Raw genomic sequence first — 136,474 nt, 5'->3', positions numbered from 1 at the left:
ACAAAGGCTTCAACCAGCTCAAATGGTGAGACAATGGCATAACCAGCTAGAAGAACATTATCTGTGGGATGACATAAATGTAGTACACCAGATCTGCATTTTCCAAAGGCTGATCCGACAGGTCGGGACGAAGGGTGGTAACAGCTGTAATGAGAGTGGTGCAGTAATGCTCAGTATCCCCAATCCCCTCACTGGTTAGTTCTGACAGGAATGTGGCACGGTCCTTTAACAATCCCAATCCGATGGCAAAGGGATGCCATTGATAGATCTGTGGTATAGGTGATTAGAATTAAATTGTCCAGCAATATGTAAGTCCATTGTTTAGGTTCAAATTGGAGACAAAATGATATCAGCTTTAGTGGATACCAGCCACACTCTGTCTTCTGTACCCCTCCCCCCACTGTGAAGCTTACACCTGTCAACTTAATGTTAGTACAGCTGGTGTTGCCAGTATCCCTATGGTAGAGCCTTATCTACTCCTGTTTCTGTTCATTTAATTGGAAATGTGTCTCAGGAATCCTTCATTATATCCTATACAACACCCATCCCCTTGTTAGGTAAGCAGACTTTGTGTAATTTGGGAGCCACAAGACAAGGGATGTTTCTGGAACTACCACAGCATGCAGCATATCAACTTGCAAGTTTATTAACTCTTGATAAGCCAGTTCTGCACCCATGCTGTATTGTTGGCAACTCCAAGGCAACCCTTAACACTCTGCTATAGATGAACTTTACCAACTAGTTTCTACCTACCCTGACTTAGTTAATCTTTTCCATTTGATAAGGGTCTCTAAGGAAGTTAGTGTCATGCATTGCATGATGTGGCATTAGCCCTCTTCAGTGTATGAGGAAATCACAACGTCCCACATTGACTGCTTTAAATACTGTTTATTTAGGGGCCAGAGGATTACAGGTACAAGTATAATTGAAAAATCTATACAACCATTAAAACATGACAGCACTGTACAGGCCCTTCAGCTCTCCATGTTGTGCCGAACCAAATAAAAGTGCTAAACCCTCCCTACTCTATAACCCTCTCCTTTTGTCCACGTGCCTATTTAATAGTCTTTTAAAGGCCCCTAATGTTTCAGCCTCTATCACCACACCTGGCAAGGCATTTAGGCCTCAACAACTCTCTGTGTAAAAAAAAACCTAATCCTGATGCCTCCCCTATATTTCCCTCCCTTAATCTTATACATGTGTCCTCTAATGGTTGTTATTCCCACCCTAGGAAACAGGTATTGGCTGTCCAACCTATCAATGCCTCTCATAACTTTGTAGGCTTCAATCAAGTCCCCTTTCATCCTTCTACATTCCAAAGAGAAAGGTCCCAGCTTTGCCAATTTTGCCTCATAAGACATGCCCTCCAGTCCAGGCAACATCCTGGTAAGTCTCCTCTGCACCCTTTCCATAGCCTTCAAATCCTTCTTAGGATGAGGTGACCAGAACTCGACACAATACTCCAAATATGGTCTCAAAAGAGACTTACAAAGCTAAGATTACACTCCCAATATCGCCCTAACGATCCAGTCACCTTTTTCGGCTGTGTATGTGGGATTAATGATTGAATGACTTTGTCACCTCACGGCACAGCAGGGACATCTGTTAAACCTTTCCAACTCTGTCTTTCCTGTCCCTGACCAAGAAGGATATGTGTGGCTGAAGGAAAGGCAGCTGACTACCCTGTTCCAACACAATGTCCACCTTGCTACTCAACCTTGTAAACTTGTTGACTTCTCTCCTCAGCACATTCATGTACATTCATACAGAGAGACAGTCAGGCTGTTACAGAAAATAGGATTACATCATGGAATAAACCATTGAAAACTATGTCTTTCTTTTTAAAATATCTTTATTGAGTTTACTTTTTACAAAATACACACATATACACACCTATAGATCTAATACATTTGCTGGAGTATAAGAAAAGACAAAAATTTGAACACTTCAAATAAAACCTTGATCATACCTATGTATGATCACTTGTGTGCACCCTTCCCACTATATCAAAAATATTAAAAAAGAAAACAAGTAAAAATAATCAAACCTCTCCCTCTAAAAAAGACAAACCTGCATATCTAATATACATAGGAAATGAAAGATGACACTCAAAGGCCAGATAGTGGAGTTCTGGAGCATCCAAACACCCTAATTCATTAAATTATGGTCACACTCCATGAACGGGCCCCAAGTTTTATAAAAATCACCTTCACATTTTTAACATTAAGTCTGATTTTTTTTTCTAAACTTAGGAAGGACATGACCTCCTGTAACCAGTGAGTATGAGTAGGTGGAGTATTATCTTTCCATTTCATCAAAATTCCCTGTCGAGATATCAATGAGGTTAAAGCTAAAATTCACTTTAGAGATAGAGTCAATAGTATTTCTTCATCTTGAGAAAATCCAAATAGAGCAATTAAGGGGTGTGGCTCTAATTTTACCTTAAAAATGACTGATAAAGTTTGAAAGTAATATTTCCAAATTTTTTCTAAATGAGGGCAAGTCCAAAACATATGGATCAACAAAGCCTTGAAAATGTTACATTTATCATACAATGGATCAATATCAGAAAAAAAGCTTTTGAAATATGTGCTTTGTGTACAATCTTAAATTGCAACAAACAATATCATGCACATTAATCAGATTTAGAACAATATCCCAGTCCACATCTGGAAGTGACAAATCCAAGTCATGTTCCCAATCACTCTTGATCTTAACTAGAGAAACTGTTCTTAAATCCAACAAATTACTATAAATAATTGATATTGAGCCTCTATGAGAAAATTGGAAGTCAAAAAGTAAATCAAGAAAATTTGTTTCAGAAATCCATGGAAAATCAGAGAGCTTGGACTGAATAGAATGTCTGCCTTGTAGATATCTGAAAAAATGACTATTGGGTCATTTAAATTTTCCCCTCAATTGTTCAAAAGAAGCAAATAAAAAGATCTTCAAAATTATTAATCCCCAGTCTACACCACTCTCTGAAACCTGCATCTGATAAAGAAGGTTAAAAAAGATGATCAGTTATAATAGGACTGGGCAGAGAAAAACTATGGATTCCAAAAAAATTTCAAAATTGTGCCCATATTCTCAGCCTAAGTCTCATTATCAGATTACTTGTTAATTTAGAAAAAGAGAAAGGTACGAAAGACCCTAAGACTGCCAACATAGATGTATTTTTAGAAAAATTCAGTCTACTCCCACCCAAGAAGGGCAGTCAACTAATTTATCAAATTTTAATAAAAGAAGAATATTGACTGCCCAATAAAAGGATCTGAAATTTGGAAGTGACAGACCTCTGCTCTTTTCTGGAGATACATTTCATTTAAATGCCATATATATAAGGAAATAAATGAGTCCAGTGAGTCCAAAAAAAATTTAGGGATAAAAATTGGTATAGACTGGAATAGATATGAAAATTTCAGTAATATATTCATTCTAATCAAATCAATACCTCCTATCACAGTAATAAACAAGGATGACCATCCTGATAATAGAAATTTAGTCTGATTAAATATTGCCAAAAAATTTCCTTCAATAAATATTGAAAACTATGTCAAAAGCTTTATTTCAATTTTTGACTTTTAAAATTTAGTTTTTACCAATTTGAAGAAGAATGCATTGATAATCACTGTTAGCTCCCTTGACTATGGTTAAGGCTACAAATTAGCTTCTAAATAATATGTCTTGCTGAACAGATGCTGTATTAAAATAGGCTGTATGCTAAATATGTCATAAAATTTCTTCCACAGCCTATGACTCGTAACGTGTCACAAGGTTCAGTGCTGGGCCCATTGCTGTTTGCCATCTACAGCAATGAAAACATACATGACATGATTAGCAAGTTTGTGGACGACACTAAAGTGTCTGAGATTAACGAGATCTAAGGTGGTTGAAAAAAACTGCAGCTGGATATTGATCAGTTGGGCAGAGGAATGGAGATGGAATTCAATGCAGAGGTGAGGTGTTGCCTTTTGGGAAGTTTAACATGGGTAAAATCTACACAGTGAATAATGGGGATCTGCGGTATGTTGTGGAGCAGAGGGATCTCAAAGTATCAGGTACATAATACCTTGAAGGTAGAGTCACAAGTGGGTAGGGCAGTCAAAGAGGTTTTCGGTACATTGGCGTTCATCAATCAGATTATTCAATATAGATGTTGGGAGGTCATGTTGCAGTTGTATAAGATGTTGCTCAGGCCCCATTTTGGACTATTATGCTAGGTTTTGGTAAATGTGCCACAGGAAAGATGTAAAGATAGAAAAGGTACTGAGAATATTTATGAGGATATTGCCAGAACTTGGGGACCTGAGCTACAGGTGGAGGTTGAACAGGCTAGAGCTTTATTTCTTGAAAGTGCAGGAGGATGAAGGGTAGGTTTAAAAAAAAGGACACAAATAGATCAGATCAACGCAGTTTTTTGTCCAGAGAAGGCTTATCAGTAACCAAAGGGCATAGATTTAAGTTGAAGGGTGGAGGGATTTAACACGAATCTGAGAAGTAGGTTTTTTTTTACACAGAGGTTGGTGGGTATATGAGCTCATTAAATATTGTCTATATTTTGATATTTTTTAATCTCTTGACATTGTATTTCAGATGGCATGGGCCAATTTTCTAAAATAAATAGCTCCAATGATTTGCATATATCAGAACACAAATTACTTCCTGCCAAATAATTTTTTTTTATCCAACTTTCTCTCCTTCAAATGGTATTGTTAACTAATACTAATGAAGGTGCAGAAGATGTTTCCAGTGGTGGGAGAGTCTAGGACCAGGGGGCACAGCCTCAGAATAAAAGGATGTCCTTTTAGAATGGAAATGAGCAGAAATCTCTTCAGATAGATGATGGTAAATCTGTGCAATAGGCAGGTGTGGAGGCCAAGTTATTTGCATGTATTTAAAGCAAGGGTTGACAGGTTCTTGACTAGCAAGGTCGTCAAAGAGCATGGGGAGGTAAGGCAGGAGAGTGGTGTTAAAGAGAAAAATATAACAGCTATGATTTGAATGTGGAAGTAGTCTCGATGGGCTGAATAGCTTTTATAGAATGTTTTAAATTATTCAAAAGACCCTGAGCTTTTAAATGAAAAAAGAATCATGTAAATTATTAGGCATGGAACAAGATCTATACCTTAGTTCACCAGAGGAACTGTAGAGTATTTAACCCATAACCTAGTTCTTCCAATCAATAAAAATAAGATGAAATTGGATATAACTTACCCCATGTCCTTTTATAGGTTTGGTTAATTAATTTATAATTGTCAGATTTTAAAGTAATAATTTAGCTGGAATCAACAGTCATTTTCAGAAGACTTCAATCATTCTTTGAAAGTTGAAAGGTTCAATCATGTTTTAAGGCAATGAACTTGATCCCTCCCTCCCTCTCCCACCAACTCAGTTTCTGTTTTTTTGCAGTAGGTCACTCAAACCTTCAAAAATGGCAAGCAAGTAGTGGGTAGAGGAGAGGAGGGGAAGATGTTTCCATGGTAGGATCACGTTGTAGGTGGCAGAAATTGTGGAGAATGATATGTTGGCTGTGGAGGCTAGTTGTGTGGTGGATGAAAATGAGGGCAACCCTCCCCTTGTGACAAACAAAAGTCTGCAGATACTGTGATTGCAGTAAACACACAGAAATGTTTGAGGAATACTGCAGAACCCGCAGCCTTCATGGGAGGTAAAGATCTATAACCAATGTTTCAGCCCTGAGCCTTGAAGAAGCGATCTGTTGAGTTCCTTCAGCTTTTCAGTGGAACCCTATCCTTTTTATGTTGGGGAGTGGGGGTGGTGGGGAGGTGCCAGAGAAATTATGTGGAGAATACAGATGTTGTTGAGGGCAGAATTAATGCCAATGGAAGGAACTCTACATTTGTTGAAATGGAGACAGAGAGATTGAGGAAGAGGAGAGAGTTACCAGAAAAGGGCCATCAATTAAAGGGCAGCATGGTTAGCGTAGAGCGGCACAGGGCACAGGTAGCGTAGGGCAGCATGGTTGGCATTGGGTGGCACAGTTACCATAGTGGTTAGCGCAATGCTGTTACAGTGAGCAGGGTTCAAATCTGGCCTGGTCCATAAGGAATTTGTATGTTTTCCCCATGTCTGCATGTGCTTCCTCCAGGTGCTCTGGGTTCCTCCCACCATTCAAAAAAACATATCAAGGTTGTAGGTCAATTAGGTGTAATTTGGGCTGAAAGGTCCTGTTGCCATGCTGTATGTCTAAACTAAATGTAAGGAGTGGAAGTTGGCAGCCAAGTTGATAAGCTCGCCATGGGTGCAGAAGGCAACACCTTTGCAACTTGGATTACTCCACATAACCGACAAAAAGACAGGCAAAGAAGTCCCAAAATGTCGAGTGCCTGTTGCTTTCCATGGATGTTGCATGACCTGCTGAGCTCCTCCTGCACCTTTCTGTGTTAAAATAGAAAATAAGGAATTATAGCCCAGAACAGGCCCTTTGGCCCTCGATGTTGGGCTGACCTGCAAATTCCCACCAAAAAAATGAAACCCTTCCTACCTTGTAACCTCTATTTTTCTTTCATCCGTGTGCCTAAGAGTCTCCTAAATGCCCCTAATGTTTCAGCCTCAACCACCACTATCTCTGGCAAGGCATTCCAGACACCCACAGCTCTCTGCATAAAAAAAATACCCCTGATGCCTTCCCTAAACTTTCCTCCCTTCATTTTGTACAGATGTTTCCTATTCCTGCCCTGTCCATCTTATCTATGCCTCTCAGAATCTTGTAGACTTCTATTAAGTCTCCTTTCATTATTTTTCACTCCAAAAAGCCCTTGCTCTGCTAGCCTTGCCTCATAAAACTTATTTTTTAATCCAAGCAACATCCTGGTCAATCTCCTCTGCACCCTCTCTGTAGCTTCCACATCCTTATATTGAGGAGACCATCTCACCAGAGATTTGTAGAGTTACAACATGACCTCTTGACTCTTGAACTCAAACCCCAACTTATGAAGACCAGCATCCCATAGGCCTTCTTTACTATTCTATCAACCTGCGCAGAAACTTTGAGAGATTTATGGATTTGGACCCCAAGGTCTCTCTGTTCCTCCACGCTTAACAATCTCACCATTAACCCTGTACTCAGCCTTTTAGTTTGACTTTCCAAAATGCATTACTCCCACACTTATCCATATTGAATTTCCATCTGCCACTTCTCCACCCAACTCTGCATCCTGTCTATAACCTTTGTAACAGATTTGTATTAATATTAATCTTGAAAGTTAAGTTATAGAATTATATAGTTCTTAATAAAGTTAGTTTTTGTGTGGACAAGGCACATTTACAATTTACAGACACAATTACTCTCAGAAAGATTTTTGAAATGGAAGCTGGCAGATCTTGAAGACTGGTGGTCTGTGGATTTATTGTTCAATGGAAGCTGTGTAAACAGCCATAAAAATGAAGTACTCAAGAAGAACTGCTTGGTTGCTCATGGAGGCCATCTGTTTAAATACAAAATTCTTTGCTCTTATGTTGTTAGAATTAAAATTCAGAGGCACCTATTTAAACAAGCAGGACTTTTAATTCAGTGAGTCACAGATAGGCTGGGGTCCGTTGGCTGAGAAGGCATTATGAACTTCAAAGACAAAAATGATGTCAGGTGTCATGTAATGAGACATTTCAGAGAAACATCTTACTAAAAGTATTTTGAAACCAGAAGACACCTGGCTATCCCAGAGGTAACACAGGATTGAAGGGGCTTGACCATCTTGTAAGTAAGACAGGATTGAAATTCAGTAACAAAAGGCTGCTTATGTTTGCCTTATGAAAAGGAGGAACAGTGGAAAAGTTGTTTTGAAGAATTTAGCCACTTTGCTGTCTCTTTGGAAAAGAGGACAGAATTCTACTGTGTCCATTTTCTTATCGGCACCTCATGTAGCCCTTGTCTGGGTTTGTGAATTCATCATGGAAGAAAATAGCCACTTCACTGTCTCTTTGGAAAAGAGGACAGATTCATTGTGTGAAACAGATTCCAAAATCTCCATGCAAAAGAGAGAAAATTGTTCCTATGAAGAAATATTGCTCTGAAAACAACTCTACAAAGGAAATTTGTGATTTTTAAAGAGGTTGGATGACTTGATGTTTCAAAATATTTCATTATTGCTTTTGATCAACAATTTTTAAAAATTTGATGCCTCCCACTTACTCCATATTCACTTTTGAACAGCAGTAAAGACTTTGATTTTCTGAGACTGAACTTTAAAATCATCTCTTGAATCAAGCTTAAACTGTAATGGTTTGGGTTTTAACACACACATATACAGTTCAACTCTGATTATCTGAAATTGGATTCTCCGAAATCCTCATTTATCTAAATTTTTAAATCAGAAATCCTCACTGACCTGAAATTTTTTCAGAGCTGAACTGACCTCACAGGTTAAAAATTCACTCGACATGAAATTAGAACGGCAATTGTCCTCGTTTCAGTTAACTCCCTCCCCTCTCTCTTTTCCATTTCTTCTTTACCTTCCCCCATTGACTTTTCTCTCCAATGCTCCCTCTCAAACTGTGTACCACTGTTTCCTGCCACAAGCAGTCAGAAGAATCCCTTGTCCCGGCATCATCAAGAAGAGCACACTCCCCCACCCCACCCCCCCCCCAGGCAGGAACAGAGCCAACGGGCTCCCAGCAGCAGCGGGACCTCGGTGGGGTAGTGTCAGTGGTCGACGGTGGCCAGCATTTTTTTTTTGGTGAGAATTAAACATTATTTTAATGCTTAAAAAGCCTTCCCTTGTTCTTTGTTGTTGTTTAAAAACTATTACAAATGATTTGCTGATGCTTCTGGGCTGTTTTTAAAAAATGACCAGTTATCTGAAAAAACAGTTTATATGATGTAGGCCCTGTCCCTGGCCCTGTCCCGATCATTTTGTACTGTATATATATTTGTGCATAATGAAGTTAGATAAGATTTTATGCTATTAAATTTTTAAAAATTCTTTTTACCAAAACCATTGTCTTGGTTATTACCATTGCCGCTAATTTAGTTCATAACACCTTTTGTAACCTAGGACAACCTTCAGCATTATCCACAACTCGAACCTTTGTATCATCTACAAACTTACTGACCCATCTTTCCACTTCTTCACCTAGGTTATTTATAAAAACCATGAAGAGCAGGGGACCCAGAACAGATCCCCACAGAACTCCACTAGTCACCGACCTCCAGGCAGAAGACCGCATAACAGTGCTCTCCTGTTGCTCTTGCTTGGTGCTAATTGATTTTCCTTTTCATTGTAATCCAATGAAATGTAAACTGTGCTCCATGCAAGGCTGTGTGCAAGTAATAACTGTTGTTCTATTAACAGAATAACCCTTCTTATCACAAGATATTTTGTGATAAATAAGCGTAAACATCGGGGAGCATCACATGCTGCCATAGAGAATGCAGCACACCCTTATGATTCCCAGAGATTTTATTTTAAAAAGTAGTAATTAAGTAAAGTTTACACTATTAAAGTTATTTTAAAGTTCATCTAAAGTGTCGACAATTAAGAATAAAATGCCACCATGAAAAGAAAAAATGTGAACCGAGGAAAGAAAAAGAACCTGGGCCTACCTTCTCAGTGAAGCCAGCTGCTGGTGTTTCTCCTGGAGCTGGTGGAGACAGCCCTGGAGAGGGACCATCTCATGGAGCCATTCCCTGCAGCTCTCCGCAAGGATGGCGCTGTTGGGAAAGGTATGTCCACACCGTGCATGTGCGCTATGGATGAAAAAAAAAGGAAAAAATCTTCTCCCCTCTTAAAACTCCAGTTGTAGAAAAAGGTGACTTGCCTGGTATAGAAGATTATTCCAACAATTCTGCGAGTTAAGAGGAAGATGCAAGTTGAGACTAAAATTGATAAACGTGAACACAATGGAAAATAATTTTAAATTTTTAACTGGAGAAATATAACAAGCTAAAATTGACTTGACCAAATCAATGAATAATGTTTCACAAAGGGTTGACAAATTAGAAGAAAGAATTCAAGACAACTGTGAAGAAGTTCAATTTATTGTAGAAAGAACAAATATTAATGAGGACTCTGTTACTGCTTTGGTTTCCATGAATGAAAAATTATTGGAGAAGGTTGATATTCTGGAAAATTATAGTAGAAGGAATCATCTTAAAATTGTTGGAATGTCTGAAGGCAAAGAAGGCCAAGATGTAATTCATTTTTTTCCAAGAATAGATACCGGAAATATTTGGTCAAGAAAATTTTGAAGAGAGAATCTTTACTGAGAGAGCCAGGACTGACTCAAAGACCTCAGTCTGTACTGATCAGATTTCTAAATTATCAAGATAGAGAGAAGGTACTTGGTTTGGCAATGAGAAGAGTTAAAAAACGTGAACCTTTGAACTACGAGGGTGATAAGATCTTTTTTTTTACCCAGATTTGAGTCAAATTCTTTTGAAGAAAAGGAGAGAGTTTAATCCATTTAAAAAGGCTTTATATGATAAGGGTTACAGATTTGTGCTTCGATACCCAGCTCCATGTATGTAAGATCAGCAGAATGTCTTCTTCACCAATTATATTCAGGCTGAAGATTTTGTTAAAGAGTTGCCCAAGGCTTGATTACCACAAGAGGACTTGTTGAAACTATTTACTAATCAATGGGGGAGTGTGTTCTCCTCTTTGTATAATGATTTTTCTTTCACCCCTGGGAGTTGGGGGTTGTGTTTGCCAGTTTCTGTCGACTGCATGTGTTTTCATTGTTTGACCACAACCCGTATAATGGAGGGTGATAATGCTGGTTCTTCTGGCATTTTGGGGAGGGAGGGATTTGTTATTACTAATTCTTTTTTTATTAGTTTAATACTTTTTTTATAATATTTGTATTTTGAATTAATTCAGTGTTCTTGGATTGCAGATGATGACACCTCAGAAAAATTTAGTTTATGGGAATTCTTCCTGGACAGGAATATGATAATAACTTGTTAAAATCTATAGATGAAAATAATGGGTAAACAGTTAAGATATTGAGTTTTAATATTAATGGGATTAACAGACACATAAAAAGAAAGAAGGTTTTATCGTATATCAAGAAATTAGGAGTAGATATTGCTTTTTTCACAAGAGACTCACTTAACTGAAAGTGAACATTTAAAATTGAAAAGAGATTGGGTAGGCCAGGTAGCTTTCTCTACATTTAATTCTAAAGCTAGAGGAGTGGTAATTTTAATTAAACAAAATTTATCAGTTAAAATTCAAAATGTAATTATAGACCTGGCAAGAAGGGAGCATATAGTAAATTGTCAAATATTCTCTGAAGAATGGACTTTATTAAATAATTATGAACTGAATTTAGATGATCAGAAATTTATACAGGATACTTTTTTATATTTAGTAAATGTATATGAAAATGTTTTGGTGGGTAGTGATTTTAAATTTCTGTTTATAACCTGTATTGGATAAATCTTCAAGAAATATAATGAAGATTATATTTCAAAGGTGACTAAAACATGGTTATCTTGAATGAAAGATTTTAATGTAATTGATATATGGAGAAGAATGCATCCAAGGAAAAGGATTACTCTTTTATTCTAGCAGGTTTGATACATATTCTAGAATTTTTTATTTTTGCTTTCTGCTCAAAATCAATCAAAAGTGATTGCTGTGAATTGTCAGCCTCGATTAATTCTAGATTAAGCCTAGAATCATTCTGCTCTTCTGATTGAGTTGGAATTTGCAGAAAAACAACATTCATGTTACAGATGGAGATTGAATTCTTTATTATTCAAAAAACCAGATTTTTGTTTATTTATAAGACAACATATTCAGTTGTTTTGTGAAACTAATTTACATTCAGTAGAAAATATGTTTGTTATTTGGGATACACTGAAATCTTATCTACGAGGGCAAATTATAAGTTCCTCTTCAAAATTTTAAAAAGAATATATGAAGGATACAGATAAATTAGAAAAGGAAATAACTTTATTGGAAAAGGAAATTCAAAAATCATCCTCTGAGGATAAATTTAGAACTTTAGTTAATAAAAATTACGGTATAATACAATGTTAACATATAGAACAGTGAAAATAATATTGCGTTCTAAGCAGATATGTTATGAGTTAGGGGAACAATCACATAAAGTTCTAGCTTGGCAATTAAAAGTGGAACAATCTTCTAGAACAATTAATGCAATACAGCAAGATAATGATGAAATTATGTATAAACCACAAAGAATTAATGATGTATTTAAGGAATTTTACGAGGTTATGTACATCTGAATCATTACAAGATGAAGAGGCTAGAGGTGACTATTTGTGTTTAACTCAAGAAGGTTTAGATCAATTAGAGCAGGAGATTCATGATGCACTTACAAAACAATTTTGATTTTGTTTACAAAACAATAACTCTCTGGGTGAAGATGGGTTTCCAGTTGAATTTTATAAAGAGTTTAAAAATGTATTGATTCCATTATTTACGAAAGTAATAAAACAAGCTTCTAAACAACATTATCTTCCAGAAACCTTTTCCATGGTGATAATTACGGTTATTCCTAAAAAAGATAGAGATCCATTAAAGCCTACTTCTTATAGACCTACATCTTTGTTTAATGTAGATTATAAAATTGTAGCAAAAGTATAAGTGAATAGGATTAATGAATATCTTCCTGACCAGACAGGTTTTGTTAAAAATAGAGAAACCTCAGAGAATATAGTAAGGTTATTATGTATAATTCATTTAGCTCAGAAGAAAGAAGATTTGAGTCTTATTGTAGCTTTAGATGCGAAAAAAGTTTTTGATAGGTTAGAATGGGACTTCTTATTTAAGGTGTTAAGTAAATTTGGTTTTCGTATAAATTAAGACTTTATATAGAAGTCCAAAAGCTAAAGTGATAACAAATGGACAGATATCTCAACCTTTTAATTTAAATAGATCAAGTAGGCAGGGATGTCCTTTATCACCAGCTTTGTTTGCTTTAGCTTTAGAACCACTTGCACAAAATATCAGAGATAACCAACAATTAAAGGGATTTGAATTAAATCAGATATTACATAAAATTAGTTTATTTGCAGATGATGTACTAGTTTATTTAACTCAACCACAAATATAATTACCAAGACTTTATAGTTAATTGTTAGATTATGGGAAAATTTCAGGATATAAAATAAACTAGGATAAAAGTGAGGTAATGGAACTCATAAAAGGAGATTATTCACAATGTAGACAAGCGTTTCATTTTAAATGGACAGACAAGATTAAATATTTGGGTATACGTATTGATACTAATTTTTAAAAAATTATATAAATTAAATTATATTCCAATATTTAAATAGATAGAGGAAGACTTAAAGAAATGGGTACGTTTTCCAATTACGTTAATTGAGAGAGTTAATTGTATTAAGATTAATGTTTTTCCACGAATTTCAAACTTTACCTATACCTTTACCTCAAGTTAGGACGTTTCTGAACATGTTTGTTATAATTCTTTTAATTATCATTGTGTCTGTAATCACATATTCAAAATTGCTTCCTTCTGGTAATCTCAGCCTGCTTCCCAATTTGTCCTTCAAGTAGGTTTTCAGTTGGTGGTATGCAAACATTGTACCTTGAGTTATACCCTATTTGTCCTTCATTTGTTCAAAAGATAATAATTTATTTCCCGAAAAACAATTTTCTATTCTTTTGTGTATTCCATTGGAAAAAATAACATATAATTTAAGAAATAATATCACAGTATTCGAACAAATTTGGGAACCGTACATGGAACACAACAGAGAAGTCCTACCGCGGACCTCTACCGCCTAAAATGACAGAAGAAGAAGAAGACGAAATGAACTGACCCAGAATGTAAAAGTAGATGACACAAATTTCTTGTTTATTTTCATTGTGTGATGACATTGTTTAATGGATTTAATGTATCATATATGTTGAACATTGAGTGAGTGGGGAGGGGGGGTGAAGGAGGGAGGGAAGGGAGGGGGGAAAAGGGGAGAAAATGACACTGTGTATATTAAAGAGGGAAATGTTTGTGTGTATTTTGGTCAGTATGGTTCATAGTGTGAAAAATGTTTTTTAAAATTAATAAAGTTAGGAAGTTTCTTTGTTAATGATTTTTAAAGAATTTTAAAATTTGGAACAAATTATGGTGGATGGAATGATTTAAAAGTTTATTTCAATTGCATATATATTATTACAAGAACAGATGCCTAAAGTAGGTTTGTTTAATTCAAAAGAAAGATGGGAATGAGATTTGAACACAATAATAGATCAACAAGATTGGCAAAACTTGTGCAAAGAAGTTATGACAAATACCATTAATGTAAGATATAGATTATTTTGTTATAATTTTTTTACATCAATTGTATATTACTCCTCAGAAATTGAGTAGATGGAGATCAAATTTATTGGATTAATGTTTTAGATGTGGAACAGAAATTGGAGCTTTTCTTCACTCTATGTGGTCTTGTCGAAAGGTCAACCCTTTTTTGGTTTCTATTAGTAAATTTTTGCAATGGAAAACAGGGGTGAACTTTCTTTTAAACCCTGAACTACATTTCTTTGAAAGTGTCACTCCTAAATTATCACTGTCAGATTTTCAATTAAAATTTGTTAAGTAATAGCAAGGAAATGTATTGCTGTAATGTGGAAATCTGATGTGTCTTTAACATTAGATAGATGGCATGCTGGAGATTCAAAGTTGTATTCCATTAGAAAAAAATATTCTTTATTTTTGCAAATTTGGGGTCCATATGTTAAAATAATGAAATTAAAATTATGATTTTTTTTCCTGATCTGTGAAGTTTTCCCTGATGGTATAATAATTTTATGATGTTTTTTGAGATCTCTTAGAGAGTCAACTGATGCAATCCAAATTAATTACTTGTAAATTGTTTTACAATGAAATATCATATATTTTAGATTTTGGATTAGATTAGTTTAGGTGGGGGGGGGCGTAGTTAATAGGGAGTTCAGTTTTTATTTGTAGTAGGTAGTTTTTCTTTTAGTTTTTAGATCCTAGATTTTAGTTTTTTCTTATATATAGTTTCAGCATATATTTGTTAACATTATATTATATTACTATGGTATATTATTGTTAATTACTTGATCTTATACATGTTGAATAAATAAAATATTCCAAAATAAACTTAAACATCATGGTATGTGAAAAAGTTGCTGCTTGGGTCCCTTTTAAAACACCCCCCGCCCCCCCCTCCATCTTATGTATTATAGTTAGAAACTTCTGTACCCTGAGAAAAAGACCAACTATTCACCGTATCTATGCTCTTGATGATTTTGTATATTTCAATAAAATCCCCCTTCAGCTCACATGCTCCAGGGGAAAAAGTCCTCATCTCTCCAGCCTCTTCTCATAGCTCAAGTACCCCCCCCCCCACCCCCATCCAGTTCTGGGAATATTCTCATGATTTATTTTTCAAACTTTGCACATCTTTAGACAAAAGTGCAAAGTCTTAGTGTCATATTCCTCTCTAGGTTTTGTTACTGTACATTGTTGTGTTATTATTGTTACAAAGCATCACTGCCACTAACCTTGAGCTATTCTCCCTTTGCTTGTTAGAGGGGCTTCTCCACTCCTCTCCCCCTCAATGGCCGATCGCGGAAGGGCGCTCTGGAAAGGCGTCCAATTCAAGTAACTGAAGCTCCTTTTATCCACCTTTCGAGCACTGTGTGAAAGAATTGTGCTGTAGTCATTTGTGGGTTGTTACAAATATTAAGTTTAATTGTTTAACAATTTGGTTCATACATTAACTTTAATAATTCAACAGTTCAGTTCAAATGTTGTTATCCACAGTCAAAAACACGAGTCAACTTGCCGTCTCAGAGAGAGGAAAAGCAACTGCCCAGCCTTGGGCTACCAGTCTGCTTCTCCCAACCCATCACGCGCCGAGCTCCCACAAGAGCTCGAACCTCTGAATCCGCCACATGGACCCCCCCACCCCCCCAGCTTGCCAGAACTGGAGTATTGGAGGTAATTAGGTTGTCGAGTTGAGGGTGGATTTGGTCGTGATGGTGGACACCCATTGCAAGGGGGTTGTGCTACCTGCGCTGATTGGACAATGTCCAAGTGTGCCGGCTTAAGATGGTCCACAGAGACAGTCTCAGGACTGCCGTCCATGTCAATGATGCAAACTGTGGCATCGTTTTCTAGTACACTGAAGGGCCCTTTGTATGGCTTTTGCAGAGATGTATGGTGGGAATCTTGGTGAAGGAAAACATACCGGCAGTCCTGAAGGTCGGATGGGAGGTATGTGGAGGTGCATCAGCATGGTCATAGGTGGTTCTTGATGTCCACGCGCTGCCGGAATGAAGTCCCCTGGGACCATAAGCAGGCCGCCGTACACCAGCTCGGCCAAGGAAGTTGCCAAGTCCTTCTTTGGGGCAGTGCATATGTCTAGCATGACCCACAGCAATTCGTCCATCCAGTCTGGGCCCATGAGTCATGCCTTGAGGGAAGCATTCATGTGCCAGTGGAAATGTTCCATTATGCTGTGTGCTTGCGGGTGGTTGGCTGTTGTGTGGTGTGGCTTAGTGCCAAGCAGCCAGGCCATTGCTGACCACAGCCAAGAGGTGAACTGCACACCTCTGTCAGAGGAGATGTCTGTTGGCAAGCTAAAACAAGCTCTCCAGTGGGTAGTGAGGGCACGTGCACAGGTCACAGTGGAGGTGTCCGAGAGTGAGTCGGCCTCTGGCCATCACATGAATCTGTCCATGATGAAAAGGTGGATGACACCACTGGACGGGGACAGCAATCCCATAATGTCAATGTGAATGTAGTCAAAACGTTGGTGTGTCATAGCAAAGTTCTGTAGCAGCACCTTGATGTGTGGCTGAATCTTAGAGGTTTGACAGGGGATGCACACACTGGCTCAGTTGCTGACCTGTTTGCCACAAGAACTTGGCCACAACAAGTTTCTCTGTTGCCCGAAAGGAAGGGTGAGCTAGGCCATGAATCATGTCTAAGATCCAGCAACCTGGTTACTCTTGCCTGTGATGTGCTGGACGGAAGTCATGTAGGTCAGTTGGCGCTGCTGTCAGGCTCACCAAGGTTCAGGCCTTTTGGCGCAGGCAATGTGGTGGTACACCACTGGCCTACTCCAGGGGGTAACACCTGTACCTGCAGGAGTGTACTGCCGGTCTGCTGCAGGGGGCAACCTCTGTACCTGCCAGAACTCCGAGCGTAAGGGGACAGGACAACACCTGGCCAGCTGTCAATCAGTTAGCCTGAAGGGATCAACCCTCACCCGGTCGGGTGTCAATCACATTTCGGGATATAAGCCTGCACCGGCCTCCCGAAGCTCAGTCAGAGTTACTGCAGCCACAGCCAGCCTGGCTCTGAGGAAGTCTTTGTGGAGTAAAGCCTGTTGTACAGTTTTTACCTTGAGTGTGTCTGATTCTGGCTAACAGCACACCACAATTTAATCCACAAAATTTTCCCACAGCTGCCATGGAAAAACTCCTGAGTGCAGGGAGCCTCAAAGTCAACCCACGCCACCTCTGAGACACACTTCGAGATCTGGCAGCACGTGGTCAAGGCAATCATCGAGGCACACAAATCCTGGACTCAGATCGGAAGAGGTTGGTCCTATTCCGGTCAAAGCTGGTTCCCCACGCCTTCCAGGCAACCAAAAGCTGCTCCACATACAAGAGCGCAATGGACACTCTTGAGAACCTGTACAACCCCCCCATGAATGCGGTCTGTGCAAGGTACCTCCTCAACACCTGAGCCCAGCAACCCGGGGAGATGGCTGAGTCTTACCTGGGACACTTGTGAGAGTTGGCCCGAACGTGTCTGGCTGATCCCAGAGTCGGTGCAGAGGAGGTTGAGAGGTTGATCCGGGATGCCTTCGTCCGAGAACTACACTCGAGGGTCATCCAGCAGAAGCTGCTAGGACAATATCTATGCCCTAACCAAGACAGTGGAGGTGGTCCAAACCCTGGAAGCGGCAGCCCTGCACATCGAAGCCTTCGATTCCGGGTTCCCTCAGGCTCCCTCATGGCCCTCTCACACTCCAGCTGCAGCCCCAGACCGAGCTAGGGAGTAAAACGTCACTGTGGCAGGTGCCCAGCACCCCTGTAAGTACTGTTGGTCCTGGTGTGGGTCAGACTGACGATTGCGCCAAAACTGCCCGGTTAGGAACCAGTATTGTTCCTGATGTGGCAAGGAAGGCCACTTCATTAAAGTGTGCCTCTCAAAACCAGCCAGCAGCTCAGTGGCCCTCTATGACCTCCTCACCTCCCCCCGCGGATCCCTCCATATGCACGTGCCGGGCGGCGCCATTGTCCCTGCTACGACTTCCGCCTTCCCTGACTTCGATAGTGCAACATCCGGTCCCGCCAGCGATGGTCACAGCATGTGCCCTGAGCACCTGGACCAATCCCCGCCCTCGCCAGCGCCACTCGCTGAGAACTACAGTAATGCCACTTCCGGCTCATGGTGTGATGTAACTTCCGGCTGATGTAATGATGTCACTGCCACCGGCCGCGATGATGTCACTTCCCCGGCACAACGAACACAGCTGGGGAAGGAGGCCAGCCATGCAGTGGGCCCCCATGTGCTGCCGCCATCATGGGATGACACGGAGGGCCCCCAACGATGTTGAGAATGACATGGTCAACTTGGGCGATGACCAGGCCACCCTACCGATGCTCCCCACACCTCCGGGTGCCAATGGTTGCCACATGCCGCACCCCACAACTGACATCGACGTGGTCAACACGGGTGATAACCAGGCTGCCCTACCGACACTCCCCATGCCTCTGGATGCCAAAAATCGCTGCGCACAATCGGAGAGCAACGACTCCAACTCTGAGACGGTCCTGGCCGCTGCCACACTGACCAGACACATCCCTTACAACCTCGGGCGCTCTATGATGGACGTGCAAGTCAACGGGCAGATAACGAAGTGCCTGTTTGACAGTGGCAGCACTGAGTGCTTCATTCACACGAGTGTGGCCTACTCCCTGAGATTTAAAGACCACCCCACCAACTTCTCGATCACCCTCGCCGCCAAGGATAAGACTGTTGGTACCCTCTGGTGCTGCTCGACTGATATAACTGTGGGAGGGGAGACTTACACAGGGTTCAGGCTCCTGGTCATGTACAAACTCTGTGCCCCACTTCTCCTTGGCCTCAATTTCCAGAGCCACCTGCAGAGTGTCACCCTTGCCTTCGGGGAGCCCCAACCTCCACTCACATTACACAGCATGCCAACCTACCAGCCCTGGCCAACCTGCGGCCTCTCCACACTGCGCATCACCCCACTGGTGCTCTTCCCATATCTTGCACTAGGCTGCAAGCCAATCGCCGCCAGAAGTAGGCGCTATTGCGCTGCAGACAGAGACTTCATCAAGGTGGAGGTGCGGCGACTCCTGGCAGAAGGTGTCATAGAGCCCAGTAACAGCCCTTGGAGACCCCAAGTTCTGGTGGTCAAAGGGGGAAGTAAGCTGAGGATGATCGTGGATTACAGCCAGACCATTAAATGGTACACCCAGCTGGATGCCTACCCCCTGCCAAGGATCACCGACATGATCAACGAGATAGCCCGCAACCGGGTTTTCTCCATGATTGACCTGAAGTCGGTATATCACCAAATCCCCATCCACCCAAAGGACAAGCCCTACTTTGCCTTTGAGACAGACGGGCGCCTGTACCAGTTCCACCGAGTTCCCTTTGGGGTCACGAACGGGGTCTCCATTTTCCAGCGGGAGATGGATCGCATGGCACAAGCTGAAGGCGACGTTCCCGTATCTGGATAATGTCACTATCTGCGGCTGTGACCAGCAGGACCATGATGCTAACCTGGAGAAATTCCTCCAGACGGCCAGGGAGCTGAACCTCACTTACAACAAAGAGAAATGTGTGTTCAGCACCACCCGCTTCGCCATCCTGGGGTACATCGTGGCCCATGGAGTCAACAGCCCAGATCCAGAAAGGATGCGCCCATTATGGAGCTATGTCTCCCCCCACGCTAAAGGCCCTCTGCAGGTACCTTGGCCTATTCTCCTATTACTCGCAGTGGGTCCCTCGCTTCTCGGACAAGGTCCACCCATTGGTCCAAGCTACAACATTTCCCCTCCCACCCGAGGCGCAGGCAACCTTCATCCGCATCAGGCAAGACATCGTGGATGCCACGTTGCAGGCTGTGGATGAGGACTCCCCCTTCCAGGTGGACATCGATGCCTCTGAGGTAGCCCTCACCGCTATCCTCAACCAAGATGGGCACCCCGTCGCTTTCTTCTCCAGGACCCTCCACGGCTCCGAGCTAGGGCATTCCGCCATTGAAAAGGAGGCCTAGGCAATTGTGGAAGCGGTTCGCCACTGGCGCCACTACCTGGCCGGCAGGAGATTCACCCTCTTCACGGACCAGTGGGCCATGGCGTTCATGTTTAACACTACCCACAAGAGCAAGATCAAAAATGACAAGATCCTGCACTGGAGAGTTGAGCTGGCAACCTACAGCTACGACATCCAGTATCGCCCTGGGAAGTTTAACGACTCCCCCGATGCTCTCTCTTGCACCTGCATATCTATGCACGACAACAGGCTGCAGCAATTGCATGAGTCCCTCTGCCATCCAGGTGTCACCTGGTTGTTCCACTTCATTAAGTCCCGGAACCTGCCGTACACCATCATGGATGTCAGGGACATGACCGAGGCCTGTCGGGTCTGCGCGGAGTGTAAACCCCATTTATTCCGCCCGCCCCAGGTCCATGTTGTAAAGGCTACTCGGCCTTTCGAGCATCTCGGAATGGACTTCAAAGGGGCCCTGCCTTCCACGAACCGAAACGTCTACTTCCTCACAGTAGTGGACGAGTACTCACGCTGAAGTTTTCTAATATATCCAATTTTTCCCAAATTTTATTTTTTCTGCAGACCATCCATCTACCTCGTTCTATCTGTTACATCCTCCATTTTCTCCTTTATGTCCTTTATTCTTTCGTTCAGGCTTCTAATAAATCCTTGCAGTCTAGTCATGATAGTTAAAATATTATTAAGTTTTTTTTTGTTTGTATGCTTTTCTTTCTTATCCAAAGTCATCATTACATCCTCAATTGTATATTTAAATTTCCATTGTTCCTTTTGTCTTTTCTTGTTCATCTTCTTCATCCATGCTGGTGTAGTTCTCTTCCCTGTTGTTGCTTCCATTATTGAATTCCTCTTCTTCCTCCTCCAGGTCGAGTCGCTGCCGTCGTTTTCCTCCAGTGGTGCTAGCAGTGCTGGCAACATCGGTGCCTTCAGTCAAATCGTGCATGCACCTGCCTGTGCACATACACATGCGCCTGAGCTCCAATTCGGCAGCATCTCCTTGTCCTAGTGACAGAATCATGGCACCACTCACCCCAATGGACGAGTCACTTATGCAGGGGTGGGCCAAGCCTCACCCCCACGCTTCTTCCTCCGAGCAGGCCTCTGCTCCCGATGAAGCTTGTTGGATCCCGGAGGTCATTGCTGTAGGTTTGTTTTCCTGTGGTGATATTCCAATAAGAGTTCAAGTATACTTTTTCTTCCAAAATAGCTTGCTGGACATTGTTTTTCTTTCTCTTTTTGATTGATTTCCAGGAGAGTCGGAACTCTGCTTCCTGTCTCAACCACATCTCATGGCACCCCGCCCCCCCAGATATATTGTTGTTGACCTAACTGTTAATCTTAATAGCCAGTCTTACACTGCCACATGACCTGGTGTATTGAAGGACTCATGTTCTGACTTAATACTTGGCCAGGATTTCCAGGGTCAGCATTTGAGTGTGAAATTTGAATACAAAGGACCCTTGTCTGAAATGGTGCTGATCATTACTGAGCACTGACAGCAGCAAAAATAGAAGAGCCATCCCTTTCTCCAAACTTATTACGAAGCTAAGCCGAGGAAATTCGCCAATTAATTTCAGAAGGCATAATTAAGATGACGTATCACCATGGCGCACCCAAGTGGTAGTAGTGAAGAATCCTACCCATCGACCCAAGAAGCGAATATGTGTGGATTATTCACAATCAATCAATACATGGAATTGGATGCTTATCCCTTGCCAAAAATCAATGAAATGTTGAACTATAGTGTTTTTTCTATCTTTGACCTGAAAGGTGACTACCACCAAGTGTCACTGAAGGAGTCAAATAAGAAGTATACAGCTTTAGGAGCCAATGGACATTTATACCAATTTTGTAGGATTCCATTTGGAGTCACAAATAACAGTAAATGAATTCCTTTGTCCCATTCCTTTTCATTCACCAGACAATAAATCCTCATCATATTTTTAAGAGTAGAATGAAATATTTCCAAAGCTCTCTGAGTTGCAGGATGGTACACAGATGAAGTGATCTGTTAATTCCCAGCTCATAAATCAACTGCTGAAAGAGTCCTGACAAAAAAAATTACCTCCTTGATCAGTCTGGATCTCTGTAGGTAAACCAAAAACTGTGGAAAAAAATATTTTCACAGCGTTTGCCACTGCTTTGATATTCCTCAATGGTATACCTTCTGGAAATCTGGGTGCTGTGCATATAATTGTTTACAAGTACAGATTTCCAGCTTTTGTTTTAAGCAAGGGACCCACACAGTACACAATAACCCTAGTGAAAGGTTCCCCAACAACAGGAATAGGTTGTAAAGGAGCAAGTGGAGAACCCTGGTTAGGTTTCCCCACAACCTGACAACAATTTACAACATCCTTCCTCAAACCAGGCCAAAAAATTTGATTCAAATTTTTATTCATGGTCCTCTTTACACCTAGATGACCTCCCAAAAGTGTACTATAGGCCAAATTAAAGATTTTTATTCCGGAAGGCTTTAGAAATGACCACCTGATGAATCACCACCCATTCTTCATTTGCAGGAATATCACAAGATCTCCATTTCCTCATTAACAATTCACCCTTCTAGTAATATCCACAGGGCATTTCCTTAATCTGATCTACATCCTTCTCACTTAAGTTAGTAAGATCAGAATCTGTCTTTTGCTGCTCAATTAACTCTTTGTTTAACAAAGACAAATCCCGACTCTCAAATTTAACCCACACTTTCTGGACTATTTCAGAAGCACTGGACAAGTCTCTATCAACTGGATCTTCCTCTGCCCTCATCATTTTCTTAGACAAAGACCTTGTCACAGCACATGCAGGATATATCTCACAATCTTCATCAACCTCATCCATAGTTGGCTTATTTGTTAATCTCAATACTGACCCAACTTTATCCTCCGCCAAGTAATTTCCTAGTAAGAATGAGATTCCTCGCATGGGCAACTTTGAAATAACTCCCACTACAATTCTTCTTTCTTTGGCTTGGCTTCGCGGACGAAGATTTATGGAGGGGGTAAAAAGTCCACGTCAGCTGCAGACTCGTTTGTGGCTGACAAGTCCGATGCGGGACAGGCAGACACGATTGCAGCGGTTGCAGGGGAAAATTGGTTGGTTGGGGATGGGTGTTGGGTTTTTCCTCCTTTGCCTTTTGTCAGTGAGGTAGGCTCTGCGGTCTTCTTCAAAGGAGGTTGCTGCCCGCCAAACTGTGAGGCGCCAAGATGCACGGTTTGAGGCGATATCAGCCCACTGGCGGTGGTCAATGTGGCAGGCACCAAGAGATTTCTTTAGGCAGTCCTTGTACCTTTTCTTTGGTGCACCTCTGTCACGGTGGCCAGTGGAGAGCTCGCCATATAACACGATCTTGGGAAGGCGATGGTCCTCCATTCTGGAGACGTGACCCATCCAGCGCAGCTGGATCTTCAGCAGCGTGGACTGCTGTCGACCTCTGCCATCTCGAGTACTTCGACGTTAGGGATGTAAGCGCTCCAATGGATGTTGAGGATGGAGCGGAGACAACGCTGGTGGAAGCGTTCTAGGAGCCGTAGGTGGTGCCGGTAGAGGACCCATGATTCGGAGCCGAACAGGAGTGTGGGTATGACAACGGCTCTGTATACGCTTATCTTTGTGAGGTTTTTCAGTTGGTTGTTTTTCCAGACTCTTTTGTGTAGTCTTCCAAAGGCGCTATTTGCCTTGGCGAGTCTGTTGTCTATCTCATTGTCGATCCTTGCATCTGATGAAATGGTGCAGCCGAGATAGGTAAACTGGTTGACCGTTTTGAGTTTTGTGTGCCCGATGGAGATGTGGGGTTAGTCCTTTAAGTAATCCTGAATTCAACATTGTTTTGTGCAGAGCTATTGATTTTACAGCTCCTCCAACACCTCTAATCAAAGTCATCCCTCCTGTGTCTGTCTTTTGATCAAGGGTTAAAATATTCTCCAACAACAGTAACTGGGCAGCCCCAGTATCTCTGAGAATTTTAATTGGGAAGTTCGTTCCTTTACTGAAATCAAGCACTCTGACACAAAAGTTTTGAATACATCCATAACATCCTTACTAGGTATGAAACTTCTGTTTTCATTAAGTTCACTTGTCTGAATACAAGCTTCTGGTAATATCTCCTTTTCTTTCAACACTAAACATTTAGCGCCTCCTGTTGGAGCTCTGCGCAGAACAGCGGCTTGTCATTACAAACACCCTTTTTCAGCAGAGAGACAGCCTGAAGACTACCTGGATGCATCCCCGATCCAAACACTGGCACCTCCTGGACTACGTCCTGGTGCGAAAAAGAGACAAACGAGATGTGCTCCACACCAGGGTCATACCCAGCGCGGAATGCTACACTGACCACCGGCTGGTTCGCTGCAAGCTCAACCTTCACTTCAAGCCAAAGTCCAGGAACAGTAAAGCCCCCAGAAAGAGGTTCAATGTTGGAAACTTGCAGTCAGACGAAGTGAGAGGAAACTTCCAGGCAAACCTCAAAGCAAAGCTCAAGGATGCAATCCGCCTCACGGACTCGACCCCTGAAACCCTCTGGGATCAGCTGAAGACTGCCATACTGCAATCCTGGAGGTACTGGGCTTCTCCTCCAGGACAAACAAGGACTGGTTCGACAAAAACAACCAGGAAATCCAGGAGCTGCTGGCAAAGAAGCGAGCTGCCCACCAGGCTCACCTTGCAAAGCCGTCCTGGCCAGAGAAGAAACGAGCCTTCCGTCGCGCATGCAGCCATCTTCAGCGCAAACTCCAGGAGTTCCAAAATGAGTGGTGGACTAGCCTCACCAAACGAACCCAGCAGCGCGGACATTGGCGACTTCAGGGGTTTTTACGAGGCTCTAAAGGCTGTGTACGGCCCCTCACCCCGTCCAAAGCCCGCTGCGCAGCTCAGACGGCAAAGTCCTCCTCAGCGACAAGATCTCCATCCTCAACTGATGGTCAGAACATTTCCAATCTCTTTTCAGTGCCAACCGCTCAGTCCAAGAATCCGCCCTGCTCCAGCTCCCTCAACAGCCCTTAAGACTAGAGCTGGATGAGGTCCTCACCCGGGAAGAGACATATAAGGCAATCGAACAACTGAAAAGTGGCAAAGCAGCAGGTATGGATGGAATCCTCCCAGAGATCTGGAAGGCTGGCGGCAAAACTCTGCATGCCAAACTGCATGAGTTTTTCAAGCTCTGCTGGGACCAAGGATGCTGAAACAAGCCATGAAAGACCTCAACAATAAAAATGTTGTTTACATCCGGTACCGCACGGATGGCAGTCTCTTCAATCTGAGGCGCCTGCAAGCTCACACCAAGACACAAGAGAAACTTGTCCGTGAACTACTCTTTGCAGACGATGCCGCTTTAGTTGCCCATTCAGAGCCAGCTCTTCAGTGCTTGATGTCCTGTTTTGTGGAAACTGCCAAAATGTTTGGCCTGCAAGTCAGCCTGAAGAAAACTGAGGTCCTCCATCAGCCAGCTCACCACCATGACTACCAGCCCCCCAACCCCCCCCCCCCCCCCCCCCACATCTCCATCGGGCACACAAAACTCAAAACGATCAACCAGTTTACCTATCTTGGCTGCACCATTTCATCGGATGCAAGGATCGACAACAGATAGACAACAGACTCACCAAGGCAAATAGCGCCTTTGGAAGACTACACAAAAGAGTCTGGAAAAACAACCAACTGAAAAACCTCACAAAGATTAGCGCATACAGAGCCGTTGTCATACCCACACTCCTGTTCGGCTCAGAATCATGGGTCCTCTACCGGCATCACCTACGGCTCCTAGAAAGCTTCCACCAGCGTTGTCTCCGCTCCATCCTCAACATTCATTGGAGCGACTTCATCTCCAACATTGAAGTATTCGAGATGGCAGAGGCCGACAGTATCGAATCCACGCTACTGAAGATCAAACTGCGCTGGGTAGGTCACGTCTCCAGAATGGAGGACCATCGCCTTCCCAAGATCGTGTTATATGGCGAGCTCTCCACTGGCCACCGAGACAGAGGTGCATCAAAGAAGAGGTACAAGGACTGTCTAAAGAAATCTCTTGGTGCCTGCCACATTGACCACCGCCAGTGGGCTGATATCGCCTCAAACCGTGCATCTTGGCGCCTCACGGTTCGGCGGGCAGCAACCTCCTTTGAAGAAGACTGCAGAGCCCACCTCACTGACAAAAGACAAAGGAGGAAAAATCCAACACCCAACCCCAACCAACCAATTTTCCCTTGCAACCATTGCAACCGTGTCTGCCTGTCCCGCATCAGACTTGTCAGCCACAAACGAGCCTGCAGCTGACGTGGACATTACCCCTCCATAAATCTTTGTCCGCGAAGCCAAGCCAAAGAAAGAAACATTTAGCAAGAACATGACCAGGTTTCTTACAATAATGACAGACAAAACCTGAAAATGGTTACCATTCAGGAAGGTTCTTGTTGGTTTCAGAGATATTTGTTGCTCGTTGGACTGATTTCCTCCAATCAGTCACTTCAGTGTCTTGCCAAAGGAACTTTCCTCATCATGGGTTTTCCAAATGATAACCTCTTCTTCCAGGTCACCACAGAGTTCCTCTTGTTCCCCTTATTTCAGGAGAAACACTCTAGCCAGCCATTTTCTCTTGTGAGGACAACAAGGGTTTTGAACAGGCTGAATTAAGAACTCACAACCCATCTTCAGAATCCTGTTTTCTTTCCTCTCTCTCTGTTTGTAAAAACCAGAACTCCTCCCAGAGCTCCAAATCCAATCTCTGAAAGATCTTTATCAGCACTTGAGCCAGGACCTTTCCATTTTTTACCTACTTTTGAAATTCTTTCCAAAGCAGTTCTATTGTTAATGTAAACTCACGAAACCTGAATGTCTTGCTTCAGCAAAGCTCTTGCATTTTAAATGACATGTGAAGTGTAAATATCTGTTTGTGAAGTGACACTACACTAAAACCCCCACATGCTATCTCTTTCAAAAACATTTATATATAATATAAACCATAACATTGTCCTTTCCTAATTTACCCTCATCTTTTCCCTTAATATTCTCCACAGACTTAATTTCAAGTTTACCGGTCTGTTCCACATTAACCTTCTGAAAAGGCTTTCTTTGCCGAAATTTACTTTTGTGGTTAAAGAATCCACTAATCTAGCCGATTCTTACTATGTTGCTACATCTTTCTCGTCCAGAACATACCTTTTAATTTCCTCAATTAATATCAATTTTCTTACTCTATTTAAATCATTATTTATTCCTTTGGAGGTCCACCATTGGTCAAAACATACAGATTTTTCAAGTGCAAAATCCATGCAAGATTGGTTCCATGCTTTCCCCAAATTCCTAAATTTTTGTCAATTTTTGGAACCAACTCATAAGTTTTTAATACTATTGTTTAACAGTCTCATAATTTTCAACTTGCTCTGCATTTAAATTGGAGCATGCCAATTGTTCTTTATCCTTTATTACATTTGGAGCATAAGAGACCACTTTTCTTTCAGCCAGCGTGAGCTCTGAGCAACCTTTCCAAAAAGCTGAAAATATATCAATATCCCTCTCATCAAAAGCAGGAACCAGGTTAACCTCTCTACGAGCCCTAACATTCTCTCCAGGAGTTTGAGCTTCAATTATCTTACCTCCCTACATCTCGAGTCTTAACGTATAATTCAAACCATCTTTCTTTCATCTTCCTCCAACTCATATTTCCTCTTTCATCTTCCTCTCCCTCAGGTTTACATTTTTACCTCTCTTCCTCAAACCTCTATTTCGTGCACTCTGTCTCTTCCTCCAAGTCCAAATTTTCAATTATATTTCAAAAGATTTATCCTCAGGAAAAATTTCTAACTCTCTCTTCAAATTTTCCATCTTTTATATATTTCACTATAATTCTCTGTATTTTTATTTTCCTCATGAAAACCTTGACTTCAGCAAGCTTTAATTCTCTACCAACAGCAGTTTCTTTTTTTTTGCTTTCTGCAAGTGATGGTCGTTTCAAAAATTCTTTAATATCCATTGTTGCTCTTTTTCCACACACACAAACTTTAACTTAGCTTGGAAAAAACAATTTAATATCAATTACAAAAAGTTTAAGGTCCCAAAACTCCAAATATTTCAGATCCCGGATGAGCCCCCATTTGTTGTGAGCCCAAAGGACTCGAAAACCAGCAGCAACTGAAATTCACCAAGACAATGGCTACTTAAACAAAACTGGTTTCATTTGCTTAATACATGATAATAAGATCAATACTTCACTTATTACTATTAACTTAACCCCAACCCTATAATTCTAAGAACACGTGGATGTTGTCGTGGCCTATCTGATGACACTACCTTACACAAGAGGCAATAAATGACACTGGAGTCAGTAGAGTCAGGCATCAGTCCCTTTATTGTGCTTAACCACAGCTTTTATAGTTCCCATTGCACATTTCACGCTGAGCCTCCTGGGATGCGGTAGTGACATCACTTTCCAGCCTCGGGTGTCGGGTGCCATAAAAAGCGCGGGCTCTTATTTTCCTAATTGCTGGTGCCTGGCTTGTAGCTGGGGGACTGGAACATCATCGGAGGTGATGCGCTCTGGTAATGCACTTGCTTAACTGTTGTGGCTATGCGCGATTCTGTTGTACGTGTGGGGCTCCCTCAACAATGTAATGTTTGGAGGAGTCACGTGATGGAGTAGTGGCCGGACGGTGAACTCCAGCCCTCTCCAGAAAAGTCGGGAAAAACAAGAGAAAATACAAAGGCACAGAAATACAAGTTAAAGAAAAGTGAGTATAAAGGTGGAAAGAAGATGGAGACAAAAGGAGAAAAATCAAAATCAACGGAAAGAAGAGAGGAAGAGAAGACAACGGAGGAAAAAGGTGAAGGCCTTACCTGTCCGAAGAGGCCCGCTGTGGAGAGAGGAGCCCGCTTCCTCAGGTCGGTAGAAAAAGAACTACAACAATGGCTCACAGAGCCGAGTAAAAGTGCGCAACCGCGCATGCGAGACTCCTCGCGCATGCGCGATGCGCATGAAAAAAAACACACCGACGGGAGGGGGGACCAGCTGGGGAGTCGATCTCCACAGCCGGCAACGACAGCTGCAGAACACCTGCAGCAAGAAGAGACCACAGAAGACAATGGAAACAAGAAAGAAGAGGAGGAAAGGGCAGCAAAGAAACAACAGATGGTCAACCTAGAGGAAGAAGAAGAGGAAGAATACAGTGAAATAGATAAAGGGAAAGGCAAGGTAAAGGATATACTTGCTCTTGTTAGAGGATACATGGAGTCATTTAAAGAATGGCAAACACAGGAATTCAATGATTTAAGAAGAAGAATAAACAACACAGAAGAGAAAATAAATAAAATGGATATGACCTTAACAGAAATGGGGAAAAAAATGGACAAGATGGAAGAACGGGCAATAGCAGCAGAAATGGAGGTAGAAGACTTAAAAAAGAAATTGGAGGAATCTAATAAAAAAACTAAAGAGACACAAGAATTACTAGCCCAAAAAATAGATATAATGGAAAATTATAACAGAAGAAATAACATAAAGATAGTGGGCCTTAAGGAAGATGAAGAAGGCAAGAATATGAGGGAGTTTATAAAAGAATGGATCCCTAAGGCCCTAGGATGTCCAGAACTACAGCAAGAAATGGAAATAGAAAGGGCACATAGAGCATTGGCCCCTAAACCACAACCACAACAAAAACCAAGATCTATTGTAGTAAAATTCCTAAGATATACTACAAGAGAAAAGGTACTGGAGAAGACAATGGAAAAAGTAAGAGAGGGCAACAAACCACTGGAGTATAAAGGGCAAAAAATCTTCATTTATCCAGATATAAGCTTTGAACTCCTAAAGAAGAGAAAAGAGTTCAATGCAGCAAAAGCGATTTTATGGAAGAAAGGATATAAATTTACACTGAAGCATCCTGCGGTATTGAAAATATTTATTCCAGGACAACAAAACAGACTATTCTCGGATCCAGAAGAAGCACGAAAATTTGCAGAACAATTACAAAAATAGACTGAGGGATGAAGACGGGTAATTAGAGCAAAAATTATCACGATTGATATGTATGTGGGTAAAGACAAAAATAGACTGAGGGATGAAGACGGGTAAGGAGGGTAAAAATGACCACGATTGATATGTATGCGGGTAAAGAGGTATAAGAGTGAATAGAGACAATGGGCATATGTGAAAGTATCTGTAATTAGAGGAAAACATAGAGAGTATAGACAAGAATTAATAAGGGAAGGTAATGGAATAGAGAGAATAAGGAGGGAATTAAAAGAGTGACCTTTGTGACATATAAAAAGCGAAATCTTTTCTGGGGGGGGGCTGGGTGGGGGAAAAGAGCGGTCACTGCAAAATCAGTTGACGCTTGCGAGTGGATTCGCAAATCCAAATGGAGAGGGGAGATGTGGTTGTCCGACAAGGGATAAAGGGCAACTCAGGAGGGGAAGGGGAGATTGGGGATAAAGAAGATAGAAATAGGAGAATAAGGAAAATGTTGGATGTTGTAGGAATGTTGTCTGGTAAAGAGTTGAAAATAAGAAAACAGAAATGGAAAAGGAGGAAAGGTAATGATGGAAAAACGGAAAGAGAAGATAAACAAAATATAAAATGGCTACGCTGAACTATATGACTCTAAATATTAATGGAATACATAACCAAATTAAAAGGAAGAAACTACTAAATTTACTGAAAAAGGAAAAAATAGATATAGCATTTGTCCAAGAAACACACTTAACTGAATTGGAGCACAAGAAATTAAAGAGAGATTGGGTAGGACATGTAACAGCAGCATCGTATAATTCAAAAGCAAGAGGAGTGGCTATATTAATTAGCAAAAATGTGCCATTTAAAATAGAAGAGGAAATAATAGATCCAGCAGGGAGATATGTTATGATAAAATGTCAGATATATTCAGAGCTTTGGAATCTACTTAATATATATTCACCTAACGAAGAAGATCAAAAGTTTATGCAAGATATCTTTTTGAAGGTAGCTAATACGCAAGGGAACATACTAATAGGAGGGGATTTCAATCTGAATTTGGATCCAAATATGGATAAAACGGGGAAAAAAATTAACAGGAAGAACAAAGTAACCAAATTTATAATTAAATCAATGCAAGAAATGAAACTTGTGGACATATGGAGGAAACAAAACCCAAAAGAAAAGGAATACTCATACTACTCGACTAGACATAAAACATACTCAAGGATAGACCTATTCCTGTTATCAGCCCACATTCAAGGGAGAGTTAGGAAAACGGAATATAAAGCTAGACTATTATCGGACCACTCACCCCTGTTATTGGCAATAGAGCTAGAGGACATCCCTCCAAGAATGTATAGATGGAGATTAAACCCCATGCTACTTAAAAGACAGGATTTTAGAGAATTTATTGAAAAACAATTAAAAATGTACTTTGAAGTAAATACGGAATCAGTGGAAGATAAGTTTATACTATGGGACGCAATGAAAGCATTCATTAGAGGGCAAATAATAAGTTATGCAACCAAGATGAAGAAGGACTATAATCAGGAAACAGAGCAGTTGGAAAGGGAAATAATAAACATAGAAAAAAAATTAGCAATAAAGGAAGATACAACCAAAAGAAGAGAATTGGCGGATAAAAAAATAAAATATGAAACATTACAAACATATAAGGTGGAGAAGAATATAATGAAGACAAAACAGAAATATTATGAACTAGGGGAAAAAACACACAAAATCCTAGCATGGCAGCTTAAGACAGAGCAAACTAAGAAAATGGTATTGGCAACAAGGAAAAAAGACAAACAAATTACATATAATCCAAAAGAAATTAAGGAAAACTTCAGAGAATTCTATGAACAATTATACCGAACCGAAAACGAAGGGAAAGAAGGGAAAATAGATGAATTTTTGACTAAAATTGAACTACCAAAACTACAAATAGAGGAACAAAATAAATTAACAGAACCATTTGGAACAGTAGAAATACAAGAGATAATAAAAAATTTACCAAATAATAAGACACCAGGAGAGGATGGACTCCCAATAGAATTCTACAAAACATTTAAAGACCTAATAATACCGCCCCTCCTGGATGTAATCAACCAGATTGATGAGACACAAAACTTACCAGATTCATGTAAAACAGCAATAATTACAGTGATACTAAAACAAGGGAAAGATCCACTCTCACCAGCGTCATATAGACCAATATCTCTGCTAAACACAGATTATAAGATAATAGCTAAACTATTAGCGAACAGATTAGCAGAACAGGTACCGAAAATGGTAAATTTAGACCAAACTGGATTTATCAAAAAAAGACGCACAACAGACAATATTTGTAAATTTATTAACTTAATTCATGCAGTAGAAGGAAATAAAGCACCGGCAGTAGCAGTTGCTTTAGACGCAGAGAAGGCCTTCGACAGAGTAGAATGGAATTACTTGTTCAAAGTATTGCAAAAATTCAGTTTACCGGAGAAGTATATTAATTGGATTAAAGCATTATATAAGGGACCGTTAGCGAAAGTGACAGTAAATGGACATGTATCAAAGCAATTTAACTTAAGCAGGTCAACGCGGCAGGGATGCCCACTATCACCATTATTGTTTGCGCTAGCTATAGAACCACTAGCAGAATCGATAAGAAGAGATAATAATATAAAAGGAATAAAAATAAAAGACAGGGAATATAAAATCAGTCTGTTTGCGGATGATGTGATAGTGTACTTAACAGAACCAGAACTATCAATAAAAGAACTATATAAGAAATTGAAGGAATATGGAGAAGTGTCGGGATACAAGATAAACGTAAATAAAAGTGAAGCAATGCCTATGAATAACGCGGATTTCTCAAAATTTAAGGAGAAATCCCCATTCAGATGGCAAACGCAGGCAATAAGATACCTAGGTGTGCAAATAAACAAAAATCTAGGCCAATTATATAAACTCAATTACAATCCACTAATGAAAAAATTACAGGACGATTTAGAGCATTGGAAAGAGCTACCACTAACACTGATAGGAAGGATAAACTGTATTAAAATGAACATTTTTCCAAGGATACTATACTTATTTCAGGCATTGCCAATACAACTGACAGAAAAATTCTTCAAAGAGTTAAAGAAAATAATAAGGAGATTTTTATGGAGAGGGGGGAAACCGAGGATAGCACTAGATAAATTAACAGAATGGTATAAACAAGGAGGCTTACAATTGCCAAACTTCAAAAATTATTATAGAGCCGCACAATTAAGGTACCTATCAGATTTTTACCAAACAAGGGAAAAACCAGACTGGACGAGACTAGAATTAGATAAAATAGGGGAAAAGATACCTGAACACATATTATATAAATGGGACGAAAAATTGGTACAACATAGAACTTCTCCAGTATTACACCATCTCCTCAATATATGGAAGAAGATTCATGTAGAAAGAAATAAAATAAATTACCAAATACCAAAACTAATATTGACGCAAAATAAGCTACTCCCTTTTACAATAGACAACCTTGCCTTTAGAAAATGGGAAAAAAAAGGGATTAAAAGAATAGAAAATTGTTTTTCAGGAAGTAGATTCTTATCCTTTGAACAAATGAGAGATAAGTACAATATAACTGGAGATACAGCGCTGGCATATTACCAACTGAGATCCTACTTGAAAGATAAATTAGGAAGCAACTTGAGTTTACCAGAGGGAAGTAACCTTGAATATGTGATTACAGATACAATGTTAATCAAAAGATTTATAAAAAATATGTATATTAAACTGCAAGAAAAGGAAAATGAGGAAACAAATGGTAAAACTAAACAATGTAATGTTTGTGTTCAGGAAAGTTCTTTTTTCAATTTTCAGTGTCCAATCATTCATTTTTCACCTCCAAGTTCACTGGTAGCAGGCAATCTTCCACACTGTGCACAGAATGATCTTCACCAGACTCTGGAGCTTTAACTTAAGTTGATACTACTCAGGAAGGTCTTTATTGGTTTAGGAGAGATATTGTGGGGTGGGTGGGGGGGGCTGTCAGCCAGCAGGATAAGTGGGGCAGAGGTTGTCGGGCAATGGAGTGGGGGTTGTCAGGCAGCAGGTTGTCGTGCAGTTGGGCGGGAGTTGTTGGGCAGCAGGGTGGAGGTTGTTGGGCAGTGGAGCGGTGGCTATCGGGCAGCCGATTGTCGGTCAGCAGAGTAGGAGTTGTCGGACAGCGAGGCGGGGATTATCGGGCAGCAGGGTGAGCGTTGTTTGGCAGCGGGACAGGGGCTGTTGCACAGCCGGTTGCCAGTCAGCGGGGCAGGGTTTGTCGGGCAGCGGATCGGGGGCTGTTGGGCAGTGGGGTGGGGTTGTTGAGCAGTGGGGCAGGTGTTGTTGGGCAGCGGAGCGGGGACTATTGGGCAGCAAACGGGGGTTGTTGGGCTGTGGAGCGGTGGCTGTCGGGTAGCCGATTGTCGGACAGCGGGGCAAGGGTTGTTTGGCAGCAGGTTGGGGACTGTGGGAAGAGGGTTGTCGAACAGAGGAGCATGGGTTGTAGAGCAGCAGGTTGTCGGGCAGCCGGGCAGGGGGTTATCGGGCAGCGTGGCGTCGGCTGGGGTTGTCGGTCAGAAGGGCGGTGCTGTGCTGCATATCCCACCCCTTTTGCCCTGGGAAGCTGGCACGCTCTATAGAAGGTACATGTGCCTTTACACACGGGTTTTGCGCATGAAGACCCTTGTGTCAACACTCCGGGAATACCGCGGCTTTGCATTATAAACGGGGCTTATTAACTGCCACAGAGAACCTTCTACTCTAAAGGGGTCGCCAGGCTCTCACATACCCCTGCAGTGAACGCGGAAAGGGACAACGGCCACAGCACAAGAGGCACAGTCAACAGTGATCAAAGCCGAGGCGGCCGACACCATCACAGCGCCATCGGCGGCGGGAGGCCAGGGCGGCAGCGCCATCGGCGGCGGGAGGCCAGGGCGGCAGCGCCATCGGCGGCGGGAGGCCAGGGCGGCAGCGCCATCGGCGGCGGGAGGCCAGGGCGGCAGCGCCATCGGCGGCGGGAGGCCAGGGCGGCAGCGCCATCGGCGGCGGGAGGCCAGGGCGGCAGCGCCATCGGCGGCGGGAGGCCAGGGCGGCAGCGCCATCGGCGGCGGGAGGCCAGGGCGGCAGCGCCAGCGCCATCGGCAGCGGGAGGTGATAAAGGCCAAGAGTTGCCCGTGTCCGTTTGAAGGCGGGGGTTGAGATGGCGGCTGCACTGGAAGACGGCGAGGTTTTGGACTCGGACTCGGAGATGACAACGGGCGCCGAGCCGCAGGTACCGGGGCCAACGTGACGTCCCTACTGGGCTCTGGGAGCGCCGGCTGCAGGGGTTCCCTTCGGTTGTGGCCTATGCCACAAGGCCCAAGGGATGTGAGGGGAGCCCAGCTGGGTTCAGTCCGGCTGCTAAATGCCGGGAGCCATCCATCTCCTCCTCAAATGCATGCTATCCTTGTCGGGCATTGTGATCAACGATATGTCCAGAATCAGGATTTATTGTCATGAACAAGTCCCACAATTCGGTGTTTTGCGGCAGTGTCGTGGTGCAATCATTCATATAAATCACTTTTACAACAATAAATGCTAAAAAAAAACAATAATAGTGCATGGAAAAGAAGGCAGTGTCTCTGTGGTTCACTGACCATTCAGGAATCTGATGGCGGCGGGGAAGAAGCTGTCCTTGTGCTCATCTCAAGGGTCCTGTACCTTTTCCCCAATGGTAGCAGAGTCAAGAGGGCATGGCCTGTATGGTGGGGGCCTTTGAGGATAAAGCCTCGTGCAGATGTCCTCGACGGAGGACAGGCTGAGTTAACAACCCTCTGGAGTTCACTCTTGTCCTGAGAGTTGACACCTCCGTACCAGCCAGCGATGCAACCGGCCAGAATGCGCTCCACAGTACACCTGTAGAAGTTTACCAGAGTCTTCTGAATCTCCTCACACCTCACAAAGTATAGCCGCTGGTGAGCCTTCTTTGTGATCGCATCAACGTGGAGGCTCCAGGACAGATCCTCTGAGATGTTGACCCCCAGGAATTTGAAGTTCTTGACCCTCTCCACTACTGAGTGCTCAGTGAGGACTGGGCCGTGTTCCCCTGACTTCCTCCTGAAGTCCACAATCGTTTCCTTGGTTTTGGTAACATCGAGCACAAGATTATTGGCATGACACCACTCAATGAGCTGATCTATCCTGTACGCTTCCTCATTGCCGTTTGTGATTCTGCCAACACTGTGGTCTCATCAGCAAATTTGTAGATAGCATTGGAATTGTGCCTGGCCATACACATGGGTGTATAATGAGTAGAGCAGTGGGTTAAGCACGCATCCTTGTGTTGATGATCAATGACGAGGAGATGTTGTTTCCAATTCATACTGAAAGAGAAAGTCAAGGATCCAGGTGCAGAGGCCCAGAGTTTGTAGCTTCCTCACCAGAACTGAGTTGTTGGTGTTGAATGGCGTTGAAGGCTGAGCTGTGGTCGATAAAGAGCAGTCGTATGAATGAGTTGCTGTTTTTGAGGTGATCCAGAGCTGAGTGGAGAGTCAGCGATATTGTGTCTGCTGTGGAGTGATTGTGAGGATAGGTGAATTTCAGTGGGTCCAGTCTTTTGCTTAGGTATGTGTTAATTCTGTTTGAATCCTACAAACAACATTTTGCATTGACAAGATTATTGACATCTCTAATTAAAAACAATTGAGATATGTGGATGTGCCCATGGTAATCCAGCCCTCGAATTCTTCGTGCATCATCCCTTCACTGCCTATTTCCTTGCTTTGCCTCAGGGTGACTTTTCAACCCTCTATGAACTATGATTATTAACTAAATCTACAGCCTGCAGCTGACGTGGACTTTTTTACCCCCTCCATAAATCTTCGTCCGCGAAGCCAAGCCAAAGAAATCTACATTTAATATTTTGACTGTTTCACCATTGATTGTCAGTTGTCAAGACTCCAAAATTGTGGAGGTTAGTTCAGGGAAATGCGTGTATCTTTTAAGACTCTAAAAAGAATGTCTCTTTGGTTAAGCTTGTGATTGGCTTGATCCTGGTGTTAAATTCTACTTGATAACAATTATGATAGCCACCTTAGTTCAATTTGTAATGCAAGTCATTCTTGCTGAAGTTGCACAATTCAAATTCAGCTGCAAGTTGTATCTTTCAGTTCTAAGACCAGATAAAAGCTTTAATGTAATTCAAACAGGTTAGACAATTGAAGGGATAATTAGATTTTCAACTTCAGGTTTATTAACACCTGATTGTTAATATACTACATATACTACCACATAAAGAGCAGTTCTTTGGACCATAGTGCACATATACACACAATACATTTCTCACAAATTCAGCACATAACCACATACATGCAGAATACAACAAAGTAAATATGTATAAATAATTTTAATTGATAAGAACTCCAAGGTTGCAAGAAACTGTTCATCAATCTCACAGCCTGCAGGAAGAAGCTATTTTTCTGTCTGGCAGTCCTTTTTGGTTTTCTTTGGCTTGGCTTCGCAGACGAAGATTTATGGAGGGGGGTAAATGTCCACGTCAGCTGCAGACTCGTTTGTGGCTGACAAGTCCGATGCGGGACAGGCAGACATGGTTGCAGGGGAAAATTGGTTGGTTGGGGTTGGGTTTTTCCTCCTTTGTCTTTTGTCAGTGAGGTGGGCTCTGCGGTCTTCTTCAAAGGAGGTTGCTGCCCGCCGAACTGTGAGGCGCCAAGATGTACTGTTTGAGGCGATATCAGCCCACTGGCGGTGGTCAATGTGGCAGGCACCAAGAGATTTCTTTAGGCAGTCCTTGTACCTTTTAATGCTCCTGTAACTCATCAAAGATACTCTGTGATGAATTCAATGATTCCTTGAGTCCAATTTAAACAATGGTCCCAGTTAATATTGTTAAAAGGGGAAAGGGAGCCATAACTGATCGTCTTGGCCATTTTAATGATCCTCTGTATTGACTTTTGGTCTGATTATTTAAGGCTACCATAATATACAGTGATACAGCCAGATAGGACACTTTCACTTGTGCCTCTGTAAAATGTTGTCAAGATGGGGCCATTAAATGTATACTTCCTCCTAAGGAAGTATAGGCACTGCTGTAGGAGGTATTGTGGGTCCCGGATAGGTCGTCTGTAATATGCACACCAAGAAACTTTGTGCTTTCAACTCTTTCCACAACATTGGCTCCTGAAGGGTAGTGGAAAGAGGTCATCCTCATCCTCCTGAAGTTCACAATCACCTCGTTTGATTTGTCCATATTGAGACTTGGGTTGTTGCTCTCACACCCTCTGACAAGCCTCTCAACCCCCTCTCAGTCAGTCCTCATCATTGTTGCCTATTGTGTCATCCATAAATATCTTGGAGATTGTTGCATTTTTCAAATAAATAAAGATGAAATCATAATTTTAAACATGGAAATTGATTATTCAGCACGGTTATCCAGCATGTTTGACTTAGTGGTTAGTGCAACGCCATTACAGCGCCAGTGATCAGGACCGGGGTTCAAACCTCGCACTGCCTGTAAGGAGTTTGTATGTTCTCCCCATGACTATGGGGGTTTTCCCTGGGAGCTGCAGTTTCCTCCCACTGATCGAAATGTTGTAGGTTAACAGGGTGTAAATTGGCTGGTATGGACTCGTGGGCTGAATGGCCTGTTACCATGTTGTATGTCTAAATTTAAAAGAAAGCAAGCAAAGAAAAACATTCTTTTATAGAAATTTGTGGATTCCTTATGTTAAACCTACAGTTTGGTGAATAAAATGTTAGTCAATTTTGGAGAAAAAAAGTTAAGATATGAGGTGGCAGAGAGAGAAATGGGCAATAAAAGATAAAATTATGTAAAAGCAAATGAGAGCTCCCACGACTTTAATGCTTCAAAAAATGTCATTAAACTGTTTTGAGATGTCCATTCTTACTAATTGTATTATGCTTCATTTTCAAAGAACCAGCAACCTACTCTTCCCAACTTTTTTCCAACGCCGTTTACTGTGCAGAATGATTTTCAACCTCGCCCATCTTCATTTGATTTGAGCAGTTGCTACCGAATCACAGCATCCGACGACTCAAGTGAAGACAGTGAACAAGACTCAGATGAAGAAGAAAGACCCTTGTGGAGGAGAAAACGGCAGAAATGTTCACACAGTGGAAATGGTGGACCTCTGAAACCAGCTTTCGGTATGGTTGGAGATGGTTTTGCAGCTTTTGGCAATTCTGCCAAACCAGCAGGTCGCAAAGTTAACAATATTTGGAGTTGTGTACTGCAGGAGCAGAATCAAGATGCTGTGGCAACGGAGCTGGGAATTCTGGGAATGGAAGGAAACATTGACATGAATTCTCGGCAGTCTGAAACTTACAATTACATACAAGCAAAGAAAATTATGGAAAAACAACGTCAGGAGGAGGAAGAAAAGAAATTGTCTGAATTAGAAAAAGAATTAGATGAATATTTTCAGGATGGAAAGAAAAGTAAAAACCAGCAAGTATGTAACCAAGGCAACCTGAAACGAAAAAGGCCTGTTAAAGAGAGGCTGGGTGAAAGTCTGGAAATGGATTACAAAGGAAAATGTGATATTACTGAAGATGATACCCCAGATAAGATTTCTGATGAAATAGCTCACAGGTGAGTTGGTCCTCCATGCTGTTTGAAATACCGTTCGTCTCTATGGTATTAGCGTTGACTCTTAACACTCCTGCTCAGTGTGCTTTGTCTTTAGGGTGTGTCCATTGCAAACAAAAGTTATCAAACTATTTTATTACAGTTAATTTTCCTTTATTGTCTTTTGACAAACAAATCTATTAATACCAGAACTTTGCTTGCAGCTTCCAAGTGAAGTGGCCTATTAAAATGTCATCGGACTTTTTTTCTTTTCTGGACAATACTGGAATTATGTGTGGCAAATGTACTACAGTTGAAAGAGGGACTCTTCTGGAGACCTGGAACCCTGTACTCCTGAGGTTGGCATCATTTGAATGAGACGTGGAACTGAACCACAGTCTCAAACCTCAAGATTCTGTGGTACCGGGCAAGATTGGAGCAATTATCCCTTGCATCTTGAACTCTCTATACAGTGCCCTCCATAATAAATGGGACAGACTTTTTTCCTTCTGTGTGCCTCAGTTTTAAATTTATAATCAAACAATTCATTAAAGTGCTTTTTATATATATATATATATATATATATATATAGTTCTCCCATTTCAGGCCACCAAAATGTTTGGAACATTTGGCTTCACAAATGTTTGTGAGGACTCAGGTATGTTTAATTGCTTCATTGGTGCAGGTATAAGAGAGTTAGGTTTATTTCTAAGCTTTTGATTGTCTTTGGAGTCTAGTTGCCATTTTTCAACATGAGGGCCAGATTTGTGCCAATGAAACTCAAAGAAGCCATGGTGAGGCTGAAAAACAAGAATAAATCAATAAGAAACTTAACCCAAACCTTAGGGTGACCTAAATCAACTGTTTGGAACATCATTAAGAAGAAAGAACGTACTGGCAAGCTCAGTAATCGCAAAGGATCTGGTAGGACAAGGAAAATCCCCAGACACCTATCCGACAAATCAGGAACAATCTTCAGGAGGCAGGTGTGGATGTGTTAATAACTACTGTCTGCAGAAGACTTCATGACCAGAGGCTACACTGCAAGATTCAAACTGCTTGTTAGCTACAGAAACAGGATGGCCAGATTACAGTTTCCCAAGAAGTATTTTAAAGAATCTGCAGAATTCTGGAAAAAAGGTCTTGTGGACAAATGAGACCAAGATGAACCTGTTTCAGAGTGTTGGCAAGAGCAAAATATGGAGGTGTAAAGGAACTGCTCAAGATCCAAAGCATACCACCTCATCTGTGAAACATGGTAGTGAGGGTGTTATGGCCTGGGCATGTATAGCTGCCACAGGTACTGGAACACTTCCTTGATGATGTAACAGTTGATGGCAGTAGCAAAATGAATTCTGATGTGTATAGAAGCACCTCATCTGCTCAAGTTTGAGCAAATGCCTCTAAACTCATTGGACGATGCTTCATCTAAGACAATGATACTGCAAAAGTAACAAAGATATTTTTCAAAGCTACAAACAGGAACATTTTTGAATGGCCAAGTCAGTCACCTGATCTAAATCCAATTGAGCATGCCTTCCATATGCTGAAGAGAAATTTGAAGGGAACAACCCCCCCACCCCCTGAAACAAGCAGGAGGTGAAGATGGCAGAGAACGCAGAGCCTAGTGATATCTAAGTATCACAGACTTCAAGCAGTCATTGCATGCAAGGGATAGGCAACAAAGTACTAAGCATGACAACATTAATATACAGGGTCAAACCAAAATGTAGACAAATAATCTTGAATAAAACTTGGAATGTGCACTTTAATCACATATGAATTGTTTGATTACAAATTTAAAACTGTGGAGCAAATAAAGGAAAAATAACATGTATTTTACTGTATGGATAGAAAGAGAGAAAGTCCAGGATTGAAGAGATCATTGTTCTACTTTTGCACAGTGCCATGGACCCACAAACTCAGGTTTTTTTTAAAGCAGTTATGTTGTTTTGAATCACAACTTGCTGTGTTATGACTTGTGCCACATAACAGTAACCACACTCCAAAACAACAAGATTTTTTTTTGGGGTGTCTTAAGGACATGCAAGTTTCACTTTTTTCTTCTTTCTAAAATGCACACAAGGAGAATTGTTTTTCATAGATATTGTGAGGAAGGTGAGGCAACTTAAATTCAAGTTGAAGACTTGTCCATTAGATTGTTCACAACAAATTTGCCTAAAGCTTAATGCAAGAAAACCAGATTGCATCTGTTTGGTAACCTGTTCATGTTCCAAATAAGAAGGCTGGCTGGTCCGTCAAAACTGCTCGTCAGTAATCATCCAGTTTGCTGTTGCAAAATACTGCAGATCATCAAAAGTGAATTATACATTTAATTTATTAGGTTACTGGTAAAGTTGTCATTAGCTGGTAGAGGGAACGAGCTCCCACTGCTACACAAATGCTCTTCATTGCGTGCATCTCAACTGACAAGCAATCCAACTCCTGGTCTATATGCCCAGCGGAGCTGGCAAGAGAAGGGGCAAAGGTGGGGCACTGGTGCCTTGAAACCAGTGGCTCCAGGCAGACGGGGATCATTAACCACGGATGGTAACTCATCTTGGAGAGGGAAAACTGATCAAACCTCTGCTGCCTTGTGGCTATACCCGCTTGTGGGAAAAGCTTTGGGAGTAAACCCCAAGGGAAAATCTGGAGTCATAGTCCCAGCATCGGCACGAAAACTCCTGCGATTCTACTGACACCAAACTATCGACTTTCGTCGATTAGTATGGAGAGGGGGTCCCCACTGCGTGGGCAACAGATGGATCTCCATATCAATTCTGCCCTGGCCTGGGCCCTGGAGAGGCTGCTCCAGCAGTACCCATGCTCGACTACGATCGACGGAGGCAAAAAAATCAGAAAAGAAGTCTATTCAGAGACCCAGAGTGATCATTATAGCTCCACATCCAGCTGTCCGCTCTCCATCCCACCTGCTGGTCCTGAATCCCCAAAGTTGTCAGTGCCTACAGCCTGGTGGGAAACCTGCTTTCCATCAAGCCATTTAGTTGTTGCTGAAATTAACAATTCATGGTGTAAGCGGTAACATATTGGAAAGGATTGGCTGACTCTCAGAAAACCAGCAATAGGTAATTTTTTTTTCTGGTTGGCAGGGTGTAACAGTCTGGTATATGAACTGAGCTAGAGCCTCCACATTCTACAATTTATATCTGAAGTCATTGAAGGTAAAAAAAATTTGCTGATAGCACACAAATGGATAGAAATTTAAACAGTGAAGTAGACACAAAGAGGCTACAAAGAGATATACCTCTGTTGAATGAGTGGACAAAGATCAGTATACAGAAAAACCCCTATGGAGATTGGTAGACCTGGATAAGTGAATTTTCCAGATGCTTGAGACTTGATCTTAAAATACATAACTAATACACCTGCATTAAAAATAAACAGTTTAAAAGACAAAAAAAAACTGTAATTAGACTTCACTTACATGAATTTTATTTTCAGTCACATTCTTTGAAAGCATTTAACTGTTGTTGCATCTGCAGGTTCCTCCCCCTCCATGGAACTGCCCAAAAGACTAACAGTAACATTATGGATAATTAACACCCCTTCCCCAATTTGCAGATAAAGCTCTTACTAAGCAGGAATCAGGAGACACCTTTAGAGAGTCAGCCCCCAACAGTGAGTGACATCAACCAGCTCTTCATCCTGGGTGACACCATTTTGTTCAAACACAATATTATTCAAACAGCTGCTATGAGCAAAGGACAGCCAAGGCACCTTGCTGGCAGAATATTTGCTCCCATCTTCACCAAAGGTTTATGTGTTACTTCAGGGAACATTTACTTTTACAATTTTAAACTTGTATATTTTTAGGTATTTATTCTTAGTTATTTTAATTTATTTATTTTCTTCGATTTTATTTTTTGCTGGTTACTTGAGGTTGGTTGTTGGTTGCTTGAATTCCAGGGGTTTTACTTATAATGTAAGAAAGCGTAAGTTGTCCATTTTGGAAAGAGCCAAAAAAAGTTGTGAGAGATTGAGATGCAGGAGAATCTGGGTGACATCATGCACTAAATTACAAAAAACTGGTGTTAACAGTAGAGATAGGTTGCAAGATTTGGATCATATGTTGAATAAAAAACACCAACAAATATAGGTTGCAAATAATATGTTTATTAAAGGACTACTCAACTACAAGTACAAATAGTAAATATATTAGTAAAGCTACTAACACACTAATAAAAGTACAAATGTACCAATAATATACTGATGGTCTGGAACTCCACACAAATTAAGACTGGTCTTAGGAGTTCAAAAATGCTTGGCACCAGTTGTGATCTGATCCAAGTAGAAGTTTGATGGGCTGATATAAAGCCTACACTTTGTCCTAATCTCTACAGAGATTTGTCAGTCACATGGCAAAACTAACTAGCTAGGAAAAGATTATTTATAACAATATGCACCTAACAAGTTGTTCAGTTCCTAAATTAAATTTCGTATCTTCTATGTGTTTCAAGGCCTCCAGATGCATTGGTAATTTTCTCAAACAGACCTTTATTTTTCAGGCAAGCTGTTAAGTTTCTTTTTAATAGACCTGTTCTCAATGCTCGAGTTCTGTAAAGAAACAAATCAATTACAATTGCTTTCAACCATTTAATTACATTAGTACACACATTCACCAAGTAATTCTGCACCCAGATCATATTCCTCCATACCCCTCCCATCGATGTACCTGTCCAAATTTTTCTAAAATGTCAAAATTGAGTGAGCAGCTCATGCTACGCTCCCACCACTTTACCTGAAGAAATTTCCCCCTAATGTTCCCCCTGAACTTCTCTTTCACTCTTAACACATCTCTAGTTTTTATCTCACCTAACTTCAGTGGAAAAAGCCTGTTAGCATTCATTCCATCTATAGCCATCATAATTTTGTATACTTCTACCAAATCTCCCCTCATTCTTAAACCCTAACCTGTTTAACCTTTCCCTGTTACTCAATTCTTCTAGTCCTGCCAACATACTTGTACACAAATCTCCTCTACCGTCTTTCAATCTTATTGAAACTCTTCCTGTACTTAAATGACCAAAACTGCACACAATACTCTAAATTTGACCTCATCGGTGTCTTATAAAACTTCACCATAACTCCTATATTCAATACTTAGAATAATGAAGGAATGTGCCAAAAGCTCTTTTTATGACCCTATCTTCCCATGATGTCACTTTCAGGGAATTGTGTATCTCTATTCCTAGATCCCTCTGGTGTAGTGTACTCCTCAGTGCTTGACCTTGGTTTGTCTTTCCAAAGTTCAACACCTCATATTTGACTACATTAAATTCCATGCCATTTTGAAGCCCATTTTTCCAGCTGGTCAAGATCCCTCTGCAAAATTTGAAAGCCTTCCTCACTGTCCACAATACCTTCAATCTTTGTGTCATCTGCAAACTTGCTGATCCGATTTACCACATTATCATCCAGATCATTGATGTACATGACAAACAACAATAGACCAAGGACTGATCCCTGAGGCACACCACTAGCCACAGTCTTTCAGTCAGAGATAATCATCCTCTACCACTCTAGTTTTATTCCTACGAAGCCAATGTTTAATTTACGAAGCCAATGTTTAATCCAATTTACAACCTCACCATGAACACCAAGTGACTGAACCTTCCTGACTAACCTTCCATGCAGGATCTTGTCAAAGGCCTTGTTAAAGTCCATGTAGACAACATCCATGGCCTTTCCTGGTAACCTCCTCGAAAAACTGCAAGATTGGTTAAACACTATCTACCATGCACAAAGCCATGTTGACTATCCCTAATCAGTCCTGTCTTTCTATATACTTGTACATCTCATCTCTTAGAACACCTTCCAATAACTTGCTTACTACTGATGTCAGGCTTGCTGGCCTACAAGTTCCTGGATTATTATTAGAGCAGATTCTATACAACGGAGTAATACAAGCTACTCTCAAATCTTCTGGCACCTCACTCATGGCTAAGAAAATGTTAAATATTTCTGCCAGTGCCCCTGCAATTTCTACACTAGCCTCCCTTAAGATCTGAAGGAATACCTTGTCAGGCCTTGGGGATTTATCCACCTTTATTTGCACCTTCTCTTTAATCTGTATAGGTTCCATTACTTCATTGCTTATTTGCGTCACTTCCATAGACTTTATGCCAGTTTCCAGAGTAAATACAGATGCAACAAAAATAAATTAAGATCTCTCCCATCTCTTGTTCCATGCATAGCCGACTACTCTGATCTTCAAGAGAACCAATTTTGTTCCTTACTATCCTTTTGCTCTTAATATACCTGCAGACATCCTTCACATCGTCTGCCAAAGAAACCTTGTGCATTTTAGTCGTTGCGATTTATTTCTTAATTTTTTCCTCAATAGCTCCTTGTTGCTTATACCTGCTATACACTTCTCTTCACCATTTTGAAAAATGTAGACATGCAATACAGAAACAGGCCCTATTGCCCACAAGCCCATGTTGCCCAATTACACCCAAATGACAGACAAATCTATGTTTTGAGCAGTGGGAAGAAACCCACACAGACATGGGGAGAATGTACAAACTCCTTACAGACAGCATGGAATTCGAACTCTGGACCCAATCAGTGGCGCTGTAACAGCATTCCACTAACTGTACCTCTGTTATCCCTTGAAAACCAAGGTTTCCTATGTCTGTTAACTGTCTTTAATCCTGACAGGAAAATGTTACCTTTGAAGGGCTCCTACTTCCGAGCACATCCTTGCCAGAAAACAACCTGTTCCAATCCATGCTTTCTAGATCCTTTCTCGTTTCCTCAGTATTGGCCATTCTCCAATTTAGAATCTCAATTCTGTCACCTGTCCTGTCTCATTCCCCAATAGGAGATCCAGTATTGCACCCTCTTGTTGGTACCTCTCTTTATTGATTTAGAAAACATTTCTGAACACATTTGACTAAGTCATCCAGCCTTTTTACAGCATGGAAGTCCCATTCAATGTATGGAAATTTAAAGGCTTTGTTTCCTGCCTGCCTGCTGTCGCTCTGCAGATTTGCTCCTTCAATTCTCCCTGAATAGTGGATGCCCTCAGAACATATAGATGCCACTCTTACCCATCTGCCACCAAGTTTCACTATTGGCCACAATTCCACATGCCAGTTCATGCTCTAACCTCATTGCCTTTCCTACAATACTCCTTGCCTTGAATACTCCTTACTTGCCTCAGAACTTTATTTCCACTACACACAACCCTTTATTCCTGTCTTTGTATGAAGTCTTAAAACAATCTTATTCCACTCCACATCACTATCTGCTCTGGCACTCTGGTTCCTATATCCCTGCAAATAAATTCCCAACCCCCCACCCACTTCACCAAACCCCAGAGCAGCACAATCAAACTTTCCTCCCAGGATATTAGTCCCTCTCCAGTTCAGATGTAAATCATCCAGCCAGTAGAGGTCCCACCTTTCCTGGAAGAGAACTTGAAGATCCATAAATCTGAAGCCATTCTGCTCCACCTGTTTAGCCAGGTATTAAATTGCATTAACCTATTTTAAACATAACTAGCATGTGGCATGGGTAGCAATCCTGAGATTATAACCTTGGAGGTTCTGTCCATTAACTTAGTGCCCAACTCTCTGAACTCTCATCGCCCTTCCTACCCGCATCAATGGTTCTTGCATGGACCATGACATCTGGCTGCTCACCCTCCCTCTAGAGAATGCAGTGAACTCTATCTGAGACATCCCAAACGTTGGGACCTAGGAGGCAACATACCATCCAGGATTCTCAATCACTTGCTTATCTGTTCCCAAAACCATCAAATCCCCTTTCACTGCAGCTCACTGCTTCTCCTCTGTTCCCTTCATAGCCTCCATGCTAGAGATCTGACCACCATGGCTTCTCCCTGATAAGTTATCATCCCCACCCCACCCAAACAGTATCCAAAATGCTATGCGTATTATTGAGGGCTAACAGCCATATGCATACCCTGCCTGTTCCTTTTCCCTCTCCTGACTGTCACCCAACTACTTTTCTCCTTGTAACTCCTGTCTGTCAGACACTGAGCCTTTGGAATCGGAATGATCCAGTTCCTCCTGGTCCAGATCCCTAACACTCTGTAAGGAGGAGCAGTTGGATGCATTTCTCACAGATGAAGTCGCCTGATTATTCACATAGTGTAAGAGGAACATATCCCAGCCCTGACTGACATTTCCACAGTCTATGAAATACAAAAAAGAACCCCACCCTTACTTGTGTCTTCTTGTTGAATCCATTTGTTGCTCTCTAGGGCTGTTGTACCGTAACTTCTGCTCACCAAAGTCTCTAAGTCTCATTCTTACAGAGGTCACTCCACAAGATCATCTTCCTTTTATTGGCTACAGCTAATTAGCCAATGAAGGAAATGAACAAGCACCTACCTTTCCTGGTGCTTTTTAAACACTCCTGCTCTCGTTCAAAATCCCACTCTCTCAGCTCCCGTTGGGAAGTTAACAAACACCACGTCTTCCTGGTGCTTTTTAAACATTCCTGCCCTTATTCAAAGTTCCCAAAATACTAAACTAACAACTACAATAGTAGATTTTAAGTGGAGAGCTTGGATGGGGAAATCTTGCATCTGCTGAAGTTTGGAATGGAGAGGACTGATTGAAATATTCAAGTTTAACAAAATCGATGTGGAGAGGGCATTTGCTCCTTTTTTTAAAAAAATATCTTTATTGAGCATCAAAAACAACTTTGCACACATTATACAGATATACATTGTGCTCCTATTTTCTTGTTTTTACACACACAAACGTTCAACGCACCCTCAGATATTTGGCCGTGTCCCCCATTTTCCTGACCACCATGGCACTTTTGTTGACCGTCTCAGTGGTATATTACTGACTGTTCTGGTACAACCATTTCACAATTAGTCCCTTTTACTCTGAAAGCACTTGTAATTCAGAGAAATAATTCATAAAGGGTTGCCATTTATGGACCTATTTTCCAGTGGACCCTCTTAATGTGTATTTGATTTTCTACAGTTTAATAAAGAAACTGATATCCTTTATCCATTGTTTAATATAAGGACCCCTATCAGACTTCCAGTGTAATTGGACTAATAGTGATATAAATGCTATTGCATCTTTCTGAGGGAATTTTGGGGGTGTTGAGATTCCAAACAGGATTGTAAATTGATTTTTTAGTATTTTGGATAGTGTACTGAAGACTCCATCCCAGAACCCTTGTATTTTGGGGCACTGATAAAACATATGACTTAGGTGGCAAGGGGAGCCATTACACTTATTGCATTTGTCCTCTACTTCAGGATAAATGGCAGATGGTCTGGATTTAGAAAAGTGAAACTTGTGCAGCACCTTGAACTGAATATGTTGGACATTTGCTCTTGTGAAAATTGACATGGGGTCATTGCTTTTTCTAAAAAAAAATGCGTATCCCTTTAAGGCAGAGATTAAAAGACATTTTTTTTCCTTTTGAATCTTTGTAAAGCTCTACTAAAATTTTGAATTCAATTTTCAGGCTTCGAGAACCAAAAACTGCCCTCATTCATCGGGTTGTGAAAGCTATCGGGAAGAAGAAAGCAATAGAACTCTTGATGGAAACAGCTGAGATTGAAAAGAATGGAGGACTCATGATTGTTGTATGTAATGGGTTTTTTTCCATAATGATCCATCAATGACAACTTGATTCAATGATAACGGAATAACGTGTCAAGTCTTGGTCTCAACTATTCAATTAGCCATTCTTACTTGAGTGAACGATGGGAGTGTTATATTTGGCTTCTGTGGTTTTGTGTTTGGAAGAAAGAAAGGTGCATATGTTTCCCTTGCAATGCTGTTGATTTTGTTTGTGTTGCCATTGTACAAGAGAATTGTTATTCCAGAAAGATCAATAGAGAGAAGGAAGTGTAGCACTTAAGATTAAGCAATTGCTATTGATAGATTTTGCCCAATTTTCTAAAAATTGAAGAATTTGATTATGATGGGAGCAAATGGTCTTGCGAATTAATGGTAAATCGGGAGAGATGCAGCTAAAAGAAAAGATATAGTTCCTCCTTGAACATTGTTCCAAAATAGTATTTTTTTCTATGCAGGATGGAAGTCGCAGAAGAACGCCTGGCGGAGTTTACCTTCAGTTGTTGAAAAATACCCCAAGTATCACTCAAGACCAGCTAAAGGTTAGAGTTTAAATATTTTTCAGTGAGAAATTTAAGAATTAAACTGTCCTTAAATTTTTCTTACAACATATAACTTTTTGTTGAATAGAAATATTGGGATAGTTGTAAATGACAATCCTTTGACCTTTATTTTCTTCCCAGCAGGCGCGCACACAGTCACTACTTGATGTACGTTTTGTGATGGGTGCTTTATGTACAATCTTGGCAGGGCAACAGTGAGAATGCCATATACTTTGCTTCCTGTCATTCCTAACCACTTAAGCTCATAATCTTTATATGGGAGTAACTGCTGGAGGTATATCAGTAGAATTAGACTACTCAGATAGATGATAACTCAGTGTTAAGAATGGTCTCTTGAGGCTACACGGGATCTCTGAAACCACAAGAATCATGTTGCAGCCTGTTATCCTTCTGTTTAAATCTCCTTCTCCAGCCCTCTTGTGTCCTTCCTCTGCCATCACAAGTTTCCTCTGTTCCTGAACTAAATTACATTTAATGTTAGAATGAAAATGCCTCCTCTTGTTTTCAATTTACAGGAAATATTTTATGAGGAAAATCAGAGAGAATATAGCTCTAAAAAAGCAGCAAAGAAAAGGAGACGTCACATAATTGGAAAAAAGATGAAGCAGGCAATTAAGGAACTGAATTTGCAAGTGGATGATGATACCTCACGAGAAACTTTTGCGAGTGAGACAAATGACGCCTTGGCCTCTGTAGAAGATACAGAAGAAATTCAGATGGAGAAGTCAACATTAGATCCAGAAGATGCAATTGAACTTGACAACAGTAACGATCTGCAAATTTTTTGAAAACATCTGAAAACACTCATATTGTTACTGAACAAATGTAATCAATATTCCTGTAATGCTGGTCTCATTGAAATTTCTGTTTGAAATATGTATTTTTAAAGCACCCCTTTATAGTTTCATTTTTGATTCTTCATGGTGGTGATTATCAACTTATGAGTTAGCGTTTTCACTGTTTGAATCTAATAATATTGTTAAAAGATATGGCATAAAGTAACACATATTAGTATCAGAAGGTTACAACAGTTTACTTTCCACCAATATTCTATAAATTTGATGATGTGTATCATAGCTTTCGACCATTTGAAGTGCAACAAGGACTGCTAAATGACAACAATCTCAGTACGAAGACTAAACAATTCTAAACAATAAAAATCGTTTCCAATAATAAAGTATAATCTTCAATTAATATACAGGGGCTGGCTGGCCTATGAACAAGCTTGCTTATGTATAGAAATCCTCCCATTCACTACAAAAGTATTTTTCAGTCCTGTAATAACAAAATGTTTAATGGTAATGATGAAACTGTATAAATTCTATCAGTTTAATTAAGGGTAGTATTTTAGTGATTATTCAATAAAATTAAAGAATTCGAGCAAGTGTATGATATGGGTAGCAGTAGAAAACAATTTCTGACCTACAGAGAAATTGATTTATGGGAAATTATCAGGAATGGAACCCTTATCACTTCTCGGCCTATTTGGCTAAGATCAAGTGTAGGAATGGAATCCTTGCATAACCCAGGGACTACAAACAATCTACAGCAGATCAAAAGATTATCATGGGTTCATTGTTTTTGGATTACTAAATTACTAGACTAGCCCCTTTCGCACTTGCAAGTTATCCCAGAAATTAACTGCCAATTAGTCTTTAAAGTGTCTAGTATGAAATAAAATCAGCTTAATGCCAGCGCCAGATGATGTTATCTCATGCTGGGGATTGAAGGCCTGGATCCCTAGTACAATCCCTAGTCTCTGCAAATGCCAGTATTGCAATCAAGCAAGTGTGAAGCTGGTAATTGAATTGTGGGATTGAAATGACCCAAGTTTTTGCGTGAGTGCAAGAACATGAAGGAAGAAAAGATTAAAATGAAGTTATAAACTTTGCTGTGGAAAAGTTGCAGTGGGAGAGAGAGAGAGAAAATAAATAGGAATAGCAGAGAACTTTTAAACAGCGTTGGAAAATTGGTAGCGCTATAGCACACAAAGCACTCGGGAAAAAGCAATGGTGTACCTGACTTTCCAGAATGCCATGTGGCAGAGAAACTCCTGTATGAATGCTCCATGCATGCAGCCAGGCATACAGCCCTTTCTCTGCCACATGGAATTCTGGGATGGCAGGTCCAGCATCACTTTCCCGCGGTGTTTATAATTTGTACGTGATGGTCCTGCCAACTTTCCCACACTGTTTAAATTGTACGCAATAGCGCTACCAACTTTCCCACGCTGTTTAAAAATTGCCAGTTGTTGCTATTGCTAGCACTTTCCCACAGTCCTTAATAAAGGTTTATATAGGTCGGCACAACAGGGTCTGAAGGGCTCATGATGTGGTGTACATAAAGTTTAATTAAATTGTAATTAGGCATGAATAATTTTGTTCAAATATAAGATCATATATTGATCAGGATTTAGGCTAAGTCCACCATTGCTCGATGTGTCATGATGTCTCCAGTAAAAGGTAGAACAGTCCTTACCCCAGGGATGGGTCCTTGCAAGAGTGAAAGCGTTCAGTGTCCCAGTTAGGAGCGGTCAAGTGTCCCATCGTGGGACACTGACCGACTAATTTAGTGGGATGCAAGTGTTAGAGGGGCTTATAATTCACAATCCACATGTAAAGTTTTTTTTTAAAAAACCCTTTCACCTCAAAGGAAGTTACACCTGAAGAAAAAGTTGTCTCATGTTCCACTCAAAACATCCATTCTGACTGACTGGCAACCTGGTCAATGTTATCATGACTTTCCTTCTGAATATGCTTCTGTCTTTCATGGTTGAAGACACAACGTGCTCCTTTCCATTTGGCCCCAGGCCAGGCACATCCCTATCAATTGACAACAGCAAGGATAAAATGGTAAAAAGCATTGGCACAGGGGATGTGAGTGCAAAATGGTCTTTACCATTCAGGCTAAGCAATGCATGTGAATGCAGAAATGTGTGCAATTAATTAATAGTTCTATTTCAGATGGGAAGAAATAATACTGTTGTAGCGTGGAGGCTCAGCAGTAATTGATGCGGCCTCACAACTCCACAAATCCTCTTTGGGCCCTGAATTCAAGAACTACTTGTGCAAAGTTTACACATTCTCTTTGTAAAAGTGAATTTTCTTGGTGGCTCCAGTTTTCTTCCACATCCTAAAGATGCACAGATACATTGGGAGGTCCCTGCAAACGATGATCTCAAGAATCAATAGCTAGTTTATGGCTTGCGTGAGAACATTGCAGGAATAGAGGGCGTGGTGTTAGGTCTGCTTTGTTCATGAATGAGTGAGTCAAACACCAGACTGAGTCGAAATCAAGGTTCTTTGTTCTTTATTGCCGGATTGTAACACTTGCAACTAACAGTGTTAGTTGGAGAAGGCGCATTCTGCCGTTATCAGCAAGTGGTGTTTTTTATATACCTTAGGATACGTACTTAGTAAATTATCATACCATGACATTGTCCAATGAATAAACTGTTGCTGTCCTGCACATCAATTTGTCATCCCCACTCTTATCTTGAGAGTACAAGGTCACAACTGCATCTTGTTACGGCCCAGCACTGGGTGACTCCCTCTACATTCCCAGCTCATGATGTTTTTACCTAACAATGGGTACATGGACTGTGGAGATTGCTATTCTGGGAGTCTGCATGGACTGAATTACAGAATCATAAGAATGAATTTTTCCCACAGTTCAGAGTTTAGAAACCACTGTTGTAGACCAAAAATGAGAAGACAGAAACTGAAAGAATAAGATGGTCTTTATAGATAATGGTTCCAAGAAGAATGGTTCAAACAGTAATAGTTAATGGTGACTGTCATACAATACAAGCTTGTAAAAGGTGTTACCGTATTTATGGTATTTGGATTGATATATTAAAGACTGAGAGATGGACAAGCAATGTGTATACAGAGATGACAGCAATTGCTAAATTGGTTAAGTCACAGGCTATTCCTGTTGCCAAGCAAGCATCATAAAGGCATTTGAATTGACTCATAATGGTATGAAATTTATTCCTGTGGCAACAGGTTATTTGGATATTCCGTGAACTGGTTTGACATAGGGCTCTTATGAAACGGGATCATTCGTAAACTTAGAACTTGAAGACTTCAGTGCACAGTCTCTGCACGCAACCATCATGAACAGTTCAAAGGTCGATGCAGCAACCAACACCAAAATGTGAGGAAAGTAATTGAACTTCTCAAATTATAACATTCATTGAATGTTTGTTACTTGTATTTTCTTTAAATGTAAAAAAAATTACATTGGTCTGCATTAAATTTCTAGATTTTATTGCAATTTTTCCATCAAATTATTAATATTGCCAAGAGGATAGTAAGCCAAAGGGCTGTGGTTACTCAGTGGTTCTGTATTTCCACTCTGCTCTCTGACAATCAAACAAATTGGAATGCTTCTGAATCTCATGAATCCAAATTTTGTGCAAAAATGTATAAGATCTTATTGAATGCACCAAATTAATATCTATTGACTATCCTCCCCACACTCCCTGCTATTTATCTAACTGGATACAAAATCATTGGTTAGGTTCGTCCTCGTGGGCATATTGAATGGAAAGTGCAGAATAATGGTTTTAATACATCATGAGACTGAAGAAGTCAAGTACCAGGTTGAGACAGGGAAAATCACACAAAAAAAAAGCCCAATATCTGTTTATCTTTATACTCCATGCAACAATTTTGGTACCTTCCAGTTTCTATGTTTCAAAGCCATTTGATGTGAAGTTCTTAAGAAATACCAACTAATTTAGATTTAACTGAATTGTTACGCAGTGACAAGTGGAAAAGGGCAAAGATCGGTTCAAGGACCTCAGCAATTTGATCTATAATCGAATAATCAACAAGGAGATTCGATAGTTTTTAATGATAATGGGAAAGTTAACAAGGAAAATGTAAAACATGATTAGCGATTCAGCTAGGCTAAGCTGCATGAGTAGTAAATTATAACTATTTTAAAATTACAGTGGCTAGAAATCCAAAATAAACAGTAAATGCTGGAAACGGTCACCAGGTCAGGGAACATCTGTGAAAAGAAATGGGCTAATGTTTCAGGTTGAGGACACTTCATCAGAAGAGATTTGGAGGAAATGGTCTTTTATCAGACATTTCTTCACTCAGAGGCTGGTGATTTTTTTCGTCATTCTCGTCCAATGGGCTGTGAAGGTTCGTAAGATAGATATTCAAGACTGAGATGAATGGAATCAAGAGAAGTGGGATTTCTATGGGAAGACAGAGTTGAGGTCAATTGGGCTGTGCTGTGGTACAGTTAGTGAGTTTTGCCAGAGATCAAGAGTTCAATTCTGATCTCTGGGCCTGTGTGAAGATTGCTTGTCTCTCTATGGATTTACTCCAGGTGCTCTGCCTAACTCCCACATCCCAAGGATGCATTGGTTGGTAACTAAATGGCCTTAAGTGCACTTAAGTGTACAGGGTTTTAAATTTAGACATGTGGCAATAGTAGCAGGCCCTTCCAGCCCACAAGCACAATTACACCCAATTAACCTACAACCCTGTTATGTTTTTGAACGATGGGAGGAAACCAGAGCCCCCCAGGGAAAACCCACGCGCAGACAGGGAGAATGTACAAACTCCTTACAGACAGCACAGGATTTGAACCCAAGTCCCGATCACTGGTGCTGTAACAACATTGTTCTAACCACTACGCTCACTCTGCTGCCCATGTGCAACAAAATTCTTACTTGCTGCAGCCAAACAGATACTTATGAAGAAAAACTTCACAACTAATTTAATTCAAAAATAGAATGAATAAATAACTAGTGGCAGTAATCATCATGGGAAAATTGTAACTTGCAATAGTGCAAACAGTCCTTTTGTGTTGGAGCAGACCCCTTTCACACCGCCAACCCTCCTAGAAAGCGGGTAAACTTACCAGGCATGCAGTACCCTGTAAGCCATGCACACTGGACCATGATTTACCTGATTCATCTGGATCTCTTGGATCTAAGGGGAGGCCCCACCTCCAGCAGAGACATATTACATACTTACAGGGCAGTGAAATAATAGTGAGAATAAAGAACGTACGTGCTCAATGTATGAAAGACTATGGGAAAATCTACCGCAGTAGGCTTTAGACTGTTCAAACTTAGGACAAACCCACAGACTCGCTTGTCATTATTACCTCAATGTGCTGGCTCCAGGAAAGATCTTCTGAAAACCTAGAAAATTGAAGGTTCTGACTCTCTCCACTTCTTTTTCATCCATGCAGACAGATAAATGTAACTTTATCTGGAATAATCTATACATGCATAAATCAATAAAGGTATAGGTTGTGAAACTATATTGGTTGGCAACAGTACTATACTCCCTAATGAGATTTGATACTTCTCCGGTTTTAAAAATATGTATATCAACACCAAGGCAATGAATAAACTCAATTCTCAAAAAGGTGGAATTTAGGAGAAAAGTACATAGAAAAACCTACAACCAAGGTAACAAATTAGAATTTGATTTATTCAATAATATAGCTCTGAAGATTAGTTAGTGAAAAATAAAGGTAAATTACCAAGAAATTAATTGGTTATAGAAATGAAACATTATATCCTTTAAATATTGATCTTCAAATTAGTCATGTTTTAAGCAAAATTTGAGATGATTTTTCTTTTTACAATTCTTTTTGCAGTTGTGGTTATGCTCATAATCCAATTTTCTCAGGCCTTCATCCTTGTATTCCAAGATGCTATGTAATGCCATGGAAACAGGACATGAAAAACAGGAGACTCATTTTATTGGTATGTTTCACTGCAAACCATATTTTACAACTGAAAGTCTAAAGGGAGGTTGAAATAACAGCACAGCCTGATTGGCATTAGTTGGCAAACTTGTAAATAAGCTAGCGTTGTGCTTTTACGTGAGCCACCATCATTGGTTGTATGGGTTGTAGTTACAGTGAACTTTCTGATTTGGTCTCATAGAACGCCAAATCTGTTTACCATTGGCGGTATTTTGAAGATTTTAAAATGAAGATTACAGAAGGAAGAAGAAAAGTTAAAAGGCTCGCTGGAGTGAGTTCAAGAAAATATAGATAGGTGCCTACGGAACAAATAAAGTTGAATTTCAAAAAAAACAACGGGTGAAGCTAACCCTCTAACAGTAAAGCTGCTGAGGAGCACTTCGAGAGAGTGAGCAGAGCAATGGTGCGGATAGGAACTACAACATGGATCTGTATTATTGGAGTAATGAATAAGTTCTGCAGAATTCTGCACTTTTCATTAAGAAAGGCGACCTGAAAGATTATCTTATGAGATTGTTATGGATACAGAACAAAATCATCTCAGAATACTTTAAATTAATCTGCCTGAGTAGAATTAGGAATCATGGATTTTAAAGTAATGAACAATAATTTTAGAATTTTTTTTTCCCAACAGAAACAAACCTCCATAATAAAAAGGAGTCATAAAAGGGAATCATGGAGTCATGTCAGAGAGAACTACATGACCTACGGGGTGGGAGAAGATTCAGGTGTTGTGCTATCATTTCCTTGGAATAAAGATAGGCCCAAACATCCTAATAATTAGTATTTCTCATCATTGTGAATTTTGTCTTCAAGAAGGATCAAAAGTTAGGTTTCTGTTTCCGGTTATTTTGGAGGGACTTGTTGTTCTACCCACATACTGTACTTACTGTTTGGTTCGCAATAACAATCTGAGCAAAACGAAAACGTTCCCAATGGAAAGACCCACCAGCAGCCGTCCAAATGGACAGAAGAAATGTTTTTTTTTCTTTTTGCTCGACATTCCCTCAGATGAATTTGTTTTCTAAAAAAAAATGAGAAGTTTGCTCCTTAATAAAGTCTACAAACTTCTCATCTTGAAGTAAAGTCGAATTGAACTGCCACTGCTGAGCTCCGGGAATAACATCAGAAAATTTAAAAGAGAGTTTCAAGGGCGCATGATCGACAACAGCAATTGCATCATATTCATAGTCCATTACCAAGGGGACCAGACAAGGATCAATAAAGAAAAAGTCAATCCTAGTAGAATATTTCAGTTATACATCATTGTCTTGGGTAAACTTGTACCGCTCATTTTGTTCGTTTTAGATTGGTCACAGTATTTGAGCTACCGAAAGAAAATAGACACACACACTGAGAGCAGTTCAGTTTATACAAATGTTTATTACAAATTCAAAAGCTGATTTCAAACTACAATATGCTAGCCCTTCCCAACTATACATATCAACGCCTGGACTGGTCCAAACTGCCAAAGCGAGGTAACAACTGCACACTTGTAGTAGGTTGTCAGGGTGCCGGTAGCAGCTTCTCCACCTCCCTCGACCGGGACGTTAGCTGGACTCTAGAAGTTCTTCTTCTTGCTGAGAGATTTTGCCACCTCTCGGAGAGTCTCCAACTTCAGCAGTGGGACCATGGCTTATATTACCCAAAAGTTGTTTATCTCTTTGAACAAATGATTTCATTATCTTCAAGGTCTTCTGACAGTCTGCGACCCAACAAAAGAAAACTGCATCTCTGGGCCTCATGGTGGAACTTAGATAATGTCTACTGATTCATATGCATCCCTGGGCCTCATAGTGTAAATTAGATTATGTCTGCTGATTCTAAAAAACAAGCAGGTTCTCAGCCTTGCAGAAGCAAAGGTTGCAAAGGTAAAAAAAAACACAGTTTAAATCTTCCATTACAATTATCCTCTGTTCCATCAGGAAAAAAATAAATGATTGAATGGAATGACTTCATTTATGTTCAAAGAGTTTAACTTAGAATTTATTTTGTGAGTTTGCAAATGCTGAATTTTGAAGTTCAAGTTTAAGGTGCTATGAGAAAGGTGGTTTTGTAAACAGTCCGGCTAGCCATCTCATTCATAGTACACCAAAGAAAACCACAGTGTAGAAGTGCAGATTACATGGAGATCATTTTGTACAGAGCAAAGACAACATGATTTTAGTCATGTGGGGTTCATTCAGGAGTCTGATAATGACGGGAACGAGCCTGTCCTTGAGTCTGGTAGTGTGTGATCTTACAGTTGTGAATCTTCTTCCTGATGGGAGGAGGATGAAGAGAGTGTGGCCAGGCTGGGATGAGACTTTTAATATGTTCGCTGATTTTCCAAGACTGCAGTTAGATGGAATCGATGGAGGGAAGTGGTTTTTGAGTGATGGTCTGAGCTGCGTCACAAATATCTGCAGTTTCTTGCAGTCTTGGGTGGAACAGTTCCCACATCATGTTACCATAGACCCTAATAGGCTACTTTCAGTGGTGCCTCTGTAGAAGTTGTTGAGGAATGCAGGTGGCATGCTAAATTTCCTCAGGGTGCTGAAGAGGTAGAGTGCTGGTAATTCTTCCTTTGCTGGGAGTGCACCAGGTCACTGGAGATATATTTAAAAAAAAAGATTAATGCTAATCTAACCCCTCCCTCTAATCAAGGTTACTTGTTAAAAAAAAGTGAAAAAAGAGAACAACACGACAGAAGGAGCATTGCCAGAGCAGCCCAACAACCTAAAACTGCCAGTCATGATAATATTCTATGAATGGACCCCATCTTGTTTTGAACTGGAACTTTTTATCTTTGATATATCTAATTTTTCCAAACTTGAATATGCCATTACCTCATGTAGCCACTGCCCAAGAGCTGGCGGAAATTCATCTTTGTTTTCAATAAGGGTAACAATGTCCGGAATTACCGAAGCAAGTGGTGGGGCATGTTTGTTCAAAAAAACGATAATCAACTGTCATTCTTTAGGAGCCATCCGGCTTCTGGACTGGCCAAACAGGGCTATTAAAGGGCGACGTTGCGGGTCACACTACCCCTTCTTGCAAAGCATCGATGGTGGCAGTAATCTCTTCCTGCCCTCCAGGGAGGTGATATTGTGGAATGCACACTGGTTTCATGGAGGGAGGCACCATCACAGGATCCCACTTAGCCCGACCCACCACTGGTCTTTTTGTAATAGCCCGAATTCCAAATGCAAATCCCCCTTGGCTAGTATTAAGGGCCGTACCGGCCAACATATTGACACCCAGGATACACTCGTCAGTGGCAGCCATCAGGGCATGTAACCAAACAGGGGAAGGGCCATCACCCACCGTGGCGCAGACTTTTATTTCCTTCGCCAGGGTGATCGCTCCTCCCATCCCCTCTATTCGAAATGTCGGTCCAGTCCAGAGGTCGAGGTTACCAGGAATCACCAAATGCTCCGCACCGGTATCGACCAAGGCCAAATATTGGCGGTCATTACCCCCACCTCAATGAATTGTTAACGGTATGTAGGGCCGCAGGTCCCCGTGTATCCGCCGTATCTCAATGGAGTAGACACGGGAATCCCGCCCGCACCCTCATGCGGTAGGGTTCGGGGGCTTCCAGGACCACATGCCACTATTATCCATAAGAGCCTTTTTAACCAATTGTTGTATCTCATCACGGGTAACTGGAGCAAGAAAAGCTGACTTGATAGGAGGAGCAGAAGACACAGCTGGGCCAGGAGGACTCAACAGCTGGGGATGATGTTCCCCTGCCTTCCTCTTATAAAGGGCATAAAGGACCGCAGTAGGTTTCCCATCAATATCACTTTTAGGTACGTCTCACTTTAACAAGGTTAGAAAAAGGTCCTTTCTTGTCAGTCCATTATTAACAGCAGCCCCTCTCCTTTCATCCTGCTTGTCTGATTTAACCTGGGTTGTACGTGAGTGGATTTTACCTCCCAACTCTAATTCTCAAAACCCAGATAAGGCGTGCACCGCCTCAGACTCAGGGTGCCCAATTAGCGGACTAGTTACGGACAGAACCAGTCCCTGTACAGTGGGTTGGGCAGAACGAACCAATCGGGTATGCATTCCGGCCATGAATATCTCTTCATCAGGGCTCCCCCCCATGTACCCACAGCCTCAAACGCCCTGCATACAAGGCAGAGGCCAGGGCCTGTTGATGAATTACTGCTATACCCTCCTCTGGGGTGCCCCAATTGTTCTGCAAATGTAAATCCCAATCTACTGGTGACGGGTATACTCATAACAGGGCATCTCCGAGAGGGGCAAGTAAGTAATCCATCCCTCTCATTCTACCCCGCAGCTCAGCAGTGACCCAGATATCTATAGTCAATGTTCCTAATCCCAACAATTCCTCAGGGGTTAAATATACATTAACCCCTCCTTGTTCCCAAACATGCAGGAGCCAGGCCATCAGAGCCATTGCCTAAATCGATCTCCAATAGCGGCCAGTTCTTTTATAGAGAAGTCACATTTTGTTGACTGCTCTCGACCCCTGTTCCCACTTTGGCCCACAGGGCCCTCTACCCAGTGGACGGGAGTGGCCGAGGCCATCCCATAGAGGGGGGGGCATAGAGCATAAGCAGGGGTTTGGGTACCTTCCCCTGGGTTCTCTTGGGGGGAATCTCTACCATTATATCACACCCCTCTCCATCTCCATCTTTTTGGGAAGTCCGCTGCCTTACAGGGCGTCAGGCACATGCTGAGGAGTATCTGCATTATTACCATTGTTATCATTCCAGATATTCCCGTCCCAATCATCAATTACATCAGGATCGTCGCCATTCCTTATCATGACACGAATATGATGTGGATCGGGTTCTACCCCTTGCTTTTCCTTATCTGCACAGAGCTGCTGCCGGAGTTTAATATTATGGCAGATTGTTTGGACATGCTTATCCGCCCATTCTTTGGCTCGGTCCTGACTGGTGCGAACAATCTCGCTCATCATGGAACAGGGTTGTCGCATTGCTTCTATCTCCTCCTCTAGTTGCTCTCTCTTGTGCTGGGATTCTACTTCTTGCTGAACTAATTCTACTTCACGGTGAATGGCGCGGCGTAAGGCTGTGGCCAGCAGCCAAAAACTGTCTGTCAGCATCCCCTTTTTATCAGGAAATTTACTCTCTCGACTGAGAGTGGCAACCCACTCTCCCAGAGGTGCACTTGATGGATCTAACCTCTCATCCCAACTAATGGGTGGTCCCAACAAAGACAGGGTATTGGCCAACATGCCAATCCCATCATCTTTGTAAGTCCATCCCGGAATCAACTGCTCAGGGCTCACCTCTTTCTTTCAGCGAAACATCTCGAGACCAATCCTGCCAACTACACCAATTGTCCTGGTAAACTTGTACCTCTCACTTTGTTCATTTTAGATTCAAACAGTGTTTGAGCTACCAAAAGAAAACAGAGACACACACCAAGAGCACTTCAGTTTATACAAATCTTTATTACTAAATCTAAAGCTGATTTCAAACTACAATATGTAAGCCCTTCCCAATTATACTTATCAACGCCTGGACTGGTCCCAACTGCCGAAGCGAGGCAACAACCGGGGCGCCGGTAGCAGCTTCTCCACCTCCCCCGACCGGGACGTTGGTTGGACTCTAGAAGTTCTTCTTCTTGCTGAAAGACATTTCCACCTCTCAGAGAGTCTGAAACTTCAGCAGCGGGACCACGGCTTATATTACCCTGCACAAAAAAAAGATAACTGAGCACGCCTAAGCTTTTATCAAATACCACAACTTTTCTAGCTTATCTCTTTGAATACAATGGTTTACTTATCAAGATAACTTTCTATATCACTTTGAATACAATGGTTTACTTAGCTTCAAGACAAATTTCTCACTTATCACTTTAAATACAATGGTTTACTTAGCTTCAAGGTCTCTCCTGACAGTCTGCGACCAACAATCCCATTAATCTCAAAGTTCAGCCACCAGCTAACAAGCAGGAAGATTAAATGTTCTTGGTACCAGATGTTTTTTTGTCAGATAACTGCATCTCTGGGTCCCATGGTGGAATTTAGCTTATGTCTGCTGAATCTTGCATTATTCTCAAAGTAGGTTACTGATACTCAGCCTTGCATAAGCAAAAGCATGGTTTAAATCCTCCATTACATATATCTAATTTTTCCAAACTTGAATATGCCATTACCTCATGTAGTCACTGCCCAAGAGCTGGCGGAAATTCATCTTTCCGCTTCATTAAAACCCCTCGTCTGGCTAAAAAACATACTAAAAGATAAAACCTTCTTTTAAGATACAGACAAAGATATAGTTGGATCATGAATAAATCTAAACAAGGCAATGAAAGGGCATGGATCTATTTTGATCTTAATAGCTGTTGATAAAGATTGAACAATGTTTCCCTAATATCTTCCTAATTTGGGGATGTGGATTGGTGGACTGGAGATATTTACCTGAGAATTTAAAGCTGTCTACTGCCTTCACCTTGGCATCATTGATGTAGACAGGGGAGTGAGCTCCATCCCTCTTCCAGGAGTCTATGACCCGCTTCTTCATTTTCCTGACATTGAAGAAGAGGCTGCTGTCTTGGCATCAAGTCATTCGTCTCTCTAACTCCCTTCTATATTCTGACGCATCATTGTTGAAAAAAAAATCTTGCCTACAACATTGATGTCATCTGCAAATTTATGCATGAGATTGGAACAGAGTTTGGCTACACCATCATGGGTATACAGGAATACATTAGGGAACTGAGTATGCTGAGGATGATTGTGGAGGAAGTGCTGTCACCAATCTTCACTGATGCCAACTGCAGGACAGGAAGTCAGGGTTCCAGAGGTCATGGAATTAGGGGATGAGTTTGTTTGGTAGAATTGTGTTGAAGGTGGAATTGTATTAAACGAACAGTTGACTAATGTAGGTGTCCTTATTGTCCAGGGCTAAGTGCCAGGGAAATGGCATCTGCCATGGACTTGTTACTATGGTATTTGAATTGGAGTTCATTGAGGGTGGCATGAAGGCTAGAGTTAATTGACTTGAAAAGAAAATGGCGGCATTGCCTAAGCAGCCATAATGGTGGAACTTGCCACTGGTGTGGACCCGGGAGCATGGGAAGCGGCGACACTGCGCGCTTCTTTTCTTTTTCCTTTTTAAACTATTTTTATTGATTTTTTACAATTAAAATAAAAATTGAACAATACAATTGTTAAGTGTGCTACAAGATCAGAAAAAAGTGTTACAATAATGATCAGAAGTAAAAGTTCCAGAGCACTCTCAAGACACTAAAATAGTATATAACAAAAAGGAAACAAAATAGAAAAAAAGAATAAATTTCAAAACTCCTTCTCCTAAGCAAGGTTGATGATTAACATTCATAAATCCAGTTGGGACAGTCTTAGAAAGGGACAACACAATGCCAGTTTAACACTAAATCTTATTATTATGATGGTAGTCCAAGAATGCACCCCATATAATTTGAAATTTATTATTTGAGTTATTAACTATACATATAATTTTTTTCCTTTCTTTTCTTTTTTCTTTTTAAAATATTTTTATTGATGCTTAAATTATGCAACATTGAATGCTACAGTTATATATTTTAATGTACAAGACAAAAGATAAGAAAACACAACCTTATAATTCAAACCGCCTACACTAAGCAAGGTTAAAATCTGACATGTAGGAATCAAGTGACAACAACCCAGAGATGGATCAAACCTTTAGAATAACCCTAATTCTTTAGGTTATGCTTAATAGTCCCTAAATGAGCCCCACATCTTTGGAAAGTTAACATTTGAATCTGTAATGGCATATCTAATTTTTTTTCGAAACTTAAACAAGACATAATATTACATTGTTTATGTGTAGGTGGAGTATTACCTTTCCATTTAATCAAAATTGTGCACTTGGCCATCAATAAAGTAAAAGATAAAATTCAGCTTTGAGTTGAAGTCAGTAAAACATCATCATCTTGAAATGATCTGAAAAGAGCAATTAAAGGGCAAGGCTCTAATTTCAACTTAAGAATCATCGATAATGTTTGAAAGATATATTTCCAAAGTTTTTCTAAACTAAGGCAAGTCTAGAGCATGTGAACCAAAGAAGCATCACGAATGTTCTTCCACTGGGTCCTTACACCCATTAAAGGAGCTGATGGTGTTTTTTTTTAAATCCTGAAACCTGGGGAGGGGGGTGGTCTGTGCCCAAGATGCCAGTACTCATGCTAGGCACCATACAATGAAGGATTGTGGACGCTGGGAGAGCAGTGAAATGGTGCAGGAATCGGATAAACACACACCTTTGAGAAGCATACAAAACGACTCTTCGGAGCTCAGCAGCTGAAGGACACACACAGGCTACAGGTGACTCATGTTGAAGGACCCACATAGTTTGTGGGCTGCTGGCTACCTGTGGTTGAAGGACTCACAAGGGCTGGGGCTGCTGGTGACTGGCTCATGGGAACCAGGTATCGAAACCAGGATTCAAAATGATGTTGAGAGCAAGTAAGGGTCCTGAGGGGCATTGGGCATGAAGGCTTCCTGATTGTATCAGAGGTCTGGATCTTGAACTCGGGTTGCCGATGGGTTGAATTGGAGTCTGTGCGCCTGCAGGCATGCTGGAGGCAAATGCATGGTCATTCAGTGACTCTGAAGGGGCTCCCTCTTTCTCCTATTGTTCAAGTGCTGGGCAATGCTCATGGTTACAGCAGAGAGAAGTTTAATTATATCATGTATATTACATTTTTAATGTATTATTATGTGACAATTGAAGGAATCTTTGAACCACCGCGTGATGGTGGATGCCAGAGCCACTGAGCAGTGATCATTTTGGCCCATCACTATGTTATTTGGCACCAGGATTATATTGGCCTTCTTGAAACATGATGGGTACTTCAGCCCAAGGATGGGAAAGTTTGAAGATGGCTATAACTACACCCACCAGCTGGTCAGTGCGGGCCTAAAGGACATGTCCAGGGTTTCCATCCGAGCCAGTCGCTTTCCATGGGTTCAAAATGTATTGCCAAAATACATGCATGACATCACATACAACCCTGAGGTTCTTTTTTCCCAAGGGACAGGCAGAATTTATACTTAGCAGCAACTGCAAACAGTACTCAAGAAAAAAGATATGTAAATAAAGAAAGAAATGTAAACAAACTGACTGTGCAATATACAAAAAACATAAATATTCAGTAATGTGATGCACTGCTGCAGCAGTAAGCAGACACAAAACTCGAGAAAGACTGTTCAACAGGCTTTATTCAGTTAAAAGTCTCTGCTACAGGGGTAGCTGTACTAGTGGCTCCTGGGTGACTGGCTCGGAAAGGTCCGACTCAGGATGATATCCCGAACGGTTGATTGACAGCCGGCCGGGTGGAGTTAGGTCTATTCAGGTCGGCTGATTGACAGCCGGTCAGGTGTGGTCTGGCCTCCGGTGATCTTCCTGCGGGTACAGAGATCGCCCCCTGCAGTCGGCTAGTGGTGTATCACCACAAGTAATAAATAATGAGCAGAGTAAGAGTCCTTAACCCTTTGGAGTCCAGCCATTTTTAACCTTTCATAATATATATATTCCAGACTGGGTCCATGGGTAAACTACAATACCATATGAGCCAGCTGGTGGTTGGGTATAAAACCAGTCCTGGAAAATGGATATGGAGTATATGCACTTGTTGGTAGTCCCTGAAAACTAGGATGCAGAGTCCAAAGGATTGAATGAGTCTCTGCTTGAGTCTTTAGGAGTCTGATGGGGGAGTCGTAACAACTGTTCCTGAATCTATTAAAAGAGTCTGTGGCACCTATGCCTCTTTCCTGATGGCAGCAGCAAGAACAGAGCCTGTCCTTGGTGGTGTGGATTCCTGATGACTGCTGCTGCTCTCCAGCAGTTTTCCAGGAAGATTTTCTTGATGATGGGGAGGGTTTTGCCTGTGATGTACTGGCCTGAGTCCACTTCCTTTTGCAGGGCTCTCCATTCAGTGGTATTGGTGGCCCCATACCAGGATGTGATGCAGCTGGTCAGCACACTTTCCACTACACATCTGTAGAGGTTTGCCAAGGTTTCTGATGTCATGTCAAACCTCCACCAACTCCTGAGGAAGTAGAGGTGCTATATTATACTTTCTTAACAATGTCATTAGAATGTTGGATCCAGGATAAGTTCTCAGAGATGGAAGTTGAGAAGGGGGAATTGATATTGGGTAATGAGGAAATGGCTGATGTTTTGAATGGCTATTTTGTGTCAGTATTCACAGTGGAGGTCTACTATGCCAAAGACAGATGTTATAAAGGTGAAGGGAGGTGAGAACATCGATGTAATAGCTATCACTAAAGAGGTAAACAAGACACAATATCACTTAACCATTGTGTATGTGTAGGTGGAGTATTACCTTTCCATTTAATCAAAATTGTACATCTAACCATCAATGAAGTAAAAGACTTAGGACTGTAATTTGGTCTGAAGGATCAGTCGTATCTCGAAGTGGGTGTATGTCAGAATTGTGTACTTACCTTGTTAGTCAGCATCCTGGGGTCCGCAGGCTGGGCACAGACATCTTGATTCCTATGCGCATGCACGAGTCTTCAGTTGGTGCAAGTATAGTGGGTATGTGCATTGGAGTTCAGTTGATGCATGTGCAAGAGTTAAATGCCCTTACAATATTGAATTTGCGCCTTAAACTCTCGCGCATGTGCCAACTGAAGACTCACATATGCGCACAAGAATCAAGATGGCCGTGCCCAGCCTATGGACCTCGGGACACTGACCAACAAAGTAAGTATGTACATTTTGGCTCTGACATGCTCTGTCAAATACAACATAAATTGCATACATTTTATATTTTTTCTTTATATTTTTAAACAAATTGTCAGACATATGTGTGGATGGACATAAGTCGCATAGGTCGCAAGTCAGGGAGTACATGAATGGAGAAAATTCGAGAGTGTGAAGATAGGTAACTCCCTTGATCCTGATGGAATGTATCCCAGAAATAGCAGTAGTAGAGGCTTTCGTGATGATTTATCAAAATTCTCTTGCCTTTGGCGAATGTCATGCAACTATACAAAAACGGATATAAACAAAAGGCAGGGAACTATAGGCCAGTTCGTTTAATACAGTGTGACATGCCCAGAGGACCCCAAATCCCAGCAGCAATAGAAATTCACCGACAAAATGGTTACTTTAACAAAAGTTGCTTTTAATTATCTTTAAACATGAAAACAGGATCAAACTCTCTTATTACTATTAACTTAACTTAACCCCCTTCTAATTCTAAGCACACATGTATGTAATGTGTGTGTAAGTTCAGAAAAGTTCTTTGATTCACAGTCCAATCTCACTTCTCACTCCTTCAAGTTCACCGGTATCAGGCAATTCTTGTACTGGGCACAGCATTTAACATTTATGAATTTCACCAGGCTTTGGTGCTTGAAAGGTAAATGGTTGCTGCTCAGTTAGGTTCTTGTCAGTTTTCAGAGAGAGATTCGTTGCTTGTTAGACACAAACTGATTCCTTCCAATCAGCCACTTCAGAGTCTTGCCAAAGAAACTTGCCCCATCAGAGTTTTCCAGTTGATAACGTCTTTCTTTCAGGTCACCACAGAGTTCCTTTTCTGCTTCCCTTATTTCAAGTGAAACATTATACAGCAAGCCATCTCCTCTTGTATGGGCCACAAGGGCTTTGAACAGTCTGAACTAAGAACTCACAACCCATCTTCAAAATGGGTTTTTTCCACAAGCTTGCCAGCTTGTCATGTTCCAGTCCCAGTTGCTGCTACTGAACTGTAGAACTATAGAACTGTATTCTCTCTCTCTTTCTCTCTCTCTCTCTCTCTCTCTCTCTCTATCTCATTCAGAGAAAACTACACGACCCTCTTAGAACAGAAAACTGCATTCAGACAGACTGCAGCACCAGACCCAATCTATCGAGTCCGTTCCTCTGTTGCTTTCCAAAACAATAATCCATTACTCCACAGTGTGTCCAATTAACACCTACTTGTGAAGTCTCTATAGGCATTCTTCAAAGTTTTTGCAAAGGCACTCGGAGCCTGGACTGCCTGGCTTGAGCAGAACTCTGACATTTTAAATGAAATCTGTGTTGTGAAATGTTTGCTTGTGACCTACACTGAAAAAAACCACCACAATTAATCTCCTTTAAAACATATCTATATACAATATAAAATATAACATAATCTGTCACAACAGGTACAGTACCCCATATCCGAATACCCAAAACCCAAAATGATCCAAAAATCAAAACTTTTTCCATCTGTGGTCCCATAAGGAAATACATAATCAGTAATAGAGTTCAGAAATCCTAATCGCAGAAGCAAGTCATGCATTATTGAGTGTACATTTTTCAATATATGTCTAATTTGTGCATATATAAATATTTGTATTGTAATGTGAACACATGTATCTTTAAATCTGAATGAATTAATGCATTTTTAAAATGATGTTCCCAAAATGCAAAAAATTCCAAAATATGAAACACTTCTGGTCCCATGCATTTCAGATAATGGGTACTGTACCTGTATCCGTAGTTGGGAAAATGCATGAAGCTATCATTAAAGAAGAAATTGTGAGAGATCTGGAGCAAAATGGATCCATCAGGCAGACACAGCATGGATTCAGCAAAGGGAGGTACTCTTTGACAAAATTAATGGAGTTCTTTGAGGACATAATGAGCCCAGTAGATAGAGGGGAGCAGATGGATGTTGTTTACCTGGATTTCCAGAAGGCATTTGATAAAGTACCGCATTAAAGATAAGGATGCCTAGAGTTGGGGGTGATGTATTAGCATGGATAGAGGATTGGTTAACCAACAGAAAGCAGAGAGTTGGGGGACGGGTGTTTTTCTGGTTGGCAATCAATAGTGAGTGGGGTGCCGCAAAGGTTGGTGCTGGGCCCACAACTGTTCACAATGTACATTAATGATCTGGAAGATGTGTAGTGTATCTAAGTTTGCTGATGACACTAAATTGAGAGAAAAAGCAAATTGTCCAGAGCGTAACAGAGTCTGCAGAGATATATAGATAGGGAAAGTGATTGGGCAAGAGTCTGGCAGATGGAGTACAATGTTGGTAAATGTGAGGTTATCCAATTTGGAAGAAAGAATGGAAGATCAGATTATTATTTAAATGGAAAGTGATTGCAGCATGCTGCCATGCAGAAGGACTTGGGAGTGTTTGAGCATGAATCGCAGAAAGTTGGCTTGTAGGTGCAGCAGGTTATCAAGAAGGCAAATGGAATGTTGGCCTTCACTGCTGGAGGAATTAAATTTAGGATCAAGGAGGTTATGCTGCAACTGTACAAGGTACTGGTGAGGCTGCATCTGGAGCACTGTGTACAGTTCTGCTCTCCTTATGAGAGAGAGGCAGTGCAGAGGAGGTTCACCAGGTTGATTCCAGAGATGAGGGTTAACCTATGAGGAGAGATTGAGTTGTGTGGGACTGTACTCACTGGAATTTAGAAGAATGAGAGGGGACCTTATAGAAATGTACAAAATTCTGAAAGACATGGAAGAGAGAGGTAAGTTGTTTCCATTGGTAGGGGAGACTAGAATTAGAGGACATAGCCTCAAGATTCAAGGTGGTAGATGTAGGATGGAGATGAGGAGGAACTGCTTTTCCACGAGGGTAGTGAATCTGTGGAGTTCACTGCCCATTGAAGCAGTGGAGGTGACCTCAGTAAATATATTTAAGACAAAGATGGATAGATTTTCACATAATAGTGAAATTAAGGAATATGGGGGAAAAGATAGGTAGGCAGAGATGAGCCTATCATCAGATCAGCCATTATCTCATTGACGGGCCGGATGGCCTACTCCTGCTTCTATTTCTTATGTTCTTATGGTGACTCCCAGGGATTTAAATTTGCTCACCCTCTCCACCTCAGATTCCCCTATAATCACTGGATCATTCACCTCCAGTTTTCCTTTCTTAAAGCCTACAATTGGCTCTTTGGATTTGGTGACATTTGAATGAGAATACATTATTCAGCCAAATTTTCAATCTCCTTCCTGTATGTGACTCATCACCCTTTTCTTTTCAGCCCATTACGAGGGTATCATCAGAAAATTTGTAAATGATTTTGTAATTGTGTCGAGCTACACAGTCTTGGTGTGAAGGGAGAAGAGCAGGTGGCTAATTACGCCGCCTGTGGTGCTCTGGTACTGATGGTGATTGTTGAGATGTTCTTACCAATCCGCACTGATTGGGGTCTGGAGCTGAGGAAATCCAGGATCCAATTACATAGTGGAGTATTGAGGCTGAGACCTTGTAGTTTTCTGATTGGTTTTGAGAAGATAATGGTGTTGAATACCAAACTATAGTTGTTCCAGGGTTTTGTGTCGAGCCAATGAGATGGAATTTGCAGTAAATCTTTTGCTGCAGTCGGCAAATTGGAATGGATCCATGTCTCTGCTCAGACAGGAGCTAATATGCTTCAACACCAGTCTCTCAAAACACTATCACAGTGGATGAGAGTAACACTGGTGAGTAATAATTTAGGCTATTACTGCATTCTTCTTGAGCACCGGTTAAGACTGAGGCCTGCTGAAACAGGTGGGTATCATGCCCTGTCAGAGTGAGATGCTGAAGATATTCATGAATATCTTTGATTTCCTCATCGAAAGACCACAGTCAGTATGAATTGAAAACAATGTCTCCTCCACATTGACTATCAACACAGGCGCACCCCAAGGATGCGTGCTTAGCCCACTGCTCTACTCACTATACACCATGACTGTGTAGCCAGGCAGAATTCCTATGCTATCTACAAATTTGCCGATGACACCACAGGTGACATCAGAATCACAAACGCCAATGGGGAAGATAGATCAGCTCGTTGAGTGGTGTCACAACAACAACCTTGCACTCAACGTTAGCAAAACCAAGGAGATGATTGTGGACTTCAGGAGGAAGTCAGGGGAACACGACCCAGTCTTCATTGAGGGCTCAGTAGTGGAGAGGGTCAAGAACTTCAAATTCCTGGGGGTCAACATCTCTGAGGATCTGTCCTGGAGCCTCCATGTCGATGCAATCACAAAGAAAGCTCGTCAGCAGTTATACTTTGTGAGATGTCTGAGTAGATTCGGTATTTCACTGAAGACTTTCGTAATCCTTTACAGGTGTACCCATGGAGAACATTTTTGCTGGTTACATCACTGACTGGTACAGAGGTGCCAATGCTCAGGACAAGAAAAAAACTCTAGAGGCTTGTCAACTCAACCTGTGACATCACAAGCACCAGACTTCACTCCATCGAAGCGAGAGGTGGTGTCTTAAGAAAGCAGCCTCTATCCTCAAGAGGGCATCACCATGCCCTCTTCACTTTGCAACCATCGGGAAAAAAGGTACAGGAGTCTATATATGAGCACTCTGTGGCACAAGGACAGCTTCTTCCCCACTGCCATCAGATTCCTGAATAATCAATGAACCAAAGACACTGCCTTACTTTCCGTGCCCTATTATTTTTACTGTATTTATTTTTGTAAGGTGGTTTATATGAATGTTTGCACTCTGATGCTGCCACAAAACAACAAATTCTCTGACTTGTTCATGCCAATAACTTCTGATTCTGAATACATTGACCAGTTGGGACCCTCTCTGGAAGGCTGATCTGACATCTGTAGGGGTGTCTGCTGGGTGCAGGTGTGCCTGAAGATTGCATGGTACGTGCCACTGGCTTGCTGGCTGCTTGCTGGAAGTGAGCAAAGATGCATTGATCTCATTGGGAAGGGATGCACTTCTGCTTGCTATTGGGTCTGGTTTATAGCCCATGATGGCATGCATGCCCCGCGATAAACGCATGGTATCCCTGAGTTCTTCTGGGACGCATTTGGACCGGTCCTGCCACTTGGTATCTCTGACAGCTGTGCAGAAGTCACAGCTGGATTTATTGTATAGGGCTGGATGGCCTGACTTAAATGCCTTAAATGGACTCCTAGCATTGCCAAGGTTTCTGGCTTGGTTACACATGGATTGTTCTCTTTGACACACAGTTTCTGATGGTCAGTGTCAGTAGAGGTGCATTTGTTGAGGTTGGTTGCTGAGTCCATGAATATGGGGCAGTCTACTGATTCAAAATAGTCACATCACCAGTTTTCTTATCTGATCTGAGTCAATTTCAATGAGTTCATACACAGATCAAATAAATTTTAATAATTTATTTACTTTTCCCTTCCTTAGCATCAAAAGGTACATGACATTCCAAATGATGGTGTGGAGGAGAGCCTATTCTGGGAAAAACGTGAACGACTTTGCCATGGAGAGAACAGGCTGTGCCTTGAAGATCAGATGAACCAACTGACCCCAGGCAATATGCTTAATATTCCTCAGTCGTCGCATCTCTCCCGATACCGGAGTACTCTGATACGTCGCTGGGGCAGATCTCGTGAATAGACATTTTCTGTCTGAGCCCATTCTTAAATCACTCAGCCAATAGATGGGAAGTAGTTGGTAATTCTGGGCCTGCTAACTGCTAGCCAATTGTTGTTCTTTGATGCACTTATTCCACGAATAGCCATATTAGTGTTTCAATAAAATTGTAGCATTAATTTGTTTGTGTTTAGTTGTGTCAGAATAAAAATAAATGGGAAAATCAACAGAAATCAAATTTAAAAACCCTGATTTACCACAATATATCAGTCAGCAGTTTGGATGGAATTTAGCAAAACACCTGATAATAGTTCTCCAATTTATGAGAGTAAACTTTGAAGAAAATGTAGTGGCCCACACATGGAGATGCAGACTAGCCAACAAAATGGCCGACGAATGTGGCAATCACGTGAACCTGGCGGGGGGGGGGGGGCACACACCGACCGTTGTCCCAGGTGACCTCCTGCACACCAGGATGACGGTGAACTGTGGCGGGAATGCCTGCCAATCCAAGACCAGCGCTCCGATGATGCAGTGCCCTAAAGTCAGCGCCTGTGGCCTACATAAACGAGACAGCCAGTGAAATAAAAACCAGTCTTGACTTCAAGGCTTTGATGTGTGTGTCATTCTTCTCCACGCCCGCGTAGCGCGAACACTACATTGGTGACCCCGACAGGTCCAACCGGCAGTGCCTCAATGAGGCCACCACGCCCAACAGATATCCCATGCCCCACATCAAAGACTTTGCATGGGGCACGGGTGTTTTCCAAAGTGGACCTCATCCAGGGGTACCATCAAATCCTAGTTCATCCCCAGGATATCCCCAAAATCGCGATTATAACCCCCTTCGGCCTGTTCAAATTCCTATGTATGCCCTTTGTTCTGAAAAATGCAGCACAAACTTTCCAGAGGCTGATGGACACAATGGGCCAGGATCTCCCATTTGCATTCATCTACTTGGGACGATATTCTCAGCACCAGCCACAGCCGCAAAGACCACGCTGCCCACCTGAGACAACTGTGCACCCAGTTGAGTGAGTTCGGGCTGACCATCAACCCCGCGAGTGCCAATTCCGCCTGGACACTATGGGGCACAGAATAAACAAGCACAGGGCAATACCCTCCCTGAAAAGTTTAAGGCAGTCCAGCACTTTGCCAAGCTACGTAAAGAGGCTACAGGAATTCGCCAGTTGGTGATAAATGTTTACCTCAGATTCATACCGGCAGTGGCTCACATCATGTGCCCCATCTTCACACTGATGGCAAGCAAGTCAAAGGACATTACCTGGGATGATGAGTCTTTGAGGGCGTTTCAGAACACCAAAGATGTGTTGGTCAATACTACCCTCCTGGTCCACCCCAGACTAGAGGCACCTACCTCTGACAGTCGACACCTCCAGCACAGCAGAGGGTGGGGGGGGGGGGAGGTTGCATACTGGAACAGCTCATTGAAGGCTAGTGGAAACCCCTGGCCTTTTTCAGCACCCGCAGAGCTCAAATACAGCACTTCCGACCAAGAGCTATTGGCGGTATACCTGGTGCTAAGACATTTCTGTTACTTTTTGGAAGGTCGGTAATTTAAGGTCTTCACTGATCACAAGTCATTGACCTTCACCTTCCATAAGGTATCGGACCTATGGTCGGCCTGAATTTACCACGGACATATAGCAGCACATCATGGAGAAAAATAATGTGGTAGCCGAAACGCTGCCATGTCTCATGTTTGAGTCAATACACGCCCTGTCCCAGGGGGTCGACTACATGGCCCTCGCCAAAGCACAGGAACAGGACCCTAAGATCCCTCCATATAGGACAGCCGTCTCTTGTCTCAGGGTGGAAGACATCCCTGTTGGCCCAGGTAACCTGACAGTACTGTGCGACGTCTCCACCAGCAGCCTTCACCCCATCGTCCCGACCACATGGAAGTGCCAGATTTTCAATGGCGTACACAACCTAGCGCATCTGACAATACGTCCCACAGTCAAAATGGTGGCTAGTAGGTTTGTCTGGCACAACTTCTGCAAGCACATCGAACTGCCATTCCTCAAAAGTGCAGACTCACACAAAGGCATCCACACAAACTTTTGAACCAGCGGAGCACAGGTTCAGCCATGTACATATTGACAAAGTGGGGCCGTTACCAGTATCCCATGGGGCAAGATACCTACTTGCCATGGTTGACCGCTCCACGAAGTGGCCTGAGGCGGTCCCGCTGGCTGATACCACCACAGAAACCTATGCCAGGGTTCTCATTGACACATGGGTGTCCAGATTCGGAGTTCCAGAGAACCTAACCTCAGACAGGGGGAACATTTTACTTCTGGGCTCTGGGCAGTGCTGGCTAAATTCTTGGGGACACAGCTCCACCACATCATGGTGTATCACCCTCAGGCCAACGCAGCCTTTTTTTTTTAAATTTTTTTTTTCACACCATAAATCACATTAGCCATGATATACACTATTTCTTTTTCACACATATACAGTGACTTTTTCTCCCCCCCACCTCCTCCCAAGCCACCCCCCCAGCCCCCCCTCTCATCCATTTTAGGTATACAATCTCGGTTGCATTAAGCCAGTCAGACAATGTTGTCATTCAACAAAAATACACCAGAAATTCTAGTGAGTCCATTCTTTTCTTTCCTTCTCCTTCCATCAACTTAGGTAATGTTTGTCCCCGGTAGGTTTTCGCTATTGTATTTAATGTAAGGCTCCTATACTTGTTCGAATATTTCAATATTATTTCTTAACCTATATGTTATTTTTTCTAATGGAATACATTTATTCATTTAAATTTAGTAGTTTATTCCTTTTAATTTGGTTATGTATTCCATTAATATTTAAAGTCATGTAGTTCAGCGTAGTCCTTTTATATTTTGTTTATCTTCTCTTTCCGTTTTTCCATCATTACCTTTCCTCCTTTTCCATTTCTGTTTTCTTATTTTCAACTCTTTATAAGACAACATTCCTACAACATCCAACATTTTCCTTATTCTCCTATTTCTTTCTTATTTATCCCCAATCTCCCCTTCCTCTCCTGAGTTGTCCTTTATCCCTTGTCGGACAACCACATCTCCCCTCTCCATTTGGATTTGCGAATCCACTCGCAAGCGTCAACTGATTTTGCAGTGACCGCTATTTCCCCTCACCCCGCCCCCCCCCAGAAAAGATTTCACTTTTCATATGTCACAAAGGTCACTCTTTTCATTCCCTCCTTATTCTCCCTATTCCATTACCTTCCCTTATTAATTCTTGTCTATACTATCTATATTTTCCTCTAAGTACAGATACATTCACGTATGCACATTGTCTCTATTCACTCTTATACCTCTTTACCCGCATACATATCAATCGTGATCATTTTTACTCTCATTACCCGTCTTCATCCCTCAGTCTATTTTTGTCTTTACCCACATACATATCAATCGTGATCATTTTAACTCTCATTACCCGTCTTCCTCCCTCAGCCTATTTTTGTAATTGTTCTGCAAATTTTCATGCTTCTTCTGGATCCGAGAATAGTCTGTTTTGTTGTCCTGGAATAAATATTTTCAATACCGCTGGATGCTTTAGTATAAATTTATACCCTTTCTTCCATAAAATCGCCTTTGCTGTATTGAACTCTTTTCTCTTCTTTAGGAGTTCAAAACTTATATCTGGATAAATGAAGATTTTTTGCCCTTTATACTCCAGTGGTTTGTTGCCCTCTCTTACTTTTTCCATTGTCTTCTCCAGTACCTTTTCTCTTGTAGTATATCTTAGGAATTTTACTACAATAGATCTTGGTTTTTGTTGTGGTTGTGGTTTAGAGGCCCATACTCTATGTGCCCTTTCTATTTCCATTTCTTGCTGTAGTTCTGGACATCCTAGGGTCTTAGGGATCCACTCTTTTATAAACTCCCTCATATTCTTGCCTTCTTCATCTTCCTTAAGGCCCACTATCTTTATGTTATTTCTTCTGTTATAATTTTCCATTGTATCTATTTTTTGAGCTAATAGTTCTTGTGTCTCTTTAGTTTTTTTATTAGATTCCTCCAATTTCTTTTTTAAGTCCTCTACCTCCATTTCTGCTGCTACTGCCCGCTCTTCCATCTTGTCCATTTTCTTTCCCATTTCTGTTAAGGTCATCTCTATTTTATTCATTTTCTCTTCTGTGTTGTTTATTCTTTTTCTTAAATCCTTAAATTCCTGTGTTTGCCATTCTTTAAATGACTCCATGTATCCTTTAATAAGAGAAAGTATATCCTTTATCTTGCCTTTCTTTTCTTCTTCTATTTCACTGTACTCTTCCTCTTCTTCTTCCTCTGGGTTGGCCATCTGTTGTTTCTTTGGTGCCCTTTCCTGCTCTTCTTTCTTGTTTCTATTGTCTTCTGTGGTCTCTTCTTGCTGCAGGTGTTCTGCAGCTGTCGTTGCCGGCTGTGGAGATCGACTCCCCAGCTGGTCCCCCCTCCCGTCGGCGTGTTTTTTTTCATGCGCGGTTGCGCACTTTTACTCGGCTCAGCGAGCCATTTTTGTAGTCCATTATTTACCGACCTGAGGGAGCGGGTTTCTCTCTCCGCAGCGGGCCTCTTCGGACAGGTAAGGCCTTCACCTTTTTCCTCCTTTGTCTTCTCTTCCTCTCTTCTTACCGTTGCTTTCGATTTTTCTTTTTTTGTCGCCATCTTCTTTCCACCTTTATACTCACTTTTCTGTAACTTTTATTTCTGTGCCTTTGTGTTTTCCTTTGTTTTTCCCGACTTTTCTGGAGAGGGCTGGAGTTCACCGTCCGGCCACTACTCCATCACGTGACTCCCCTCTAGGCCAACGCAGCCTTGATGGCTTGGCTCAAAGGTCTCAACTGGGTGGATGAACTGCCTTGGGTCCTGTGGGAATTCGTACCACGCAGAAGGAAGACATCAATACCTCGGTGGCGGAGATGGTCTATGGCATACTCTTAACCATTCTGGGGAGTTCTTGGCCCCGGAAAATGCCTGAAAGACCCCACGGCTACCCTTGAGAACTTGCGGCAAAAACTGGGGTCTCTGGTCCTGCACCAAACTCCACCACACAGCCACCTCAAACATAACCTGCCACACTCTGTGTGTGTATGTGTGTGTGTGTGTGTGTGTGTGTGTGTGTGTGTGTGTGTGTGTGTGAGATCTCCAAATGAGCTGTTTAAAATAATAAAGATAATTTACAAAACAAGTACAACTACAGAAAACATTAATAAATCCAATATTGGCAATATAACAAGAAATTCCGTGAAAAAAAAGATAAAATAATATAGTGACTAGTCACCCCTGCTGCCTCAGGAATGTGCCCACATATTGACACCTTGGTCACACTCTACTTTCCCTTTCCTTCAGCAAAAGATACAAGTTTGAAAACATTCACCTCCAGATTCAAGGACAATTTCTTTCCTGTTGTTATCTGACTCTGCTGTTCTTTATAGAGGTTGGTTTGCCTGGTTACCACAGAAAACAATGTTTTTTCTTACCTGACAGTGAACCATTAAAGGAGGCGATACATTTTATAATCAAATGAGACACTTGAAAGAGAAATAGATGTTAGAATTGCACTTTAAATTAAAAGCCAGAAAATGGTTTACTTTTCCTATGATCTTAACTACTTCAATTCGCGTGCACAGAAACAGATCCACAGCAGATACCATCTCCCCAACCCTACACTCAACCTTGGAAAACATGGACCACAGTACAAATTGGACAAGTATTTATCAGCTATAGCTCCACTTTCAACACAATAGTACCAAACAAACTCATCCCCAAACTACCTGACCTTGGTCTCAGCGCCATGCTCTGCAATGGGATCCATAATGTACTATTACACAGGCCACAATCAGGATTCCTGACAGCACCTCCTCAATGATCATCCTCAACATTGGGTCCCCGCAAGACTGAGTACTTAGCCTACTATATAGGAATATAGGACAGTGTGGACAATCTGAATCCATCTATAAATTTGTGGATGATACCATTGTTGTTGGCAGGATTTCTAACAATGATACGTCAGAGAACAGAAGAGACTCCTGACTTAGTCTCTTCCTCAATTCCATCAAGACTGAGGAACAGGTTGTAGATTTCCAGAAGGGTGGAACTCACTCCTCACTTCACATCAACAGTGCTGAGATAGAGATAGTTCCTATGTGTAAACATCTGCAGTGACGCAGTGACTTGTCGATGTCCACCCACGTCAATGCAAGGACCAGCAATAGTATTGGCCAATGGTAACCTATCGACCTGTGGCACTCTCATCAACAGTGATGATGTGTTTTGAAAGGGTGATGTTGAAACAGATCAGCTCCCATCTGAGCAGTGACATGGATCTATTCCAATTAGCCTACCATAATGTTATATAGTCAGGATAATGTGATCTATTTTGCAACTGCATAAGAATACACACTTCTCACTGTAGTAACTGTAGTGCACCACTGTGGGGCATATGTGTAAAGGAGAGGCAGCGTCCACCACCTGCAGCACTCGTGTTCAGAGGACACACTACCTGCCAATCAAGGTCAAAGACTCATCCCAAGCCATCAAGATGACCCTTGTGATTGGCCCACCTAAATCACCAGGTGCTGCAGTTCAGGCAGCCCACCCAGACTCAGCCCTGACCTTCTTCACCCAATTGGCCCAGGTGAATCGCCTCAGTTCAGAGTCAGATCACCCCTGCTGATCCCCCTGCACTTGGCTTTGAGCCATTGGCCACAGCAACTAATAGGGCCCAGCCTGCCCTGAGTGATTGCCCCCCCCCCCCACCATATTGTCTGCAGAACTATAAAGGACCATGTGCCCCTTTGTTCTGCTTCTTTTGGATTCCTCGTGGCATGTAAGTAGCACCTTTCACATTGGGTTGGGCTGAGTCCTGAGGTCAGGTAGCAAGAGCCTTGTCTGTACCAGTCAAGGGGTGGGGACAAGTAGTATAATCTTGATCCTGACTTGAATGTGCATGTTCATGTAATTTCCCCCTCTGTCTTCTGTCGGTTCCTCCCTTGTTATCCGGTGTACATTTACCCCTTGCGCAGTGTGCGTGTGTAGATTTTTGCCCCGTTTGTATCCCCGAAATAAACGTGTGCTTTGTGCCTCAACTTTGGTCTGGTTCTTAACCTGTGGGACCCACACGAACCCAAACAACATTTGGCACTGCGTGCAGGGTCCCAAGGGTTTTGGCCAAGACAGATCAGAGAGGGATGTTTTGAAACCGAGGAAGGAAAGCCAGTACTGGCCCCAAAGACAGAATTCTCGGGTGGACCGATAATGAGGGATTTGAAAGTCTGGCCAGCATGCTGGCTGACTTCGGTTAGCCCCCGGATTGGTCCCAACAGTTGGACCCTCGTGGCGAGTGAATGGGCCACCACGTGGTAGCCCTCCTTAAAGAGTCAAAGTCTCCCAAGGCAAGGGGCAGTTAGAGGGCTGTTGGCATCAGGGATCACCAATCAGCTGGTGGAAAAGCTGCGGACCGTTTCTGATCAAAAGGACAGGGAGACAGAAGCCCTGGGACGAACCTGCAGCAGACTGCAGGAGGTACTTGCTGACCAAGGCAGAGCCAATGACCTGGAGACAAGAGGCACCGAGGTCACTTGCCGACTGGTGCAGCTCCAGCAGGTTCAGGCAGCCCGTCGGTTGGGCAGGCGACCTGACTCGATTAAAATTAAGAGCTTTGGTCCAGCGAGGTGAGCAGCCGGATGGGGACATGAGGATGAGGATACACCCGGGGAGCCAGGGTCCTGACACAACTGTCCCGTTTCCCCCACCGCTGAGCCCTCACAAGCCCGACCCGTCACCACGCAGTCCCAGGTCCTCCGTGGAGGAGAGGGGGCTGATGAGGAGGGCGCAGTGGGATCGCGCGTGGGGACCCTTAGAGACCACCGAGACACGACTGACATCGCCAGCGGCCAGTTGAGCACCTCGCTGCTTAGCTTCTCAGACTGTGGGGGGGGGGGGGGGGGCGCTAATACTGCCCTCTCCCATTAGGAGGCCAGTGCCCTGGGGAACATCTCCGAGTCTCAGGTTGTTAATAACGCCCTGCGAGCACCACTGGAGGGGATCCGCAGCAGGTCATCCCTGTGGGAGCGCGTGGTCGCGGCCATACAGACCCGGTTTCCCACTGGAATGGAACCTCCATGGGAGATCACATTGGGCCACGGTAGGGGAGGGTACCCGAATAATCAGAAATAGGCACTGATCTCTGAGGGGGCTACCGACCAAGCTTTTATTGAGAACACGAGGGTGACCACAGCTCCTGACTTAAAGTCGATCATTCTTCCGCTCATGGGGCCTGCCACAGGGAAAATGGTACAGGATGCCATCAGCCTCCTGGAGGGACTCTATTTCGACCTGCTGCACGCAGGAGTGGACCCCACTAGCATTGATGGGATCCTCCACTCCTGCCCTGTATGTGCGCTGGAAAGAGTTGCAAGGAGGGGAGTGCCTGGATAGGGGAAGACAGGCGGTCAGCCCGCCGGCAAGCAGGATGCTAGGGATATCCTTGTCCCCCACACACCTGACCAGCCCCCGCTGTTGTTCCCACCGCACCACCCAACCCTATCTCCCCAGCCCATGAAACTGAGATCAAGCAGCGCTCACCCTGCGTGAGCAGCCCACCAGCGGTGCGTGGCAGACCCCCAATCCTCTCCCATAGGATGAAGGCCGGGGTCTCCAGTATGTTCACTCGGCTGCCCTTTCCCCACCTGGGGGACCTAAGGCCGCACATCCCTGTAGCAGTACATTGGGGAAAAGGCAATGTACAGCGCTGGCTGGCGCTTGTGGACACCGGTGCAAAGCACAGGCTCGCGGAGTGGAGGGGGAGGGATATGCAGATAGAGGGGCTGGGAGACTCCCTCCTGCCTGTGAAGGAGGTCACCATCCGCCTGGCCATCGGGAACCAACCCCCTGGACGTGCCCTTCCTTGAAAGCTTCTTGGGCATCAATTTATTACGGGGATAGTCCCTCCATACCAACTGGGGCCGTTTCACATTTGGGATTGCATGGGCGACCGTGATAGTGGCGGCAGCTAAGTGGGAGCCTGTGATCCTTCCAAAGTAACGAATATGCAGCAATACCGTGACCCGGGAGGACACTGGGATATTACCGAGGCTCTACAGGCTATCCTGCGGGAGGGAGTCATCAGATCTGCAGCCTCTCCTTTCAATAGCCCTGTCTGGCTGGTCGGAAAGAAAAATGGCACGTGGAGGAAGACTGTAGACCACAGGCAGCTAAACAAAATTTCACTCCTCTTTCCACCCCCCCCCCCCCACCCCACTTCCCCCACGGTTGGCCACTGCTGTCCCAGACATTGTTACTTTAGTGAAAGATATAGCTTCATGCCCAGATAAGCCCTGATATGCAGTGGTCGACCTAGCCAATGCATTCTTCTCCATTCCCCTGCATAACGACTCCCAAGACCAATTTACATTTACTTGGGATGCACAATACACCTGTAGACTCCCTCAGGGCTACCTCCACAGCCCCACTATCTGTCATAGCCTAATCGCCTGTGATCTGCAGTCAATTGACTTCTCCCCCAAGGTATCAATTGCCCATAATATCGATGACATCCTCATCCAGGGGCCATCTGAGACCATGGTCTCTGAGGTTCTTCAAATGCTAATGGACTTCCTGAAAGATGAGGGGTGGACTATTAATATGCACAAGATTCAGGGTCCTCCCGTGAAGCCCATTTCCTGGGTATTCAATGGCACTCGGGACACAAGCAGATACCGGAATCAGCTAGAGATAAAATTTTTAAAGTCTGGAAAGCTGTGGAACAATTGTTACCCCTCGCTCCAAGGTAGGCAGGTTTTTCTTTTGAATTGCAGGTTTCAGTGAGGGAGACCATGGCTGAATGGAGCCTCTGGCAGAAGCTCCAAGGTTGCAGAGTCTTGTTGGGCTTCTGGACAAAGTCCCTGCCTGAAGCTGCTGCGTGCTACAGCCTTTTTGTGTGCCAGCTGCTTGCCTGCTATCTGGCCCTCCTAGCTACTGAGCATCAAACAGGCATTGACCCCATCATCCTCCATCCACACCTGCCCATAACGTGGTGGGTCAAATCCTCCAATTCCACCCACAAGAAAGTCCGGGCCCAGCGGTCATCTATAGTAAAATGGAAGTGGTACATTGCAGATTGCACTGAGCCCAGCCCAGATGGGGTGAGCCACCTCCATGAGCAGGTAATGTCCTTCCCACAAGCCCAGGAGCTGGCTCCAGAAATAGCCAAAATCCCGCCCTCCCCCGTGCCTTGGGGCTGCCCCTTGGACTCCCTCAAACCCCAACAAAAGACATATGTCTGGTTCACAGACCTCCAGCCGCTGGAAAGGGGGGAAACAATACTGGAAGGCAGTGGCACTTCAGCCTGACACGGGGAAAGTCCTGACCAAAGAAGGTGAGGGTGGCTCCAGCCAGCTTGCTGAGCTGGCAACAGTAGAACTCGCACTACAGGGTACCACCAGGCCTGTCCACATCTACACTGATTCATGGGCAGTGGCCAATGGGATGGCGGTGTGGAAAGCCCAATGGCATGAGATGGGATGGGAAATTCACAGATGCCCCCTCTGGGGAAACCACCACTGGCAACTGATCTGGGACCAAGCCACCCACCGGGAGATCACAGTTCATCGTTTAGATGCACACACCCGCAATAGCACAGAGGAGGCAGCACACAATGCTGCCGTGGACCAGGCCACCCAAATATGCACTGCCTCCACCTCCCCACCAGACACTGACAATGGGGCACTGGCTGCGTGGGCACACCACAAAAGTGGTCATCTAGGGGCTGGCAGCACATGGCAATAGGCAGAACAGTTCGGGGTCACCCTCACCCTGGACCAGTGCAAAACTGCCATGCTCAACTGCCCTGTCAATCAGCGGGTAAATCCAATGGGGTGGCCAATGGGGCCACCAGGTCACATTCACTGCGGCACGGGAGCAGGTCATGTGTGGCAGATCGACTATATCGGACCGCTCCCATCGCAAAATAAAAAGCAGTATATCCTGACAATGGTGGACACATATTCTGGTGCACTGGTGGCAGTACCCTGTGAGAAAGCCAACCAGAATAACACCATTAAAGGATTGCAGCACCTCGCCTCCTTTTATGGAATCCCGTGGGAGGTGCAATCCGATCAGGACTCACACTTTACAGGGTCTAAAGCCCAAGACTGGTGAGGCAGAGATCTCGTGGCTCCGCCACATACCCTATTACACCCAGGTATCTGGGTTGGTTGAGAGGATGAATGGCCTGCTCAAGGAGAGCATCCACACTCTGACATCCTCCCACAATTTGAGGGAGTGGCTGACTGTTGCAACAGCCTGTGGATCACTTAAACTCACCCCATTATCTTGCCAGCTCTCACACCCCCCATCCCCGGAACCAGAGCCCCTCAAATTCCATGAGACCGAGGACTCTGGGAGTGTATGGGTACAACAGCCATGAGGGGGGAGATTGTCACGCATGGTCCAGGACACGCCCCGTGGGTCGCAATTCCAGGCCAAACAACCTCTCCTGTCTCCATTCCCACCATCTCACAAAGAGACAATGAGTTCTTACCCCCCCTTGTTTTTTTCCACCCCACAGGAACATGCAAGCCCTGCTTTTACCCCTGCTGCTAGCGGCAACCACTGGCAACGCCAGATTGGCGAACACGTTCCTCCACATGGCGTATGATTTTTTTTCCCCCCACCATGAATAGATTGGACTGCTGGATCTGCGTCCAAACTCCAGCACACGCCGATCGAGCATCTGCATCCAAACTCCAGCACACACCGATGGAGCATCTGCGTCCAAACTCCAGCACACGCCGATGGAGCATCTGCGTCCAAACTCCAGCACACGCCGATCGAGCATCTGCGTCCAAACTCCAGCACACGCCGATCGAGCATCTGCGTCCAAACTCCAGCACACGCCGATCGAGCATCTGCGTCCAAACTCCAGCACACGCCGATTGAGCATCTGCGTCCAAACTCCAGCACACGCCAATCAAGCACTACCACTTACCCCCATTCTGCTGGACGACTCTCAGATGAACTGTTTACATAGACTCTTTGCTCCAGCGGGTTTCGGCAGCCCACCACCCCTGACATCTCCACATCCCTTCCACCAACTCCCAATGGGGTGGGTGCTTCAGGAACTGGTATTTCCCTTATAATTTGACCTCCACTTGAGTCCCGACCCTCCGCATCATCCCACAGCTCCTCCATAGACCAAAGGGGTGTTGGTGTAGACTCCCCCACAGACACACCTCCAACCTCCCAGTTGGCGACAGTGACTGCCTGCACAGAGGGTACCTAGGCTTGGCACTCACCACCTCCAATTGTGTCACCAAGCTGGAGGCCCCCTGGACTTTGAATGGCACTCTCTGGATATGCAGCCACCGTGCCTATCCCTGGCTCCCTGCCACTTGATACAGCTGCTGTTTCCCCACATTCGTGGTGCCATACATCCACTCTCTCGGTGACCTGGGGAAGCACCCAGTGTTTGGCAACCACCACAAGAGAGCCATTACGGAGGCAGAAAGATTCTGGCTGATCGCTTTCCCCAGGTATGGTACCACCTGGCTCTCCAACAAAGTGACCCAGATGACAGCCCTCCTGGAGGTGTTGGGAAACGAGATGGCAGTGTCCCTCCACCAGACACAGGACACTCTGATCTGGACAGCTGAGGAGCTGACAGCAGTACGTATGGTAGCACTGCAAAATCAAGTGGCCCTGGACTACCTGCTGGGGGAGAATGGTGATACCTGTGCAGTCATTGGCCAGGAGTGCTGCAACTACATACCCGATGAATCCTCTGACATCACCCACCTGGCTGACCACAGTAGCCAAAATGTAAAAAATCCAGGGACCAGATCCTCCAGCATCACCTCCTTATGGGACCTTGGTGGCCATTTGGCTCCAAGGTGGGTATTTTGGCAACTGGGGGATTGTATTTATTATTATAGCCATGATTATTCTTTGTCAAATCATACGCATCTCGGCATTACTTCATTAGATTTAGTTATCACCTGTCATATTGGCATGCAGTGTGCTTTTCAAAGGGGTGGATTGTGAAATATATATGCTCGTTTATAGTGTTAGATTGTTTTGTTTCAAATTTGCAGTAGACCTAATACCAAGAAGGTGTGTGTGTTGGGGAGGTGGGGGGTTGCACTTGGGATGTGGCCTGGGAGCCAAGGCAGCCTGAAAAAGTTTGGGAACCTCTGCTTTAAGCAGAGTAAATCTGGCACATTTCCTTACAAATGTCGTCTTTGTGTCAAGACTGAGTCCTTTTCATGGCACAGTGAATGTAGGATAAAAAAAAAGTTTTCCTCACTATACAATCAATGTTTTTTGTGATGTGATGTATATATTTATCTCCTGTTGTCCTATTTTGAGTCATTTTTTAAAATAAGTTTACTTACATCAGAGTTTGACTCAAGATCACATAGTTTATCAGCACAATATTATATTTATTGAAATACCCAGGGAAGAAAAAAAACTGCTCCAGGGTTCCTGAAACAAATCCGTCAATGTGCAAACCCAGCATTGCCTGAAGTACTTACCTACAGGTTTAATGTATTACTTTATGAAGCATGAGACGTTTACTTTATGAAACGTTGTGAATTTCATATCTATATTTTTTAAATGCAATAAAACTTAGCAATATGGCAGCTATTTCACTGCTGCAAGGCCACTGAGAAAAAAGTAATTTATGAAAAAAATGGGAGAAATCATTAAGGTTTTATACAAATGATTGATACATTTTGACAGACAGGGAATAGGATACAAACAATATGCAGTCAGGCGGGATTAGTTAGATGGTGTTATGTCTCTGCGTTACTTGGGTGGCTTCTTAAATAATTTAGAGATGCAAGATTCAAATAACAGATTTTACTTACTGATGCCTTCCACCATCTCAGGACAGTTCTCACACACACATCCTGTTGGGTATAAGCCCACCCTCTGCTATACATCATGACATCCATATCATGATGTCACCTATATATATATATATGTATATGTAAATAAATATAAATAAAAATATAAATAAATATAAATAGATAGATAGGTAAAAAAATCCTGTGTGTCAGTAGCCATGTTAGTCTATTAGAAGTAAAGAATGAGAAAGCATCATGGCTCCGTCTTAATTGTGTGAGTGCATACACAAAAGTGGCGATGAGGATGGGATACAAAACAAACCTGACACATACTCCAGACACCAACCATGAGAAAGAAACAACAGAAGAAAGGTAGAAAACGACTACCTAACAACTCCAACAAATTTCTACCAAAAGATCAAGGTGAAAGTGCACCAAGATGGCGGAGGGAAAATTCGGGGAATTCGATGTAGAACAGTTTAACTACTACTGTGTAGCCCACAATATTGTGGAAGGTCCAGTAAACCGCAAATGTGCCCTCTTCCTCAGTATAATGGGCAGCAAAACATTCAATCTCCTTGCTGTCCCCAGAGGATCCAGGGACGAAGACATTCAATGAAGTATGCACAGCTCTAAGGAACCATTTACATTTAAGCCCCAAACCACCAGTTATGGCAGAAAGGCAACATTTCTATGAAAGGAGTCAAGGACCAGGAAAAACAATTGGTGAATACCTGACATCGTTGCGCAAACTGGCGGAGCACTCATTTCGAGCCGTTTCTAAATCAGGCACTGCGAGAGATTCGTGATGGGGATGGCAAATTGCCAAGCAAGGCAAAAATTATTAGCAATGGATGAAGACGTTTCATTACAGATTGTATACAGGCCTGCCTGCAGCTCTGAAATGGCAGATAAAAACTTGGATGTGGGTCAACCAGACCTACTGGTCGGGAGGTCTTCCTGCCAACAATGCTTCCGTTGTGGGAAATACAAACACCGACTTCAAAAATTCTAAATGCAGCCATTGCAAAATAGAAGGACATATCAAAGCTAAATGTCCGCTTCTAAAGCACAGGTGGCCTGCAAATAAACAGGCAACTAAAGTCAAAACAATTGCAGAGAAAGAGGCAACCTAGCAACGATGATGATAACAGCCCAATGGCTGACCTTCATTTTTCTTCTTTGGCTTGGCTTCGCGGAAGAAGATTTATGGAGGGGTCATGTCCACATCAGCTGCAGGCTCGTTGGTGGCTGACAAGTCCGATGCGGGACAGACAGACACCTTTGCAAGGGAAAATTGGTGGGTTGGGTTTTTTGTCTTTTGTCAGTGAGGTGGGCTCTGCGGTCTACGACTAAATACCACTCTTGATTCTCGGTGAAGAAGTCTCATCCCACTGTGTGCCATGTGTGTTTCGGTACTTTTGGGCTGTTACTACTCATTTCATTTGTCAAATGGGCGAAAGACCCGAGAGCGTGAGCTACCACCTCTGAAATGAGAGCGCTCCATGCTGAACAAGGAACACCCGAGCGAGTAATAGGTGACAATAGCCGCTTTCAGGTGCTGGGTCGCGGATAGTGAGCCGGCAGACGCGGCTGGGGGAATGCAGCTGGGGTCACCTGAACGTGCCGGCTGAAGGAGAGCCGCGTCCGAGCGAACGCCGGCTCCCGTGGACTGTGGCCGTAGTCCCACTGCTGCTTTCAGGTGCAACGGGGAGGGGGGAGGGGGGGAATTCTCGGAGCCGGAGATTATACCTCCAGGAGGGGGGGGGGGCGGTCCTCCTGGCCGGGTTCTCCACTTTCAGGGGGCCACGCGACAGCCGCATCAGGGCTTTACAGTCGGGGAATTGTGGCCCCCTGAAAGCGGCTCAGGGTTCACATCACGCAAGTTTCCTGATTGGCTGCGATTGAACTGTTCCACGTCATGTTCACTGACCAGGAACGGGGGTCTCTCTCACCTTGGTGTCCAGCCATTCGGATTTGAAGCGACCAACCCGAGGAACGGCCTTCATCCACCGACTAGCCCCGTGCGGATAGCGCGACAAGAAACAAGGGACGTCATAAGTCAATGCCTAGCAACCGCCTTGCGATCGACGCCGATGTCGTCGGAGGGGCGTTCCTGGAAGATGTTTGGTCAAGCGTACTGTCAATCATTCAGAAGTCCCACCGCCTCGCCCTTCCCCGACCCGTGATTGGTGGCTTTCTCATCTTCCTGGTTGTGTTGGCGAGAGCGGGTGAGTGGCGGTGGTGTCGGGTTCCAGCAGCCGGCGCTCGGTCGCCTGCAAGGCTGGGCAGGACCCGCAGCCTTTGGTGCCCTCGCTGGAGAGGAGCCTCCGTTGATCCCCGGCTGGCCCTCCCGCAGTAACGTCAGCCGCCCCTTTTGATGGCGGTGCGAGGTGGGGACTCGGCCCTTGCTTGGAGTGAGACGAGCCCCCCCTCTCGGACCGGGCGGGCATTGACAGGCTCTGCGTTGACTTCGTGTCTGTAAGTACTGTGCTAACTGCTCCGTCTCACCCCCCCTGGACAGTGTCCCAAAACACTGGGGTTTGCTGCAGGGACCTTGGGTAAGGAGTATGAAATACTTGGCACTGTCCCCATGTGTAGTAACGTTTGAGAAGCTCAACAGGTCAAGTCGTTCCCCTGAGACAGTAATGGCAAAGGGATTGTGGCTTGAGCCCCTCATCAAGGTTTGGGAAGGGCACTGCTGAGTTTCTCCAGCTTCTGTAATAATGCTTTCCACGTCCAGCAATTTCATGCATCACTTTCAAGGTCTTGTTGATGGGTTTAGTTCAGAGGGGCACCAGTTTTTAAATTATTATTTTTGTTTGCCAGTGGTAGTCTTGGCAATTATCAAGGTTCATTCAGACAAAAGTTGTTTTTAAACTAGTTCAGGTGAGCGTTATATTAAATTCATGGCAAATTTTGGTGAAGCGCCTTTTTAAAAAAATTCTTCACATAAATCAGGCAGCTGCTAGGGAGCTGAAAGCTCACACTATCAGTTGTCAGCAGATGGCTACGTTATTAAATGTGCTTCTTTCCCATGACATTAAACAAAGGTACTTACTGTGTAAGTAAGGTAAGTAACTGGAGTAGAAGTAGGCCATTTGACCTCTTCAGCTGACTCCATACCATTTTGTTTTCTGCTGCACCAACATTATTTGCGTTCAATAATTTGCAAGATCACTGGCGTTCCTCAAATATCAGATTTATTGTCAGAGTACATCACCTACAGTCCTGTGATTCCCCCCTCCCCCCTTTGTGGGTGCAAATTACCCCTTTTCCTTTTTAAAATATTTTTGTTGTTTTTATACGTAAAAAAGCCAAGCCATTTCGTAATTTCTTTCCTGCATTTTGCATTCCATACAACTACACAAATCAACGTGTTTCGCATCCATAATATCATAGCTAAAGTAAATATAATGTATAAAAGCAAAAAAAAACTAAAGGGAAAACAAACAAAAGCAAAAATCAAAACTCCATACCCCTAACAACATTCCATGGCAGAAAGAGACAACAAACTTCACCCCTAAAGAATGGTGGGGAAGCCAACGCAACTCAAATTGTAAAATATATCTAAAGATTGTGATAATAATTCAAAAACAGTCCCCACAATGTTTGATTGAATATCAAATCTTTTCTAAACTTTAAACCATATCTCTCAGCCACAAGAGATGACTAGGTGGGGTGGCATCCCTCCATCTGAGTAGTACATGACAATAATGGAACCTTTACCTTCAGAGCATGTCTAGTCAAAAGAGAAGTAAAAGATAAGATACAACAGTTATTTGGGGTCAACAAAACATCATCATCTACCATTGTACCAGAGGGTTTGGTTCTAACTTTATTATGCAAGATTAAAGATAAAGTTTGGAAAACCTCCTTCTAGTATTCCTCAAGACTAGGACAGGACCAAAACACGTGAATGGAGGCAATGCTTTTGCATTTATCACAACACACATTTACCTCTGGATAAATACAAGATCATTTGGATTTGGAAATATGAGCCCTGTGTACAACCTTAAATTGTAATGAATAATGGCGGGCACATAATGACATAATATTGACTAAGTTAAAAATTGAATCCCAGATCGCTTCTGATATGGACAAATTTAAATCTTGTTCCCAAATATTTTTTAATTTTAAGTATTAGGGCTTGCCTTAGGTCAGCCATTTATAATAAACAAAGGATATTAAACCTTTACGTGAAGTTGTAAACTAAAAAACGTATCCACGACATTCACATCTGGTTCCCTATTAAAACCAGCATTTGAGATCGAAGAAAATACTTGATTTGTAAATATCTAAAAAAAAAATGAGCATTCAATAAATGTACTTCTCAGAGAGATGTTGAAATGGAGCCTTTATTTACAAAATATGGGTATTAATATTTAAATAAGGTTCTGACATTCCCTTTCTCCTTAAGGTCTCAGTGTACTATAAGAAACAAAAGTAATAAGCATTGTTGAGGGTCTCTTGTCCCTTTTTTTTCTTTGTAGGGGGATAGAAGGGGGAGGGGGTGGTATATAGAGAGGTTTTCTTATCTTTTTCTTTTTATACGCCACATGTATTGATTTGAATTATTTTTCATTATGTGCTTTATTTGTGTGGTTCGAAATTTATAAGTAAAATTTAAAAAAGAGAATGTTGTTGAAATGATACAAAACTATTATTAAAAAAATCTGAAAAAGCTCAATACCCTTTCTGTGCCAAATTTGAAAAGCAGAATCTTGCAAATCTGTTTGGAAAAGGTGATTGAATAAAATCGGACTTGAAAAAGGAAAAATCATGAAAGCCAAAATACTTCCTGAACTGAACCCATACTCTCACAGAATATCTGACAACTGGATTGTCAATGGACTTGTCTAAAGAAAAAGGGAGTGAGGATCCAAGAAGTGCTGGATTGGAATTTTTTTTTAACCAAAGTTAAACTCCATTCTAACCCATGCTAGACAGTCAAAAAGTGAAGTTATGTATGCTTACCACCCAATAAAAACCTAAAAGTTAGGTAACTATGTCTCCACTCCTTTCCAATATTTTGTAAATGAGTTTTATTTAGATGAGAGCATTTACCCTTCCAATATATACAATATATAATCGATCGAGTCAGAAAACGATTTTAGAATAAAAATTGGTATCGATTGTGTTGTGTATGCACTCACACAATTAAGACTCGGAGATGTGATGCTTTGTCATCCTTCTAATAGACTAGCATGGTGACTGACACACAGGATTATATATATATATATATATATGGAAGGGTGACATCATGGTGAGTGGTCCAGCGAAGTCTACAAGAATCCAATGCCAGGGTTTGGATGGCCATTTCCATGAGTTAGCTTCGGTTCGCGGCATTTTTGGCTGCATTGACTGACACACTTCGCATTCTCTCACTGTTGTTTCAATGTCTCTGTCAATGGAGGGCCACCAGACTTGCATTTGGGCCAGTGCCTCCATTCATACCATTCTGCATTCCCTGATGGTTGCGGTGCAGTTCTGATAGCATGGTAGTTTGCCATTTGGCTGGAATAATTGTACGGGTACCCCATAGTAAACATCCTCCTTCGACTGATAGTTCATGGCGGCGTGTGTGGCAAGGTTTTAGATCTTCTGGAATGACTTTAGATTCAGGCCACCCATTAAGGGTGAAGTATAGGATCTTGCTTAATGTTGCCTCTTTTCTGGTTTTCTTTGCGACCATCTGGACTGTAATGGGCAGTTGTTGAAGTTGTTCTGGGTTGACGGCTGCTGCCTCTGGTGTCCATCTAATAATTTCTTCTCGTTATTCTGTCTCGGGCAGCGACATGCGTGATAAGGCATCTGCATGGCTGTTGAGTGTTCTTGGTTTATGTTTATATTATAGTTAAATGCCGCTAGTAGCATGGCCCATCTTTGAATTCTGGCCACAGCTAATACTGGTATACCTTTGTGTGGCCCCAGGATTAAACTAAAAGGCTTGTCTGTGATCAGGGTGATTTTTTTTTTTCCGTAAAGATATTGGAGTTTTTTTTTACTCTAAAAATTATTGCCAATCCTTCTTTTCCTAGATGGGCGTAATTGAGTTCACTTGTGGTTAATGTTCGCGAAGCATACACTACTGGTTGCTCACCTTTTTCTATGATTTGGGATAGTACCGCTCCTAGTCCCACTGGGACTAGTGTAACTTCTTCACTAGGGTCGTAGTGGATCAGCACCTTATTTGTTGATATTAGTTGACTGACTCTTCCAATACCATGTTTGATCTTTCTTGAGTAATTGGTTCAGCGGGCTGCATAGTGTAGACATATTAGGGATATGTTTTCAGTATTGATTAGCAAGTCCTAGGAAGGACTGTAATTCCGATTATTTATTTTATTAATTTTTTTATTTATTTTTGTTTTGTTTGGGTATGGGGCCTTGCGAATTGCTTCTTTTCCTACTATCCTACTAGATTCATTCGCACCCCCTCATTGTCGATTGCAAACCCAAGGTATGTTACTGAGGGGCACATGAAGACAGATTTGTCCTTTCATAATCGTAGTCTGGTTAAAACCTTTTGTAAGTGTTCACTATCATTTTGGCTCGTGATGATGACATCATCCAGGTTGAGAGTCCATGTAATAATTTGTCCATTGTTGCTTGAAAAATCGCGGGTGTTGTGAAATTCCATAAGGCATCGTATATAGGTGAATAGTCCCAGATGGGTATGGATTGTCACATATTCCTTTGATTTTTTTTGTACAATTCTTCTCCTTGTGTCAAATCTAGTTTTGTGAATTTTTGTCCTCCGTTTAGTGCTTGGCACAATTCTTCTGTCTTGGGCATGGGGAGTTTGGAAATTTTGAGTGATGGATTGATGATTTTGTAATCACCGCAAATGTGAATTTCACCGTTTGCTCTTCGTACGGGTACGATGGGCATTGCCCAATCGCTGTATTGTATTGGTTCTAATATACCTTCATTAGAAAATATGCCTACAAGAGAAAATGCTCTCCTGGATCTAGTGTTGTGCAATGAGATAGGTAGAGTAAATGATGTAATAGTCAGAGACCATCTGGGAAATAGCGATCATAGTATGATTGAATTTCTCATTCAGGTGGAAGGGGAAATAGTTAGATCTAAAACTAATATATTATGCTTAAACAGGGGTGAGGGAGGAATTGGGCAGAGTGGACTGGGAGCACAGGCTAATTGATTAAACAGTTGAGGAACAGTGGAAGATTTTCAAAGAAATATTTTGTAATGCTCAACAAAAATATATTCCAGTCAGGAAAAAGGGCAGCAAGGGAGGGAAAAATCAACCGTGGTTAACAAAGGAAATAAAGGAGAGTATAAAATTGAAGGCGCAGGTGTACAAAGCTGCAAAGAGCAGTGGGGAAACTGGAAGATTGGGATAACTTTAAGAGACAACAAGGGGTTACAAAGCGGGTAATAAGAAATGGGAAAAAGGATTATGAAAGTAAAGTGGCACAAAATATAAAAACAGAAAGCAAAAAATTTTATAAATATATAAAACGGAAGAGGGTGGCCAGAGTTAACATAGGACCCTTGGAGGATGAGAAAGGAAAACTGGTAGCAAATAATGAGGAAATGGCCGAGGCATTAAACAAATATTTTGTGTCAGTCTTCACGGTGGAAGACACGTCCAGCATGCCCAAGTGCGGAGTTAAGGATGCGAATAAAATAATTGTTACAAAGGAAGTAGTGATGGAGAAACTAATGGGACTAAAGCCAGACAAATCACCTGGTCCTGATGATATGCATCCAAGGGTTCTGAAGGAAATGGCAGGAGTTATAGTTGATGCATTGGTGGTCATATAGCAAAATTCCTTGGATTCTGGGCAGGTCTCGGCAGACTGGAAGACAGCAAATGTCACGCCACTTTTTAAGAAGGGATGTAGGCAGAAGACTGGAAATTATCGGCCAATTAGCTTGACGTCTGTAGTTGGAAAAATGCTTGAAGCCGTCATTAAAGATGAAATAGTGAAACTTTTGGAACATAAGGGTTCAATCAGGCAGACGCAGCATGGTTTTAGAAAGGGAAGATCTTGTTTGACAAACTTGTTAGGATTCTTTGAGGATATAATGGGTGCAGTGGATAGAGGGGAACAGGTTGATGTTGTATATTTGGATTTCCAGAAAGCGCTTGATAAGGTGCCGCACAAGAGACTTATCAGTAAGTTACAGGAAAGTGGAGTCCGGGGAAGTATATTGGCCTGGATTGAAAATTGGTTGTCTGACAGGAGGCAGAGAGTCGGGATAAATGGGAGTTTTTCAGGTTGGCAGAGAGTGGTAAGTGGGGTGCCGCAGGGGTCAGTGTTAGGCCCACAACTGTTCATCATTTACATTGATGACTTTGAGGAGGGGACAAAATGTGGTGTAGCCAAGTTTGCGGATGACACCAAATTGAGTGGAAGAGCAAATTGTAATGAGGATGTGGAGAGTCTGCAGAGGGATATCGTTAAGCTGGATGAGTGGGCAAAGGTGTGGCAGATGGAGTACAATGTTAGTAAGTGTGAGGTTATCCACTTTGGCAAGAAAAATAAAAGAGCTGAATATTATTTAAAGGGTGAAAAACTACAGCATGCTGTTGTGCAGAGGGACTTGGGAGTGCTTGTGCATGAATCGCAAAAATTTAGGTTGCAGGTGCAGCAGGTTATTAAGAAGGCAAATGGCCTTCATCGCTAGAGGAATTGCATTCAGGAGTAGGGAGGTAATGTTGCAACTGTATAAGGTACTGGTGAGACCGCACCTGGAGTACTGTGTCCAGTTCTGGTCTCCATATTTGAGGAAGGATATACTGGCTTTGGAGACGGTTCAGAGGAGGTTTATGAGGTTGATCCCTGGGATGAAGGGGTTGACTTATGATGAAAGATTAAATCGTTTAGGATTGTATTCGCTCGAGTTCAGAAGAATGAGAGGAGATCTTATAGAAACATATAGGATTATGAAGGGTATGGATAGGATAGATGTAAGAAGGTTTTTTGAGCTGGCTGGGGAAACTAAAATGAGAGGACACAGTCTCAAGATTCGGGGGAGTAGATTTGGGACAGAGATGAGGAAAAATAGTTTTTCCCAGAGAGTAGTGAATGTTTGGAATTCTCTAACCAGGGAAGTGGTTGAGGCTGCCTCATTAAACATATTTAAAATTTGGTTAGATAAATTTTTACATGATAGAGGAATTAGGGGATATGGGGAGAAGGCAGGTAAGTGGAGTTAGGTCATAAATTAGATTAGCCATGATCGTATTGAATGGCGGAGCAGGCTCGATGGGCCATTTTTGGCCTACTCCTGTTCCTACTTCCTATGTTCCTATGTTTTAGTCTGTTTAATTCAGCCTCAATTTTTCCTTTCATAGCAAATGGGACTGTCCTGATTTTGAAGAATTTTGGTTTGCGTTATCTTTTAATTGCAGTTTGACTTGAACACCTTTGATTTTCCCCAATTCTTGTTTGAAAACCATTGTGTGGTTGTTTAGGATTTGTTCAAGTTCTGGCTGGGAGGTGTCTGTGTGGTTTATATTTAGTCAGTCTCGGGGAATGTGTTGTAGCCAGTTTCTTCTGAAAATTGCTGGTCCCTGGGTATCTGATGTAAAGAGAGGGTGTTTTTAGTTGCTGTTGTTTGTATTGTACCTGGACCGTACATTTTCCAAACACTTTGATTCTGCCTCCTGTAACAGATTTTAGTGTTATTTCATTTGTTTTTACCGGGAGGCATGGTAGCAAGCGTTCTTTTACATGTAACGGCATTAGGGGCACCTCTGCCCCTGTGGTTGCCTCTCTCTCTCTCTGCAATTGTTTTGACTTTAGCTGCCTGTTTATTTGCAGGGTGTCTGCGTTTTAGAAGTGGACATTTAGCTTTTGATATGTCCTTCTGTTTTGCAATGGTTGCATTTAGAATTTTTGAAGAAACTATTTTCTGATCATGGGTGTACTTCCCACAACGAAAGCATTGTTAGCAGGATGACCTGACCAGTAGGTCTGGTTGACCCACATCCAAGTTTTTAACTGCCATTTCAGAGCTGCAGGTAGTCCTGTATATAATCTGTAACATAACATCTTCATCCATCGGTAATAATTTTTGCCTTGCTTGGCGATTTGCCAGCCCCATCACTAATTTGTCTCTCAGTGCCTGGTTTAGAAACTGTTCGAAATGACAATGCTCCGCCAGTTTGCGCAACGATGTCAGGTATTCACTTACTGTTTCTCCTGGTCTTTGTCTCCTTTCATAGAAATGTTGTCTTTCTGCCATAACTGGTGGTTTGGGGCTTAAATGGTTGCTTAGAGCTGTGATTAATTAATTGAATGTCTTCGTCCCTGGATCATCCAGGGTCAGCAAGGTCTGAAGGAGGTTGAATGTTTTGTTGCCCATTATCCTGAGGAAGAGGGCACGCTTGCGGTTTACTGGACCTTCCACAATATTGTGGGCTACGCAATAGTAGTTAAACTATTATATGTAGTTATCCTAACTTTCATCTACTTCGTTAAATTCCCCAAACTTTCCCTCCGCCATATTGGCGCGCTTTCACTTTGATCTTTTGGCAGAAAATTGTTGGGGTAGTTAGGTAGTCGTTTTCTACCTTTTGTTTTTCTTCTCATAGTTGGTGCATGGTGTAGGGTTCGGTTCGGTCCTTGTCGCCTCTGTTGTGTATGCACTCACAATATTAAGACTCGGAGATGTGATGCTTTCTCATCCTTTATTTCTATTAGATTAACATGGCTATTGGCGCACAGGGTTATATATATGTATATGTATATGAAAAGGTGACATCATGACGCCCACGTTATGATGTCCAGCAGATTGGAAAAGATATAAAGGTTTTGGTAGAGTACTCTCTTTAATAGAATTAATATGACCAACCAAAGTTATAGATGGGGAGACCAATGGTGAAAGATTGTTTCATATTTTATTCAGTTAAGACATTTTTCTTTGAAAAGATGTTTGACTTTTAGTAACTCTGATGCCAAGGTAAGTTCATTGATTTCTCACAATCTTAAAAGGGAACTAATATACACTGAAGCTGATGCATTCAAAGGAAGAAGTTCACTTTTATGTAAATTTAAGTTATATCCTGAAAACTGACTAAACTGAGAGAGCAATGACAACATATGGGGAAAGGAGGTATCAGGGTTTGATATGGAGAGAGACTTTGTGTTCAATCCCCTTCCTCTAAATTCCAGAAATATCTTGACACTCCTGGAAATGCAATTACTAATGGCTCTTTAACTAGATCAAAAAATAATCGACTTAAGGGGCATCCTTGACAAACGCTCCTTTGAAAATTGAAAGGCTGAGACAATTGAGAGTTGATAGGAATTGAAGTGGTAGAAGTCGAATACAATAAATTGATCCATGTTGTGACAGAGTATATAGAAATATTTTTGGGAGATAAATTGGGAAAGGTTTGTTATAGTAGGTCACATGCAAACATTTTAAAACAGATCTTATTTGAAATACTGGAGCTATGCTAGACATAGTAGCTTCATTCACCTTTTTGTAAGATCTTTGAAGAGTACTCAAGAGTCGTCACTAATGGATTCTTGTTTTCCCAAAAGTAATAGATGAAAGAGCAGACTGGAACCGCTGCTGTTGGAAAAGAGAACTTATTGTTGTATGAGGGTCATGTGGTTTTGTAAGCAGAGAGAGTCAAACAGGCTTTCTCTCAGTCTCAGTGTGTTTGAGAGAGAGCAGAAGAGAGAAGCAAAGATCACTTGACAGTGTCAGCCAGCAGAAGTTGCTGGGACTGCAACAGGACAAGCTGGGAAGCTTTTGGGAGACACCCTGGTTGAAGCGCTTGTAGTTCATGCAAGAGGAGAGGACTGGCTGTCTAATGTTTCACTTAGAATAAGAGAAACAAAAAGGAACTCTGTGGTGACCTGAAAGAAAGAGGTTATCATCTGGAGAACCCTGAATGGGCATGTTTCATCAGCAAGACCCTGGAGTGGAGTTGTGGATGTCCTTGAATAACAAATCTCTCTCTGAAAACCAACAAGAACCTTCCTGAGCAGTAACCATTTACCTTTCGAGCACCAAAGCCTGGTGAACTTTATAAATGTTAAATTCTGTGCACAGTATAAGAATTGCCTGCAACCACTGAACTTGGAGGAATGAGAAGTGAGATTGGTCTGTGAATCAAAGAACTTTTCTAAACTTACACACATTACATACACGTACGCTTAGAATTAGAAGGGGGTTGTTAAAAATAGATAACTTTTTAAAGTTTGATTCTGTTTTCATGCTTAAAGATGATTAAAGTCAACTTTTGTTTAAGTAACCATTTGTCTTGGTGATTATCTACTGTTGCTGGGTTTATGGATCCTCTAGGCTCGTAACAATGTAATAAAGCATGGTCCAAAATTAAAATTTTATAAGATCTTAAATACTCCGCACTCCCACTCCATCCAATTGAATGCTTTCTCTGCATCTAAAAAAAAGAACACATTTAGGGCATTCACTAGAAGGTAAATGTAAAATATCCATTAAGCGACAAATATTAAAATAAGAGTAACAGTAAGAATAAATAAGAAAGAAAAAATAAGAATAAAACTAATCTGATCTTCCAAAACAATTGAAGGCAAAATATTCTCCAGTTGATGGGCCAGAACCTTGGCCAGAATTTTAACATCCACATTTAATAAAGAAATAGGTCTATAGGAGGTGCACTCCACTGGATCTTTACCTTTCTTTGGTATGAGTGAAATACATGCCTCATTGAATGATATCAGTAACTTACTTAAATGAGTCAGATAATACAGAACCTAATTGAGGTGCAAGCAATTTAGAGAATAATTTTAATAAAAATCTCTGCAGGGAACCCATCAGGTCCTGGAGATTTGCCTGCTTGTAATAAAGAGATAGCAGCAACTATTTCTTCCTGGAATTATAGGTTTATTTAAACTCATTCTATCATTCAAGGATAATGCAGGAATATGTAATCGATCCAGAAAATCCTTCATCATATTATTATCATTTGTAAATTCAGAAGTGTAGAGTCCTGAGTAAATTTTCCTAAAAGTATCATTTATCTTGGAATGATCTGTAGTCATACTGCCATTTTCCATTTGAATCTTTTTAATTTGATGCCTAGCTTCAAATCCCCTTAGCTGATTAGCTAATAGTTTACCTGACTTCTCTCCATGAATATAAACTGAGATTTACTTCTCAGAAGTTGATAATCAATTGGATGTGTTGAGAGAAGATCAAACTATTTGAAGTTCAGTTTGTTTTTTATATAATTCAAGGTTTTTAACCTTAGCATATTGTTGATCTAACTGTTTAATTTGAATAATTCTATTTTATTTTTTTTTTTACAGTATAGCAAATAATTTTCCCTCTAAGATAGGTTTTCAAGGTGTCCCATGCATTCAAACTGGATTTTTCTGGTATAGTATTAGTTTCCAAGAAAAAAGTTATGTTCCTCCATAAATTAAAAAAAAATCTGTATCTAAGAGCAATGTCAAGTTAAAACGCCAATACCTGTTAACTTGAGGGAAGTCAGAAAAGAACAAAGATAATACAACAGGGGCATGGTCTGATATTATAATGCTTTGATACTCACAAGAAAGATCTGTGAAATCAGTTGGTTATGTATTTGGCACGTTGATTCATTACCTCAGGGCAGTAATGCTCAATGATCCTGATAGGATGACCATGATATTCAAGCTTTCCTCTTTGTTGGGCTTCACCGATCAAAAGATCCTTGTTTCGGTAGAGATTTAATCTGAGAATTACATATCACTGCTTCTGACCCACAGTTGGCTTGGGTTCTAAAGAATGGTGTGCTTTATCAATGTCAGGTGGTGATTTGAGCAATCTCTCCCAAACATATTACACAGCAGCTCCAAAAAAAATCCCATAAGCTGTCCACATTCAGTGGACTCCGACAGACCCAAAATATGTATATTTTGCTTTCTGCTCCTACTTTCCAGATCAATGACTTCAAATTGTATTAGTTAGACTGGAGCTTATTTATATCTTCTAATTCTTTAACACGATCACTCGATTTGTTCAAGTTGAGCTCAATAGATGACAACCTCTCACTGTGTTCTTGACCTGTGGCTGTGGAGGGGTGATTCTTCACTGTTGCTGTCATCAAATCAGGTGTTTGATGTCAGCTACTTTACCGGATTTGGTTTTGTAACAGGTTATGGCTTTTAGGCCCTACCACAGTAGCTGGGTGTCCTTTGTTGTTTCTGTTTTCATCCGGAATCTACATTTCACCTGGGAGATGAGTTTCTGCAGGTCATACCTGCTCCTGTTGTATGATCCGGCTCTCAGCAGATTCCGGATTTCATTGTTTATACAAAGCTTCTGCTTGGGGAAAACCCTGAATGATTTAGTGGAGACACTCATCCTCAGCTGTTTGATAAGGTATGTGACAGCCTCACTGTACTTGTTCTGATTCTCAACAGAGTCCTTGAACACCACCCAATGCGTTGGCTCGAGGGAGTCCTGTAACCATTCTTCAACCTCCTGCGACCACTTTCTAGTGGTTCTGATCACCGGAGCCTCTCTTTTCAGGCTCTGTCTGTATGAAGGCAGAAGGAGCACAGTCAGGTGATCAGACTTGCCAAAGTGTGGTCTTGGGAAAGAACGGTAGGCCTTCTTCTGTGTAGCAGTGATCGATTGTGCTGGGACTTCTAGTACAGTAGGTTACATCTGGTGGTAGTGAGGCAGGGTTTTCTTGACACAGGCCTGGTTAAAATTGCCGACTAAAATTTGTAGTGTCAGGCTGGGCCGTCTCTTGTTTACTGAACACATCAAACAACTCCGTGAGTGCCTGCTTGTAGTCAGCATCGGGAGGGATGTAAACTCTGGCGAGGATCACAGATGAGAATTCTCGGGGTAGATTAAAGGGACTGCATTTAATCAAGATTTGCTCTAAAGCAGTAGAACAGGAGGTCGATATAACTCTTGTGTCTGTGCACCACCCAGTATTAACAAAAAAGAACACACTGCCACCATTCCCTTTTCCAGAATCCAAGTTCCGGTCCAGTCTTTGGATGATGAAACCATCTGGGTTGGATAGCGGTCCCTGGTGTGTTCTCTGTTCGCCAGGTCTCAGTGTAGCAAACAACTGAGATTTGTCTTACTTGTCTCTAGTAGAGTAGCCTTGCCCTCACATCGTCAATTTTATTCTCTAGTGACTGAACATTTGCCAGTAATATGGACCATAGGGGAGATCTCAGACCCCTGCGATTCAGCCTTGTTTAGATCCCTGCCCTCACTCCACATTTCTGACCTCGACCTTGGTGGTGGCCTGGCCCTTTAAGGCCTCTGCCTTGCAGCCATTCTGTCTCTGCAGCAGTTGTTCTCTGGGAGATTTGAAGATCTTCGATTGTGTTTTGCAACTGTTTATTAAAAGAGTCCACGCTGCTGAAGATCCAGCTGTGCTGGATGGGTCACGTCTCCAGAATGGAGGACCATCGCCTTCCCAAGATTGTGTTATATGGCGAGCTCTCCACTGGCCACCGTGACAGAGGTGCACCAAAGAAAAGGTACAAGGACTGCCTAAAGAAATCTCTTGGTGCCTGCCACATTGACCACCGCCAGTGGGCTGTTATCGCCTCAAACCGTGCATCTTGGCGCCTCACAGTTTGGCGGGCAGCAACCTCCTTTGAAGAAGACCGCAGAGCCTACCTCACTGACAAAAGGCAAAGGAGGAAAAACCCAACACCCATCCCCAACCAACCAATTTTCCCCTGCAACCGCTGCAATCGTGTCTGCCTGTCCCGCATCGGACTTGTCAGCCACAAACGAGTCTGCAGCTGACGTGGACTTCTTACCCCCTCCATAAATCTTCGTCCGCGAAGCCAAGCCAAAGAAATTAAAAGAAAAACTCCCCCGCTCTGACCTGTGCGATACTTCTCTCGAGTGTCGCCCCAGATACATCACCTGCAGTGACTGACTCTACTCCCAACCCACATGAATATGTGATTCCAACAGCCCCCACCCCCGAGACATGAGAGGAGGTGACTGACTGGGTCTACCCCACTATGTAACAGTCTGGAGGGCTGCTGCCCCACTATATAACAGTCTGGAGGCTTGATTTAGTCTGGTACTGCAAGGCACCGACTGGCAGGGATCCAGCTGTGTTTTTGGAGTTGGCAGTGATGAAGAAAGCAGACCATCAATATACCCCGACTTTACACTGTCAATAGAGACAGAATCAGCCTTACTTTTTTGCTGGGGCTGGTAGGTTAATTGGGGTATTTGGATGACAGTGGCTCATGGGCTGGAAGGGCCTGTTACCATGCTCTATGTCTAAATTTAATTTTTAAATGGTACTCTCTCCACTACAGAGCTATTATTGTGCAGTGGAGGGTAGTCAACCTTGGTCTTCCTGAAGTCCACAATCATCTATCTCCATGTTGAAACTCTGGTTCTTATTCTTGCACCATTTCACTTTTGAATATGACTTGCTATTTAAAATTAATACATGTGTAACTACAAACTTTGTGGGTTAAGATCATCAGTAATTTTTTTTCCAGTTTTCCAAATTGTCCATTATTAGCTGCATTACCAATATCTTTCTCATAGCTTTGTCACATAGTTTTTTTTCCAAAATATTATCATACAGAAAAAAACTACATAGGCTTTCTGTACCTGGAATTGTACATTTGGTTTCTGAGGAATCTTAACAGAAGAAAACTGTTTCTTGCATTCGTATGTCTTTGACTAGTTGGGCAACACAGTTGAACCTTTCAGAAATTTAGAGTATCCAGTCTGTTTTGCAAATTACTGTGTTGGCTCTTCCCTACACGGGTGGGAGTGGAGATTTAGCATTGGTGGAAGAAATTATAAATTCACTCTTGGGAGTGAGGTCGTAATGATTCATAAATAGCATGCTATTTAAAGTATCATCAAACTGTGTGAAAGTTTGACCTATTGTCACTTTTCTATGTGGTCCTGAAAGAAATCAAACTAATAAGGTGACCAATAGAATAACATCAGGGATTTTAAATGTGTAATATTCTGAACTGGCATTTGTACTATAACTTGTAATTTCTTATAACTGTTGTACTGTATAAATTAGTGTACCAGTGTAACATTTTGTATTTAACATTATTTCATACTTATTTTTAATTAATGAATAAAATATGCATTTGGTTTTTTTTTTAAAAAGGGACATCATAGTTGTGCGGCTAGTAGGGGAGCATCAGAGATCTTGGCCTTAGATGTGCTCTGTGTGGAGTTTGTGTGTTCTATCTGAGACATTGTGTGTTTCGTAGATACTCTGGCTTCCTCCCATGTTCCAAAGAACAGATTGGTAAGTTAATTGGCCATTACAAATTCCCCTTTTGTTTAGCTGAGTGGTCAAATCTGGGGTAGTTGACGAACAAGTGAGAGAATTAGAAAAGAGATTACTATAAATTTGGTGTAAATGGTTAAATTTTAAATTTAGACATACAGCATGGTAACAGGCCCTTTTAGCCCACGAACCCATGCTGCCCAAATACAACCAAATGCCTACACCCCCAGTATGTTTTTGAATGGAAAGAAACTGGGGCACCAAGAGGAAACCCAGGCAGACACGGGGAGAACATATAATCATCCCGTACCCAAGAAGAACATTGTGAGCTGCCTCAGCAACCACTGCCCAGTAGTACTAACATCTACTGTGATGAAATGCTTTGAGAGGTTGGTCATGGCCAGATTTAGCACATTCCAAAGCAAAGGACTGGACCCACTTCAATTCCCCTGTCGTCACAATCACTCCACAGCAGACACATTATCGCTGGTTCTCCACTCAGCTCTGGATCACCTCGAAAAAAGCAAAACATACATATGTGGCTGCTCTTTATAGATTACAGTTCAGCCTTCAATAACATTATTCCCTCAGTGCTGGTCAAGAAGCTCCAATCCCTGGGCTTCTGCACCCCTCTATGCAACTGGATCCTTGACTTCGTCATCAGAAGACCACAGTCGGAACGAATTGGTAAAAACGTCTCACTGACTGTCAATGCAGACGCACCTCAAGCATGCATGCTTAGCCCACTGCTTACTCACCGTACACCCATAATTGTGGTCAAGCACATTTCCAATGCTATCTACAAATTTGCTGATGAGACATCACAGTTGTTGGCAGAATCACAAACAGCAATGAGGAAGCGTTCAGGAGGGAGATAGACCAGCTAGTTGGGTGGTGTCACAACTGCACTCAATGTCAGCAAAACCAAGGAGATGATTGTGGACTTCAGGAGGAAGTCAAGAGAACATGATCCATTCCTCATCGAGGACTCAGTAGTGGAGAGGGTCAAGAACTTCAAATTCCTGGGTGTCAACATCTTCAAGTATCTGTCCTGGCTGGTATGGAGGTGCCAACCCTCAGGACAATTAAAAAAAAAACTCCAGAGGATTGTTAACTCGGCCTGTGATATGACAGGCACCAGACTTCACTCTATTTAGGACACCTACAAGAAGCGGTGTCCTAAATAAGCTTCCTCTATCCTCAAGGACTTTCACCAACCAGGCTATGCCCTCTGTTCCCATCAAGGGGAAAAGCTGCAGGAGCCTAAAGACAGGCACTCAGTGGCACAAGGTCACCTTCTTCCCTGCTGCCATTGGATTCCTGAACGATCAAGGAACAAAGACACTGCCTTACTTTGACATTTTTTGTGTGCTATTTTTATTTATTGCTGCAAGATGGCTTGGATGAATGTTTGCACTTTGATGCTGCAGCAAAACAACAAATTTCGTGACTTGTTCATGACAATAAATTCTGATTCTAAGCTCCTTGCAGACAGCACTGGTCCCGGTTGCTGGTGCTTTAACAGCGTTCCACTAACTACTATGCTAACTGAGCCACCAGTTACTCTGGACTTGATTGGCAGAAGGCTGTATGTCTCCAAGCTTACCTTTCTGAAAATAATTTCATGATTTGGAGTGTTTGTGGTGGTGCACATCCTCATGGCGAACCGGCCCCGCTTGTATCGCCACGTGGCGGGGCAGCCATTAGGAGATGGTGTCGTCAGGGGTTCCTCTCTGACTCCAGCTTCCCTTCCAGCGCCCACCCTGGGCAGGGATTATGATGTCACAATGCACCAGGTGACTGAGCTCAGGCTGCCCTTAAAGGGGCACGCTGAATTTGAAATAAAACAGTCGTTAAAGACCCTCAACGTGATGGCAGTGATTTACTTCAGCTCCACAGAGTGCCACATGGTCTCACATTTAACATTTGGCTGTTTAAGGTTGCAGTGATTTAACAATATGTGGCAATGTATATTCTCTGTGTGATAATTTATGGAATTTTTTGAAAATTCCAGTGATGTCTTTTCCTAAACAGGTAAATGGAATTTCCTTTTTTAAAAAACTTTATTTAAAACTTTTAAAAACAACGTAAAATCAATAGCAACAATAAAAAAAAGGTTTTTGTACAATATAGTAAACCCCCCCCTCCTCCCCCTCAGCCAGCCCCAGGGGAGCCAAAAAAACACCTAAAACATATACAATATTTTAAGATATTTCCAAACCCATGTATTCTAAATAAGATGACCACATTTTAACAAAAAAAAGTAATTATCATGCAAATTGTTATTTTCTCCGTATAAATACAATATCTCAATTCATTATTCCAACGAGCTATATTAACCTCTACATTGTCTTTCCAAGTAATTGCTACACATTTTCGTGCCACAAGTAATGCCAAATGTACAAATGCTATTTGAAACTTATCCAAACCCAAACCAGTCAAAGAAACCATATAACCCAACAAAAAAAATCTCTGGATCTAATGGTAATTTAATTTTAAATAATTTCTCCAAATCCAACCTAACTTTTCTCCAAAATGGTTGTACCCTATCACAGGATCAAACTGCATCCAAAAATGTTCCAGTACTTAACCCACATCTAAAACAAAGATCCGAAATTACTAAATCCGTATTTTTTCAATTTCTCAGGAGTCAAGTATAACTGATGCAAAAAATTATAATTAACCAAACTGTATCTTACATTAGTCAATTTAGTTACCCCTTCATGACACATAACCTCCCAATCAGCCTCATTACTCTTGAAGTATAATATGTTAAATCGCTTTCCCATTTATTTCTAGATTTCTCCAAATTCGGATTATCCATAGTTTCCTGTATCAATTGATGCATATCTCTTTGGTATAAAGGAAAAGTTGGATTCAAATTTTGTTAACTTGGGTAAACTCATCTCTTTACCATAATTATCCCTTATCAAAGCTCTGAGTTGGTAATACACAAATAAAGAATTTACTGGTAAACCAAATTTCTCCCTCAATTGATTTAAAGAAACTGTCCCTCTTCAAAACAATCCTGAATCACTTTTATACCCTGAGAATTCCATCTCTTTAAATACCTATTAAACATTGAAAAAGGAATAAGCTGATTTTGATATAACGGAGTTTGGATTGATAATTTACCCCATTCCTATAGCATCATTTCTTTTAATCCATATCTTTAACAAATGCTTTAATACCGGCAATCATATCATATCCCTACAATAAATTCAGATTCCACTTATGTATAAACTGGTGAATGTCAAATTCAGAAATACAGGCTAACTCCACCTTGGCCAAATGTGTTGCCTCATTTTCAAAATTATTATGAAGCTGCACAGTTGAAGTTTGTTAGTAGAATGATGGATAGTAAATGGAATTTCTAACATTATTTTATTGCAGCAAGCCCTTGAGGGTACCCAGAAAGGAGGAGAAGAGAAGAAAATGTTGCAATTTGTCGAGATGGTCTATGTTCTTTTTTATTTGTTAACAATATGGAGTGTGTTCACATCTTTCAGGTAAAAAAAAGTTTCTATTTGTACTTGATCAGCCTCATTACCAAATTTCTGCTATTAAATATAAATGTACTTAAATCTTTTGGGGTATCTACAGTTTCACTGACTTTCACTTTGCACATTTCATTGTTTGTACTGTCCAATATGAGAGGAAACGTGAATTTGGTATGATGGAGTGATTGAATTCCAAATATAATGTAAAATAGATGTAGAATTGTTTGTGTATATAAAAATAAATCAAATGATAGATGGTACATTCAGGTGCAATTCAACAACATTATTTTCAGTTAACAAACTGCAGTTCAATGAATATCATGTTGTAAGATAGACAATAGCTATAGCTGATTTGGATATCAATATAGACACTTCAAAGCAATTAAAATAATTCATTTGGCAGAATTCTGAAATAAAAGTAACATGCTGGCAATAATCAGATAGCCAGAAAGAATCCTTGGAGAAAGGAACAAAGTTAATGTAGTTGGTTATGTTTTACAAAAGTGATTTTTACAGCACATAATTCATTGCACTGAAAGAAGGTGCAATTTAGTTTAGAAATGCTTTGCTCATTGAATTCAAAAAGCTAGTTTGTTAACTTTTGATTTCTAATGAAAAGGTACACGATCCTTTATCCGGAACCTTTGGGGGACAGTGTGTTCCGGATTTCAGAAAGTCAACCCGAATTGTGGTGCCGTATCCACCCCCACCCCCTTCCAGTTGCCCGGCCGCCTCCCCTGGCTGCCCGGACGTCTCTCCCAGCCACCAGTTCCTCGGCCGCATCCCCTGACTGCCGGTCCCCATGCCGGATTTTGGAGCTTTCTGGATTTTAGATGTCCAGTTAAAGGATTGTGTACCTGTAGTTTAATGTCTAACATAGCAATTTACTCATACGTAATGGTTCAAATTTTATTCTGTTAACTGTCTGGACTTTTTTAGGATGTGTGAAGCTGTACCATTTCAGTCACAAAAGAATACAAGTAAGTGCTGTAATAGTAAAGTGACAAGTTGTGCTATTTAAAAAAAAAATGAATACAAATAAAGTTTAAAGAAAGGGAGGTATCATTGAAAAGAAATTTGGATTACCAGCATACAAATGAGAATACTTGGGCTAGAGATTTAATGTTGAAAGCCATATGAGATTCTGGAGTGCACAGAATACAAAAGTGGAAGAGTTGTTGAAAAGACCCTAAAAGAAGTATGTGCATTTCTGATGACCACTTTTAAAAGATGTGCAGGTCCTAGAGAGTGGTCCTAAAAGGCTTTACTAGGTTTCCAAGGATGAGTGCGTTGAGTCCGGATGCAGGAGCAAAGTTTGTTCTCCTTGGACCAAAAAAAATGGACTAGAACCTCTTATTTGGCTATGGCCCCCTTAGATCTTTCCTTAAAGTTTATGTGCCTCAATTCTTGTAGAGCAGTTATTTAGTTGGTTTTATCTATACTTCTTTCCTACTGATTACATAAAAAATACTTTGATTCCATGACTATCGTTTCCCCCCCACCTTTGTGGCTCCTGTTGAGAATGGATGGTCTAGAAGCCTCTTAAATGCTACTGTTGGTATCTGCTTGCACCACTACTCATGGCAGCCCAATCCAGGCACCTACTGTGTGTGTATATATATATATATTTATTACATATAAAAAAAAACTACCTGACACATCTCCCTTAAACTTCATTCCATCATCTTTAATACATGTCCTCTAGTGTGTGATGCTTTTGCCCTGAGGAAAGATTCTGCCTACCCTATCAATGCCTCTCATAATTTTATACACCTTTATGAGGTCTGCCATCAGCTCCTATGCTTCAGAGAAAAAAAATCCAAATTCGTCCAATCTTTCCTCATTACACACATCTTCTAACTTGGGCAACATTTTGATAAACCTTTTCTGTACCCTTTCCAAACCCTCCACATCGTTCCTGTAATAGGATGACCAGAATTGCCCACAGCATTTCCAAGTGCAGCCTAACCAAAATGTTATATAGCTGCAACGTGGCCTCATTGCTTTAATGGTCACTGATACGCCCTGTGAAGTCAAGCACATTATTTGGCTTCTTACCACCCTACCTACCTGTACAGCCACCCTCCCCACCTCCTCCCATATGCCTCTGTACATCAATACTTTTAACGAGTGTTCATTGTGTGGTAAAAACACACCAAAATGTTGGAGGAACTCAGCCAGTCTTTTCAGCACCCATAAGATATATTGCCTACATTTCGGACCTGAGCCCTTCTTCATTGTGTGGTTACTACCCTAGTGTTAAACAGGATGGATTCCGGATAGTTCAAATGGATCAGCTCGGAACTGTGTACCTATAAGGTGCTGGGGGCCATAAGCAACAAAATTGTATTTAGTTTATGTCCTTTGGAACCTTCACTCTATCATTATAACATTTCAGTGAGGGACATGAAGGATGTCCCAGCTCTGTCTAAAAATCAGCTGCCGACCTGTAATAGACAAAGCCATCTCACAAGCAACAGAATAAATCAGAAATCTGCAGAATTCTCACACTGAACAGGGTGCCCTTTAAGCATGTAATAGGAGGTAGCAATATACTGAACATCAGCACCTGCTGCATCATTCTGTCCCCTGACAATTAAAGTGTTCAAACCCTGGAAAACGTCGGCACTTCCCACATGTCTTGACAAAGGTAGATATTAATGATCAAATTCACTATCACTTACAATGTGCTAGCACAGTCCTTGGCCATTTGAGGAAAAGGATATTTGAAGATCAAGACCTCAGACCTGGCAAAAAAAAAAACCTCAAGGGCCACAAGGCAGTGGTGATCACTGCTTCGTAAGTTGCTTCATAAAACTAAACTAACTACAGTAAGCCACTGAGGAAAAAAAAAACAATTCTGCCCCTACAATATTCTGCATTCAATGAGAGTTCATACCCTCTTCTAGGCCAGAATTTCTGGAACCCTTAGTTACAGTCATTTGGCCACACCAGACACCTGAAATAGGAATTCTATTCAGATCTCTATCACAGGGAGAGATTGGCAGGTGGACAGAGATAAAAGATTCAAGCTTGTTCTCAAAGAACTTGAAGAACTGCAACTTCTCCACTGACTTCTGGGAATCTCTCAGAGAAGTAGCAGCACTTGGGTGGTATTGAGAGCTGAGAGGCCAAGCATCAGGAGCACAGTGTAACCAATGGAAGGAGTGGGACACCTCATAAACTACCATTTACCATTTTATTTTCCAACAGTAGGCCAGAAAGTGCAACAGCAACAAAGCAGGCATCTTGAGTGGTGTCCTGTTCATTACTCTGAACATTTACTCCTTTAAAACTGATACTCCATAATTACAATATAGACCCCCTACAAAGTGCCATGCAGCAGCTTATCAAGGCCGCTCCAAAGGATCTTCCAAATTTGTGGTGTTTCGAGCCCAAAGGACATCAAAACCCAGCAGCAACAGATATTCACCAAGACAAATGGTTACTTAAACAAAAATTGCTTTTAATTATCTTGAAACATGAAAACAGGATCAAACTTTAACTTATCATTATTAACTAACCTAACTTAACCCCCTTCTAATTCTAAGTGCATGTGTATATAATGTGTATGTAAGTTCAGAAAAGTTATTTGATTCACAGTCCAATCTCCCTTCTCATTCCTCCAAGTTTACTGGTTGCAGGCAATTCTTATACTGTGCACATAATTTAACATTTATTAAGTTCACCAGTCTTTGGTGCTTGAAAGGTAAATGGTTACCACTCAGGAAGGTTCTTGTTAGTTTTCAGAGAGAGATTTGTTGTTTGCTGGACACCCACAACTGATTCCTAGTAACTTGCCATTTCAGTGTCTTGCCAAAGAAACTCGCCCCATCAGGGTTTTCCAGATGATAACCTCTTTCTTTCAGGTCACCACAGAGTTTCTTTTTGTTTCTCTTATTTAAAATGAAACATTGGACAGCCAGTCCTCTCCTCTTGCATGAACCACAAGGGCTTTTACCAGTCTGAACTAAACAGTCACAACCCGTCTTCCAAATGGGGTTTTTCCACAAGCTTGCCAGCTTGTCCTGTTCCAGTTCCAGCTGCTGCTGCTGACTGTAAAACTGCAGATCTCCCTTCCTCCCTCCCTCCCTCCCTCTCTCTCTCTTTCTCTGCTTGCAAAACCACATGACCCTGTTAGAACAACAAGTTCCACTCCAGACAGCTTGTGACTCCGAGTTCTTTCATCTGTTACCTTTTTTTAAACAACAATCCATTATTGACGTTCCTTGGGCACTCTCCAAAGCTTTTGGCGCCAGACTGTCTAGCATGAGCTAGACAGTATTTTAAATAAGATCTGTTTTAAAGTGTTTGTATGTGACCTACACTTAAAAAAAAAACCTGCCCCTATTTATCTCCCAAAATCATGTCTATATACAATACAAACACAATATAATCTGTCACAGTGGTGCCTACCAGCAAAAAGGACCAAGTCAGAACGGGGTTGTACAGGATGTAGTAAAGTTTAGGATGGATCCTACATCTCACTGAAAACTTGAGTGTTTCAGAATATGTAGCTAATGCACTCAGCATCTAGTCATTCTTGTGAAAATGGCCAACTAAGAATACGTAATTTTCTAATGTTCTGTGGGGAAGAAAATCTGCCATCCTTGCCTGGTCTGGCCTATATGTGACTCTAGCCTCATAATGAAGGTGATGCTTAACTGCATTTTCTATTCAGAGGCATTTATGACTAGGCAATAAATGCTGGCATTGGTTGCCTCATCCCCATGTTGTATGAATGAATAAACAAGAAAGGCAAAGTCAGATGGCTTTAGTTCTCTTTAAAGAGTTCTTTTGATTTTCCAACTAGAAGAATCTATGATAATTTGACGCCCCCCCCACCCCAAAAACACTTAGAAGGCTAAAGAAAAATGTGAATGGAGGAGAGAGTGTAATCAAGTCCAAAACAATTTGATTGGGTGATGGGACAGGAATAGGGTTTCATGAAATAACACTATTTTAATCTAGTATGGTGGAAATTGCTTACTGTAATTCAGTGTGTTGAGTTTCTTGCACCATAAAAATAAATTTAGAATTGGGCCATTGGATAGTTAGTTATGTAGCACAGAAAAATCTATTCGATTTAACCTGAATCAAGCACCTCGAGGAAAAACTTTGTATCTTTTCCAGTGTTCCCTGCAATCAGTTTCTTGTTCTTGTGGTGTTCAGTTCTTTCTCCCTTCTATCATCAGTTTTTCTTCTATTTTCCTATCCCCTATTTTCATAGTTTGAGTTCCTCTCATATATTGGTAATTGTTGAAATATGTTTCTTTAAAAGATAGCTGTTGAGTCATGAGCTAATTTGTGTTACTCCCTGAGCCCAAAAGCTTAAAAGAATTGCTATGGGATGTGAAATGCATGGGCAGAAACTGATTCTTTTTTAAAATAAGTAATATTCTAAATATATTTTTATGAATTGAACAGCAAATATTTTGCAACCAAGATCTTGCTGGGAAAATGAAGAATACAGCATTATAAGAGCATGTAGCCCTTGCACTGACTATGAAAAGGTATGAATGTTTGTGTGAGATTCATATATTTTTGTCCTTTAAAGTAATGTGATTATATATTTTCTTTGCGAGAACATTCTAAATTGACACCTAGAAGTTAACCAAATTGTTTCCAGTGACACTTTATACTTGTACCTGTACTAGTTGGGAAGGCAACAGTGTCCCTAATCATTATAAGCCTCTGAAATCTTTGGCTTGGCTTCGCGGACGAAGATTTATGGAGGGGGGTAAATGTCCACGTCAGCTGCAGGCTCGTTTGTGGCTGACAAGTCCGATGCGGGACAGGCAGACACAGTTGCAGGGGAAAATTGGTTGGTTGGGGTTGGGTGTTGGGTTTTTCCTCCTTTGCCTTTTGTCAGTGAGGTGGGCTCTGCGGTCTTCTTCAAAGGAGGTTGCTGCCCGCCAAACTGTGAGACGCCAAGATGCACGGTTTGAGGCGATATCAGCCCACTGGCGGTGGTCAATGTGGCAGGCACCAAGAGATTTCTTTAGGCAGTCCTTGTACCTTTTCTTTGGTGCACCTCTGTCACGGTGGCCAGTGGCGAGCTCGCCATATAACACGATCTTGGGAAGGCGATGATCCTCCATTCTGGAGACGTGACCCACCCAGCGCATAATGAAATAATGTTGAAGCTAATGGCTCAGATGCTGCATTAAACCTGATGTGGGATCAAAAGGCTTAAATATATTGATCTTTCCTGTTACTTTGGTGTTAGCTTTCTGAAAATTGTTTCTATTTATTTGGTTCATTTCGATGCCTTGACAGGCATGGCTGCTTTCTTTTGTTTCTCTTCACTTAATTTGGTATTTAATTAATGTTCTAATTTACACGTCCTTCCACCTCCACCAGCAACATCATTTAATAAAAAAAAACTGCTAACGACAAAAAATAATTGTGGAATCTTGTCTTGCATCAATTGTCTGACAGGTTCATACGTTAGAGGAAACACTCATATTTCTTGTTAATTTTTGGATGTAGAAAGGCTTATTATCCACCTTGATAAATGATATTATTAAATGCAAAACCTACTATGTTGATCAAACAAACACACAATTTGCAAATGTATGACATGCAAGCCACATGTTCAAAAAAATCAGATTCTCTTTTTTTTTAAAAAAAAACCAACTCTTGGCCTCAGTTTGTTGAGCTTATCTATGTCTTGTAGGTTGTCTTTAAAAGTTCATTGCTATTATTCTGTAATCTCTCATCTAATGTTCTTTAGACCGTCTATACAGAATGTACATTTACGGGTTTTGTTGAAGAATTAAAATGTGCAGAAGACCGGAGATATAAAAGGTAAGGCAACCCTTAATTTCAGTCTGAATTATATTTTATTTAAATTAAGGAGTCGTTGATATTTGAAAGACCAAATAAAGCAATAAATTTCCTTTTATTTTTGTTCTAAGTTCAGAAACACAAATACCGTGTGCTTCCAGGTTTCACTTTCTCATAAGGCAAGTTATTTTCTCTGGGAACCACATGACCTCCTGCTACTTATCAGTTGGACTTCTTTTGTCTCCTGCATAAAAATAATAAAGGCCATTAACCTTGTTGCTTAAACTCACAATTCACACGATGTTTGCTATTTTCATTGCTGATTAGATGCCAGGTTTCAATTTCTGTATTTATTCTTGTCACATGTGATGCTTTGGCAGGGTTTACAATATTCAAATTACAAACTGCACGAAGCACAGTTGCTCATAATTAGGATTGCTCTGACTGTTGTCATTCTTGCTAAATGTCATATAGTGGTGTTGGGTGGGTATCATTTGCATATATTTATTGTAACAGTGTTTCATCTACCACTTTATAAAGAATCATTAATGCAAATACTGCATATTCGAAACCCTCACGGGCTTGGAACTGTGATGTACTAACTTGGTGTTCCATGTCAGCCATTCTCACTTTTTTCTTGGTTCTGGCCCCCTCAGGCCCCTGCTCAAAGTTTATGGGCTCCCTTCCCTGTGAAGCAGTCAATTTTTGATTTTCTCCTACCGACTACACACAAAAAAAACCAAGAAAATATTTATGTTACGTAAAGTGAAAATGAATCAAGGCTTTTACTTGAATGTGCTGTGGCCCCCGGGGAGTGTAGGGCGCCCCATTGAGAATGGCTGTGATATGTGATACTGTTGACAGAGAAAAACACTAAATGAAAACTTGTTATATAGAAATGTAAAAGCACATGTCTGAGATTGGACCCGACAGTAGCAATTTTTTACAGAAATTTTATCTTGATGTAAATATCTGGTGCTCCAGAAGCATAAGAACAAAATGGCTCCTAAGTCAGAGAGGGATTTAAAAGAGAGTAACTTTGGTCAAAGGTGGATTGACATGGGGAGAATTATAAGCGGGTATTTACAATGGAGGGAATTGTAGATTGAAAGCTCACTCTGAATAGGATTGAATAAATGTAATTATTATTTTGCCTTTTATTCCATAATACATGGTCCATGGCAATCAAATTCCATAATTTTCATTAAATCATTTTCTCACTATCTCTCCAAACAAGTTTATCTGTAACCATTTTGTGTAACTTATATTGATAGAATATACTACACAAAATAGATCAAATCCATTTCTATTTCTTGCACTTTCCCTTCAAATGCATCTGCATGGTTTGCTGTAAATGCTATATTGATCGCACACTCAGTAAAGAAGCTGCTTCCACGTTTTTCTTAAACTGGATTTATTAGTGACTATCTTAAGGTTAAAGTTTTGAATTTATTCACAATTGGAACGATCTACTGTACTGAAACCCTCAACAATTTTAAAGATAGACTATTTAATTTTATTTAATTGGTATTTTCAATTCCTGGCCTCAATCAACATCACCAAAGCAGAACAATATTCTGTTGTTGTCATGTTGCATTTACCACATTTCCTATACTTAAAATACGCTGCATTAACACTGGGGTTTTCCAGGGCTACATGAAACACTCTTCAAATACAAACTTTTATTTAAACACTTTGTTATTTAAACTAGCCTGAAGATTTTTAAACAGAATTTTAAAACATTTAGTTACGAAACTACATTTTCTCCTCTGTGTCTATATAACAAGTTTTCTGCATTAGTCTCTTGGATGCAGCTAGTTGCTATGAAAAGGCGTCAAATAAAGTGGTGGTTGGGGTGGAAACAGTGCAGGGGTGGATTGTAGCATGTTCTCAACTCAGTAATAATCATGGGTAACTTTTGATTTTACATATTGCTCTTGATGATTAGAATACAACATTAAACAAGTTAAATTTGCTATTACACTTAGTTGACATTATCCAGGAGAAATATGGATTTATCATGGATAATAAAAAGTGCAGATACCTCGAAGACTGCTGGTAATGACATCAAGGCTGCAATGAAGTAGTGGTCATAACAACTGAGTGGATATAAGAATTCCCATGTACGTTTCACCTTGTACACAAAGAAATTGACTAGCTTTGGATTTTTTTCACCATACATCAACGACAGAATTTTCAACACAATTATGCATGTACTTTGACTCTTGCTCCTTCTGTTAAACATACCACATTTCCTGACCCTGGGTGTTCCCATTCCAAATTCTTGGCACACCCCTGGTCCACATGGCAGGCTCATACTGCAGCTGCACACCTCATCCATACTTCAAACCATGGCTCTGGCAATTTTTAATTTAACTAATCTGCTAAATCACCCAGTGACTACAGGATTTGGGATGTCACATAAGTAGTAAGTAGTTGTCATTTTGCATATTTATGAAGAATAGACATGGGAACTAACAAAAATTGCCACAGATTCCTGACCACAGCTGGAAACCAATTGTTTGACGTCATCTCACGCAGGATTCACTGGACACTATAGCAAAGGGTCTTGGTGGAATATTCAATGTTTACCAATTCTTCAAGGCTGCCCTTACAAATAAGATGATCCACAGATGAGGACTTGCTGTACATTGATAGAATCGGTTCATGATCCTGTTCTGATTCATGTTGATGATCAGTTTGACCTTAATGCCATGAGACTTCAAAGTGTTTGCAGCCAATGTTGCAGGCTACCTCTCCTGCCAGTGTACCACTGTGCCACCATCTCTGCATCTTTCCTTTCATTAGAATAGGATTATCCCAGCAGTTGTAACAGTGAAGGTTTTCATGGTACGTACCATGTGTGTGACTATTATCAAGCTGTTGCTTGACTAGACTGTGGGATGGCTTTACAAATTTCCACACATGTTTTGCAAGGAATTTGCCAGGTTGATAGCCTGGAAATGATTTTGCTGTTGCAGAATTTGGTACTCAGATTGATGCCAAGTGATCTACTCAGTCTTATTCCTTCACTATTTAATGTTTATAATAATGGTACAACTGAGTAGCTTAAAAGCCACTTAATAAACGAGTCTGGAGCCACATGATGGCCAGACCTGGAAAGCGTGGTAATTTTTCTTTTCTAAAGAACATTAGTGAACCAGATGGATTTTTAAAAAGAATTCAATAGTTTTTGTGTCCAAACTAATTGGGATTATGTTCCAAATATCACTTCATTTCTTAAATTTAAATCATGCAGATTTCTGTATTAACAGTCACATAATTGAGCTGATACATCATGCCAATATCCATTACATGCTTTTGTTGGTCTGATGCTGTACTCCCTTTCAGTTTATCTTTTAATTTTTTAATATATAAACTTTTAAAATCAAAAGCAACATATTTCTATAAAATTAAAAGTAATATAGTTCAATAAAATTGTAAATATTTCATAAATATTTATTCTTCCTCAGCTTTATGATTACCTCTTTCCTAATGCCTTTACCCTCTTGGTAAATATATGCTGGATATACCTGTCATGATAATGAATATGTATGAGATGTACCGGAAGTCACGTGGTATGAGAGAGAGATAAGAGCACAAGCAGGAGAACAAAGGAAACTGGAGAATAAAGACTCGGAGAAGTTTACCTGATAAAACTTGTGTTCAATGTTTTATTAACTTCACATTTCGGGCCACAAATGTGACAATACCCTGAGATTCTTTTACCTGAGGACAAGGCAGAATTATTGGTAGTGCAAAAAAAAAAACTGTACACAATGTATACATGTAAACCAGTGGTTGTATGCCATAGGTGCTCTGTGATTAGTAAGGGATTGCTTAAGGTGGTATATGGGTGAAAATAAAAAGTTTGAAAACCACTGTTTTAATTGTAACTAATTGACTCGTTATGTGCATGGTTTCAGAACTCCAAAGGAAATGGGTCAATGACAATTTTTCTCAAGCAAAGCATTTCAGTAACAACTGGGTCTAAAGCAGTGATTCTCAGCCTTCCCTTCCCACTCATATGCCACCTTAAGCAACCCCTTACTAATCACATAGTACGGATGGCATAGGGATTACTTAAAGTGGTATGTGAGTGGAAGGAAAAAGGTTGAGAACCACTGATGTTAACAATAAAGAAATTTAAACAACTGTGCAATATAGAGAGAAAAAAATCAGTAAAGTACAAGAGTCCTTAAATGAGTCCCTGATTGAGTTTGTTGTTAAGGAGTCTGATGATGAAGGGGAAACAGCTGTTCCTGAACCTGGTGGTGCAAACCTTGTGGCACTTAGACCTCTTTCATGATGGCAGCAGCGGGAACAGAGTGTATGCTGGGTGGTGTGTATCCATGATGATTGCTGTTGCTCTCTGATGGCAGCGTTGCCAGTAGATGTTCTTGATGGTGGGAGGATTTTACCTGTGATGTCCTGGGCTGTGTCCACTACCTTTTGCAGGGCTTGATACTCAGGGGTATTGGTGTTCCCATACTATGTAACATTGAATAGTGCAAATAAGGATCAAGGCTTCCCTAATGGTCAGAGGCCTTTATTCCATCCACTTGACTGAGCAGATTGATTCGTCTTTAGCTTGTAAACACTTTCTGCAATCTGTCCACAATATGCTTTTCAAAAGAGTTAACTGAGAATTTGTTCTTTGTGGTTAAATGGGAATATAATATGAAATAATATTTCTAAGTTATTGTTTACTGGTATTCAAGACATTTCACTGCTCAGACTTTGCGTTGCTTATGAACAGAAGCTGATCTGTTTGTTCTACCGATAATGAAAGTACAAAAATGTACTGCATAATGGCCTATCAGCACCTCCAGGTTAAAGAACAGTTTCTTTCCAACATCTATAAGGCTCCCAGTGTTATTCCAATCATGGATTACTCCCAATCTACAAAAGGACTATGTGCGAAGCTTTTTGTTGTACTGTACAAGCGTCATCATGAACATTCGTTATCTTTTTGCCTATTTTAAATTCAATTATGTATTCTATTAAATTTTTTTAAAAGTACCTGTTCAGTTGCAGCAACTAAGAATTTTGGTGCGGAAGTACATTGTAAGAGGTATATGACAATAAACTCTTTATCATAGATCCTGTAAGGCTATTATTTGATTTTATTTTAAAGCCATCATTGCATGTATCATTAACTTAACAGCTCTCTTTAATGTTGGATCCAGGGAATCTATTAAAAATATTAAACTTCTATTTTTTTGCTTAAGGCTGTTTTCACTTTGACCCCTAGTTGTCGTTCAGTTGAAATGGAGGAACTAAAATTCTGGAAGTTTGAAGGAATTGTTGTTTTGGTGGGAGTATTCTTTGCCATCATTGTTGCTTTCCGACAAAGGACCCTAGACAGACGTGCAGAACTAAAAGTGCGACGACACCTTGAAGACATTTAGTTTTACAACGGTTACTAACATCTGATTTGCAACCAAAGCAGTTCAGAGGAATTGATTTCCGAATTAACTTTTTCTTCAAATGGAAATCTTCAGTGTTCAATCCTTTTTTTTTAATACCATCCATCGTATATGTTGGAGGAAGTGTAAAGATTTTGTTTCACTGAAGTAGCTTTCAAGGCAATCATAAATATTAGAATGTGGTGGTAAGATAATAAATTTGTACAATATTTATATGGAGAAGTAAATTGTAATATAAAAGTTCTATTTATGTAGACAGTATAAAATAGAAGAGAACAGTCTGTTCAGTACCTTATTTTATTAGATACTAGGAAATGTGTTGAATAGTACTTTTTATATGTATCTTTAAAACTGAGTACATTGGTACTGATTTTACTATGAATTTCTTGTGCCACTGTTTTGTTTGAATTGAATTTGCTTGTTTATATTTCACCTCGCCTGCTACTAATTGCCATGCTGCTGACCCAACAAGAAAAAGTAATCTAAATATTTAATAAAAGCAAGATAAATTGTCTCTGGGTTTGTTTGCGGGGGATAATATTCTGAAGAAATAAAATACAAAACTAACACCTAATTAATCCTTGTTATGTTTTGTCCAGGAAGGAAAAATCATTTTTCTTATAAACAAATTTTCTGATTATTTGTTTTGTGCCTTACCTGAGATCTGCAAGTTGGTTGAGCCCATTGAGAATCAGAACCTCAATTAGCATTGAGGTTTAAGGATTGAGTTGGGGGCTAAACATTTTTCCTTTCTGTGGTTCTCAGTTAAAAATGTTCATCTTTTAAAAATCTTTCTCTGCATAGTGAACTTTTCTCCTTAATGTGAAGTACTTTTTAAGATTGCCTTTAATGATAAAGTGACAAATAATTGGGGAATTCAGTTTTTTGGCTTTATAAAGTCTAAAATTGGGGTTTACAAATATTTCTCCCTATAAAGGTCATTTGGCCCACCGCATCTACTCAGTGCAATCATACCAAATGCATTGCCCCACTTACTTCCTCGCAACTTATTTTCTGTGACATATCTGTCAATTCCTCTAATTCTCATGCCACCAGCTTACAATGGCCAAATATTTTTTGGACAAAACATCAAGATAATTAAGTAATCATAAACTGAAATCCAGATCTACCTCTAAAAAGGGCAACACTGTTACTTAATTATCTACCTTTTCAAAATTGTCTTGTTATCCTCATTATAACTCAACTTTCTAATTGGTTTCTGATTTTGATAATTATTGAATTACAATCTTAATTGTGTGTTGGTTCAACTTTAACTTTGGGCCATGACTTTTTTTGGCATTGAATGATATTTCAGATTGTAATTGGAACATTTTAACGAGCTCAACAATTACTGCTCAAATAATCACAGGCACAGATGTAATGCATTTTAATAAACAGTGCAAGGGTAAAATTAAAATTCACATGTACACATTTAATCCTTATGGCAGTGTGAATGCAACAAAGATAAAACGATAGTCTAACTTGCCTCATGCCAACTTCTTTTGCAGTCTCATTGCTAAATGCGTTAACCTGTCTTTCATTCTGTTATTCTTGTAAGGAGAAAAATACTTTTGAATTCAGAAACTGAAAATAAAAAAGAAATTACAGATGCTGGAAATCTGTTTGTTATAAATGCAGCAGGTCTGTTCTGGTGAAGGACTTTGAATTGTTTCGTTTTGCACCATGTTCCAGCATTTTCGCTTTAATTATGACCTAAGAAGCCTAAAAATGTTCATTTTTAGGTCCTGTTTTTCACTCTTGGAGGTGCTGAATAATGACAAAAAGTAATGGAAATATGGAGCAGGTCTTTGTGAAGAAACAGACAGTTATTGTTTGAGCTCCGTGATCTTTCATCAGAATGATGGGTGATTTTTAAAAAAAAAATTCAAGGTTTGTTGTTTCTGGGATATTGTAAACATTAATTTGTTATTTATTGGCTTTTCACCATGAATAAGATACACGTCACACCTATTATTTTAGAAGGTCTCCAATACTGGCAATTGATCTTGAAGGAGAATTTGAAAATGAAGGGTTTTGTAAAAAAAAATAGCTTAAACAAAGTTATTTTAATTGCAAGTTCAGTTTGTAACAGGAAGACAGATGAGAGGCAATATAAACTTTTTTTTAAAAAAGTTAGATGAACAGAGAAACTTGCACATAACTTTGAGGGAGTAAGGACAATTAAAAGACTATTGAAAGGTCACACTAAATTAACACTGGCTTTTCCTGGTAGAAATTTCCTGTTCTTTTCTGAGCATTTCAACATTTTATTCATTAGAGATGTGATATTTTGGAATCGAGTCTATAAACTTCATGGAATAAACCTCATTACAGTGACTTGAATGCACAATCATATAAGCAAGTGTGATTATATGATTGTTAGGATGACATAGTTGGAATAGCAGTTAGTGCAGCAACTTTACAGTGCCAGCGATCAGGACAAGAGTTTGAATCCTGCGCTGTCCACAAGGTGTTTGTACGTTCTCCCAGTTTCTGCGTGGGTTTTCCCCAGGGGCTTTGATTTCCTCCCACTGTTTGAAATGTACCAGGGGCATAGATTAATTGAGTATTAATTTTGAGCGGCATAGACATGCGCCAAAATGGCCTGTTACCAGAATCAGAATTTATCGAAATGAACAAGTCATGAAATTCAGTGTTTTGCGACAGCATCATATGCAAACATTCATATAACCATCTTACAACATTACTATAAAAAAATAAAATTAATAGTACACAAAAAGTAAGGCAGTGTCTTTGGTTCATTGATTATTCAGGAATCTTATTGCAGCGGGGAAGAAGCTGAGTTCTTGTCTTTTGGCTCCTGTACCTTTCTCTCGATGGTAGCAGAGTGAAGAGGGCATCGCCTTGATGATTGTGGTCTTTGAGGATAGAGGCTGCTTTTTTTTTTAAAGACACCGTCTCATGTAGATGTCCTCAATGGAATGAAGTCTGGTGCCTATGATGTTGCAGGCCAAGTTAACAACCCTCTGAAGTTTATTCTTGTGCTGAGAGTTGGCACCTCCATACCAGGCAGTGACGCAATCAGCCAGAATGTTCTCCATGGTACACTTGTACCAGAGAGTTCAGTGACATACTGAATCTCCTCGGACATTTCAAAAAGTATAGTCGCCGGCATGTTTCCTTTGTGATTGCTGTATGTTTAAATTTTTTTTAAATTAGTTGACTTTTTAAAAATGTTAAACTGAAGCCCATCATCCTTTTAATTCCCACAATGATCTCTTGACACAATTTAGTGGATAGAAGGAAAGTTCTATCGGTGTCCTTGCTAGTTTTAGTCACTTAACAACAATCTATAATCATGCTTCTTTAATTTGTCTGCTGTGCACTATGTCATTCATTACAATAACACGAAGTGTAATTCATTTGGTTGTAAAACATTTTGAGTATCCTTAAATTATGAACAGTGTAATGTAAAATTACTTGTTATTGGAGATGTTTGAGATCCAGAATAACTGATGATAGGAATGAAACAAACGCACAGTCTACGTCAATATGCCATTAAATTTTAACTGCAGTAAAGGGAACCAATGGCAAAAATGGTACAAAGATGAGTTTGTGTGGTTGTCAGATTTGGAATCCATTCAGCACAATTAAAAGTATTCAAAGATTAGAACTGTACATATTTGAACACTCAAATTCTATTAACAAGAGGCAGAGGGATAGACTTCACCTGAATAGGGCTGTAGTGTGTCTATTAGAATGGTAAAATCTGGTACCAGAGTGGAATCCAGTTTTTAGGAACAAAGTAATTCCACTTGAAGGAAAATAGTCATGATCTGCAGATTTAATGAGGTAGAATTTTGGCTTTAATGGAGAGGAAAGGATTGAAAAGACCCAGGATGAAAATCCTGCATTCTACATTTTAACAAAGTAGAAAATCAGGAAAAGCTAACTGTGGACTGACTGCAAAACATAATCAATATTACTGTTTACTCTCTCAATATTCCAAAAATCACTTGCATTCTCAAATGTTCCATCATCAAATTCAGCAGATTTTCAATACAATAGGCTAGAAGTTAGATCTCGGGGATAATACAAAGACAGCACAGAAAAGTCCAGTGGAATTTATGTATTTTAAAAATCTTAGACATACAGCACAGGCCCTTCTGGCCCATGAGCCTGTTTGCCCAAATACCCTAATTAACCTACAACCCCTTTTTTTTAAAAATTAGCCTTTGTTTTAAATTTCAAGGAGGTTTTTACATGGGGACAATTGAAACTAATATGTTTGGTCCCCGTCGCAGAACATTTCTCACTTTGATACTATGAACAGACCTTGTTATTTGAGAATCAAGAACCTTTGCTACTCCATTACAGGTTACCCACTAAAGTAACACTGGCAATTCCACTTTTCCGATTAGCCACCTAAATTTCCCTATCGTCTTCAATTTTAATTAGTCCAGTGACCCTTTTTTTTAATCTTCCATTTTGTACTCGATAAACAGAGCTTGCCCAAAACTGTTAATACACTTTGAACCATCCTGCTTGGTCAGTCTTTCTATTACTTTGTGCAATAGTGACATCTAACCAGTCAGCACAAATTAAAAATTTATGTTTTTTTTTTCCTGTGCATTACCCATTTTTCCTGTAGCCATATTCTGCCACACAACCTCCGACAAATTTTATTCTCATGTTCCTTCACGGTTCCCCCCTTTAACTGCCACGATATCATACTTGCATTGTCTCTGTTATCTGCTCCATCTCTTATTATTTCCTTAACCAGGTTTTTCATCCTTTTTAATTCTATGTCCTTGTGTCACTGTGAAATATACAGATTTCAAAACCACTTATGCCCTCTTGTTTTTGATTGGGAGGAAAAATATTTTTGCCTGTATACACCATGTGTGCAGCTCATATCTTGCATCAAGTCACACCTCAGCCTCCTATGGTCTGGAGAAAAGAATCGCTTCTGATCGTTGGCATACCAAAATAGTCAACATCAGTTTAGAGCAACAAAAACTGCCAGAGGAGCTCTGTGGGTCAAGCCTCGTCAGCAGGTTGAGCCGTCTCAGTGGGAGAAAAAGAATTGTTAAGATATCAGACAAAATATTTAATGAAGACCAGTTTAATATCAGGTATTGGGGAGAACCCTTCGTCAAGACCAGTTTTCTACCTTGTGCAATTCCTTTATTTCACTCCATTTGCTGTTTCAGATCATGATCAAAAAACATTCTCATAAAAATACACACTTCTCACAAGTGAAATAGCAGTGGAATAGGACAAGAAAATAAAGTGAAAGTTAATAAGAAAATTAGTCATTTAAATAATTTATCCAACAGTTCCTTAAGATAGTTAATATCAAATGTTTCTTCAGAAATATACCAGTGATTCAGATCAGTTTTATAAGGTTAACTATCCTTCCCTGGTGCTCAAGTTGAGAACAAATATAGACCAATACAAAAGTATGTGATAGCTAAAATATAAAATTGTCAGTTTAGTGCGTCTGATAGTCCATGTCGATGTGAGTTTTTGCTATGTACACAAGTACAATATAGAGATGTACCAAAATTCTGTCTAGTTGTAGCCAAAGAAGTAATAAGATGCATCCACTACAATATGCCAACATAGAAAAAAGATAATACAGTACCTGTCAAAGCGTAGATGTACAATACAAGAAAAAAGACTTTTCAGTAGTGGAGACAGAGAAGTTTATGGTTAGGGTGAGGAAAGTATGGGGAGTTTCCAGAACCCTCTAGCTGTTGCGATGGTCCTCCATTCTGGAGACGTGACCCATCCAGCGCAGCTGGATCTTCAGCAGCGTGGACTCGATGCTGTCGACCTCTGCCATCTCGAGTACTTCGACGTTAGGGATGAAAGCGCTCCAATGGATGTTGAGGATGGAGCGGAGACAACGCTGGTGGAAGCGTTCTAGGAGCCGTAGGTGGTGCCGGTAGAGGACCCATGATTCGGAGCCGAACAGGAGTGTGGGTATGACAACGGCTCTGTATACGCTTATCTTTGTGAGGTTTTTCAGTTGGTTGTTTTTCCAGACTCTTTTGTGTAGTCTTCCAAAGGCACTATTTGCCTTGGCGAGTCTGTTGTCTATCTCATTGTCGATCCTTGCATCTGATGAAATGGTGCAGCCGAGATCGTGTTATATGGCGAGCTCTCCACTGGCCACCGTGACAGAGGTGCACCAAAGAAAAGGTACAAGGACTGCCTAAAGAAATCTCTTGGTGCCTGCCACATTGACCACCGCCAGTGGGCTGATAACGCCTCAAACCGTGCATCTTGGCGCCTCTCAGTTCGGCGGGCAGCAACCTCCTTTGAAGAAGACCGCAGAGCCCACCTCACTGACAAAAGGCAAAGGAGGAAAAACCCAACCCCAACCCACCAATTTTCCCCTGCAACCGTGTCTGCCTGCCCCGCGTCGGACTTGTCAGCCACAAACGAGCCTGCAGCTGACGTGGACTTTTACCCCCTCCATAAATCTTCGTCCGCGAAGCCAAGCCAAAGAAAAAAAGCTGTTGCATAAAAACTGTTCTTGAACCTGGAGGTGATGGACTTCAGGATTCTGTGCTGTGTGCCTGAATGGAGCAGCAAGACGTGACTTGTGGTCACAAGGGTGATGGGGATCCTTTATGATGTTGGCTGCCCTCTGGAGGCAGCATCTCACATTGATGTTTCCACTGGTTCGTGCCTGTGGTGCCACTTTCAGCAGCTTCTACATTCCTAGACACTTGAGTCTCCCAACCGGGCCAATCATGTGCAACATTACACGCTGTTCAGTTCTGTATCTGTGTAATATGACATTAATTCATCTTACGATTTTGAAATGATGTAAAGGATGAACCATACAAAATCCTCATTGTCCTTTACAGGTAGAACCAGAGTGATGGTTGGCTGTATGCAAGGAAACAAAAAAAAAGGATTAGGCCATTCAGCTCTTTGTGCCAGCTCCAATAGGATCACAGCTGATCATTCACTTTCTCCCTATTCCTGCTTTCTCCTCTATCCCTGACACTATTGACATCAGGAAATTAATCTACATTGTTTGTGAATATGTGACTCCATTGTCTTCTGTGGCAGGGACTTCCACAGTTTCACCACCCTATGGATGAAGACATTTCTCCTTTTCTTTGTTTAAAATGGCATATCCAATACCTAGAGTCTGTCGCACGATCAATGACCACCTGCAGACACGAAGCAGGGAGTCAAAGGCTTTATTAACCAGAAAACCCTGACATGCCTCTACTGGCTCATGTCCAAGGCAGGCATGGAGGGAAGAGACTAGGGCTTGCAGCCTTTATTGGAGATCTTGCAGGGAGGAGCTACAAGGTTGGAAGATGGGCCAGCCTGCCCAGTCCAGCGAGGTCATGCCTGCACTACTGTGTCCCACCACATTCACCCTTTTTAGATGAAGTCCGGCGGGGTGATGCAGGGCAATGTCTATCGGCACTGGTCGTGTAGTCCAAAACAGTTCATAGATTCAACCGATCCGGTGGTTTTATCTATTGCTGCGTTTCATGCAGCATAGGCTTGTTCAGCAGACTAAGTGTTGGAGGGCTGAACTGTGTCTGTGTGTACCAGTTCTTGGGGGGGGGGGTGCGAGAGGACTTGTTTGTAGGTGGTGGGGCGGCAGCCTGAGGGGCCATAGTGGTGGGTTCACTTCATCACTTGTCGGGGTGGTCCCTGGGACCGATTTTGTCATTGACAGGGGCCTCTAAGTGAACCTTCTGTGCCAGAGCCCCTGCTCGAGCCAGGTCCCAGATGGACACTGTCATCCAGTTCGTCTTGAGTACCGTACCAGGGCGTACTGTGAGTTACCATGCAGGAGGTGTACTTCCTCAACCAGTGGGTTCGCCTTGTGGGTCCTAACATGCTTATGGAGAAGCACCAGCCCTGGGGTTGTCAACCAGACCAGCAGCGTGGTTCCTGACGCCAACCTCCTAGAGAAGGAGAAAATTTTTTCATGTGGGGTGGTGTTGGTTGCAGTGCAGAGCAGGGACCTGATAGCATGCAGTGCTTCTGAAACGACCTCTTGCCACTTTCGACTTGAGGTCCAAAATGACTGCCCTTCAGATCGTGCCATTACATCTCTACCCATTCCTATGGGGGTTGCAACTGGTGGTTCTACTCGTGGCTATGCCCTGGGAAAGGAAATATTGTTGCAACTCCTCACTCATGAATGAGGACCCCAATCAATGTGAATGTAACTGGGGTATCTGAACAGGGTAAAGATGTTGCAGGGGCTTTAATGACCATAGATGTGGTCATGTCTGGTCAGGGGATGGCGAATGGGAAACGTGGGTACTTGTCCACGATATTCAGGAAGTACATGTTCTGATTCATGAACAGGAGGGGCCCCTTAAAGTCCATACTGAGATGTTCAAAGGGGCGCGTGGCCTTGATGAGCTGGGCTCTTTCTGGTCGTTAAAAATGCGGGTTGTAATTTGCGCAGACTGAGCAATTGCGAGTCCATTTCCTGATCTCCCCCACTGAATAGGGGAGGTTGCAGACTCTCTCAAAATGGTAGAGCCTCTTGACCCTGGGGTTACAGAGGCTATTGTGGAGGGCTTGAAGGTGATCATTTTGTGCCTGGTGCAGGTTTTCCTGGCTCATTGAGCTTGCCAGGCTAGTACAAGATCTTGTAATTATAGGTGGTCAACTCTATTCTCCACTGCATGATCTTGTAATTTTTGATTTTCCCCTGCTGTTTATTATTAAACATAAAAGCAATGGCTCTCTAGTCCATCAGCAGGGTGAATGGTCTGCTGGCCAAATAGTGCCTTCAGTGGCGCATGGCCTCCTCTATAGCCTGTACCTCCTTCTCAGTGGCGGTGTCCCTGAGTTCGGGGCCCTGGAGGGTTCAGGAGAAAAATGCCACTGGCCTGCTTGGTTCAGCGTGGCGGCCAGGGCGAAGTCTGAATCATCGCTCTCCACTTGGAACGGGATGGATTCATCAATGATGTGCATTGCTGCCTTGGCAATCTTGTCCTTGATGCCCTCAAGCCTTAGGCTTCTGCCGACGGTGGCGGGGGTGGGGGGGGGGGGTGTGGGGAAGGTGGTGGTTTTCCACAGGGCTTGGGCCTTGTCTGCATAATTAGGGATCCACTAGGCATAGTAAGAGAAGAACCCCAGGCACCTTTTTAAATCCTTGGGGTTCTGGGGAAGAGGAAGTTCCAGAAGGGGGATGCATGCGCTTGGAGTTGGGGCAATGACACAATGCTCCACCACATATTACCAACTGAACACGCACCTTTTTCTGATTTTTTGTGAGGTTGAGAGATTTAGCGGTGGCCAGGAACCTCTGCAGGTTCTCGTCGTGCTCCTCCTGGTTCTGGCCTCAGATGGTGACATTATCTAAATATGCATAGGTAGCTTCAAGTTTGTTGTCATCCACCTTGCGATCCATCTCCCTTTGGAACACTGTCACACCATTTGTAGGGCGAATGGGACCTGCAAGAAGTGTTGGAGGTGACTGTTTGCCTCAAATGTCATGTAAAGCTGGTCTTCTGGGCAAATCAGAATTTGGTGGTACGCCAATTTTTGGGTCTATGGTGGAGAAGACCCTAAACTGGGTGATCTCATTCACCATATTGGGTACGCAGGGAAGAGGGTAGGCATCTAATAAGGTGAACCTGTTGATAGTCGCCTATATTCGATGACCATCTGGTGCTTCTCCCCACTCTTCACCACCACCAGTTGTGCCCTCCAGGGGCTGTTGCTGGGTTCAATTATGCCCTCCGGGATTCACGTGATGGAGTAGTGGCTGGTCGGGTGGAACTAGCCCTCTCCAGAGAAAAGAAAAAAAAGTGTGAAAAAACAAGAGCTCAATAAACATAAAATACAGGAAGAGAAAGATAAAGTTACAGAGAAGAGACAGAAGATGGCAACCAAAAGAGAAAAAGTAAGAATAACAGGGAAAAGGGAAGAAGGAAAGTCACTGGAGAAGAAAGAAGAAGGCCTTACCTGCACGTCGGAGCAGAGAGTCACTGTGGAGAGGAGTGGCCGATCTCTGGTGTTGGTGAGTCCCCAGAGGAGCGGTGTCCTCCCAACTGGCGGAATTCAAAAATGGCTCTCAGAGCCAAGAAGAGGTGCGCAACTGTGCATGCGCAGTGCGCAAGTAAAAGAAAAGGTTAACATCGGCGGGAGGGGGACTCAGCTGAGGAGCGGCCAGCTGCTGAGCGGCCAGCTGAGAGATGCCCAGTATCGGGCTGTTCAACTGGGGGAAGTAGCAAGAAAGAAGAAAAAAGAGTGGTGAGAAAGAGAATGAAGGGCTGGAAGAGGGTGAGCAACAATGGGACAACCAGCAGGGGGACGACCTGCAGCAGGAGGCCCAGCAGTGGGTTGGCCTGCAGCAGGAGGCCCAACAACAGGAGACACAGCAGTTGGAGGCCCAGCAAGGATACAGAAGCAACTCGCCAGAGAAGGATGAAGATACACAGATACAGAAAAGAGAAGAAGACGACACAGACATAGATGCAGACACAGAAGAAGAGGAGAAAGAAGACCAAGAATTTCAAAGGAAAGAAGAAGGACTAAGTTTAGATAAAGCTTTTTTAGAAAAACAAATGAGGTCATTAAAAGAATGAGCGAAAAAAAAATGAAAGACGCATAAGATTTATTGTCACAAAAAATTGACGTATTGGAAAACTACAGTAGGCGAAACAACATAAAAATAGTTGGCCTGAAAGAAGGCAAAGAAGGGTCAGATATGAAGGAATTTATAAAAGGATGGACCCCGAAGGTGCTGGGAATGACAGATTCACATGAAGAAATAGAAATCGAAAGGGCGCATAAAGCACTAGTACCGAAACTGCTATCACATCAAAAACCGAGATCCATATTGGTAAAATTTGTAAGATATACAACAAGAGAAAACATACTGGAGCAGGCAAGAAAGAAGGTTAGAGAAGACAATAAGCTGTTGGAATATAAGGGACAAAAAATATTTTTTACCCGGACATAAGCTTTGAACTTTTAAAGAAGAGGAAGGAACTCAACAAGTCGAAAACAATCTTATGGAGGAAAGGGTATAACTTTATATTAAGACATCCAGCAGTACTCAAAATATTTATTCCTGGGGAACGGAATAGACTGTTCTCGGACCCAAAGAAAGTCCAAGAACTTGCTGAACATTTGCAGGACAGGAGAAGAGAGGAGGAGGAGTCATAAGAAAATATACAAAAATATGTAAAAATATAAAGTAAAGATTTTATATATAAATAAAGATTTAAAGATGGATAAGAGAAGGGGAAGAAGGGAAAAAGAGAGAGAGAGAGCTTTGTTATAAGTATAGGAAAATAGTGTTCTCTGGTGGGGGCTGGGGGTGGGAGAATAATGGTCACTGCGAAATCGGTTGACGCTTGCGAGTAAGTTCGCAAACCGAATGGAAAGGGGAGTTGTGGTTGCCGTCAAGGGACAAGGGGCAATCCAAGGAGGGGAGGTTCATTTGGGGTTAAAGGGTTATTGCTTGTGGGGATTGTTGGGGTATTTCATGTCTTAAGTGCGTTGTCGTATATTGAAATTAAAAAGGAAAACTTAAAAAACGATAATGGAAAAAAGGGATGGAGGTGGTGAAGAGGCAGAAAAGAAGTGAAAATAAAGATATAAACATTAATGGAAAATATAACCAAATTTATGCGTATCCCATTGGAAAAAACAAATCGCATTTAATTTAAAAGACAAAGTTACAGTGTTTGAAAAAACATGGGAACCATATATGGAACATAACAGAAAGAGCAGGCCTCGGACCACCACCACCTAAAATGATAATAAGATAAACATGATCAGATTTAATATGAATAAGTAGATGATACGTCTTTTTTGTTTATATTCCTTTTGTATAAAGATATTGTTTTATTGTATTTTATATGTTCAATATTTACTGTTTTTGGAGGGGGGTGGGAAGGGGGAAGGGAGGGATGGGGGAAGAAAAGAGAAAATGTCACTGTGAATATTTAAAGAGATGCATCTGTAAATATATCGGTTGATATGGTTCATAGTGCGATAAATAAAGAATTACAAAAAAAAATGCCCTCCCCCCAGCAGTCGCCCAACTACAGTTTTTATAAATTCCCTGTCCCTGGGGCTGTATCGCCTGCTTTTAGTGGTGACTGGTTTGCAGCCTGGGATGAGGTTCTAGAACAGGGGAACTGGAAGGACCCAGAAGGCAGCCAAACTGCAGGTTGGGTGCCCTGCTCGGCATTTGATTGGGCACGCTTGGGTGGATTGGTGGGCCCTCCAGGAATTGATGGGGGGGGGGGTTCCGTAAAGCTGCATCAGCATACCCTTAAACTGGCACTGGAAATCCAGCCCCAGTATGACTGATGCGTAGAGGTGGGGCTTCACCAGCAGTTTGAAGTTTTTATTTCATGCCCCTCATGGGGGTCATGTGCAACATCTGCAGATTTCCATGGAGAGGGATTTAGAGGTCTTGCACTTTGCTGGGGACATGGTTGGGGAATAATGTTTGGCCCTGCCCAGGTGCATGAAACGCTCTGTGCTCTCTGTGTCAAACAGGCAGCCTGTATTGTGGCCGTTTACCTCAATGTCCATCATCGATTGCCCTACCTGGTGTGGCTTGATCTGGTCCAGCATAATGGAAGCCAGCGTCAGTTCACTGCCTGAATCACTGCTACTGTATCGTTGGGACAGCTGCTGCCAACGAGAGATCGCGAAGATGGCTGCCCCCATGGATCGCAGGGAGTGGAGTCCGGAAGAGAATCGGATGTGATGTCATCCCGTGATGTCGTGCTCCTATTCCTGATGTTCTGTTCTTAGTGTCTGGAAATGATGCTGGAAGTGGGTCAGCCCAAGATTACGATGCGGGTTGCAGTCCACACGCGGCACTGCTAGAAGGAGGCTTTGAGCAGCATACCTTTGTGTAGTGCCCCTTTCTCTGGCAGTTTGAGCAGGTCGTGCTACGGGTCGGGCAGTACTTCTGCAGGTGGTTGCTCTGGCTGCAGTAGTTGCTCCTCATGTGCTCAGTGGCAATCAGGGTCCCTGAGTCACAAGATGGTGGCACCCGTTCTCCTCACCTGGCAGCAGTTCCCCTGCGGGGGGAATTATGGGTAGGGAAGATGGCCACTGCTCTGCTGTGTTTTGAGCCGCAGAGAGTGGCCCCGAAGTCCGAGGTGGCCGGTGTGGCTGTCCCAGCCCGCACCTGCCATCCCCTGACGGCTCCTGCTGCTCCGACGGTCCTCGCTGCCCAGCCGGCCTCTGCTGACAGCTCTCCCACTGACTCCCGCTGCCCCGAGGCCTCCCGCTACATCACTACTCCTTAACGTGGCTGTACATTCATATTATCGGCGGAGGGCTGCACTGTGGAGATTATCCCTCTCAGAGAAGGGTTGGAATATGTGAATATGCTCGGAGACTGTCTCCGTTCATTCAGAAAGGTAGGTGATTATGTGGTTTGGCAGCGTTTCTCTGCCTTTACATCTCAACGTTTGGCCAATCTGCAATGGCTTTTTCTGATCCTGATAGAATTTTATTGATGTATCATTCTTCTAAACTCCAGAGACTGTGAACATATTCTCTCTTGATACACAGCCCTGTCATCCCAGGAAACAATATAGTAAACCTATGTTGCACTCTATCCAGGGCAAGAGCTTCCTTCCTCAAATAAGGAGACCAAAATCCCACCCACAGAGCTCCAGATGCGGTCTTGGCAAGACCACCTAGAGTCGCAGCAAGACATCCTTGCTTCTGTACTTAAAGATTATAGCAATGAAAGTCAACATATCATTTGTCTCCCAAATTGTTGCATTTGAACTATTGCCTTCAGCAGCTGATCCACAAGACCAACCAGGTTTCTTGTATTTCCCCATATCTCAATTTACAGGCATTCAGATAATAATTTATCTTTCTGCTTTCAGAACCAAACCTTACATTTATCACTCTGTATTGCATTTCCCATTCATTTGTTAATTCATACAACTTTTCTAAGCCATAGTTCAGTGATGTATCAACTGAAAACCTGGAAATATCATTGCTAATTCTCTCATTCACATCATTAACATATATTGTGAATATCTGGCTTCCTCTGACACATCACTACTGTCACCAGTTTATTCCTATTCTCTCAATCACTGAATCATGGAAATGTACAACACAGAAACCATCTCGTTCATGTCAACCATGGTAAAAACACTCCTACATGGTGGAGGAACTCAGCGTTCTTTCCATAAAAAGGAGATACATTGCCAACATTTCAGACCTGAGCCCTTCTTCAAGGAATAAGCAGAATCTCAGCAAATCTCAGAATTCAGACAACGCTGGCTGAGTGAGGAATCCATAACAACAAAGGGTGTTATTCGATAAGGGATGAGGTAAGAATTTATTATGTTTGCGTGAAAGGAGACAGGGAACAGAGTGGGGAAGACAACGGGGTTGGGGTGGGGGGGAGTGGTGTGGTGGGGAGAGGGTTTGAACGAAAGCCAGAGAAGTCGATATTAATGCTATCCTGTTGGAGGGTGTCTGAAGTGTCAATCATGGTGACCTTCTACACATCCCACTTAACCATATTAGGCCCGCATTCCTAAACTAATTCAATATAAGTACGTACACAAAACTCCCTTTTATACATTGTAATTGCATCTGCTTCCTGTCTGTCAATCTATTCTCATTTCACTTCAATAATTCTGTACACTAACCTCTTACATGGGATTTAATCCAAAGCCTTTTGAAGGTCTACATTCACTGATTATCTTTTAGTTACTCCCCAAAAATTCCAGTGGGTTTATTAATCCATGTCAAATCCCATTAATGCATTCCAAATGTCCCATTATAATTAAAAAAACCAAGCTCTCACACTTTCCCCACTACTAATGTTAGCTTCTTTGCTCTTGTTTTATTTTTCCCCTCAAAGTTGGGTTACATTTGGCTACAGATTTGGAGGGAAGTGGCAGGATTAATCTTAGTCAATGAGGCTCTGTGAAAGGGAAATCATGTTTGGAATATGTTCCAGAATTTTTTGAGGATTTAACCAGCAGAGTGGACAATGGTGAATCAGTTGCTGTGGTGTATTTGGACTTCTGAAACACTTTTGGTAAAGATCCCGCCAAAGAGATTGGTGTCCAAATAGAGAATATGGTACAAATGATAATGTACTAACATGGAAAGAAAACTGCTTGGCACAAGGAACCAGAGAGTGGGGAAAAAAATGGGTCATTTAACAGGAAAGTCTGCAGATGCTGTGATTCGTAGTGCTGGTAAAACACAGCAGGTCACACAGAATCTACAGGAAGTAAAGGGTAACCTGACCCAAACTGTTTGTTTGGCAGGCAGGCACCTGAATAAAAAGATGGGGGAGGATTGTAGGGGAGGAAGGGGCAGGGGGAGGAGTCTTCTCCCCTCTAACAGGTAAGAGGTCATGGGTGGAAAGGTTGAACAGATTTAAAAAAAGGCTGAAAGTGATTGGGTAGAAAGGGTAGCTCTCTGAATGGAGAGAAAAGGGAAGGAGTAGGGAGTTGGAGGAAAGGAAACAAAGGGATGGGAAAGAGAGAGACGGGGGGGTGGGGGGTTAAGGGAACTCGAGAAGTCGTCGTTTATGCCGTCGGGTTGGAGTGTGTCCAGACGAAATTTTGGTGGTGTTCCTCCAATTTATGGGCAACTTTAGTTTGGCAATGCACTTTTTAAAAAAAATGTTTTTATTTTTCACACTATAAACCATACTGACCAAAATACATACAGACATTTTTTTCTCTTGAATATATAGTGTCATTTTCTCCCCTTTTTCCCCCTCCCTTCCCTCCCTCCTTCCCATTTATTTGAAGTTCAATCTATAAGATACATTAAACCTGTTAAACAATGTCGTCACTTAATAAAAATAAACAGAAATTTTTGTCTTTTACTTTTATATACTGAGTCAGTTCATTTCGTTGTCTTCTCCTTGTCTGACCATGACAAAGGGCTCAGCCCTGAATCCTGGCCGCATGTGTGATCTGCTAACTTGTTCCAACACTTTAGTGTATTGCAATAAACGGGTCTGTTTCAGATTGGCTGCCAGTTTCTGGTGGGGGACCAAGTTCAAGTAAAGGGGCCCCAACTGTTTATTATATTTTTTTAGGATGAGAGATAATCTAAAATTGAAATTGCAGGGACTCTGGCAGAAATATTTAAAATATCCGTAGCCACGGGAGTGGTGCCAGAGGATTGGAGACTAGCTCATGTTGTTTCATTGTTTAAAAACAGCTCCAAAAGTAACCCTGGAAATTATAGACCAGTGAGCCCTCATCATTAATAGGTAAGTTACTGGAAGGTGTTCTTAGGGATTGGGTATACAAGTATTTGGATAGCCAGGGATTGATTAGGAATAGTCAACATGGCTTTGTGCATGGGAGGTCATGTTTAACCAATCTTATAGAATTTTTCAAGGAAGTTACCAGGAAAGTTGATGAAGGAAATGCTGTGGACTTTGTCTACATGGACTTCAGTAAGGCCATGGGAAGCTAGTCGGAAAGGTTCAGACGCTAATGGATCTGTGTTAATATTTAGGTTAATGTTAAGCTATATTTCCATTACCTTGGGTAATGTAGTGGATTTGGGAAAGGATTACACACACCCATGCAATACATTCAGCAGTGAGATAATCTTTGGGAGTAACGGCATCTGCAAGCCAGTGTTGTGAAGGTCACATGGTTTGCCAGAAACTGGAGCTGGCAACTGTTAAAGA

The 136,474-nt window shown here is 41.8% G+C and overlaps 2 protein-coding genes and 1 long non-coding RNA gene across 11 annotated transcripts; 2 read left to right on the top strand and 1 right to left on the bottom strand.

The window, feature by feature from the left end:
• The first annotated feature begins 35,303 nt into the window (after positions 1–35,303).
• On the top strand, positions 35,304–73,229 carry phax (phosphorylated adaptor for RNA export). Of its 2 annotated transcripts, none has more exons than XM_069893089.1 (7): positions 35,304–35,504; positions 39,163–39,839; positions 49,299–49,419; positions 49,873–49,956; positions 50,493–54,135; positions 56,614–56,722; positions 72,862–73,229. In XM_069893089.1, the coding sequence occupies exons 1-5, from the start codon at positions 35,433–35,435 to the stop codon at positions 50,763–50,765; spliced, it is 1,227 nt and encodes a 408-aa protein (XP_069749190.1). In that variant the 5' UTR covers positions 35,304–35,432; the 3' UTR covers positions 50,766–54,135; positions 56,614–56,722; positions 72,862–73,229. The 2 variants fall into 2 exon arrangements, with proteins under 2 accessions (XP_069749190.1, XP_069749195.1); XM_069893094.1 differs by lacking the exon at positions 72,862–73,229 and adding an exon at positions 57,359–57,508.
• A 15,835-nt stretch (positions 73,230–89,064) lies between these two features.
• LOC138740421 (protein JTB-like) lies at positions 89,065–121,443 on the top strand. Of its 8 annotated transcripts, none has more exons than XM_069893051.1 (6): positions 89,065–89,121; positions 107,508–107,623; positions 108,554–108,594; positions 113,042–113,127; positions 114,351–114,424; positions 119,658–121,443. In XM_069893051.1, exons 2-6 carry the CDS (start codon positions 107,550–107,552, stop codon positions 119,812–119,814), a joined length of 432 nt encoding a protein of 143 aa, XP_069749152.1. In that variant the 5' UTR covers positions 89,065–89,121; positions 107,508–107,549; the 3' UTR covers positions 119,815–121,443. The 8 variants fall into 8 exon arrangements, with proteins under 8 accessions (XP_069749152.1, XP_069749142.1, XP_069749132.1 ...); XM_069893041.1 differs by lacking the exon at positions 89,065–89,121 and adding an exon at positions 89,128–89,371; XM_069893031.1 differs by lacking the exons at positions 89,065–89,121; positions 119,658–121,443 and adding exons at positions 105,941–106,148; positions 114,540–114,695.
• On the bottom strand, positions 99,214–105,867 carry LOC138740446 (uncharacterized). The gene is made up of 2 exons (XR_011342920.1): positions 105,721–105,867; positions 99,214–99,287 (listed from the first exon to the last, which is right to left on the bottom strand). It is a non-coding gene; the product is annotated as an uncharacterized lncRNA (long non-coding RNA).
• Positions 121,444–136,474: the final 15,031 nt, after the last annotated feature.

Source organism: Narcine bancroftii, chromosome 1 (assembly GCF_036971445.1).
Source record: "Narcine bancroftii isolate sNarBan1 chromosome 1, sNarBan1.hap1, whole genome shotgun sequence".
Classification (NCBI taxonomy): domain Eukaryota; kingdom Metazoa; phylum Chordata; class Chondrichthyes; order Torpediniformes; family Narcinidae; genus Narcine; species Narcine bancroftii.
The sequence above is the reverse complement of the archived record's forward strand: the minus strand, read 5'-3'. Positions and strand labels throughout refer to the sequence as shown.

Excerpts from the sequence above, each read along its gene's own strand:
- phax (XM_069893089.1), top strand. The coding sequence starts at position 35,433 with ATGGCGGCTGCACTGGAAGACGGCGAGGTTTTGGACTCGGACTCGGAG. Across the intron at positions 39,840-49,298 it reads TCTGATGAAATAGCTCACAG|GCTTCGAGAACCAAAAACTG; the intron begins GTGAGTTGGTCC and ends TTCAATTTTCAG. Across the intron at positions 49,420-49,872 it reads ATGGAGGACTCATGATTGTT|GATGGAAGTCGCAGAAGAAC; the intron begins GTATGTAATGGG and ends TTTTCTATGCAG.
- LOC138740421 (XM_069893023.1), top strand. Across the intron at positions 107,624-108,553 it reads AGTGTGTTCACATCTTTCAG|GATGTGTGAAGCTGTACCAT; the intron begins GTAAAAAAAAGT and ends GGACTTTTTTAG. Across the intron at positions 113,128-114,350 it reads CTTGCACTGACTATGAAAAG|ACCGTCTATACAGAATGTAC; the intron begins GTATGAATGTTT and ends AATGTTCTTTAG.